The sequence below is a fragment of the Moschus berezovskii genome, chromosome 4, assembly GCF_049115385.1.
Source record: "Moschus berezovskii isolate FMDL1 chromosome 4, NW_MosBer_1.0, whole genome shotgun sequence".
Taxonomy (NCBI): Eukaryota; Metazoa; Chordata; class Mammalia; order Artiodactyla; family Moschidae; genus Moschus; species Moschus berezovskii.
Window position 1 is genome coordinate 41,266,395 of NC_142463.1, and position 141,375 is coordinate 41,407,769.

At 41.5% G+C, this 141,375-nt stretch overlaps 1 protein-coding gene, 1 non-coding gene and 2 pseudogenes across 4 annotated transcripts; 1 reads left to right on the forward strand and 3 right to left on the reverse strand.

Annotated features, from left to right (window-relative positions):
• Positions 1 to 15,232: 15,232 nt before the first annotated feature.
• On the forward strand, positions 15,233 to 108,644 carry AK4 (adenylate kinase 4). Of its 3 annotated transcripts, none has more exons than XM_055402147.2 (6): positions 15,233 to 15,293; positions 15,810 to 16,081; positions 75,506 to 75,625; positions 97,787 to 97,959; positions 101,028 to 101,146; positions 102,439 to 108,644. In XM_055402147.2, the coding sequence occupies exons 2-6, from the start codon at positions 15,937 to 15,939 to the stop codon at positions 102,551 to 102,553; spliced, it is 672 nt and encodes a 223-aa protein (XP_055258122.1). In that variant the 5' UTR covers positions 15,233 to 15,293; positions 15,810 to 15,936; the 3' UTR covers positions 102,554 to 108,644. The 3 variants fall into 3 exon arrangements, with proteins under 3 accessions (XP_055258122.1, XP_088691484.1, XP_055258123.1); XM_055402148.2 differs by lacking the exon at positions 15,233 to 15,293 and adding an exon at positions 15,464 to 15,608; XM_088835358.1 differs by lacking the exon at positions 75,506 to 75,625.
• On the reverse strand, positions 22,243 to 30,567 carry LOC129540765 (large ribosomal subunit protein uL30-like; annotated as a pseudogene).
• On the reverse strand, positions 31,300 to 31,372 carry TRNAE-UUC (transfer RNA glutamic acid (anticodon UUC)). Its single transcript has one exon. It is a non-coding gene; the product is annotated as a tRNA-Glu (tRNA).
• Positions 34,132 to 34,755, reverse strand: LOC129540763 (large ribosomal subunit protein eL19 pseudogene; annotated as a pseudogene).
• Positions 108,645 to 141,375: the final 32,731 nt, after the last annotated feature.

Here is a 141,375-nt window from a genome sequence, read left to right on the forward strand (position 1 = left end):
AGCCTAGTTAATGAAGCAGAAGTAGATGTTTTTCTGGAATTCTCTTGCTTTTTCAATGATCCAATGGATGTTGGCAATTTGATCTCTAGTTCCTCTGCCTTTTCTAAATTCAGCTAGAACATCTGGAAATTCATGGTTCACATACTGTTGAAGCCTAGGTTGGAGAATTTTGAGCATTACTTTGCTAGCATGTGAGATGAGTGCAATTGTGCGGTAGTTTGAACATTCTTTGACATTGCCTTTCTTTGGGATTGGAATGAAAACTGACATTTTCCAGCCCTGTAACCATTGCTGAGTTTTCCAAATTTGCTGACATATCGAGTGCAGCCCTTTCATAGCATCTTTTAGGATTTGAAATAGTTCCGCTGGAATTTCATCACTTCCACTAGCTTTGTTCGTAGTGATGCTTCCTAAGGCCCACTTGACATTGTACTCCAGGATGTCTTGCTCTAGGTGAGTGATCACATCATTGTGGTTATCTGGGTCATGAAGATCTTTTTTGTATAGTTCTTCTGTGTTATAGTTCTTCTATTCTTGATATCTCTTCTTAATCTCTTTTACTTTTGTTAGGTCCATACAATTTCTGTCTTTAATTGTGCTCATCTTTGCATGAAAAGTTCCCTTGGTAGCTCTAATTTTCTTGAAGAGAAAATAAAGGAATCAAGGTTAGACAGATTGTAAACTGTGGATCTTGGTGTCTAGTTAAGGTCCCTTTGATACTGGACCTCTTTCTTTCCAATTTTTTGTGTTGGCTTTGTTTTATTTTGTTGTTGTTGCTCTTATATGTCTGGCTTCTTCATTAGTGGTACATTGTATTAAAGGTAGCGACCATATTCAACTCTGTAGCCCCATCACCTAGCCTAGAAGATGGAATAAAGTAGGAACTCAGTTATGTTTGTTGAATGAATAAAGTGAATCGTGGCTTATTTATACATATCTATGGTGAGGAAGAAATGAAAAGGATGTTTTCTGGATCCAACTGGAGAAAAACCTTGAGTATAACCTAAGATATGGTCCATATTAAGACAAGGCATTTTTAGGATTCTGCCATTCAAAACACCCCTGAGATTTTTTTTGAGGAGAGGTCACACCCCATGACATGGAGAACCTCTTCAACCAGAGATGGAACCTGCCCCCCTGCAGTGGAAGCAAGGAGTCTTAACCATTAAACCACTGGGAAAGTCCTGCCCTGAGATTGTTGCCTCTACCACCAATTCACCTTGGACTCTATTTTGGCTAGTATTTTAAGATATCTTCCTTAGTGAATTTTCCTTCATCTAAGAATTTAACTCATAAATCTTTCTTTCTTTTAAAAGTTTCCTGGCAGAGGTATTTAAACCATTTCTGAATCTGAATTCCTTGTATCTGATAAACTATAATCAGTGAAAAGGGGACTCTTTTGACCATCATTATATTGAGTGACTGGCATGCAGTTGGCACTCAATGAATGCTTGTTACATGAATGAATGAGGCAGAATTAGAAAGTGGAAATCATCTTGTTTCCAGTAATCATCCATGAACAATTGAAAAAAATAAATCTTCAAGGTTTTATGTAAATACTGGGTTTGTGAAAAAAGCAAATTCAGTTTTAGATAATATGAAATTTTAGCAAAATGAATCATAATTCTTCAACTATGATGTGAAAATGGTAACTTCTAAAATTTTTCTATGACTAAAATTGATATTGATTATGAGTCTGTCAGGATGCTTTAACTGCGGACAATAGAAAATATAACTCGAGTTGACCTAAACAATATAGAATTTATTGGCTAATGTAAGAGGACATCCAAAAGTAGGGAAGAATTTAGGGTTGCTCTAGAGGCTAAATTATATCATCAAGGACCAAGTTCTTTCCATCCTTCTGCTCTGCCATTCATGCTGTTGGCTTCAAACTAATGTTGGTCCATCACATGACTGTAGGGTGGCTCTCAACAATAGTTGGGTTACAAAGAAATCTTGTTTTGAAGAAAGATAGACTGGCTCCCATTGCTGACTCTGAACCAGAAACTTCCATAAAACACTCACTCATGGTTGCTCAGAATCAGCTGCTTATTATTTATTTCTTTATTTGTCCATACCGGGTCTTAGCTGTGGCATGTGGGATCTTTGGTTCTCACGTGGACTCCCTAGTTGTGGCAAAGAAGCTCCAGAAGTGCCTGGGCTCAGTAGTTCCAGTGTGAAGGCTTAGTTTCTCCCTGGCATGTGGGATCTTAGTTACCCAACCAGGGACAAAACCTGCGTCCACTGCATTGCAAGGCAGATTCTTAACCACTGGACCACCAGGGAAGTCCCTATTCTTGAATAAATTAATGGTGGGGGCAATTGAAATGTCCTTGTACCAATCAGGTATGTCACTTGAGTCAGGGTCAGTTTCCCTAGCTTCACTGCTAGTCGTCAATTAGAGAGGGCATAGCTAAGACGGAGTCAAACATAATGTCCAACCACAAAACATGTCACTATGTTTTGCCTTCATTTTTTTTGGAGAGTGGGATTTGGAAGTGCCATGACTTTGGAAGCATCCTGGTCTGGTTGTCACCCCTCCACACCAGCATTCACTGAGACACCGTTGTTTACATCTGGTTTTCAATCACAGCTGACCTGCCCATTCTCTCTTCCTCTTGCACGACCCTCTTATGAGTAAATGGAACTACTTTGCTGAGGCATATTGGGAACTGTGTGAAGCCTTAATATTTTCTGGTCTGTCTGTCTAGTCAGGGATTTCAAACTCAGTGCCTTTAGGGGAAAGTCCATATAGTAGACCAAATATAAGCTCATAGAGAATGAGGACTGGAGAACCCAGAAAGGGCATGCTCCACTCAAAGTCATTCATAATCAAATTGTTTAAAAATCTCGTCATTGGGACTTCCTTGGTGGTCCAGTGGCTGAATCCAAGCTTCCAATGCAGGGGGCCTGGGTCCCATCCCTGATCAGGAACTAGATCCGACATACTGCAACTAAAGATCCCGGGTATGCCACAATTAAGACCCAGAGCTCCCAAATAGCTCAGGGCTGGGGCACTGGGATGACCCAGAGGGATGGGATGCAGAGGGAGGTGGGAGGGGGCGTTCAGGATGGGGAACACATGTACACCCGTGGCTGATTCAAGTCAATGTATGGCAAAACCACTGCAATACTGTAAAGTAATTAGCCTCCAATTAAAATGAATAAATTTATAAAATAAAATAAATAATAAAATACAAACCCGGCACTAACCAAACAGAACATGCCTGTGGACCAGAGTCATTCTGTGATGCACTTCACTGTGAAGTTTTTGTCACTTCTCTAGGTCCTACCTGGGGCTTCTCAGGTAGCTCAGTTGCAAAGAATCTTCCTGTAAATTCAGGACATGCAGTTTCGATCCCTGGGTCGGGAAGAGCCCCTGGAGGAGGAAATGGCAACCCTCTCCAGTATCCTTGCCTGGAGAATCCCATGGACAGAGGAGCCTGGCAGGCTACAGTCCATGGGGTCACAAAGGGTTGGACACAACTGAGCGACTGAGCATGCATGCATGAACGCAGGTCCTACTTGGGGAAGAGGCGACGCACTTCCCTGCATTTGGATCTTCCCCATCTCTCTTTTTTCTTACATCCTCCCTGCTGGGCTCAGTCCTGGGAAGTAAATAGATAGGCAGTTTCCCTTCTTTCCAGGAAATCATTTTCACTTAAATTCTCCTCTGACTCTCATCTTCCTAACCCAGGGGATTTTTCCTAGTTTAGACTATAGAATATAGTAGAAAGCTTTCAACCGTTTGCAGACTCCCAAATCAACTGCATTTTTTTCCACTTCTTCTGAGATCTCTGCTCCAAATTCAAACCAAGAAAAGACTTGATTTCTCTCTTTCTGCTACATCACCTTTCTTTCTTTTTTGTCTTAAATTTTATTCATTTTTGGCTGCACTGGGTCTTCATCGCTGTGCGCAGGCTTTCTCTAGTTGTGGTGGGCAGGGGCTACTCTCTTGTTGCAGTGTTCGGGCTTCTCATTGCAGTGGCTTCTCTTGTTGCAGAGCACAGGCTCTAGGGCGGGCTGGCTCAGTAGCTGTGAAGCACAGGCTCCAGAGCGTAGTAGTTGTGGCGCACAGGCATAATTGCCCCGCTGCTTGTGGGATCTTCCCATACCGGAGATCGAACCCATGACCCCTGCATTGGCAGGTGGATTCTTAACCATTGGGCAACCATGGAAATCCTGCATTACCTTTCTTAAGGTGATGGGCATAACATTCCTCAGCTGTTGCATGAAGAAGGAAAGGGATTATGGTAAAATGTTATCCTGCTATGGAAGAAATACACTGTACAGAACAAGAGAGTGTCCTCAGAGTACATGCAGAATGTCTTATATGTTGCTGTGTATCTCACTTTAGAATATATCCATCCACAGAAGATGCCAGGGGTACAGGGATTCTGAATCACATTATGTAAGTATAATCAATAACACTTTCTATACAGCATTCAGCATCCAAGGTTGAGGATGTAGCAGTTAAGATAGATTAGCTTGTGTGTGTACGTGTGTGCTCATTCTGGTAGCTTTTCTTATTGCAGAGCTTCGGCTCTAGGTCACGTGGTTTTCGATAGTTGTGGCTCCTGGGCTTAGTTGCTTCCAGGCATACGGAATCTCCCTGGACCAAGGATCTAATCCATGTCCCCTGCATTGGCAGGGGGATTCTTTTTTTTTTTTTTAATTGAAGGATAATTGCTTTACCGAATTTCGTTGTTTTCTGTCAAACCTCAACATGAGTTAACCATAGGTATACATATATCCCCTCCCTTTTGAACCTCCCTCCCATCTGGCAGGAGGATTCTTAACCACAGAAACACCAGAGAAGTCCTATTTTTAGTTTTTAATGGTTTAAGTCCATACTGTTTTCCGTAGTTACTGTACCAATTTACATTTCACCAACAGTGTAGGAGGGTTTCCTTTTCTCCACACCTTTTCCAGTTTTTATTATTTGTACTTTTTGATGATAGCCACTCTGAACATTGTGAGGTAATAGCTGATTGTAGCTTTGATTTGCATTTCTCTAACGTGCTGTGATTCATGGGGTCGCAAAGAGTCGGACACGACTGAGCGACTGAACTGAACTGAACTGAACAATTAGCGATGCTGAGCATCTTTACATGGATCTGTTGGCTATTTGTATGTCTTCTTTGGAGAAAGGTCTATTTGTCTGCTGATTTTTTTTTATTGGGATGCTTGTTTTTTAATATTGAGTTATATGAGCTATTTGTATATTTTGGAGATTAGTCCCTTGTCAGTAGCATCATTTGCAACTATTTTCTCCCAGTCTGTAGGTAAGACACCCCTTTTAAATTATACCCTTTTCCTACCCTTTTGGTTTGTCTCTCAGTTGTGTCCATATTGACCTGTCAAATAGATGGGGGCCCATGACCCTGGTTGGAGATCTGGAAGCCAAGTTTGGGACTGGTGTGGTGAAGGGGCTGTGGTGGTGGTGGTGGTGGTGGAGGGCAGCTGGAACTTGATTCCCAAGCTGGTAGGCAGGCCTGTGGTCATGAGATGGAGAGCAAAGTGGAAATGCCACCTGCGAGCCAGACCCACAGTGAGTCAAGCTCCCGGCAAAGGGTTCTGGCAACAAGATGTGAGACACAGCAGTGATCTGGCAACAGGTTGGCAGTGGGAGGCTGACAGGCAGGTTCAGGAGGGAAGATGTAAGTTAAAAACTGTGGCAATTCCTGAGACAGAGGGCCTAGTGGGAACAACCTTTCATAGGACACTGTTGATCTCACCTGGCTGTTGAGGGAGTGAAGTCATGTTGAACATAAGTGACTTTCTCCTTGCTGTTAGCATCTCTCTACTCTAGCATCCAGAGAAGCAAGCTGGTGAAGATTCACTCAAGTACTAGGGAGACTGGCTAGGGCATAGTGGTTGTATGCTTTGACCCATGCTACCTGGGTTCAAGTCCTGGCTCTGGCTCAATGACACTGGGGGATAAACTACCTAACCTCTCAGTGTATCAGTTTCTTCATCTATAAAATAAAAAGATAACACTATTACTCCAGACGTCTTTGAATCCTCATAGCACAGTGATTAAAGAACACTGGTTCTAGAGTCAGGATGCTTGATTTATGTCCTTAAATCTTCTACTTTTGTCTGTAGGATGTCAGGCAACTTGCCAGATGTCTTGCTTCAGGTTTAAGATCTATAAAGTAGATACAAAATAATAGACTACCTATGGCATAGGGCTGTGGCAAGAATTAATATTGTATATAACATAATAATATATTAACAATTTTATATATATTATATATATAATATATAGATAAGATTGAAGGCAAAAGGAGAAGGGGGAGGCGGAGGATGAAGTGGTTAAATAGCATCACTGACTCAATGGACATGAATTTGAGCAAACTCTGGGAGATACTGGAGGACAGAGGAAACTGGCATGCTGCAGTCCATGAGGTCTCAAAGAGTTGGACTTGACTTAGTGACTGAACAACAACAACATATATTTATATACACACACATGAAGAGAGAGAGAGAAAAACTGTGGTACATAGCAAATACTCAATAAATGTTTATTATAGTCTATGCTTGGCAATGGCACCCCACTCCAGTGTTGTTGCCTGGAGAATCCCAGGGACGGGGGAGCCTGGTGGGCTGCCATCTATGGGGTCGCACAGAGTCGGACACGACTGAAGCGACTTAGCAGCAGCAGCGTAGTCTATACTGCCCATATAAGAAGACCAAACTTAGAAGGCTCCCACAAGCAGGATCCCCTTTACCTATCCAGCCTTGATGAGTAAGACTTGGGCAGAATAAATTCAGTGTTCAATTCCAGTCCCTTCATCCAGCTGGAGCAGGAAAAATGTTGTATTCCCCCCTGGTAGTTAACTCTGCGCAGAGAAAAGACAGGGTCAAAGGAATCTGGGGTATAGAAACTTGCCTACTCAGAGACAACTCAGAGACAGAGTTCTGCTTTTCACTGTGGTTGGAAAGGTGGTGTGAAGAGTGGGAATGACAGAGTTTCGTCCATCTCCACTACCAGATGTGCACATCAGAACAAAGTTCTGATCACGACATCATCATTACATCATTATATTTGGAGGGTAGAGCTTAACAGATTGTTCCTTTGCTTTTCAGCATTTCACAGTGAAAAGACCAAAGGTGGGAGTTCAACACCTTCATCTCCGGAGGAAGCACCTCTATCACCGACTCTCACCCCAGGATCAATCTGTTTGGTGTTGGTGGAGAACGATGGCTTATACCAGGTAAATATGAAGAATGTTGATTTATTTCCTTCCAGTTATTGTTTTAAATTAGTTAACTTGGGTGTACCGGCTTTTCTCTAGTTGTGGCGAGCAGGGGCTACTCTTCATTGTGGAGCTCGGGCTTCTCATTGTGGTGGCTTCTCTTTAACCTCTGAGCCACCAGGGAAGCCCTGCGGTGGCTTCTCTTGTTGCAGCTCCCAGGCTCAGATGTTGTGGCACACAGGCTTAGTTGCTCTGAGGCATGTGGGATTATCCCAGGCCAGTTTGGGAACACTTTTTTTTTTTTTTTTTTGACCTGAGATCAACCTTGTAAAACAGATAATGCTGCCTCTTTTCAATAACTGTTAAGATGTTATAGTTTAATAACCATGTGAACTAGTAAAATTTGGAAATGACTCGCTTGTAACAATGTGCTGCTGTTACACATAATGCCATGTTCAGTTCAGTTCAGTCGCTCAGTCGTGTCCAACTCTCCGTGACCCCATGAATCACAGCACGCCAGGCCTCCCTGTCCATCACCAACTCCCGGAGTACACTCAAACTCATGTCCACTGAGTCGGTGATGCCATCCAGCCATCTCATTCTCCGTCGTCCCCTTCTCCTCCCGCCCCCAACCTTTCCCAGCATCAGAGTCTTTTCCAGTGAGTCAACTCGTCGCATGAGGTGGCCAAAGTATTGGAGTTTCAGCTTTAGCATCAGTCCCTCCAATGAACATCCAGGATTGATCTCCTTTAGAATGGACTGGTTGGATCTCCTTGCAGCCCAAGGGACTCTCAAGAGTCTTCTCCAATACCACAGTTCAAAAGCATCGATTCTTCGGCGATCAGCTTTCTTCACAGTCCACCTCTCACATCCATACATGACCACAGGAAAAACCATTGCCTTGACTAGACGGACCTTGGTTGGCAAAGTAATGTCTCTGCTTTTTAATATACTATCAAGGTTGTTCATAACTTTCCTTCCAAGGAGCAAGCGTCTTTTAATTTCATGGCTGCAATCAGCATCTGCAGTGATTTTGGAGCCCAAAAAAATAAAGTCTGACACTGTTTCCACTGTTTTTCCATCTATTTAGTCCTCCCTATTTATTCTTCTCTTAATACAACCTTTTGGTGTCCTAAGTTTTTCATGAGTGCCGGCAGGGAGAAAGGAGCCGGGCAATCTGGGGCTAATATCTTGTTCCTTCTTCCATTATTTTACAACTTTCTTTTCTGAAACTTGCTGTATCCAAGTCACTAGCATTCCTCCTTTCTGTCCCTCTGGACTTTACCCACTCTGCATTCAGCCACGAGTCAGTCATTTGATAATATTTGCCCTCCAAGTCTGGACTCTATACCTAACTGTGTGGGAGCCCTGACATAAAAGATGAAGTCACTATGTAAACAGATATACTGGGGGACCTAGAGAAAGAGAATTTCTCTTGACATAAGAGAAGCTATTTTGGCCTGAGCCGTTTTTTGATCTAAGCCTAGACACAAAGCTCATCCCTGAACAAGTCGTGGTAAAATTGATAATCTTAAGGAGACAAAGGAATGCAGGAACAGAGAAAAAGCAGTCAAACAATAGTGTAGGGATAAAGTAGAATCCTAGTTCCTCCTTAAGGGCTATACATAATAATGTCTGGGTTCTGGAGGAACTAAGGCCCCCCCCAGCCAGGTTGAGGACAGACCCTCTGGACTTCAATCAACTAAGACTTGAACTCCGCGGACCTTTGCCCATTTTTCCTCTACTCAAGCCTCTTTTTGAATATGCATGTAGCCTTAGCTTAAAACTTCTCCATTTTGTTGAGTGGAGAGACACTCCTTTGGGGAAGATCCCTAGAGTTCTCCTTACTTGCTGTAAGCTATTAATTCTTCTTTTTCCTGATCTTTGACTTGGTTATATCTATTGATTTGATACCCACCATGAGGCAAACTCAGTTTTCATATCACAACTATGTTCAAGGAGCCTACAACCTTCATCAAATACAACAGAAGGAAGCCTGAATGATGATAGAAAGACAGTGAAGGAGAGTAATAGTGTGAAGAACGGAGGGTGGGGTGGAGACATAGGGGTTAACATTTGAAATGGGATTGGCATCATATCTGTGAACTATGGTTGAGGTCACATCATTAAAAAAAATCCTGGTGAGTTATGCTAAATTACATTTCAAGGGTACACTTTGAGGAATGTGAAAGCATTCCTGATGAAGCTAGAGATAATTGGATATGGAGCTGGAGCTGATTCTAGGTGGTACGTGGACCTGGCTTTGGATAATAATAAACTAACGGTTAAGAAAGTGTTCCCTTTCTAATTCTATTTTGAGCTGTATGTTTGTAGACAAACACTCTCATTTAGATGCTCCATGTCTTTTTATCTTTTGGCTAACACTTGGTAAACAACATCTTTTTTTTCTTTAAACAAAGATTTTTTTTTTTTTTTTTAAATAGAGATTAAGCTCAGAAACTCAACAAGTAGATTTGAGGAATTTGGTAACTTACTTTTATTTTTCTTACATTTATTTTAGTGTATCCTTTGTATTTATGGTTAGTGAGTTATATATAGTTTCTTTTTCAAATAAATTATTTAAACAAATTGAGTGGATATAAAGAAACATGATAAGCAGATTAGAACCAAGATATTAGAAGATTATGGCAAAATTGTGAAAGTAGTGTGGAAATGACTGAAGTTTAGTAAATAAGAGCACTATGTCTGGAATGAGAAAATCTGGGTTTGGACCCCACCATGTCACCAGCTAGTACTGTGATCTTGGGCAGTTCACCTCACCTCTCAGAACCTTGTTTTCTCATTTGTGAAATAGGAATGAGAATCTCTGCTCAATCTTTGCAAGCTTGTGAGAATCTGATGAAGGAAGTGTAAAGTATGAACAAACATAGTCTTTATATTATGGAAAGTTGCAGAGAGGTCACACAGCTTGATGGTGAGTGTGTTAGGATTGGGAGGGGGTGAGATTTGCCAACTTTTACAGATTACTTACTATGGGCAAAGGGCTATCTATCTACATCATTTATTTTTTTTTTTGGCTGCACCATGTGGCATCCAGGATCCTCCCCCACAAGGGATGGAACTTGTGCCTCCTGCAGTGGAAGCATGGAGTTTTAACCACTGGACCACCAGGGAAGTCCAGTGCTGTATATTTTTGAAAGTAGAAAAATGAATTCAATTTGGCTTCAGCCCTCAGAGTTTACAGTTTGTCTGCAGACTGACACATAGATGTGAATTATTTTGTAGACTGTCATACATATTACAAATGGACTTAAAACCCTAGGCAAAGGAAACAGAAGAAGCTAATTACATGAGTATTTGTGCTAAGAACAGCTACCATCATGGAATATCTTGCAAGGGCCAGGAAGCCTGCTAGGTACTTTGTCATCAGTTCAGTTCAGTTGCTCAGTTGTGTCCAACTGTTTGTGACCCTATGAACTGCTGCACGCCAGTCTTCCCTGGCCATCACCAAGTCCCAGAGCTTGCTCAAACTCATATATATAGAGTTGGTGATGCCATCCAACCATCTCATCCTCTGTTGTCCTCTTCTCCTGTATTCAATCTTTCCCAGCATCAGGATATTTTCCAATGCTGCTGCTGCTGCTAAATCGCTTCCTTCGTGTCTGACTCTGTGTGACCCCAGAGACGGCAGCCCACCAGGCTCCCCTGTCCCTGGGATTCTCCAGGCAAGAACACTGGATTGGGTTGCCATTTCCTTCTCCAATGCATAAAAGTGAAAAGTGAAAGTGAAGTCACTCAGTCGTGTCCAATTCTTAGCGACCCCTTGGACTGCAGCCTACCAGGCTCCTCCGTCCATGGGATTTTCCAGGCAAGAATACTGTAGTGGGATGCCATTGCCTTCTCCAATTTTCCAATGAGTCAGTTCTTTTCATCAGGTGGCCAACATATTGTAGCTTCAGCTTCAGCATTAGTCCTTCCAATGAATATTCAGACTGATTTCCTTTAGGATTGACTGGTTTGATCTCTTTGCTGTCCAAGGTGTGATCTCCAGCACCACAGTTCAAAAGCATCAGTTCTTTGGCGCTCAGCTTTCTTTATGGTCCAACTCTCACATCCATACATGACTATGGGAAAAACCATAGCTTTGACTAGACAGACCTTGCTGTCTAGTCTCTGTTGGTCATAGCTTTTCTTCCAAGGAGCAAGTGTCTTTTAATTTCATGGGTGCAGTCATCATCTGCAGTGATTTTGGAGTCCAAGAAATAAAATCTGTCACTGTTTCCATTGTTTCCCCATCTGTTTGCCATGAAGTGATGGGACTGGGTGCCATGATCTTCATTCTTTGAATGTTGAATTTTAAGTCAGCTTTTATACTAGCTCATAATCTGGGAACTGAGATCAGAGAGGCTATACAATTCTTCCATGGTTAATCATGATGATGTTCATGAATAAATACTTATTATACACCCAGTCCTGTGCTAAATTCTCACATACATTATCTCATTTAAGCCTTATCATTGCCTATGAGATAAGTACTATTTCCCTTTTACAGATAAGCAAACTAAGGCTCACAGACATCAAGAACTTGAAGAGTTGGTGAATGGTGCTGCTGCAATTGAATCCTAGGGTATTTGACTCCCAAGCCCATTTCTTCCAGTTCTACTGCTTTCAATCAGCAGCTGAGTTGTGGGACCCTGAGGACGGCTGTGTATACATGAAAGGTCCATTAGGGCTCTTGTGAAATGTTAGGTTCTAATCTCAGCCAGGCTTCTCTTAAGTTTACCTATGTCACAACTCCTTTTTTGTTTGATAATATAAGTTCCTAAACTCTTAAAACATCAAGCCCTAGGAACATGTGGGTGGCTAACAGAGTTGCCTGACACCATAAGGTGATGTTGGTGAAGACATTTCAAAACTAGGCAAAAGAACTGGGTGAGATGGCAAGGTAAGCTATCTACATCTAGTTTGTGGGGGCTAGGAGCTGTCTTGGAGAAGGAAGCTGTATTGGAGAAGGAAATGGCAACCCACTCCAGTGTTTTTGCCTGGAGAATCCCAGGGACGGGGGAGCCTGGTGGGCTGCCGTCTATGGGGTCACACAGAGTCGGACATGACTGAAGTGACTTAGCAGTAGCAGCAGGAGCTGTCTTTCCTGTGGCAACTTATAGAATCAATTCTTGGAAAATACAAAGGGACCTCTGGCTCCAGCTAAATCCAATCTCATTTTAGAAAGAGGTTAAGGGCCAAAGATCCCACAGCAGATGGAGGAATCCAGACCATGTGTGTCTGAATACTGATTTCCCAAGAGCAGTGGTTTTCAAAGTGAGCTCTCGAGATAGGCAGCCCCAGCTCTGCTTGGGAACTTGTTAGAAATGTCCACCTCATACCCACAGAATCAGAGACTTTGTGGGTAGGGATCAGCAGTCGGTTTTGACAAGCCTTCCACCGTCATTCTGATGCATGCTCTGGTTGGAGAAGAACTGCAGAGTGTCTGCTATATATTATAGGCCACAAGGCAGGAAGAAGAGGGGAGATTTGTCATCCCCTCCAAAGCCCCAGAGGCTCTTTCCCCTCTTTGCTTCCAGGAGAAGGGCTAAAAGGGCTCTGTATAACAACTCTCTGAGGTCCACAGAGCACTGAGATAGTTTTTCATTTTTAATTTATTTTTGGCGGCACTGGGTCTCCATTGCCTTGCTGGGGCTTTCTTTAGTTGTGGGGAGCAGGAGTTAGTTGCAGTGCTGGGTTCAGTAGTTGTGGTACATGGGCTTAGTTTCTCCAGGGCACGTGGCATCTTCCCCCATCCGGGATCGAACCTGTGACTCCCTGCATTAGGCGGATTCTTAAACACTGGACCACCAGGGAAATTACTGAGATGGTTTTGACAGCAGAAGGGAACTTTGGAACAAATACTGGTCTGGGGTTGGCGGCGGGGGGTTGGCAGCCTGGGGGGTGCTCCTGGGTAGCGAGAGACTAGGCTTTGTCTGGCTTTCAGTGTGTAGAGAAGGACTGGGACCTGGGATCCCACGCCAGTCTCTCTCACCCCCTCCCCAGCCCCCCAACACAGACAGAACAGCCAGGAAGTTAGAGAAGGCTCTTCTCCATACTGTCCCTCGGGAACCGGTGAGCCACGTGTGGGGGTGCTCAGAATCCTGCAGGGGACTTCCGCAATGGCAAGAGACAGAAGGCCATGCGGAAGTCCCCTGCAGGATTCTGAGCACCCCCACACGACCTGCCTCTTGAGAAACCTGTATGCAGGTCAGGAAGCAACAGTTAGAACCGGTCATGGAACAACAGACTGGTTCCAAATAGGAAAAGGAGTGCGTCAAGGTTGTATATTGTCACCTTGCTTATTTAACTTATATGCAGAGTACATCATGAGGAACGCTGGGCTGGAAGAAGCACAAGCTGGAATCAAGTTTGCTGGGAGAAATATCAATAACCTCAGATATGCAGATGACACCACCCTTATGGCAGAAAGTGAAGAGGAACTCAAAAGCCTCTTGATGAAAGTGAAAGAGGAGAGTGAAAAGGTTGGCTTGAAGCTCAACATTCAGAAAACAAAGATCATGGCATCTGGTCCCATCACTTCATGGGAAATAGATGGAAAAACAGTGGAAACAGTGTCAGACTTTGTTTTTTTGGGCTCCAAAATCACTGCAGATGCTGATTGCAGCCATGAAATTAAAAGACGCTTGCTCCTTGGAAGGAAAGTTATGACCAACCTTGATAGTATATTAAAAAGCAGAGACATTACTTTGCCGACCAAGGTCCGTCTGGTCAAGGCAATGGTTTTTCCCGTGGTCATGTATGGATGTGAGAGTTGGACTGTGAAGAAAGCTGATCGCCGAAGAATCGATGCTTTTGAACTGTGGTGTTGGAGAAGACTCTTGAGAGTCCCTTATACTGCAAGGAGATCCAACCAGTCCATTCTAAAGGAGATCAATCCTGGATGTTCATTGGAGGGACTGATGCTAAAGCTGAAACTCCAATACTTTGGCCACCTCATGAGACGAGTTGACTCACTGGAAAAGACTCTGATGCTGGGAAAGGTTGGGGGCGGGAGGAGAAGGGGACGACGGAGAATGAGATGGCTGGATGGCATCACCGACTCTGTGGACATGAGTTTGAGTGTACTCCGGGAGTTGGTGATGGACAGGGAGGCCTGGCGTGCTGTGATTCATGGGGTCGCGGAGAGTCGGACACGACTGAGCGACTGAACTGAACTGAACTGAACTGGCAGCTGTATCACATATGGACGGCCGGAAGCTGGAGACTTGTGGGCAGGCGGTTATCACACTAAGTCCGAGTGGGATATGAAGGCTGTGTGGGGGGCGGGAACAGATTTAAAGAGAATATGGATTGGGATATTGGGATGCGAGAAGAGAGCATCCATTGGGACTGAGTTGTTAATTTAGTGCCAACGTCCTGGCTTCTTAAGTTCTGGAACCAGTCTATGAGATCCTGAGCGCAGGATCATGCCTAACTCCTCCCCCCTCCCCCCGCCCTTTTCCTTCTAACTCAAGAAGCCTGCGCTTTGGAGTCGTGCAAATGAGAGTTCAAAAGTCCCGCTGAAATTTAACTTCCACAGGGTAGGAGTCCATCTCTGGTTTGCAGCTATACGCTGAGGGACTAAGAGTGTCAGGCACATAGTAGGCGCTCAGTAAACCTTTGTTGAATGAATGACTCCATGAATGAAGGGCCGTACTCCAAGCCTTTTTCCTCCGTTGGGCATGCTCTACCTGCAACGGTTGCTGCTTCAAGGAAATCGCCTAGCTCCGAAACTGACGCACAGTAGGCACTCAACAAGTTGTATTTTTCCTTCCTTTCCACAGGAGACCGGCTCCCTAACCTACCGCAAACGAGGGGTTTCTGGCGCGTGCGTCTTCTCCACGTTCCTCCTGCCCCGCGGGGTCTCGGGGAGCAAGATCGCGGAGGAGACGGTGGGAGCGGAGCGGCAGGGCTGGGGCGGGGTGGGCAGCACAGGCGGGCGGCTAGCGCGGAGCCGGTCTCCCGGCTTACGTAAGGCGCGAGCCCCGCGCGGCCGGCCGGGGCTCCGAGTGGGGGCGGGCGGAGGCGGCGCCGCCCAGCGGGATCCGGGCTAGAAGCCTAGCAGAGGGCCGCGTCCCGGCCAAGGTGTGTGTTTATTTGACTTCTCGGGGTTGAGAGGTGGACTCTGGCTCCTCACGGCGAGGAGAACATCCCTCAGACCTCTGCGGAGGCGGCCGATGTGACAGCCGCCGGGGAGCGGTGGAGGCGCGGACCAAACGCTGCCCACGTGCGGGGACCCGGGTTGGGGCTCAGCCCCCAGGCCGCCGCGGCGTGGGGCTACCGGAGGCGCGCCTGGAGTCACCGCCTGTTCGGCTGCCTCACTTGGTGGAGATTAGCGTGGGGATGCCCGACCCCTTCCTCGGACTGGGCGTGGGGCGCGAGATCTAGGAAAGGATCGAGGTGGGCCTGGCCGGGCTGACCCCTCTCCGAGCTCCCGAGGGCTACCCCCGCCAGGGGCGGGCGCTCGGGAGTTCTCCGGGATCGCAGAGTGGGGGCGTTGAGGGCGGGGAGGTGTAGCGTGGCGCTTACTCCGCCCTCCAGCCGCCCAGGCGCGGGGCGGAGAGGAGGGGTTGTCTCAGAAAGTCTCTCTTTCCCTGGCAGGGGCGGCGGCGAATCCCCGCGCGAGCCCAGGGTGTCAGAGGCAAGGGCAGAAGAAACAAAGTTCCCGGGGCTTCTCCGAGGCCGCTGTCCCGGTTGTCAGTTCGGCCTCCCCCTCGTCGCCGAGGCAATGGCTTCCAAACTCCTGCGTGCGGTCATCCTTGGGCCGCCGGGCTCGGGCAAGGGCACCGTGTGCCAGCGGATAGCCCAGAACTTTGGCCTTCAGCATCTCTCCAGCGGCCACTTCTTGCGGGAGAACATCAAGGCCAACACGGGTGAGAGGGAGCGGGGGCGAGTGAGCGGACGCAGGATCGGGTGAGGCTGGGAGGCGAAGGGCCAGCCGGGGGCTGAGTCTCCTCGGTCCCCGGGCGCCCTTCCCCCGCCCGCGTGTGGTAGCGCAGGCTCCTACGTGCCGGGGCGCATGCAGCTGGTGGCCCGCGGCCGTGCGGCTTAACCGCGCCCGGGAGGAGGCCGAGGCTGGCTGGGCGGAGGGTGGAAGGGGCGCGAGCCCCTCTGCCACCCCCACCACGGGCTGCGCTTGCCTTGGCGAAAAGCGGGTCACCAACCAGCAGATCGTGGCAGCTGAAAACCCCGAGCTTCCCTCTCGCCCGGCTTCCTTAAGGCCAAGCCATCCCACCGCTTGGCCGTCTCCCACCCAGGTCACCGCGTCCCTGGTGACCCGTAGCATCCCCTCCTCTCGCCGGAGCCCCCCGGGCCGAGCGCCGCCCACCTGTGGGAGTCGGGCCCCGCCGCGCGCTGGGGAACCTGTGGCGCCGCGGGGCTCGCAGCCGCGCGCCGCTCCAGCCCCTCCACGCCTCCCCGGGCCTCTGGACAGAGCCCTGGGTGGCTCTGAAAGGCCTGTCTGTTCCCTGCCGCCTTCTAAGGTAAACTCTCCCCACTAAGTCCCCCTCCTCCTCAAGCCGGGGCCTGACCATTAGGAGACAAGGAGACTCGATCTGACAAATTACAGTTTGAATCCAGCCTCCCTGGAAATGGCTTCTTGAGAATGCCTTCCTTGGCTTGCGTGGTGAATTTGGGGCTACAGGTCGCCTGCTCTCCTTAGCCTGTCAGTGCGGGCCCTTCCCTCTCCTCCCACCCCGCGTTCACACGAGTTCATAATGAATTGGCGTTAAAAGGCGAGAGGGAGGTAGGTGTGCTGCTGCTGCGAGGTAGTTGCCCCTTCTGGGATGCAGATGCTCACGATTAGCAACTCATTTATGAAAACTTGTTATTGCAAACGGGGTGCTTCACTCTGTCTTCTGTTCTCATCTGGTCCTAGGTGGTTATAGCCTATTACGGGATCTTCATTACAGAAGCACAGATTAGTTTGACAGAGGTGGGTGGATGACGGTGCTTGGAAAACAGAAAGCTTGAAAGCGGCGGGGAATTAAGAAGTATCTCAAAGGCGGAGTTTTACTCCTTATTTCTTAAAGCAGGTTTTAAGAGCAAACTTTTATTTTGATTTTCAATAATCCTGTTCCCCACCCTTCAACATTCAGAAGGCTGCATCCTGTATACCTGATTGCACCTGGAATTTTCTCTTGCAGGTATTGTTACCACAACTGGGTCTATTTTAATTTTAAAAACACATTCAAATGCATTTTACTCCTTCCCTGTTTGGAATGCAGTTTGGGTCGGGGGAGAACTGTGAGAGGGTAGGCTGGCTCAAGGTGGCCAGGTGGGTTTTGCGGTCAGGTGGGGCTTCTCAGTGAGTGTAATGAGGTGAGGAATCTGCTGGGTGGAATTGAGCCCATTTTTTTTTGCCTTCTCTGTACCTGACTCAGTAACTTGCCTCCTTCTGGCATGAAGGCTTTGCACTATCCATCCTGGGACTGGATTAGTGGCTCTTTCCTTTTAAAAAAGATGATTTACTTATTTATTTTTTTGGCTGTGCTGGGTCTTCCTTGCTGCTTGGGCTTTTCTCTAGTTGCAGAGAGTGGGGGCTACTCTCTAGTTGTGGCATTCAGGCCTCTCATCCAGGTGGCTTCTCAAGTTGCAGAGCACTGGCTCTAGCGCACCCGGGCTTCAGGTAGTTGCCAGTCCCTGGCTCTAGAACACTGGCTCAATAGTTGTGGTATATGGGTTTAGTTGCTCCTTGCCTTTTAGAATTCTCCCAGATCAGGGATTGAACCCACGTCTCCTGCACTGGCAGGAGAATCACCTATCACTGAGCCACCAGGGAAGCCCACTCTGCTTTTTTGAAGAGAATGTGATGGGAAGTCGCTTGTTTCTGCACTTTTTAAGGGGGTTTGAAAACTTTTCCACTTGCTGTTTTCCCTTATTTTGTTCATTTTAACTTTCCTTTGTCCAGAATTTTAGTCTCCGTTCTCTTTCAAGTGCCTTCATTTCCTTGCCAGTGTTTCTCCCTGGAGTAAAAAGTGACTCAATGTTTAAATTATCTTTTTCTGTTGGGAATCGAGTAGTTTATCCATGAATCAATTAAAAAAACTTAGGAGTGGACTTCCCTGGTGGTCCAATGGTTAAGACTCCATGCCGCCAGTGTAGGGGATGCAAGTTCGATCCCTGTTCAGGGAACTAGGAGCCACGTGCTGTGGGGCCAAAAAACCCAAAAAACAAAAGCACTATCAGGGAAAGAAGAGGACAAATAAGGGACAATACTTGTTTTGAAAGTAGCCTGTTTCTAGTGGACTTGGAGGGTGTTCTTGGGTTATTTTTCTCAGAACGTATAAGAGTCTTAACAGGCTCGTTGCCTGGTAAATAAGAAAACATTCCACAGCATTTATTTTTCTGTTACTTTCTGTTTGCTTTTCACTAATTTCCTGGCAGAGAAGCACAATGACCGCTCTGTAGGTACCCCTTTATAGTTGAAGGTTTGAAGGAGGTTTGAAGCGCAGCAAAATCCCAGGCAGTAAAACTTGGTAGGAATTTGAATTGGAAAGTAGCTCTGGCCATCTGCTGCAGCCTGCAGGATTGGGGCCTACTCCTGTCCACATGGTTTTCCTGCAGTTACTGCCTGATGAAAAGCTGCTCTTCCAGGAAAGGACGGGCTACTTGTTGCATTTGGGCAATTTTCCCTCACCTGCCCTGGCAAAATTCATCTCTTTCCTCTGCACATAGCTTGTGAATTCTATTGCTGCTGTCACATACACTTCTGATGCAGTGCAGCAAATGTATTCTGATTTATCCAGTAGATACTGAATAACTGCTATATGTCAGTGTTCTAGGTGCTGGGGGCTATAGCAGTATTTTTTCTACCTTCACCATATTCCAGTTGCCACTGAGACTTACAGGATGGATCTGACAAATTGCCTAATGAATAAAAGGAGTTCAACAAGTGTGATGAAGCAGGGTCATAAATTCTATCTACATCTTTCCCAGAAGAGTCAGACAGCCTTTAGCGATTAAGTCCATTACGCTTAATTAGCTCTGATTTGTGATAAAACTTTGTGTTTACTATGGATCTCAGATGAGCCTTGTGATGTCTGTAACCGGTTGGCTCTGCCTGCTCTGCCTGAAGCTCTGCAGGCTGAGACTTATCAAATGCCTTATTTGAAGAAGACCCACCCCCAAATTTTTGGCTTACTTTTTTTTTTTTTTTTTTTAAGCACACTGAATGAGTAAATGGATGGGAGGAAGCTGGGACACTGTGATAAAAAATATTAGCTTTTGTGTGTGTGTTTGCATACATATGCATGAGTGTGTGTGTGTGTGCGCGTGCGCACACACAGCTGGCACTCAATAGAGAGTTCTATTAAAACTGGGGACTTTCCTGGTAGTCCAGTGGATAATGTTAATGCAAGTTCACGTGCCGGATTGTGCAGTGAGGCCAAATTTGAAACGTCAGAGTTTGGAGCGAAGAAAGATTTATTGCATGTCCATGCTAGGAGGTGGCTTATGCCCTGAAAATCCTGGGGCTTCCTAAACGGTTTTTGCAAAGCATTTTTTAAGGGCAGGTGAGTGTCTCAGGGTACAGGATCAGCTAGTGCACAATTCTCTGATTGGCTGATATTGAGTCAGCAGAGTGGTGTCACAGGGGTTAACCTTATTTGTCCTTAGGCTCCAGGAGGCCTGGGGCTATGTGCTCATGGTCACCAAGTAGTTCTTCGGTTTGGTGGAGGGGGGTTTCACATCTGCAAAGCAACTCAGGAAATTTGCATCAAATACTATTATCTATGTACTTCAGAGAGGAGCTAAAGCAGAGGATATAGGTGGTTCAACTGTGGTTAAACTGTGATCCCATTACAGAGGGCCTGGGTTTGATCATTGATCAGGGAATTAGAGCATGAATGTGTGTTAGTAACTCAGTTGTGTCCAACTCTTTGTGACCTCATGGGCTATAGCCCACCAGGCTCTCTGTCCATGGAATTCTCTAGGCAAAAATACTGAAGAGGATTGCCATTCTCTTCTTCAGGGCATCTTCCCGACCCAGGATTGAACCCATGTCTCCCACATTGTGGGCAGATTCTTTATGGTGTGAGCCACAGGAGTCCGAATGCTGAAACTAAAAAAATAAAAAATCCCACATGCCTCAACTAAAAAGCCTCAATGAAGACCTGGCACAGCCAAATAAGTAAAGAATATAAATACCAAAAACCACTATCCCCAAACCTTGGGACTTCTCTGGCAGCTCAGTGGTTGAAACTCCATGCTCCCACTTCCACTGCAGGGAGTGCAAGTTCAATCCCTGGTCGGAAATGAAAATCCCTCATGCTGCATGGTTCGGCCAAAACAAACACCCCCCCCCCGCCATTTATATTTAGTGGTACCTTCATTTGTTGAGTGATCAGTGACTGAAACCTCCCTCTGAAAGATGTGAGAATCCTGTTTTAAGGTTTGTACTAGGTCTACTATCTCAAGTGTAGGGAAATTGGAAAGTTTCCATTTGGAAGCATCCTGGACTTGAGAGAAAAGATGTTCAAGAACAAACCTGTTTCTGCTCTTAATTAATATTAACTGCAGCTCTTGCTGAGGTTTGCAGATGGGATTGGCATTTCAAATTAGTCTATGGGCTGAGCCTCTCCTGAAAAGATGATCTAGTTCAGAAGGTTCAGGTTTTTTTTTTTTTTAAATACTCATTTAAGTATAAATGTGTGTCTTTTCTTATGTAAGAATGAAAACATCTGACAATTGGAGAAGTTGTATTAAAGAGACTAATGTTCACCAGTGTATTTAGAACAACATTAAATATTAATAGTTCAGGTTTTTGGAGTCTTGGCTTAGTCTGCTATTTCTAGAGTATGGTATATTTCATATTTTTTCCCTTGTTTGGTAACTCAAGATGTAGCCTAGGTCACGGACCTGACAAGTTTGGAGGCATCTCTCCTGTCTGCAAGTCCACTTGTACATCCCCCTGTTTTTTCTCGGTTCTTTGAGGGTTTTCATGCATACTTCGAGAGAACTGTTTGACTTGAATAAAGTCCCGTGACATTAAGAATGACTTTGACACGTGCGTAGCTGAATCTGAGCTGCTTTTCAGTGTGGTCATTTTTTAATGGAAATCCACTTAAAAAAATTATTTATTTAACTGTGCCAGGTCTTATTTGTAGCACGCAGGATCTTCAGTCTTCACTGTGGCGTGCAGGGTCTAGTCTCCTGACCAGGGATTGAATCTGGTCACCCTGCATTGGGAGCATGGAGCGTTAGCCATTGGACCACCAGGGAATTCCTGGTCATTTTTTAAAAGTAGCTTTTTCTGACCAAAATCATGCCTTGTAGAAAATTTGAAAAATGCAAAGCAATTTAAGAAACTGAAAAGGCAAGTGAAGATTACCCACTATTCCACACTGACACTAGGAAATTCTAACAAGTTATTTTTTTCCTATATATTTGCCCCGCTGTCCCCAACAAACTAACTTGGCATCCCACTTGGATATTGTGAGCATTTTCCTGTGTTCTTACCACTTCTTCAAAACCATTTAAAGTTTCTATATTATAGTCCATTCAGCAGATAAAAGTGAAAGTTTTAGTCCCTCAATCATGTCTGACTCTTTGTGACCCTGTGTACTGTAGCCCACCAGGCTCCTCTGTCCATGGGATTCTCCAGGGAAGATTGCTGGAGTGGGTTGCCATTCCTTTCTCCAGGTGATCTTCCCAAGCCAGGATTCAAATCTGCATCTCCTGCATTGGCAGGGGGACTATACTATTGCACCACCCTGGTGCTGCTTTATTCATGTAATTTTTTGCTTACTAAATATTTTATTTAATATAGACATAGATACATGTATTTTTGTGTATATTTTTATTTTTCAACACCGCCCCCCACCCCTGCCTCGTTTGCACTGCTCAACTTGCAGGATCTTACTTAGTTACTTAGCTAGGGATTGAATCTGGGCTGTCAACAATGAAAGTGTGAAGTGCGAACCACTGGACTGCCAGGGAATTCCCTATACTTGTGTATTTAAACACTTTTTTTTTCTTTTCAGCTTGAAAGCAGTCTCTATTAAGTGAACAGATTACAAAAATAATGGTAGATACCTTAATTCATCCTTCTAATAAGCCTATTGATCTGATCTTCCTTGTTGCCAGCATCTCCACCTTCTACAAAATGGGTGGTCCTTTTCTTCATTTCACCTCGTGGAAAAGACAATTTGAAGGGCCATAGGAAGTTTTTTGCTTCTTTGAAACATTTTCCAGCAGTATAGATCTTATGAATCAGTTTCTGCATGTAGATGATGCCATATTTGCCAAGAGATTGAGCATTACGATATCTGTCAGGGCAATTCTCTTCTTGTTGATTTTGCCATAACCATTCTTATAGATCAGTTCATTTGTTGACTTCAGGTTCGGGTAACGCTTCATGCAATGTACGGTTCCACAATTCTCAGCATGTTAGTTGAAGCCTTGCTGAGCTTTACAAAGGTGCCTTGGAAGATCTGATGGAGATGAAGAAGCTGCAACACCTTTTGAACCTTTGGGCTCACACTGTTGATACCTCTGATCCTGATGACAAATGCCAATTTGGGTTCCATGGCACAGAGAAGTTGCCAGCTTTTCTTGCCATCCTAGCTATTCAAATTTCAGTTCTGTACATCTTGCCTGTATTCCTTGTGATACTGCTTAGCTTTTTCATAGATTAACTAACTTCCTCCTTACCTTTTAAAGCATCTTTTGGGCAAAGTTCTTTCTCAGGCATTTTATCTTAAGCTCTGCAAAATTCTTTTGCTTTTTCTTAAGGATTTCTGGCAGAGCAGGAACCTTCTTTTTCTTCTTTTCTGCACCCTCCGTGGTTCCATCCAGGAAAGAGGCCTTTCACTGATTTTCTGATTGCAGAAATAGTTTATGTTAAGTTACCAAAGGTTTAGAAATGCAAGAAAGATGAGGAAGTAAAAAATTTGTATTTTCACTAACACTAACTAGGAGGAAATAATAACTCTTAATACTTCTTGTGTGCAGAATATCTTCCTGACAGTTTTTCAAGAATATATTATGTGTTACTGTTTTGAAAATTGCTTGTTTTATTTCACAATGTATAATTTAATATTTTACAGTGTCATTACAGTCTGTTCTTCAATGTGAGTTTAATGCTTTGTACTATTTCAATATAATTTTTATTACACTCTTGATTTTTTGAAAAAGGTGATACATGTAGAGGGCTTCCTAGGTGGTGCAGTGGTAAAGAATCTGTTACCAATACACGAGACGCAAGAGACTTGGGTTCGACCCCTGGGTTGGGAAGATCTCCTGAAGTGGGAAATGGCAACCCATTCCAGTACTCTTGCCTGGAAAATCCCTTGGGCAGAGGAGCCTGGAGGGCTTCAGTCCATGAGTTGCAAAGAGGTGGACATGACTGACTGAGCACACATATAATACATGCAGGTGGTAAAATTTTCAAACACACTAGGAATGGTGTGGAAAATCTCTCCCATCCCTGACCTCTGGTTCTCCAGTTACTTTCCACAGGGATACCTACGTTTTACTTTTCTTGGATGTTCGTCCTAAAAATATGTGTATACATATATCATATATGTATGTATAGTGGTACCTCTTTAAAAAATGCACATTTATATCTATACTTTGTTTTGCCCTTCTTTCTTTCTTTTTAAAATATTTATTTATTTGGATGTGCCATGTCACCTGGGCTTCCGTGGTAGCTCAGTGGGTAAAGAATCCTCCTGCAGTGCAGGAGACCCGGATTTGATCGCTGGGTTGGGAAGATCCCCTGGAGGAGGGCATGGCAATCCACTCCAGTATTCTTGCCTGGAGAATCCCATGGACAGAGGAGCCTGGCGGGCTGCAGTGCATGAGGTTGAAAAGAGACAAGACTCAGTGACTAATACACACAGCACATGTCTTTGTTATGGCACACAAGATCTTTACTTGCAGCATGGGAACTCTTAGTTGTGACAGGTGGGATCTAGTTCCCTCACCAGGGATAGAACCCAGGCCCCCTGCATTAGGAGCACAGGTACGACCACTAGAGAAGTCCCTGTCCTTTTTTTAAAAACTTAGCATTATAGCTTGGACATTGGTTTCTACTAGTGTTTATCAACCTACCATATTCTTTAAAAAAATTGGCTGCATACTCTTATCATGCAACTATACCATTGTTTCTTTAACTGACCCATCCTCAACTGTTTGGGTCTCAGGACCTTTTAGTACATTTAAAAAACATTCTGTGGGAGTGGACTCTGTGGGAGAGGGCAAGGGTGGGATGATTTGGGAGAATGGCATTGAAACATGTATATTATCATATGTGAAATGAATCGCCAGTCCAGGTTCGATGCGTGATACAGGATGCTCTGGTCTGGTGCACTGGGATGACCCAGAGGGATGATATGGGGAGGGAGGTGGGAGGGGGGTCCAAGATGGGGAACACATGTACACCTGGGGTGGATTCATGTCAATGTATGGCAAAACCAATACAATATTGTAAAGTAATTAGCCTCCAATTAAAATTAAAAAAAAACACAAAAACATTGAGAACCCCAAAGAGTCTTTGTTTATGCAGGTTATATCTATAGTTATTAACTGTACTAGAAATCAAAACTAAGAAAATTAAAAAATATTTATTAATTCGTTAAAAGTAAGAGTAACTGGGCTTCTCTGGTCTCAGATGGTAAAGAATTTGCCTGCAATGCAGGAGACCTGGGTTTAATCCCTGGGTTGGGAAGATCTCCTGGAGAAAGAAATGGCAACCCACTACAGTATTCTTGCCTGGAGAATCCCTTGGACAGAGGAGCCTGGTGGGCTACAGTCCATGGGTTCTTGAAGAGTCAGACACGATTGAGTGACTAACACACACGAGTAATAAATCCATGTTAACCTATTTCAATTAAAAAAGAACTGTTTTCTAGAACAAACTCCAAAGAAGAGTAGCATATTTGCAAATCTCTTTAATGTTTGGTTTAATAGAAGAAAGCTAGATTCTCACATCTGGTTTCTTAGTCAGTTTGCTGTGTTGTCAGGTGAAAGTTTTGGAAGAGAATATGGCTTTATGCAAATATGTGGTTAGAGAAAGCGGGGATTCACAGACACTGGGAAAGGTCTCATGGACCCTCAGGGACCCTTGGACCACACTTTGAGAATGGTGATTTAACCAGTTGCCTGTGGATTATTTGCAGTCTTTCAGTATACAAAAATACGCTTTGCTGACTGTCCTTGATTATATCTTTCAACAAACGCTTGAGTGCCAGGCAGTATTGGCTTATGGGATACAAAGAGGTGAGTCAAGGTCTGTTCCCTGAAGGAGCTGTAAATTTATTGGGAGAGGCAGTGAGGCAAACAAGTATACTGTCGATGAAAGGCTGCAAGGTGTGCATTGGTAGGTCCTGGGCACATAGGGAAGAGGCAGTCTACCCAGCACTTAGGAGGAAATAGGGTTAAGGAAGAGGCTTCCTAGGTGGCACTAGTGGTAAAGAACCCACCCGCCTGTCAATGCAGGAGACATAAGAGACTCGCGTTTAGTCGTAAGAGCTTTATGGTATCTGGTCTTATATTTAATTCTTTAATCTATTTTGAGTTTATTTTTGTGTATGGTGTTAAAGTGGAGAAGGAAATGTCAACCCAATCCCGCACTCCTGCCTGGAAAATCACATGGATGGAGGAGCCTGGTGGGCAACACCCCATGGGGTCGCAAAGAGTCAGACCCAACTGAGCGACTAACACACACACATATGGTGTTAAAGGGGGCTTCCTTGGTAGCTCAGATGGTAAAGAATCTGCCTGCCATGCTGAAGACCTTGGTTCAATCCCTGGGTCAGGAAGATCCTCTGGAGGAAGAAATGGCAACCCACTCCACTGTTCTTGCCTGGAAAATTCCATGGACAGAGGAGCCTGGCAAGCTACAGTCCATGGGATTGCACAGAGTCAGACATGACTGAATCAACTTAGCCAGCTTTCATGGAGTTAAGGAAAGCTTTTCAGAGGATATTTCTGAGCTGAATTTTGACAAGTCAGCTCAACTAAGAGGTGAGGAGAGGTGGATGTTTACATGGCATACCTAGAATTCCTCCTCTAGGGCTTATTTGAGGTCCACAGGATCATTGTTTTTGTGACTTGATCACACCTTGTATATTATCATTTTAGACCTCATTCACCTTGTAAATATTGTTGCTCAGCTGCTAAGTTATGTCCAACTCTTTGTGACCCCATGGACTGCAGCACACCAGGCTTCCTTGTCCTTCACTATCTCCTGCAGGTGCTCAAATTCATGTTCATTGAGTTGGTGATGCTATCTAACCATCTCATCCTCTGCTGCCCCCTTCTCCTTTGGCTTTCAATCTTTCCCAGCTCAGGGTCTTTTCCAGCAAGTCTACTCTTTGCATCAGGTGGTCAAAGTATTGAATCTTCAGCATCAGTTCTTTCAATGAATATTCAGGATTGAGTTCCTGTAGAATTAACTGGTTTGATCTCCTTGCAGTCCAAGGGACTTTCAAGAGTCTTCTCCAACACCACAATTTGAAAGCACCAATTCTTCAGTGCTCAGCCTTCTTTATGGTCGAACTTTCACATCTGTTCATGACTACTGGAAAAACCATAGCTTTGACTATACGGACCTTTGTAGGCAAAGTGATATCTCTGCTTTTTAATACACTTAAGTTTGTCCTAGCTTTCCTTTCAAGGAGCAAACATCTTTTCATTTCAAGGCTGCAGTCACTGTTCACAGTGATTTTGGAGCCCAAGAAAAGAAAATCTGTCATTTCTTCCACTTTTTCCACTTCTATTTGCCATGAAGTGATGGGACTAGATGCCATGATCTTCGTTTTTTGAATGTTGAGTTTCAAGCCAGCTTTTTCAATCTCTTGTTTTACCCTTTTTATTATGCATATTGTCATTCTATTATACATATTCTTTTAATTATACATATTATCAAAGGAAAGCGTTATTATTCTTCATATCACCTTTTCCAGTTTCCATTACTGTGCTTACCTTTAAGATCCATACTCATATGGTACCAGGAAACGTTTAATCTTCTGTTTCTAACTTCCTGGAACTCAATTCCTGGGTCAGTGATGGCAACTGATCTTGAAACTAGAGTAAATTGGCTCTAGACGATTAGCTATAAATACAATCATTATGAAGGACATGAAGAATTGCATATTTAACAATCTACCAAGTAAATTGTTAAATCGTTTTATATTATGCTAGTCTTCTCTTTAGCACTGTGTGTGGTCCATGTTGTGAGAAGACTTAAGACTTGGAAATTTTTTTTTTTTAAGTTTTAGACAGTATGCTTTCACAGTGAATCAGATACATCAACTGTGTATTGTCTTTTTAGTGAACTAGATATATGTACAAATATATATATTTTAAATATATTTTAAATCAGGTAATAGAGGCTTTAGATTACTCTGCCTTTTCCCCTCCATCACCTGATGTTTGGTTCTGATTGGCCTTTAAGACATAGTACAAAAGGTCTCATTTGTAGAGCTTCATGCAGCCCCAATTAGATGGCTGATGTTATATTTTAACAGCCTCACTTCCAAGTTCCAAGGGTTCTTGTACTGGTTAAATGACAGGTCTGGCAGCAAGCATCTCTTCCTTGGCCAGAGAGACTGATAGTGTTGAAATAATGCAAAGTCACTCCTGCTCATCAAATTCCCAAGAAGCTAGAAATCAACTGTTTTCTATTCTAAAGCATTTTTTAATGGACCAGCAACCTGTGACCCTGGCACTTTGTAATTCTTGTACTTGATCATTGTAACTGACGTTTGCAGTGTGTCAAGCATGCACTAGGCTAGCCAATGTAGGCACATTCTCTGTGCTACGCGCTTACTTGCTCAGTCATGTTTGACTCTTTGCGACCCCATGGACTGTAGCCCGCCATGCTCCTCCATCCATGGGATTCTCCAGGCAAGAATGCTGGAGTGGGTTGCCCTGCCCTCCTCCAGTGGATCTTCCCAACCCAGGGATCAAACCCAGGTCCTGTATTACAGGCAGATTCTTTACTGTCTGAGCCACCAGGGAAGCCCATGCACGTTGTCTAGTCCACACACAAATCTGGAGCAGTTGTAAGTAATATCTCATTTTATAAATAAAGAAATGGCATCAGATAGGTTGAGCTACTTGCCTTACATCAGACAGTCAAATAGAGAAGCTAGCATTCAAACTTAAGACTGCATGGCTGGGATTTAAACTTCCCACTGCGTCCTGCTGCCTTGCAGCTGCTCCAGTAGCTAGTGAATATCTACTTTATGTCTTAGAAATGTCACATTGGGAAGGAGTGGCAGGGAATCTGCAGCTTAGCTCTCCACAAGTCCACTGAGATTGAGCAGACCCTTTAATGGTGAGCTGGAGATACGTGGTTTCTTGTTGTTACCACTCTGTCCCTAAAACATTAAAAAAAATTCTAAAATAGGAAACACCGACTTCCTCTTTTCTCCCATAAAAATGGGCCAAAAGAGGTCTAAAATAGAAACCATATGTATTTGTGAGTAGGCAGAAATTGTTTCTCATCATAATGGTAAGACTTCTGGAATAATACCTGTACTTTTTAACTTATTAGTCACTTAACAAATGTTTCTGTGCCTGCATTAGGTAGGGGGAGATATGCACAAGTGTCCTTGAGGCATTTATGGTTGAGGATTCAAGTTCGAGGTTCCATGTTACATTCTCATGAGTCATGGTGGGCTGTATGTGTATGTCGGTGAAGTGTTGAGGTCATGAACATCACTGAGGGAGGGTGTTATTCTGATGTAACTTTCTCCCTTTCTCCCATAATGCCTTTTACACTTCAGTTAATCTCTCATAGTCTGTTTGCAGTCCCATCATTTCTATTAAGCTTTTCCACAGCTGTTGTAACTATATGTCATTTTCTAATCTGTAATTTCTCCCATACCCATCTGTACCTCTAACACGGCATTCTTTTATCACCTCCCTGTAAGATGATCCATTTCATAACTTAAGTTACAGTGTTTCACCATCTGAAGAGTAAATTCATTTAGTTTAGCTCAAGAGAAGTTTAGAAATCCTACTAGGGCAGGAGGGAAAACAACTGAGATAACTTTGTACACCTTATTCGTTATATAAGTACTATGAAGAAAATATGATAGTGTAGTGTGACAGAGTGACTGGGAAGACGACTTCAGAATGTAAAGTTGGAGGAGGCCTGTCTGAACAGATAATGTATAAACTGAGCTCTGAACATGAGTGTGGCAGCCAGGTGTGTGAAGACTTGGGCAGAGGGATGAACATGTGACAAGATTGTAATGTAGGAGTGAGCTTTCCATTAGTGGAGAGGAGACAGGTGTCTCTGGAGCATCATGAGTGCAGAGGAGATGGCAGAAGTGGCTGGAACGGTGTAGGGTGGCCAGAAATTAGGACTTCATTATAACTGGATGCAAGGCAGTGGAGGTGTTTTTTTTTTTTTTTTATTACTAGCTTTACTGAGATATAGCTTTCATATAATAAAGTTTATCCTTTCAGAGTGCACAAGTCAGTGCTTTTTTTTTTATAGAGTTGTGCAACCATCATGCGTGTGTGCTTAGTCGTGTCTGACTCTTTGTGACCCCATAGACTGTAGCCTGCCAGGATCCTCTGTCCATGGGATTATCCAGACAAGAATACTGGAGTGGGTTGCCGTTTTCCCCTCCAGGGGATCTTTCCGACAGAGAGGTCAAACCCAGTGTCTTGCATCTGCCTGCTTTGGCAGGTGGATTCTATACCACTGAACCACCTGGGAGGCCCTGTGCAACCACTATATAATTACAGAACATTTTCATTACTCCAGAAAGAAACCCTGGACCTATTAGCAGTCATCCCCCATTCCCCTCCCTCTAGCTCCTAGTAATCACTAACCTACTTTTTGTTTATATGAGTTTGCCTTTTTTGATCTTTCAGATAAGTTGACTCATATAATACATAATTTTCTTTTGCAGCTGACTTCCTTAACTTTGCATATTTTTGAAATTCCACTATGTGGTAATATGTGTCAGTACTTCATTCCTTCTTATTGCCTAATAATACTCTATTAGATAACTATCCCACACTTTATTCTTTCATCCTTTGATGGACACTTGGGTCATTTCCTGCTGTGAACATCAGTATACACATTTTTGTGTGGACATGTTTTCATCTCCCTTGGGTGTATACCTAGAAGTGGAATTGCTAAGTCATGTGGTAACACTGTGTTTAACATTTAGAGGAACTGCCAAACTATTTTCTAAAGCAGCTTCATCCTCTACACATTCCTATCACCAATGAATAAGTTTTCCAATGTCTTCGTTTCCTTGTCAAGTTTTGTTATAGTCTTTTTCTTTTAGCCTCCCCAGTGGGTGTGAAGTGGTATCTCATTCTGGTTTTGAATTACATTTCCCTAAGGACTAATGATGTTGAACATTTTTCTCCGTGTCCTTTTGACCATTTGTATGTTTTCTTTGGAGAGAAATGTCTATTTAATTTGCCTGTTTTTTTTTTTTTTTTAAACTTTTAACAATATATAAAAGACTGTGCTGTTTATTTTTTATTTTTTTTAAATAAAAAAAAAATTCATTACAGCAAGGTTGGTTAGACACATGATGGATGCAGCTTTAATCCTGCCATATATTATTACAGTTAAAATGTAAATGATGAAAAATATTTTGTGCTTATCAGCATTTATGTGGAAATGTGTTTTACAGTGATATATGGTGTTATATTTCTATTATTGTGATGAAAAAGAAAACAATACAAAAAGACGAAGTGTTTATTAAAACATGAAAAAAGAAAAAGAAATAAATGGTTTTGCAGCACTGAAGAGATTATAGAAAGTAAATAAGCTAGATCAGACCTGTTTTATGTAGTAATTTTATAGTTTATTTTAATTATTTCAGTTGTAAAATATTGTTATACTGTTAATTAGTTCTGATTGTTCATATTAAACTATTGTAATGCAAATAAATAAATAAGGGAAAAAAACAAAACAAACAAACAAAAAATAATAATTTGCCTGTTTTTAAGATTAGCTCATTTGTCCTTTATTGTTGAATTCTTTATATATTTTGGATATATGTCCCTTATTAGATATATGATTTGCATATATTGTCTTCCATTTTGTGAATTGTCTTTTTGTTTGTTTATATTTTTTTGACCATGTTGCACTGCTTGTAGACTTTAGTTCCTCAACCAGGGATTGAACCTGGGCCCTTGGCAGTGAAAGTGCCAAGTTCTAACCACTGGACCACTAGGGAATTCCCTGTGAATTGTCTTTTTACTTTCTTAATGGTGTCCATGGAAAGTTTTTAGTTTTGATGAAGTCCAATTTATCTGTTTCTTTTTTCTTCTTTGGCTGTTTGTGTTTTTAGTGATGTGGCTAAGACACCATCACCTAATCTAAGGTGAAGTCATTGTTTTTAAATATGAAATTGACAGTTTGATTCACATTTTTAATAGGTAATTCAGGCTGTTTGTAAACTGGATTGGATGGTTCTAGAGTGAAACTTCCAAGGTCAGTTAAGAGGTTGTTATAGTATCCACAGACAAATGGTTAGACAGTTATGACCAACCTTGATAGTATATTAAAAAGCAGAGACATTACTTTGCCAACAAAGGTCCGTCTAGTCAAGGCTATGGTTTTTCCCGTGGTCATGTATGGATGTGAGAGTTGGACTGTGAAGAAAGCTGATCGCTGAAGAATTGATGCTTTTGAACTGTGGTGCTGGAGAAGACTCTTGAGAGTCCCTTGGACTGAAAGGAGATCAGTCCTGGGTGTTCATTGGAGGGACTGATGCTAAAGCTGAAACTGCAATACTTTGGCCACCTCATGCGACGAGTTGACTCACTGGAAAAGACTCTGATGCTGGGAAAGGTTGGGGGCGGGAGGAGAAGGGGACGACGGAGAATGAGATGGCTGGATGGCATCACACGACTCTGTGGACATGAGTTTGAGTGAATTCCAGGAGTTGGTGATGGACAGGGAGGCCTGGCGTGCTGTGATTCATGGGGTCGCGGAGAGTCGGACACGACTGAGCGACTGAACTGAACTGAACTGAAGCACTTGTTAAATCAAGATATTCTAGTGGCATCTTGTTATTAGGAATTAAAAAATGTCTCCACCTTTAAGAAATTCACAAGGTAAAACATGCTGCTGCTGCTGCTGCTGCTGCTAAGTCACTTCAGTCATGTCCGACTTTGTGCGACCCCACAGACGGCAGCCCACCAGGCTCCCCTGTCCCTGGGATTCTCCAGGCAAGAACATAGAGCCAATTAATTGTTTTATCAGGGAGATTATACTGAATACTATAAAAAGGCATGAAAATTTTGTTACAAGAACAGTGGAGGGAGTTCATTTTTGTATCACCAATATCTAACACGGGTGGTGTGTAATAGTTGTTTGTTATACTTTGGGATGACAGAGTAATTGAAAGCTATGGGAGAGATGGCATTAGAGCTGGGCCTATACATATGGGTTAGGTACTGACAGGTGGAAAAATGGGAGCAGGATGTTTTATTTCTTTTAACTTTTTAGTTTTTTGGTCACACCATGCAGCATGTGGGATCTTAGTTCCCTGATGGGGAATTGAACCCATTTCCCCTCCATTGGAAATGCAGAGTCTTAACCAATAGATCTCCAGGGAAGTCCTGAGAAGGGTATTTTTGAAGGATCATGTCTGGGAGTAGGTGATTAAAATTAAGGGTATTTTGATTAAAACCTAGAGTTAGGGATTATAGGCAATAGGCTGGAAGTGTTCATGGCGGGCGGGGGAGGGGCTGTCTGTGTAATCCCAGATGGAGTTTGTAAATAGGAAAACTATGGAGAGTGCCTTACTCAAATTCCTTTAGTGGTGTGACTGTTACTGGTGGAAAGGAAGTGGAGCACAGGTAGGGTAGTGTCACGATGGTTTAGATCATAGTGGGAAGTTTAGAAGTAGTTTAGAAGTAGTGGGAAGTGTTTGGGAGAAGTTGAAATGATGACATCAGATGTGACTGTATGGGAATGGCGGGCAAGGATAGATCCAACTGCAGCCCTTTGAAGTGTGAAACTTCAGCAATTGTCAGGGAAAGTGGTCCCATTTAACAGAGGGGTGCAGTCCATACCTGTGGGAAGTTCCAGTTGACAAGAACCCTTGTGGGTTTGGCGTAGCAGGTGGCTGGCATTGAAGCTGGCCCCATGGCATAGTGGAAATACTGTTGAGCTTTGGAGTCACGCATACCTCGGGCTCAACGTCTTATTGACTTTGTAAATTTGGGGGAAGTTAATGAACTTGATTTCCTCCTTTGTAAGAATCCCTATTTCACAGGGCTTTGGGGAGGGTCAGAGGAGGTCATTTATGTCAAATACCTGGCAAGTAAGAGGATTCTCTGGTTTGTTCTCCTCCTCTCTGGAGTTACAGATTTTCATTTCATTTAAAATCTTCCTCAGTGAATGTGGTGCTTTGAATGGAATCAGTGACATAATCTAGTGGTGTTCAGGGGATGTGTTTGGGTGTGTGAGTGTTCACCACTCAACCATTCTGCAGAAGTTATAAGCATTTGCTCATTGTTTTAATTGTGTTGCCCTATTTTCCTTTGAATTTGTCTTATTTCCGCTTTTTAAAAAAATTTATTTGGCTGAGTTGGGTCTTTGTTGTGGTACTCAGGAGCTTTTTGTTGTGGTGTCTAATTGTGTGACAGGGGCTCCCGAGCTCTTGGACCAAAGTAGTTACGGCCTGCGGGCTTAGTTGCTCTGAGATGTGCTGAATCTGGACCAGGGATCAAACCCACATCCCTTGCATTGCAAGGGCAGATTCTTAACCACTGGACCATCAGGGAAACCCCTTGTTTCCACTTTTATCCAAACGTGTGTGCCTCTTTTGGAAGGCAGGGAAAATTGCGTTTTAAAAATTGTGTCATCATTAAAAGGACAGTTTTCTTTCTTTTTTTTTTTTTAAGGCAGAATAAGGTTTGTTTTTATTGAATGTGATTTATGCAACTGCTGAGGCTACTATGTACAGAGAAGAGGGGGAGAACTTTATTTCTTGGTCGCTTCCTCCTTGGACAGAATTTTGATGATTTCCTCCTTCTTGGCCTGAAGCTGCTCTTCACGGGTGGTTGAGGGCTTCCTTGGTCTTAGACCTGCAGGCCTTAGCCTGGTCCACCAGAAGCTTCTTTCGAGCCTTGTCTGCCTTCAGCTTGTGGATATATTCCATGATATATATATATATTCCATGGATATATATCCAGCTTGTGGGTATAATCCACTTGTTTTTGAACACGTTACCCTTCACCTTCAGGTACAGGCTGTGATACACGTGGTGGTCAGTCTTCCTGGATTCATGGTATCTTCCAAGCAGCCAGTGCAGTTCTCTTCCTCTGCTTTCAGGTTACCTTTTCGAGCATTCGAGCATTGGCAGTACCCTTTCACTTATCTATGCCCATATGCCTGCCCTTCCAGTGAGCCAAGGTGTTTTTCCACCATTGAGTCCAAGAATTCATAGGCCTCCAGGTGATCAGCCCATCTTTGATTGGCTTCCGGATCTGCTGACGGGAATTGGCCTTGGCGATTTCATTAGTCTCCTTGGGGTCCAATCAGAACATTTTGCCACAGCAGGGGGACCCTGGAGGTAAGCCTCTTCTGAAGCCTGAGCGTACTCATGGCTGTGGCCACAGGAGTAAAAGGAAAAGGACAGTTTTCTTAACTTTACCTCTTTATTTGATAGGTTAGGTTTTCTCAAGGTCTTTTAATAAACAGAGTAGCTGAGATAACTGAAATTCAACTTTTGCTTTGCTTGGTTTTCCTAAATTTTAACACAGCTGCTTCTGTATTTTTCTTCTGCATGACCCCTGTAGATCTTGGTAAAAATAGCCAATGTAGTTTGTAGGAGAGCTATAAAATATTGATTGCATGTATGAGTAGTTTCCCAGTTTTTTTAAATGGTAACTATAAATACCATCTCAGGACATAATTTAGTTTTTGAAAGAGGGAGATTGACTTTCAACTTGCATTACTTCATTGGCTTAGCTTAAAAAAAAAAAAAATCAAGAATGCAGCTTGGAATAAGATGAAAGTGCAAAACCTTTTCATTGAACTCAGTTTTGTTTCAGTTTTCTAGGGTTCTTATGAGCTAAACACTATGCATAACAATGACTGTGTTAAGTTTAATTATTTGTTCCACTTCTTAACATCTTAGAATTGGAAGGGATTTTAAGTCCTTCTGTCCAAGTGGCCATTCTGTGTCAGATCCCTTCTACAGCAGCTGACAGCCAACTTGCCTCCTCTGGAGGCAGGCTCTTTCATTGCTGGACAGGTCTAATTGTTGGAAGATTTTTTTTCCCCTTCATAGTGAGATGAAAGCCAACTCCTTGAAACTGTCATCCATAAACTGTCATCCACTTATCCAACTTCAGTCTTTTGTTGTCACATAAATTAAATCCACTAGCTCTTCAGATAATTGAAAATAGTTGCTAGGCACCACTTCTCTGACTTAAGTTGTTTTTTTTTCCCCCAAAGAAAAATAGCCCTTGTTCCCCCAGCCATTCTTCCCATGATATCATTTCTAGGTTCTTTTGCAGCCTGATTTCACTATGGCCTTTTTAATCTGCAGTGGTCATCCCTCCTGACAGCTAGCTAAATGTGGCAGGATCATTGCAGCTAAGTTACCGGAAAGCTGGGTTCACCTCTTGGTGGATGTTGAGCCAATAGACACAATCAAGCCAAAGTACAGGAGAATGAAGGACTTATTACTTGCAGCAAGTGCTTTGTAATCTTTCTCAAAGCAGCATACCCAAACAGCAAATTCAGGGAAGTTTAAGCTAAGGCTACATGCATATTCATGAAGGGGCTTGAGCCAGGAGAGTTCAGCCTAGAATTGGGGCAAAGGTCAACAATCTAGGTCTTGGTTGATTGAAGTCTGGAGGGCAGCATCCTTATCTTGTCTTCCATCTGGGTTGGGGTCTTAGTTCCTACAGAATCAAAGATATATTATTATGTGTATCCTTTGCGGAGTAACTGGGACTCTTACTTTATCACTGAACTGTTGTTTGACTGCCTTTTCTCTATTCCAGCGTTCCTTTGTTCCCTTAAGACCATTATTATTGAGACCTGTTCAAGGGCAAGCATCCTAATCAGGGTTAGATCACAAAATGTCTTGGGCCAAAATGAGTTCTCTCATGTCAAGAAAGCCATTCCTGGTTCTCTTTCTCCAGAGAAAGAGATAAAGGCTTCAGCTTTTATCTGCTTACAGTTATAGTGGATTTACTTCTATATTCTACTTCCTAAATGAATACATTATTTGGAAGTATTTCTGAACATTGTCCTGCAATGCAGTGTAGCTCATGTAGCCTCATAAAACAGATTAGTGCGAAGACCTAAGTTCAGACACCAGCTACTCCAGACTATTCACCTCTGTAGTGCTGTCCTTGAGTGAGTGTTCAGAGATCTTGTTTTCTTGGTTCCCTCTGAGAATTAGGGACAAATTAGAAAGATTCCAGGAGAAATTCCAGATGGAATTAATCAGCCTAAATATTGCCGGACACAGATCAGCAATGAACAACTCATGACCGAATTTACCCAGATTGTCATTAATTATAGCTTATTTGGATTGTTTCCCACATATTATTTTATGAAACCCAGGATTGTAGTGACTTAGGTTACCAAAGGAGAGATGCTGCTAAGTCATGTCGGTCATGTCCGACTCTGTGCAACCTCATGGATGGCAGCCCACCAGGCTCCCGTCCCTGGGATTCTCCAGGCAAGAATACTGGAGTGGGTTGCCATTTCCTTCTCCAATGCATGAGAATGAAAAGTGAAAGTGAAGTTGCTCAGTCGTGTCCGACTCTTTGAGACCCCTTGGACTGCAGCCTACCAGGCTCCTCCGTCCATGGGATTTTCCAGGCAGGAGTACTGGAGTGGGTTGCCATTGATGAGACCAAATCAATGGAAAGATCTGAGCTTGGAGCAAAGTTTTATTGAAGGGTCAAGCAAGGAGACCAGTGGCTTGTGCTCAAAACCCTGTGAACTCCCTGATGGCTTTTGAGGAAGAGTTTCTATAGACAAAATTTGGGGTGAGGGCTACAGGATGTGTGACTTTTCTTCTGATTTATTGGTGGTGAGGTAACAGAGTGGTGCTCCAAAATTACCACCCCACACCTGGGTCGAGCCTTAGTTCCTGCAGAAAAAACTCAAACATACTCTTATGTATTCCCTTGAGGAGGAACTAGGATGCTGCTTTAATCACTGTACTGTAGTTTCTTGTTTGTTCCTCCTTTGTTTTTGCATCCCTTATTTCCCTGATTGGTAGCTGTTTGAATTTGCTCTTTAGATCTCTGGGAAGGTTTAGGAAGGAGGCTGAAGCCTTTATCCTTTAAAGAAGAAATGGAGGTGATATCACTGGGCTTCCCTTGTAGCTCAGCTGGTAAAGAATCTGCCTGCAATGCAGGAGACCTGGGTTCGATCCCTGGGCTGGTAAGATCCCCTGGAAAAGGGAAAGGCTTCCCACTCCAGTATTCTGGCCTGGAGAATTCCATGGACTGTATAGTTCATGCGGTCAGAAAGAGTTGGATATGACTCAGCGACTTTCACTTTTCACTTTCACTGGTGGTTTAGTGGCTAAGACTCTGAGCTCCCAATGCAGGGTGCCCAGGTTTGATCCCTGGTCAGGGAACTAGATCCCACATCCTGCAACTAAAGATATCACAGGATGTAATGAAGATCAAAGATCCTGTGTGCTGCACCTAACCAAATAAATAAATAAATAAAAGAAATAGGGGACCCAGAAAGACTTTGTGTCCAGCGGGGCCCCACAGGATCCTGATCAGTTTCACCCATGCCAGATACTTTAGTGATGCAAAGCTCTGAGAGTTGCCTTTAATAAGAGTTTGTGCTATGACCCACATAGCTGGGTTTGGAGTCTGACTTGGCCACCCTAGCTGTAGGAATTTCGGCAAAGCATCAATGGCTAACCTTTTTGTGTTTATTCATTTATAAATGAGAGAGTCATGATAGAGCTGCCTCATCAAGTTTCCTTGTGTGAAATAAGTTAATATGTTTTGGCAGGGCTGAGGCTAGGTTTAAAAGAGCAAGCAAGGCACCCTCCTTAAGTAAAAAATTTAAAGGGCTGCCAAAAAAAATCAGTCATCAAGATAAATAGTTTAATGGAGTAAAATAAGCCAAATGTCAACATTTTAAAAATTAAAGATTTATTTTTATTTATTAATGGCTGGTGCTGGGTTTTCGTTGCTGCATGTGGGCTTTCTTTGGTTGCAGTGAGCAGGGGGCTACTCTCCAGTTGTGGTGCTCAGGCTTCTCGTTGCAGTGGCTTCTCTTGTTGTGGAGCGTGGGCTCAAGGGCTCATGGGCTCAGTAGTTGTGGCTCCCACGCTCTGGAGCACAGGCTCAATAGTGTGTTGCATGGGCCCCGTTGCTCCTTGTCATGTGGGATCCTCCTGGATCAGGGATTGAACCTGTGACCTCTGTACTGGCAGGCAAAAGTGCAAAAATACCAACATTTTAAATAGAGACCAAATCTGAAAGGACGGAGATTGGGGTGAAGTGAGTGACAGTGAGTTGTACAAGTGCAGGATTGGATCCTGTCTTTATTTAAAAATTTCATAATTTTTCATCATGGATTTTTTTGCCTTGAGAAATGAAATATTTCCTGCTGTATCAGTAAACAAAGGATGTCACAGTCATCAGCAATTGCAGACACCATGGATGGTGAGCTGGTGAGCCCTGGGGAACTCAGGAAGAAAAGAATACCTGCCATCTATCAGCCATCAGACTGTAGCCGCTCCCTATGTTGAGTCCTGAAGAAACTCAGGATGTGATGACACAGGATACAGGCCCCAGATAGGTTCCTTCATGTCAAAGGAATGATTTCAGTGAGCCAGGACTTTTGTATTTTTCTATACATAGAAGAGTGCAAAGTTCCTTAACTTGGGATATCTGGTTTTGTTTAATCAATAATAATCATTTGATGTTCAAACCGCCCTTTGTTGTCAAACTCTACCTGGCTCCTCCCCTTACCTCCTTAGTGGTTCTCCAGGGTTACTTGAGATGCTGTCTCCTAGGCTTGAAATGCTAAAAATTCTCTTAACTTTTAAGTTGTGAATATCTTTTAAATCCATAGCCTTAATTTTGATATTTTAAAACATTGGATAATATTTTAAAATATTATTTATCTTGGTTACTAGAGCTTGTTTTCTTTTATATCCTCTCCAGTTTTTGGCCCAAAGTGAGTGCCTCACTAATCTCACCCCGGTTGCAGACAGATGTGTTTTGTGTTGTTTGTAGTTTTCATGGGAATGTTAGTCTTGTGGAGGAAATGCATCCTAAAAGCCTCATGTAAGGATTTCTTTCCCCAGCATAGATGTTTCTGTTAGGTTATCTCAGAGTGCCGTATCTCATCAAGGTCAGACTTAGGTTTTGAAATGTCGTGTTTCAAATACTGTTAAAGTTCAAAGCCAGAGAATTAAAAATGCATGTACTGAGCTTATGTCTAGAGGAATCTAGCCAAACCAAATAGCACTGCAACATTGCTTCTTGATGGTGGGTATTGTGAAAGATGGACACAGATGGTGGCTGAGCCAGAGCTGGAACTACTGTTAGTTGGCGAGATATTCTAAGTGACAGAAGCCAGACCCCACTGGGGATTAGGAAGTGGTGTTTCTAGAAGTTAAATTATGATCATAGAATCTTTCTTTAATTCTGGTTCTTCTCCAGTTTGCCTTTAGTTATACAGACCTGATTATAAGCATGTCTTGGAAATCTTTTTCATAGTTAGTGACCAGTGAAAGGCAAAAAAACACAAAAAGCAAAAGCCACAGAGTCCGATGTTTTAACGCTTTCTTCTTGAAAGTCCAGGTGTCACACAGGCAAGGGAAATTGTTAGGACACTACTCTCTCTCCCTCTTTCCTTCATTCCTTTCGTCTACAGATTCATCCAGTGTTGCTTTCTGGACAAAGTAAGAGACATAGTCCTTCTTAAAAGGTGGTCCAGTGGTTAAGAATCTGCCTGCCTATGTAGGGGACATGGGTTTGATCCCTGGTCTGGGGAGATTCCACATGCCTCGACTACTGTGCCCGAGTGCCCTTGAACCCATGCTCTGCAACAAGAGAAGCCAATGAAGTGAGAAGCTCGAGTAGAAGTGCCACCTGCTGCAACCAGAGAAAGCCTGTGCACAGCAATGAAGACCTCGTGTACCTCCCCCTCAAAAAAAATCACAGAAACTGGAGGTTGTTGATGTTTTGCATAAAATATGTAAAGCTAAATAAACTAGTAATCACCATAGCAGTTGTCATTGGCTTTCATTAGGTTTAAATTTACCTGCAGGTTTCATCATTTTGTTTTTAGATTCCAAAGAGGTGGAATCCAATTGTTTACTTGTAGTAGAATGAATTAAAAACATAACTTCATTTTGTTGACTGCTGCCAGACAATGCTGCCTTGCCATGGCAAGGTGGATTTACTGCATGAATTTGATCATTTATAGAGACTCCAGGTGTTTTTTGACTTAGTGTTAAAAAGAGAAAAAAGGAATGGGAAATTCTTGTCTTGAGTGTATGTCACCTTCTTTGTACCAGTTTTTAGAGAACAGCTGTAGCAGCTGCTAAACTATTCATGTCTGCATTGTTTTCCTTTTTTCATTTGGCAGGTGGAAAAAGTGTGAAAGTTTAAAATTGAGTGTAAAACTGTGTATCTGGTGGAGCATTCAGATTTCATGTATATGCATATCTAGCAGAAAAAGATGTAGAGACTTGAGTGCAGAATAAGTGTCGAGGTTGAAATCACTAGTATACTAGTGGCATTTTGATTTATAAGAGGGACATCCTCAGATATCCAGGAACTCTTCTTGAAATAGATGCAACTCTGGGAATAATTATCTTAGCCTGAAAGCCATCCCTTGGTTTAATGGGCAAAGTTTAATGTTTCCTGCTGGGTAATTTATCAGCTCGTCTTCAAATTAGTTAGCGAGGTAAGACTTCTAGAGTCAAAGGATGAACTCCAATGCTTTCTTCTGTTTACTTCTGCTTCTGGGCAAGTTCAGACTGAGTACTAAACAGATTTGCAAACCACAAATCCTGGTCGTTAACATTGAGTCATTGTGATGGGTGACCTGGGAGTGACTGTTCTCAGGAATAGACACGCTGTCACAGTCAGGGTGATGGGTGACCCTGGGGAACAGTCTGTGGCACTTGACCAGCATTATCTGTTGAATTTGGAAGACTCAGGTTCCCATCCTGTGTCCTTGATAGCTCAGTTGGTGAAGAATCCACCTGGAATGCAGGAGACCCTGGTTTGATCCCTGGGTTGGGAAGATCCGCTCGAGAAGGGAAAGGCTACCCACTCCAGTATTCTGGCCTAGAGAATTCCATGGGCTGTATAGTTCATGGCGTCGCAAAGAGTCAGACACAACTGAGCGACTTTCACTTTTAGATTCCCATCACCTGCTCAGTGTGTACACAGCACTTCACTCCACCATCTACAGTTCTGACCATTCTCTAATCGCTCTTTTTTTAAGATTAAACTTAGTTTTTTTGAAAAAAATATTTATCTGGCTGCAGCAAGTTTTAGTTGCAGCAGGGATCTTCTGTCTTCTTCGTAGCATGCAGGATCTTTAGTGGCAGCATGTGAACCCTTAGTTGGAGCTTACAAGATCTAGTTCCCTGACAAGGGATTGAACCCCGGCCCCCTGAATTGGTAGCATGACGTCTCAGCCACTGGACTGCCAGGGAAGTCCCGATATTTCATTCTTTTTAATGGTTTAGTAATATTCTCTCTGTGTGTGTGTGTGTGTGTGTGTCTGTGTGTGTGTGTGTGTCTCACATTTTCTTTATCCATTCATCTCCGTTAGACGTTTAGGTTGTTTCCACGTCTTGGCTATTGAACTGTAGTGAACATTATTGTTGTTGTCTAGTTGCTGAGTCATCCACTTTTTATGCAACCCCATGGACTGTAGCCTGACAGCTTTCTCTGTCCATGGCATTTTTCAGGCAAGAATACTGGGAGTGGGTTGCTATTTCCTTCTCCAGGGAACCTTCTCAACCCAGGGATCAAACCTGTGTATCTTGTGTCTCTTGCATTGGCAGGCAGATTCTTTACCACCAAGCCAACTGGGAAGTCCCACAGTGTACGCAAGGCTACATAAATCTTTTCAAGTTGGTGTTTTCATTTTCTTTGGATAAATACCTTGAGTGGAATTGCTGGATCATATGGTAATTCTTTTTTTTTTTTAATTTTATTTATTTATTTATGGCTGCACTGAATCTTCATTGCTGAGCACTGGCTTTCTCTAGTTGGGAAAGTGGGGACTACTCTGTAGTTGCAGTATGTGGGCTTCTCCTTGTGTTGGCTTCTCTTGTTGTGGAACATGGAATTAGCTGCTCTGTGGCATGTAGAATCTTCCCAGACCAGGTTTCGAACCTGTGTTCCCTGCATTAGCAGATGGATTCTCTACCACTGGACCGCCCAGGGAAGTCCCAGGTGATTCTATTTTTGATTTTTTGCAGAACCTCTGTACTGTTTTTTATATGGTTGCCCTCTAGTATTATTATTATTGTTGTCCTTGCTGGTGTTAAAGGATGATGGCATGTCGGCCTTCTCAGTGGACCATATACCCCACTGGGAGCCCTAGAGGAAAAGAGTGGTACCATTAGCTGTTTCCCTCCTTTTCTTTGCCTTTGTTTGCAGGACTGTCTGCTACCAGCCCTGGGAGGCTGGTGAACGTGCACATCTTTAGTGTTCTTGGAATAGTTCTCCATCAGAGTATTGCCAGAAAGCTATAGCAAAGGGAGGGAGACAAGGGAGAGAGAGAGGACCCTTCCCCCCACCCCCACCGTGGGCAGCAGTAGCAATCCATCCTGTTTGAGCAGATGGCTCTGGAGGAAACAGCAGCTTCCCTTGTGCAGATCTACAGCCAAGATCCTGCACAGAGAGGCAGCTGACAAGGTGCCTGGCACAGCCAAATCCATATCCAGGCCTTCTGCAATGGGAAGGAATTCCTTTTATCTTGCTTTAAAAGTGAAAATCCCCTCAGTCCTCTGCATGGGGCTAATAGTTGGGCTGTGGTCAGGTCACAAGGGAGGCAGAGAAAATCTAGAGAGCTTGTGAGATATAAAGTATGATCCTGCTCCTTGGGACTGGAAGTGCCTGTATCATGGATGCCAAGGCAGACTTGTGGCACTTGAGCTTGAGGAGATGGCTGAACACTCTGGGTCTAAAACTCAGCCTTGATTTTGGCAAACTTTACAGATTACTTGCCTTTTCCTATTTGTTCCCTTGCCCAGATTCTGTTGCCTTCATCCCAGTCTGCTTTTTCTCCTGCTGCTTATGTAAGGCGGCATGTGGTCCTTCACCAGATGTTCACGGTGCGTCTATAAATGCATGTGTTCCTATTCTGGGCCAAGAAAATATTCCAAAAATTTTTTGGCTTAATGAAATTTACAGTATCTTTTTCCTTTCATGATTTATTTAAAAGTCTTAAAATGAAATCACTGTGCAATTTTATTCTTTGAATCTGTATGTTGGGGGGGTCACATAATTGATCTGCTGATGGGATGAGAAAGCTTAAGGATATTCTTTGTGCTTAGACATTCGATCACCTTCTTTCTGAGTAATGCGAGCCCCTCCCCTATCCAAAGTCGTGGCTTTTGTCCATGCATATTTTTATCTTGGCTATTATAGAAAACACACCCACTGCCAACACATTTCTGGACCTAGGATACAAAATTAGACTAAGTGAATGTAAATATCCAGTCTGGCTAAAGAGGTAAAAAGCAAAGAGGCCAAACAAAGCGTTTGCCCTTATTCCTAGGCACATGGGTCAGGCCTGAGTTCTGGTCCAGACCCCACTTGTCATGTCTAGAATGGGTATAGTGGTCAACACCTTAGCGGTGCGTGAAGGCAGGGAGACTCTCCTTGGTCTCACCTGTCCTCACTTCAGAGGTAGAGTCTAGGTGGGTGAAAGGATCCTGCTGTGGTTTCAGGCATGCTAAGCAACCTGAAAGCCCAAGTCAAAAGCCAGGTATATGAATACCTATACCTGCACTCATCTCACATGCTGGCCAAATAATGCTCAAAATTCTCTAAGCCAGGCCTCAACAGTATGTGAACCCAGAACTATCAGATGTTCAAACTGGATTTAGAAAAGGCAGAGGGACCAGAGATCAAATTGACAACATCCATTGGATCATAGAAAAGCGAGAGAGTTCCAGAAAAACATCTAATTCTTCTTCATTGACTATACTGAAGCCTTTGACTGTGTGGATCGCAACAAACCAGAAAATTCTTAAAGAGATGGGAATACCAGACCACCTTACCTGTCTCCTAAGAAATCTGTATGCAGGTCAAGAAGCAATAGTTGGAACCTGACATAGAACAATGGACTGCTTCCAAATTAGGAAAGGAGTATGTAAAAGCTGTATATTGTCACCATTCTTATTTAACTTATGTGCAGAGTACATCATGTGAAATGCCGGGCTGTGTGAAGCATAAGCTGGAATCAAGATTGCTGGGAGAAATACCAGCCTCACATATGCAGATGACACCACCTTTATGGCAGAAAGTGAAGAGGAACTAAAGAGCCTCTTGATAAAAGTGAAAGAGGAGAGTGAAAAAGCTGGCTTAAAACTCAACATTCAAAAAATGAAGATCATGACATCCAGTCCTATCACTTCATGGCAAATAGATGGGGAAATAATGGAAACAGTGGCAGACTTTATTTTTGGGGGCTCCAAAATCACTGCAGATAGTGACTGCAGCCATGAAATTAAGATACTTTCTCCTTGGAAGAAAAGCTATGACCAACCTAGACAGCATATTAAAAAGCAGAGACATTACTTTGCCGACAAAGGTCCATCTAGTCAAAGTTATGGTTTTTCCAGTAGTCATGTATGGATGTGAGAGTTGGACCATAGAGAAAGAAAGCTGAGCACCGAAGAATTGATGCTTTTGAACTGTGGTGTTGGAGAAGACTCTTGAGAGTCCCTTGGGCTGCAAGGAGATCAATCCAGTCAATCCTAAAGGAAATCAACTCTTAACATTCACTGAAAGGACTGATACTGAAGCTCCAATACTTTGGCCACCTGATATGAAGAACTGACTAAGTAGAAAAGACCCTGATGCTGGGAAAGATTGAAGGCAAGAGAAGGGGACGATGGAGGATGAGATGGTTGGATGGCATCACTGACTCCATGGACATGAGTTTGAGCACGCTCCAGGAGTTGGTGATGGACAGGGAAGCCTGGCGTGCTGCAGTCCTTGGGGTCGCAAAGAATCGGACACGACTGAGCTGAACTGAGGTATAGAAAATTGAAATTCTGCCTCTGAGATTACAGAGGAAGAAGAGTTCACCTCCCTCACGCAAATGAGAAAATTTGAGGCTGCAATCAGTGAAGGACATTGGTGTGTTCAGACCATGGGCAGTGACTTGGAAGGCAAACTTAAAAGTCAAGACGCCAGATTCCCACTCTTGTGGTAATTCATTGTATCATACTGGCTCTTTGCTTCATTATGAAGCCAGTTCTGTGTTTTTAAAAGGATATTGTCCCTTGATTAAAAATATAGATATTAGTAATAAATCAACTGAATGATCTCATTTAAATGTGGAATCTAAGAAACAAACAAAACAAAAAAACCTTGAGCTCATAGGTACAGAGAACAGATTGGTGATTGCCAGAGGTGGGGTTTTAGCCTGTCATAAAGTTCAAACTAATAGTAATAAGAGCCCTTGGGAGGCACATATAGTGTGGTGGTTATAGTTAATAATATTACATATTTGAAAATTGCCAAGAGAATAGATCTCCCCCCCCCCCCAAAAGTAATTCATTTGTTTCTTAGATTTCTGTTTTATCTTCTTTTTTTTTTGGGTCATGTTTTGCAGCATGTGGAATTTTAATTACCCAACCAGGGATTGAACCTGTGCCCCCAGCATTGAGAACACCGAGTCTTAACCACTGGACCACCAGGGAGGTCCCTGGTTTTCTATTTTGAATATAGAAATATTTATGTGTGTACACACTAATGAGAATAGATCTTAAGTATTCTCTTCATAAGAAAAAAGTTTGTGACTATGTATGTTGATGGATGTTAACTGGGCTTATTGTGATGATTATTTCTCAATATATACAAATATCAAACCATTATGTTGTAGACCATAAACTAATGTTATGTGAATTAGAGCTCAATAGAAAAAAAGAAATCACACTAAAAATTCTTTCATTTTAATCTCAGAATTAGTGGAAACATTTGTACTTTATATTTGGGTTCAAATCTAAAAAGAAGAAATGATTTTTTTTGCTATTAACCTCCTTCTAACCTTGGGAATAGTGATTGATCATATAGATCACAAGTAGTTTTCAAATATTTATTCAAATAATTTTCACTACAATTTCCTTTGGTTAAAACACCAATAATAACAATGACCTCGTTTTGTGCTAAGTTGCAGCCTGCCAGGTTCCTCTGTCCATGAGATTCTTCAGGCAAGAATACTGGAGTGGGTTGCCATGCCCTCTCCAGGAGATCTTCCCAACCCAGGAATTGAACCCGTGTCTCCTGCGGCTTCCACTTTGTAGGCAGATTCTTACTGCTGAGCCACCGGGGAAGCCCCAGTAATGACCCCATAATGAGCTAAACATTTTATCCTGAGACTAAATGGCTGAGGAAAGGTTTTGAAGACAGGAGTGCTTTGTGTGAAGTTAGGAGAGATGTGGTCAGTGATTTGATCCCAGGGGAACTTAGTCTGATGATGTCCAAAGGAACAAAGAGTGGATAGCATAAAGTCTATAGTTTCAAAATTTTGCATTGTTTTAATTTAAATAGGTTATACATTTTTCTCTGGTACCATTTTTTTTTTTTTTTTGCCTTGCTATGTCGCTTGTGCGATCTTACGAGGCCTCAGCAATGAAAGTGTGGAGTCCTAACCACTGAACCACCAGGGAATTTCCTCTGTTCTTCTTTAGTCTTGGTTTACAATTCCTAATATCTTGTGATTTATCAGGAAACCATTGGGTAGACCCTAACTTGTGACACATAGACACCCAGAAGAGGAGATAGCTCAGAGAGGCAGCAGGTTTTTGACAGTTGCTGCTGCTAAGTCACTTCAGTCGTGTCCGACTCTGTGTGACCCCATAGACGGCAGCCCACCAGGCTCCCCCGTCCCTGGGATTCTCCAGGCAAGAACACTGGAGTGGGTTGCCATTTCCTTCTCCAATATGTGAAAGTGAAAAGTGAAAGTGAAGTCACTCGGTCATGTCTGACTCGTAGCGACCCCATGGACTGCAGCCTACCAGGCTTCTCCGTCCATGGGATTTTCTAGGCAAGAGTACTGGAGTGGCTTGCCATTGCCTTCTCCTTTGACAGTTGAGCCTAGTACAAACTCTGACTTGGGGTGACTTCCAAGCAAGCACCTGCATGTTAGCTTGGAAATGATAAGTTGTTTCCTTAACACTAAACTCTCCGCTTATTCTGTTAGATAATATTTTGGAGTTGCACTCTCAGAATCTTCAAGAGGTGACTCATGCACCTCTAGTGGGTGTTGGAGAATGTCAGGTGGCTTTGGGAGGGGCAGGCATCCACTTGCAGGAACAGATCCTTTCTTGTGAAGAGCTCCAGTTTGGGATCCAAAGACAACCTGTGGTGACGGTCATTCTGCACCAGCCTGAATAGACTGAAGCAATCATCTTGAGACCCATTAACAAACTACACTGTGTCCATTTATAATGGTTTGCTTGTTAATCCAGTAATTTATTTTAATTATTCAAGGCTTGCCAAAGAATTAGAAAAGATAATATTTAAAGGAAATATTTCTCTATGTAATTCTTACTGTGATTAAGAAGGTCTTTCTAAGCCTTAATTGCCTTAAAGTGTTGACTTTATCAGGACTGCTGAACGATATGATAGGTATATTGTGAGTGTAGTGATAATAAAGTTCATCTAATCTGTAGGACCTTAGCGGTGGAAGGATGGAGATTTTAAAGATAGGGTAACTCTTGATCTCAAGTAGAGTGGCTCTTGCTGTTGTTAAGTCGCTAAATTGTGTACGACTCTGCGATCCCATGGACTGTAACCTGCAAGGCTCCTCTGCCCGTAACATTTTTCCAGGTGAGAATACTGGAGTGGGTTACCATTTCCTTCTCCAAGGTATCTTCCCGACCCAAGGATTGAACCTGCATCTCCTGCATTGCCAAGCAGATTGTTTACTACTGGGCCACCTGGGAATCCCATAATGTCTGGCCTCAAGGGGATTATAATCTGGTGTGGAGGGTTTCTGAACAGCCTCCATTGAACACAATGAATGACGTGTAGGTAGATGTGCAACCACATATTGTGGTACAGGCTGTGAAACTGCATAGGGAGTGGGAGGGTACTTGGCTGAGGAGTGTTGGGGGTGGGCTTACAGTCCAGCCTGGGTTCTGTCCACCGGGCTGTGTTCCCTGGCTTACAGGAGAGAGGATTACTCCTTTAAAGGGAGTAGGAAATACATGGCTGTGAGGTGGCTGGTGCATGAAGTCCTTGAAAGGTGATTCGTCCTGGCAACATCTGTCAGCCTTTCAAAGCCCAGTTCTAGGGAGGCAAGTGTTCTGGGACCTAAGGTCAGATGGCGGTGACCACCTGTGTGTCTCAAGCACATGTCTGTCAGCACTGTCTTTCTCTCCTGTCTGGCCCTTTCCTCCCTGAGTCTGTGGACCACTCAAGGGAAGAGACCTTGAGGGAAGGATCTGTGTGGGAGGTCAGGTTTGAGGAATAGTTCCAGGTGGATCAGAAAGATTTTGATTGCCATCCTGAGGCGTTTCCACATCATCCTGTAGGCCAGGGAATGCATTCTTGGTGTTAGAGGAGAAAGCGACTTGTGTCAACTATATTTTCTTTTTCTTTTTTTTTTTGGAAAGCCTCTCAGAGTTGTATAGACATGGATCAGAGGAGAGAAGGGGCCGTGTGGAGAGTTTGGAGGTATAGGGTTGCAGGGTGCTTAAGAGGTTGGTAGGAAGCAGCTGAATAGAAATAGTTGCTGTTAGTTTTTATTTAGTTGAAGAAATGTATTTCCCACAGGGCTTACTATCACCATTAATGCATATATATGCTGCACACACACAGACACAGACACACACACGCTTCCCAGGTGCCGCTAGTGGTAAAGAACCTGCCTGCCTAATGCAGGAGACATAAGAGGCATGAGTTCGATCCCTGGGTCAGGAAGATCCCCTGGAGGAGGTCATGGCAACCAACTTCAGTACTCTTGCCTGGAGAATCCAATGGAGAGGAACTGGCGGGCTACGGTCCATAGGGTCTCAAAGAGTCAGACAAGATGGAAGTGACTTAGCATGTATGCATATATGACAGAAATGTATGTTCCTATTCCTTTTGTTAGGGATTTGCTTCACCCTTCCAGGAGAATGCACTCTAACATCCAAAGTGCCATTATTCAAGGAAATGCTCTCAAACACTGGAGAGACAGTGTAGTAAAGTGGTTAAGGAAATGGAGACTACTTGAGTTTGATTTCTGGCTCTGTTACTTATTATTAGCTGAGTTACTTTCGGAGAATTACTTACTCTTTCTGTATTTCAGTTTATTTGTTTGCAAAATGGGGAAAATACTAGCATTGACCTCACAGATATTTGTGAGGATTAAGTGGGTTCGTATGTATAAACTGCTTAGGACAACACCTGGCATATAGGAACCTATATTGTTTATCTCTGTGTCCTTGAATGAAATTTGCAAAGTGGCATCATTCCAAGTCCTTTATGCACACATATTAATCACATACAATTTTTAGCATATCCCTATGTGGTAACATTTCCATTTTATAGATGAAAAAGTGAATGTACAAACATACAAAAGTTGTAAAACCTTTAAGTGGGGTGCCAGAATGTGAACCGAGGCAGTCTAGTTTTAAAGTACATGTTCTTGACTATGACATTAGGTTCAGAATTGCCTTCATAGCTACAAATAGCAAGTGTCAGGGAGTGATTTAAAACCAATGTCTTTTTGTTGTGAAGGGAGGAAAAGCCTGGCTTTGAGCAAGGCCACTTGACAGATGGATCCTGGACATCTGAAATGAGTCATTTAAGTGCCTAATTTTCTTAAATTCGGAAGTTTCTTCCATAATTTCTGCCTCCTCAGACTTTGATATCAATTTCTTAATCAAACTTTTTTCTTTTTTAAAAAAGCTTATCTTACAATAAGTCTATCAAAGTGGTATCAAGGATAGAATAGTTCATAGAATAAAGTTTTTCTTTATCTTATTTTTTTCCAAGTAACTGCTTCAGTACCAAAATGTTCTTCCAAGTGAGTGGACAGGGGATAAAGAACTTGTTTGCAGAATCACAAAGCTATACTTCATTTTTGAATATTCCTTGTAGTGTACCCTGACCTGCCTCTTGAGAAACCTGTATGCAGGTCAGGAAGCAACAGTTAGAACTGGATATGGAACAACAGACTGGTTCCAAATAGGAAAAGGAGTACATCAAGGCTATATATTGTCACCCTGCTTGTTTAACTTTTATGCAGAGTACATCATGAGAAATGCTGGGCTGGATAAAGCACTAGCTAGAGTCAAGATTGCCGGGAGAAATATCAATAACCTCAGATAAGGAGCTGATACCACCCTTATGGCAGAAAGTGAAGAGAAACTAAAAAGCTTCTTGATGAAAGTGAAAGAGGAGAGTGAAAAAGTTGGCTTAAAGTTCAACATTCAAAAAACTAAGATCATGGTATCTGGTCCCATCACTTCATGGCAAATAGATGGGGAAACAGTGGAAACAGTGGCTGACTTTATTTTTTTGGGCTCCAAAATCACTGCGGATGGTGATTGCAGCCATGAAATTAAAAGACGCTTACTTCTTGGCAGGAAAGTTATGACCAACCTATACAGCATATTAAAACACAGAGGCATTACTTTGTCATCTAAGGTCTGTCTAGTCAAGGCAATGGTTTTTCCATTAGTCATGTATAGATGTGAGAGTTGGACTATAAAGAAAGCTGAGTGCCGAAGAATTGATGCTTTTGAACTGTGGTGTTGGAGAAGACTTTTGAAAGTCCCTTGGACTGCAAGGAGATCCAACCAGTCCATCCTAAAGGAGATCAGTCCTGGATATTCATGTTGAATATTGAAAATTGAATATTCAACTGATGTTGAAGCTGAAACTCAAATATTTTGGCCACCTGATGCAAAGAGCTGACTCATTTGAAAAGACCCTGTTGCTGGAAAAGATTGAGGGCAGGAGGGGAAGGGGACAATAGAGGATGAGATGGTTGGATGGCATCACCGACTCAATGGATGTGAGTTTGGGTAAACTCTGGCAGTTGGTGCTGGACAGGGAGGCCTGGAGTGCTGTGGTTCATGGAGTTGCAAAGAGTCAGACACGAATGAGCGACTGAACTGAACTGTAGTGTGTGTGTATGGGAGAGCAAGAGACAGAGAAAGTTGGCCTTCTCAGTAATGTCCTGAGGGATCACTGTGAAGTGATGATACTGAGAGGGGGCAATGGTTTGTCCTACTTTAGCCATCCTTAATGGAGAAGGCAGCACCCCACTCCAGTACTCTTGCCTGGAAAATCCCATGGATGGAGGGGCCTGGTAGGCTGCGGTCCTTGGGGTTGCTAAGGGTCGGACACAGCTGAGTGACTTCACTTTCACTTTTCACTTTCATGCATTGGAGAAGGAAATGGCAACCCACTCCAGTGTTCTTGCCTGGAGAATCCCAGGAACGGTGGAGCCTGGTGGGCTGCTGTCTATGGGGTCGCACAAAGTTGAACATGACTGAAGTGACTTAGCAGTAGCAAGGGGGTATCAAGCTCTTTTACAGTGATCTCTTTCACTGTTTTTTAACTTGAACGATGAAGAGAACACGGAGTTGTTTTGTGTTTCTGGTGATTTAGCCAGGCATCTTGGCAATTTGCTGCTTGGTGGATATTTGTCCAACTCTGTCTTCTGTATTCAGTTTGCCATTGCTTTATAGGCAGTCAGACAGAAAGAAGATAAACACGGTACGTATGATGTAAAGGGTAACAATTGTGTATCCACCACTCAATCGAAGGCATAAAACGTCACAAAGTACCTTGAAAGCCCCATATGTTCTTTCTCTATGACCCCAGCTGCTACCCTCCCTCTTGTAATTATCCTCTTGCTTTCCCATACACTTGTGACATAGTTGTATGGGCCCCTCAATGCATCTATGGCAAAAGTGTATGACAAAATAAGAGGATAGTTAATTACAAGATTCAGGGTCCCTCAATGGGGCTTCCCTGGTGGCTCAGGCACTAAAGAATCTGCCTGCAATGTGGGAGACTAGGGTTTGATCCCTGGGCCGGAAGATTCCTTGGAGAAGGAAATGGCAACCCAGTCCAGTATTCTTGCCTTGGAAATCTCATGGACAGAGGAGCTTGGTGGGCTACAGTCCATGGATTTGCAAATTGTCAGACACAATTTGGCGACTAACACATACACACACGTGGTTCCTTCAATAGTACTTTGAATAATACAGTGTAATTTAATCTGTTTTAGACTTTTATATAAAGGGGCAGATTTTAGGACCACAAAAAATAATTTTATCTCTTGGTTGTGCCAGTGAAATATAGGAGACTAGTCTTATAATTTGACTTTGTTTTGAAATAGGCCAAGTTGTCCACTTGATCCCTGACCAAACCATCAGTGGCCTGTAACAGCTTGTGGTCCTTGTGGCTCCTATAACAAACAATGGTCCTTTCATTGTTTCCCTGATATGTAGTGAAAAGAGCCATGCCCGGCACAGACTAGTTGCTCAGTAAAATTGCTGAATGAATGAATTGTAATAGTAAGGTCAGTGAAAGTCACTTGTTACAACTTCCATGTAGTTTGTTTTTGACATCTCTTTGCAACTGAACTGAATGTGGGAGTCCTAGCTGGGAAAGCTATATCTCAATGTACATTCATAATCTAGCATACAGATTAGTGGTTGAAGTGTTTACACGTCTGTCTGGTTCTGTCAGAAGTAGCTACACCTGCTATGAAAGGTGCAGTTAGCCCTGATCCTCTAGGGACTGAAAAGAGTTGGAGGGACCAGTTGGTCTTCAAGTGTGTATCAAACATCTGCTTTGTATCCGGTGCCGTTCATGGGGCATTAGAGACAGTGGTGTACCAGACAGACACGATCCTCTGTTGTGCGCTGGGGAGGCCTGACGTGAGAAATAAAATGCAGATGTGGTGAGTGCTGTAAGGAGGGAGGATAGGATGCCATGGGACCGTACACTGGGGGCCTAGCCTGCTTTGGAGAAAGGACCTGGGACTGGAGAGTACAGATGATGTGGGATGGCCACATGTGGGTGATCGGAGAAAATCTTCGAGGCCGCTGAGGCAGGCAGGGGCCAGATCTTGGAGGGACTTGAAAGCCACTGCAGTAGAATCCCTTTGAAGTGTTGTTGTTTTTTTTTTCCACACATTTAAAATTTTTATTCATTTGATTGCTCTGGGTCTTCACTCCTTTGGGAGGGCTTTTCTCTGCCTGCGGTGAGTGAGGGCTACTCTTGGTTGAGGTGCTCAGGCTTCTCGTTGTGTTGACTTCTCTTGTTGTGGAGCGTGAGTTCTAGGGCAAGTGGGCTCAGTAGTTGTGGCTCCTGGGCTCTAGGGCACAGGACTCGGGCTTAGCTGTCCACAGCATGTGGAATCTGCCCGGACCAGTGATGGAACCTTGTGTCCCCTGCACTGGCAGGTGGAGTCTCATCCACTCTGCCACCAGGGAAGCCCTGACATGTTTTTAACAGGGATGTGACATGCTCAGATACACAATTTGTACCACTCCGGCTGTAGGGTAGAAAACAGTGGCAAGAGATGGTGGGATGTGCGGGAGCTTAGAGTTGCTGCTGCTACTGCTAAGTCACTTCAGTCATGTACGACTCTTCGCGACCCCATGGACTGCAGCCTACCAGGCTCCTCCATCCATGGGATTTTCCAGGCAAGAGTACTGCTTAGTGTTCAGTTCAGTTCAGTAGTGTTGCTGCTGCTGCTGCTAAGTCACTTCAGTCGTGTCCGACTCTGTGTGACCCCATAGACGGAAGCCCACCAGGCTCCCCCTTCCCTGGGATTCTCTTAGGGGGAAGCTATTCAATATCACGGTAATTCAAGCCTATGCTCCAACCAGTAACGCTGAAGAAGCTGAAGTTGAACGGTTCTATGAAGACCTACAAGACCTTTTAGAACTAACACCCAAAAAAGATGTCCTTTTCATTATAGGGGACTGGAATGCAAAAGTAGGTAGTCAGGAAACACCTGGAGTAACAGGCAAATTTGGCCTTGGAGCACGGAATGAAGCAGAGCAAAGGCTAATAGAGTTTTGCCAAGAGAACGCACTGGTCATAGCAAACATCCCCTTTCAACAACACAAGAGAATACTCTACACATGGACATCACCAGATGGTCAACACCAAAATCGTATTGATTATATTCTTTGCAGCCAAAGATGGAGAAGCTCTATACAGTCAGCAAAAACAAGACCAGGAGCTGACTGTGACTCAGATCATAAACTCCTTATTGCCAAATTCAGACTTCAGTTGAAGAAAGTAGGGAAAACCACTAGACCATTCAGGTATGACCTAAATCAAATCCCTTATGATTATACAGTGGAAGTGAGAAATAGATTTAAGGGACTAGATCTGATAGACAGAGTGCCTGATGAACTATGGATGGAGGTTCGTGACATTGTACAGGAGACAGGGAGCAAGACCATCCCCAAGAAAAAGAAATGCAAAAAAGCAAAATGGCTGTCTGAGGAGGCCTTACAGATAGCTGTGAAAAGAAGAGAAGCTAAAAGCAAAGGAGAAAAGGAAAGATATACCCATCTGAATGCAGAGTTCCAAAGAACAGCAAGGAGAGATAAAAAAGCCTTCCTCAGTGATGAATGCAAAGAAATAGAGGAAAACAACAGAATGGGGAAAGACTAGCGATCTCTTCAAGAAAATTAGAGATACCAAGGGAACATTTCATGCAAAGGTGGGCTCGATAAAGGACAGAAATGGCACGGACCTAATAGAAGCAGAAGATATTAAGAAGAGGTGGCAAGAATACGCAGAAGAACTGTACAAAAAAGATCTTCACGACCCAGATGATCATGATGGTGTGATCACTCACCTAGAGCCAGACATCCTGGAATGTGAAGTCAATTGGGCCTTAGAGAGCATCACTACAAACAAAGCTAGTGGAGGTGATGGAATTCCAGTTGAGCTATTTCAAATCCTGGAAGATGATGCTGTGAAAGTGCTGCACTCAATATGCCAGCAAATTTGGAAAACTCAGCAGAGGCCACAGGACTGGAAAAGGTCAGTTTTCATTCCAATCCCAAAGAAAGGCAATGCCAAAGAATGCTCAAACTACCACACAATTGCATTCATCTCACACGCTAGCAAAGTAATGCTCAAAATTCTCCAAGCCAGGCTTCAGCAATTCGTGAACCGTGAACATTCAGATGTTCAAACTGGTTTTAGAAAAGGCAGAGGAACCAGAGATCAAATTACCAACATCTGCTGGATCATTGAAAAAGCAAGAGAGTTCCAGAAAAACATCTATTTCTGCTTTATTGACTATGCCAAAGCCTTTGACTGTGAGGATCACAATAAACTGTGAAAAATTCTTCAAGAGATGGGAATAGCAGACCATCTGACCTGTCTCTTCAGAAACCTGTATGCAGGTCAGGAAGCAACAGTTAGAACTGGACATGTAACAACAGACTGGTTCCAAATAGGAAAAGGAGTACGTCAAGGCTGTATATTGTCACCCTGCTTATTTAACTTCTATGCAGAGTACATCATGAGGAATGCTGGGCTGGAAGAAGCACAAGCTGGAATCAAGATTGCTGGGAGAAATATCAGTAACCTCAGGTATGCAGGCGACACCACCCTTATGGCAGAAAGTGAAGAGGAACTAAAAATCCTCTTGATGAAAGTGAAGGAGGAGAGTGAAAAAGTTGGCTTAAAGCTCAACGTTCAGAAAACTAAAATCATGGCATCTGGTCCTGTCACTTCATGGCAAATAGATGGGGAAACAGTGTCAGAATTTATTTTTTTGGTCTCCAAAATCACTGCAGATGCTGATTGCAGCCATGAAATTAAAAGACGCTTACTACTTGGAAGGAAAGTTTTGACCAACCTAGATAGCATATTTAAAAGCAGAGACATTACTTTACCAACCAAGGTCTGTCTAGTCAAGGCTATGGTTTTTCCAGTAGTCATGTATGGATATGAGAGTTGGACTGTGAAGAAAGCTGATTGCCGAAGAATTGATGCTTTTGAACTGTGGTGTTGGAGAAAACTCTTGAGAGTCCCTTGGACTGCAAGGAGATCCAACCAGTCCATCCTAAAGGAGATCAGTCGTGGGTGTTCATTGGAAGAACTGATGTTGAAGCTGAAACTCCAATACTTTGGCCACCTCATGCGAAGAGTTGACTCATTGAAAAAGTCCCTAATGCTGGCAAGGATTGGGGGCAGGAGGAGAAGGGGATGACAGAAGATGAGATGACTGGATGGCATCTCCGACTCAATGGACATGAGTTTGGGTAGACTCCGGCAGTTGGAGATGGACAGGGAGGCCTGGAGTGCTGCAATTCATGGGGTCGCAAAGAGTCGGACATGACTGAGCGACTGAACTGAATTGAATATTAAATCCTATCTTTTGAAGCCTAGCTGTAAAGGGGAGATAAAATCGGTTTGAGATTTGTAAACAAGGTAAGATGAGAATTTGGAATTTTATTAGTATAATTATGAGCCTTGTGTTCGAAACTTTATTTTCCAAAGTGAGATTTAAGGTTAAATGTAGCATCCTCCTTTGGTGAAACCTCACCCTTTCATCTCCACATGCTTGGAATTGCTAAGAAGCACCAAGTGCTCTGGTTATTTTTAAATGGTTCCCTTTCCCCTCACCCTGCCAGAAGCCTGAGGGGATTTTTCTCTGACACTTACTGTGGCCATTGGGTAGAGCATCTGGAGGAAAATCTCAGAATATTATGGGGCTCCCCCTTTGATTGGGTCCTCCCTGAGTTTTTGTCCACATAGGGCCTTCAGCAGCTTGTCAGCTACAGTTCACGTTTTCCTTCCTGGCACTGGCTGTGAGTTTATGTCCAGTTAAGAATTTTGCCATATTTGCTGCCCTGAATACAATGATCTATGTGAATATGGACAACTTTAATGTGAAAGAATTGAAGCCAATAAAAAATCTTCCATATCTTGGAAGCATGAATTTTGGAGAAGTGACCAATTTAATAGGTATACTAAGTTCTGTGTTATCTTAAATTTTTAAAATTTTTATTTAAAAAAATTTATATTTATATATTTAATATACATTTATTTATTTATTTTATATATTCAATATTTATATATTATCTTAAATATATAACCTAATGCATGTGTGCTTAGTCACTCAGTCATGTCCGACTTGTTGTGACCTCATGGACTGTAATCCACCAGACTCCTCTTTCCGTGGAGTTTTCCAGGCAAGAATATTGGAGTGGGTTGCTGTTTACTGCTCCAGGGATCTTCCTGACCCAGGGATCAAACCTCTGTCTCTTGCGTCTCCTGCATTGGCAGGCAGATTCTTTACCACTGAACCACCTGGGAAGTCCCATACAACTTAATAGATAACATTAAATTCTGAAAATGTATTTGTTGTCTGATTTGATCAGAAATTGAAAAAATATATTTGTCAAGGTAACCAAATTAATTTATATTTAATAGTAATTAAATGAAGTAGGTTTTTTAGCTGCATTGCCGCAAATTTTATATTTTAAAAGAGTGGAACATTGTTATAACACATTTATTGAGGATGGTGATACATGTCTGTGCACATACATGCATAATTTTATAATACATACCATTTTGTATTCTGACACTTAATCTTTCCCTTTCTGAAGACAGTTTTCCCAAATGTGGCCTTAGTCAGTGGTGTTGTTGCAGGAAAGGGGACCCCCTTCCAGGGCTCAAAACTGGGCTCTTGTCTAACACTCGGAAATGAATTGTCTGAGGAGACCCATGTGCTGACAAAGCAAGGGGTTTTATTGGGAAAGGGTGCCCGGGTGGAGAGCAGCAGGGTAAGGGAACCCAGGAGAACAGCTCTGCCGCGCGGCTTGCAGTCTCGGGTTTTATGGTGACGGGATTAGTTTCCGGGTTGTCTCCATGCAATCATCCTGACTCAGTCTTTCCTGGGGGCGCACACCTTGTTCAGCCAAGATGGACACCAGAGAGAAGGATTCCGGGAGGTGGTCAGACATGTCGAGTCTCCTTTAGATCTTTCCCGAACTTTTCTGGTTGGTGGTGGAACTAATAACTCTTCTTATTAGTTCCATGTTCCTTACAGGACCTCCTGCCGTAAAACAACTCATGCAAATAGTTACTATGGTGCCTGGCCAGGGTGGGTGGTTTTCAATCAGTGTGCTTCCCCTAACAACTCTCCCTTGAGAGACTTCATACTCAAGATACTTCTTGGGAATTGGGGCGGAAGTCTTTCTTCTGTAACTTCTTCCTGCTGTGCATGGGCGTAGGCCAGGCTAGCAGAGCAGAAGTCTCTCTCTACCTGATCTAAGTCAAGGTATTTTTTTGCCTGAAACCAGCATTCACCCTTGTAATAACAGCAGTTTAGTTTGAAACTGCTGGCTCCTCTCAGAAATGAAATAGACAGGGGCCAAACAGGAGACCTAACAGGATGGTCATCACTGGTCCCCAGAAACAGGAGACAACATTTAGGGTGAGGGCTGCAGGGTTTGTGACTTTTTTTTTTTTTCGATTGGTTGGTGGTGAGGCAACAGAGCTATGCTCCAGGAATCTTGTGTTTAGTCTGAAGTTACCATCCTCCACCTGGGTGGGGACTCCAGTTATGTAGAAGAACTCAAAGACGTTGTTATGCATATTTCTTTGAGTAGGAACCAGAACCCTGTCTGGAGGCTGTACCAACCTTTGATTGTTTCTCCTGTTTCTGTATCCCTTCCCTTCCCTGATGAGCAATTGTTTGAATCCACCCTTTGGAACTCAGGGAAGGTCAAGGAGGCGGAATGAAGCCTATATCCTACAGACAGTAAATGGAGAACACAGAACACATACTCCAGAGCCCCGCAGAGTTCTGCTCAGTTTTAATTTAGGGAACTGGGCAACTATGACTGTGATAACTTCCTGTCAAAACGGGGCATAGGACTGCCTCAGCTTGGAGAATAGACACTGAATTGGAAATATTCCTGAACTCCAAGTTCTAGATCTGAGTCTTGTATGATTAAAATCTCAATCCCTTGGTCTGCCATTTTTATGTAACAGAGCCAATTAGAAGTAGTTGGAGGAGTGATAAACTGGAATTTTAATAGACAAATCTCATTTATTTTTAGAAAATAGGCCTGAAACCCTGTCTGGACCTGGCACTTTGGGGAGACTTGTAACCAGTTGCCTAGTTTTATAAAAAGTAAGGTTGTATTTACTAGCTTCCAGCATGTTTAGCAATACAAGGTCTAGTCTGAAAGTACTCCCATAGCATCACCTAGTTATTTTCCCTGATGTCTGAACCAGCTACTCTATTTTGACTTTTAATTGTAACATTTTCCTTAATAGCCAAAGCAGATTTACCATTAATGATGTCAGTGTTTCTCTAGGTATGAGAAGATGCAAGAATTGGAACTCATGAAATATCCTCCTGAAAAGATCTAATTATCTGGAGGCCTGTTCTGCTAGTTTTCCCAGAGCACAGAGTACCTCATTCCTGATTTTCACCCTGAACTCCTTTCAGGGGAGTCTAAGGTCAGCAGTTGCAATGACCATGATTTAATCTTTGTAGACGTAGGTGGGAAGTGTCAGTTTTCGGTTGGCAGAGTCCGTTTTTGCTCATAAACATGACCATGATTTTGAGGGGGGCATTTCATGACCATTCTATCCCATGGTGCTTTCCATTCTCAGGTTTGGCAAAGTTTTGTAGACAGGCCACTCAATGTGCTGTTGCTGGACTAGGCCATAAAACAGTATCCAAAATTCTCTGGACCACCTGTCTTACTAGGCACGTGGTCCAGGAAAACATTCCCTCTTGTTGTTTCTTCCCATATCTAGAGTTACGCTGTTACCATCATCAATCTCATATGGGACTATATATTATTCTATCAGAGGCCTCAGTCACACATTTGGCAGTGTAAGAAACAGCAATTTTGTAAAACAGGTGAAATACAAGTAACATAGCCAGCAGTATTAGTAAAGTCACAAGTCTTAGGAGCTTTCATTAGATGTAGCTCAGTATATCCCAGATCATCTGACTTAGTCTACTCTGTAGAATCTTTATCTTCCAGGGAAATTATATATTGGCATTGTCTATAAGGCACATAGCCCAGTTTTCTAGTGTTACTGGAATGATTATCCTTAGTACGATTTAGTTGTTTCCAACATAGAGGAAACTTTAAACCTAAATTACCATAGCCTGGTGTTATCTATATAAATCCATCCCATAATTATGGGAGATTTTTTCCTCCTTTGCTGAAACTTTGCTTGTTGCTCTGACTGAACTTGAAGAAAGCTCAAATTTATGACCAGAGTCAAAGCAGGCATTATTAATTGGCCCGGTGAGGGAATCCCCTCTAGTAATATCACAATGACCTGAATATGACTATAATTTTTTTTTTAAGTAAATTTTCTCAGGGCCAACCAGTTAGAGCCTTGTAGTAGAGCAATTTACCAAGATAACTCAGAATTGGACACAGGTAATTGGCCACAAACCCAACAATTGGACTGATTTCTAAAACTAGCATAGGATCAGGCCTATGATAGAAAAGCATTTGATTTATATGCAAAGGTCTAAGAAGTCAAGAAAACATTATAAATGGTCATAGGAATCAGGTCCAGCATCTTGGGCAAGCTGTCTACCTCTGATGTCATTGTCTTCTCATCCTGGTGTAGTGTAGTTTCTCCTCTGTTTGAGCATCATTTTAAGGTGAGATCAGTTCAGCTGTCTTCTCTATAGACAATCCAGTGTAGGGGCCTTTGGAAGTCGGAATTAATCTAAGAGTTAATTTAGAGTTCAGTTTCATTTTGCATGAGCTAGTTAAGAGTACCTGATAAAAAAAAGTCCTTCCATCCAGGTTGGAAGATAGTCCCTTAAATTATGTCTTTTTCCAGTCCTGGTTGCAGGTCATGAGGTGGCATCTGATCTTCATCCAAAGATAGATTACTGAGATAAGCTTCAGAAACAAACTTAGGGTGTTCTTTAAGAATTCAATTAAATTTTACATTAATATCACATAACAGCAAAGAACTGTCCAAGAAATGAGTCTTAATAGATGCAGACCTCCATTAACAAACTGGGATTTAACATTTATTGAAACATCTTTTTCTCCGTAAAATTACCCTCATTTTTATAAAATATAACCAAATTAAGACTAGTTTGTTTGCAAAATAGGCCTGTTCTCACTAATATTAGTCTGATGATTTATATAACCATAATTGATCATAGACTTTTTATTTTGCTGAAACATTTATAGAGTCTCAGACTGAACTTTTAAAATAAAACAGGTCTGGGAAATTCACACCAAAGGCTTATCACAGATTTTGCCTAACAAATCTAGGTGACTTCTTCCCTTTTTAAGGTCTCCAAAATTCCTTGAGATTTTTGTACCTGTTAGTGAGTTAACCTTCCTAACTCATTTGATAAACTTACTGGAAACCTAAGAGTTTCCAATTTCTGGAGGAGTCAGATAGAAAACACAATTGTTTTGTTTATAATGTATAATTTTATCAAAGTATTATCATAGTTAGTTTGAGAGGAAGGTTTTCCCTACTCCTGGAAAACATGTAATTTTTCAGACAGAAACCATAAAAGTTATAAGCCTATTCATTGGCTCATTCAGTCCTTTGTTAACTTTTGTGAAGTCATCAGGTTTTTCATTAGAATACCAGGACATATCAGAATGTTAAGAGCTCAATATAATTTCTAGGATATCTATATTAGTAATATTTATCATACATCATAACATGAGAGAATTTAGTACTCATTTGATAATATTTTTCATGTAATTTAACCAATCAAATAAACACAGTTTAATATCTCTCATAAGTAGGAAGTCAAGAAACACCTGGAGTAACAGGCAAATGTGGCCTTGGAGCACGGAATGAAGCAGGGCAAAGGCTAATAGAGTTTTGTCAAGAGAACGCATTGGTCATAGCAAATACCCTCTTCCAACAACACAAGAGAAGACTCTACACATGGACATCACCAGATGGTCAATACCAAAATCAGATTGATTATATTCTTTGTAGCCAAAGATGGAGAAGCTCTATACAGTTAGCAAAAACAAGACCAGGAGCTGACTGTGGCTCAGATCATGAACTCCTTATTGCCAAATTCAGACTTAAATTAAAGAAAGTAGGGAAAACCACTAGACCATTCAGATATGACCTAAATCAAATCCCTTATGATTATACAGTGGAAGTGAGAAATAGATTTAAGGGACTACATCTGATAGATAGAGTGCCTGATGAACTCTGGACGGAGGTTCGTGACATTGTACAGGAGACAGGGAGCAAGACCATCCCCAAGAAAAAGAAATGCAAAAAAGCGAAATGGCTGTCTGAGGAGGCCTTACAAATAGCTGTGAAAAGAAGAGAAGTGAAAAGCAAAGGAGAAAAGGAAAGATATAAGCATCTGAATGCAGAGTTCCAAAGAATAGCAAGGAGAGATAAGAAAGCCTTCCTCAGTGATCAATGCAAAGAAATAGAGGAAAACAACAGAATAGGAAAAACAAGAGATCTCTTCAAGAAAATTAGAGATTCCAAGGGAACATTTCATGCAAAGATGGGCTCGATAAAGGACAGAAATGGTATGGACCTAACAGAAGCAGAAGATATTAAGAAGAGGTGGCAAGAATACACAGAAGAACTGTACACAAAAGATCTTCATGACCAAGATAGTCACGATAGCGTGATCACTGACCTAGAACCAGACATCTTGGAATGTGAAGTCAAGTGGGCCTTAGAAAGCATCACTACTAACAAAGCTAGTGGTGGTGATGGAATTCCAGTTGAGCTATTTCAAGTCTTGAAAGATGATGCTGTGAAGGTGCTGCACTCAATATGCCAGCGAATGTGGAAAACTCAGCAGTGGCCACAGGACTGGAAAAGGTCAGTCTTCATTCCAATCCCAAAGAAAGGCAATGCCAAAGAATGCTCAAACTACCGCACAATTGCACTCATCTCACACGCTAGTAAAGTCATGCTCAAAATTCTCCAAGCCAGGCTTCAGCAATATGTGAACCGTGAACTCCCAGATGCTCAAGCAGGTTTTAGAAAAGGCAGAGGCACCAGAGATCAAATTGCCAACATCCGCTGGATCATGGAGAAAGCAAGAGAGTTCCAGAAAAACATCTGTTTCTGCTTCATTGACTATGCCAAAACTTTGACTGTGTGGATCACAATAAACTGTGGAACATTGTGAAAGAGATGGGAATCCCAGACCACCTGACCTGCCTCTTGAGAAACCTGTATGCAGGTCAGGAAGCAACAGTCAGAACTGTACATGGAACAACAGACTGGTTCCAAATAGGAAAATGTGTACATCAAGGCTGTATATTGTCACTTTGCTTATTTAACTTCTATGCAGCAGAAGCACAAGCTGGAATCAAGATTGCCGGGAGAAATATCAATAACCTCAGATATGCAGATGACACTACTCTTATGGCAGAAAGTGAAGAGGAACTAAAAAGCCTCTTGATGAAAGTGAAAGAGGAGAGTGAAAAAGTTGGCTTGAAGCTCAACATTCAGAAAACAAAGATCATGGCATCTGGTCCCATCACTTCATGGGAAATAGATGGAAAAACAATGGAAGCAGTGTCAGACTTTATTTTTTTGGGCTCCAAAATCACTGCAGATGCTGACTGCAGCCAGGAAATTAAAAGACACTTACTCCTTGGAAGGAAAGTTATGATCAACCTTGATAGTAAATTAAAAAGCAGAGACATTACTTTGCCAACCAAGGTCTGTCTGGTCAAGGCTATGGTTTTTCCCGTAGTCATGTATGGATGTGAGAGTTGGACTGTGAAGAAAGCTGAGAGCCGAAGAATTGATGCTTTTGAACTGTGGTGCTGGAGAAGACTCTTGAGAGTCCCTTATACTGCAAGGAGATCCAACCAGTCCATTCTAAAGGAGATCAATCCTGGGTGTTCATTGGAAGGACTGATGCTAAAGCTGAAACTGCAATACTTTGGCCACCTCATGCGAAGAGTTGACTCACTGAGACGGGGACGACAGAGAATGAGATGGCTGGATGGCATCACCGACTTTGTGGGCATGAGTTTGAGTGAACTCTGGGAGTTGGTGATAGATAGGGAGGCCTGGCGTGCTGTGATTCATGGGGTCGTGGAGAGTCGGACACGACTGAGCGACTGAACTGAACTGAACTAATATCTCTCTTTGGGATGTTTCAGGGGCCCTCTGAAGCATCCCAAAGTTAGCTAGAGGTCAAAGGAACTTCAAAAGAATTCGATTTAGGAAGTTTTTTCAAAAAAATTAATTAAAAGGGTTTAGAACATTTGGTCAGATTTAGTCAGCGTTGATGGGTGTATCATTTAGCTTGTTGATATGTCACAATGGGTGTATATACCTCAAGGTCTAGTGAAAGTCAACTCTGCCATCTTGGACCTAGTTGGTTCTAACCAGTTTTCCCATGGTTGTGTCATTCCTAACAAAATCCATTTATGTGACTAATTGTATTCCAGTTTTTAAAAAATCCTGATCATGCATAACTCTTTAGTATTTTTTAATACCTTTTTTTTTTTTTTTTTTTTTTGCTGAAAGCACACTTCCTACTTTCCTTTAGCAACCAAGAACTAACTTTTATATTAGCATTTTATAGATCGGTGAGCATAAATATCAGTGATAATTTCTAAACCCCTTGCTTTCTTAAGACATTTTAGGATGGCACCAAACATTATTCATTTATAGTCCCAATCTCTTTAGTTTTTCTGTAAATGGAAATCAGTGTTTAGTAGTAAATGCTTCAAAATCTTATTTTATTTGGAAATGACCTAACTATTCAATAGACTTCCAATACTTAGTTTAGCACAACCCTTAGAAATTCAAGTTATCCCAATCTGGAGAGACTATTTTAAACAGATATTCCTAAAGCATAATTATTCTTAATAGAGCTTATCTAAAAGCGAATATCTCATTTACACTTTTTTAGAAGTTTCTTCACTCGAGATAATTTCCTTGTTGACAAACTTGTAAGAAATATGATAATATTTAACTTATATTAAACCTAGGTATAATGAAAACATTCTACATAATGTTAATTATTCTAAGACATGTCTATATTAGATAGATCAACAAACAAACATTAATATCAGGTAAATTTATTGTTTAATTTAGAATTATTTTATTTGTAAGTGCTTACCTTTCTTTAAGCCAATTAAAAAGAGCTCATTTACAAGTTAATCTCAAAAAATATTATCCAGAGACAAAGACACACTGAGACATATTTAGACAGACACAACACAAGATCTAGCTTCATTTTCTAATTTTAGTCATGAATTAGATATTACAATATAAAATTTAGTAGTTTATAAAAAACAGTTGGAATAAATAAAAATTTTAAAGTCTTTTTCCCATTTTTCCTCAATCTCAGGAGTTAATGAGATGGTCTAGATCAGTGTTCCTGAGAGCCCTGGTTCTAAGGCGCAGGGAAAGAAAATCAAGTTCTAACAAAATGATGGCAGGTCTAAACCAAATGGTGGCCAGACAAAGCAAAATGGCCATCAAAAATCATAACACAGAACAGAGAGTTAAAACACACATATAAACCTGGCAGTCCTCATCAGACACTCCCTTAAATATAAGAATACAGTCTCTCAGAAAACCTCCTATAGACACAGGACTTCAGATCCAAGTACTAACAATAAAGGAAAGTCTCTCAGGTCTTCAAAGATTTCAAAGGGAGGAAAGGAAGCCAGGTTGAAAGAAGGGGGAGGAGGGGGGCGAAAGGGGTGGCATTACAGACATCTCCTGCCACCTGCAGACACCCAGGTGTTATGGGACTTTACCCTGTGCCTCCAGAGAAGGGAGGACTGGAACTCGGCCCTATCAGAAACCAGACAGAACAGAACCAGAGTTCAAGTTCTCTGCCAAGAGGAGGTGATCAGTCTCCAATTCTCAGCTCAGGCTGAGGCCCTTCGACCAGATTCCTGTGTCCAGGACCAGGGGACTAGAAAAAAGGGGAAGGAGAGGAAAGAGAGAGGGAAGGGGAGAGAGGTCAATAAAGTCTCTTGTTCCTTACCAGTTGGGGTACTCTGGCCAGTTTTCCGTGTCAGGAGGAGACCAGGGACAACAGGGTCCCAGTTGTGGACACTGGGTCTGGTCCATTAGCAGACAAGCTGGCCCGTGAATACCCCGAGTGGTCAGGATGTCAGTTGCAGTGAAGAAGAGTCCCACCAGAGTCGCCATTTGTTGCAGGAAGGGGGACCACCCCTTCCAGGGCCCAAAACTGGGCTCTTGTCTAACACTCGGAATCGAATTGTCCAAGGAGACACATGTGCTGACAAAGCAAGAGATTTTATTGGAAAAGGGCACCTGGGTGGAGAGCAGAAGAGTAAGGGGACCCAGGAGAACAGCTCTGCCACATGGCTACAGTCTTGGTTTTATGGTGATGGGATTAGTTTCCGGGTTGTCTTTAGCCAATTTTTCTGACTCAGAGTCCTTCCTGGTGGTGCATGCCTTGTTCAATCAAGATGGATGCCACTGAGAAGGATTCTGGGGGGTCATCAGACATGTGGTGTCTCCTTTTGACCTTTCCCGAATTCTTCTGGTTGGTGGTGGCTTATTAGTTCCTTGTTCCTTACCAGGACCTCTTGCCATAAAACAACTCATGCAAATGGTTACTATGGTACCTGGCCAGGGTGGGCAGTTTCAATCAGTGTGCTTCCCTTAACAGTGTTATGGTCAATCTCATAAACACATAATTGGGTGTCTGTCTTTTTTTTTTTTTTTTTTCTTGGTTGTTGTGACACTTAAAAAATGCAAAGCTGTTGGCCTTCATTTATAAAGTTCATTTTTAAAACCTTCCTGGTGGTTTATGGTTTATTATTTTAGTGAGCATGTGTGTGCATGTGTACGCACAAAGGATGCAAAAACTGTAAGAGAGCATGTGTGTATCTACAGCTTTTCTTTGAAATACTGCTTGAGAAATTGGCTCAGGTCTATGTTTTAGCCAAACATGCTGCGTTAGCGTTTAATGATACTGCTTTCTCTTCCAAGTGAACTGACAAGGGCAAATGAAGGTCCTGGTTTCTGGAATGGGCCTGTCCTCTGACCAGTGTTTTATTTCAGATTGCTGTTGTAGGGAGGTCTTCATTCAGGTGCAAATTAGTTGTTAAGTTCGTTTTGCTCTAGCTGCTGTTGGCTTTTCCTGGTTTTTCACTGGGCCAGGGAGGGGGATTGAGAAACTCAGTGGAAGTTTGATTTTGTAACAGATTAGAGGGCATGTTGTCTGTCCTGCTCCAGAAAAGAGCCAAGGATGCCAAAAATACTTGGGAACGGATGCTGCCCTTAGAGCTTTCTCTTCATTAGTAAATTGGGTTAAGATGGTTCTGGAAGTCTTCCACAGAGTTATTTTGAACTTGTACAGTCGATGATGATGGGCCAGCTCAAGGTACTCTCTCAAGGGCCAGAATGTCATCTAATGTTGCTTCTGCAGGCCTGTCTGTGCTGGGTTATTGTCACAGCCTCCTTTGCTTTCATCACACCAACCCCATCTGAATTTTACATTGCCTTGGGCACGTGACTTGTGTCACGTGACAAAAAGCCCTGCCCTTAGTGCAATGCTCTGCTGTCACCATCCTGTAATTTTTAATTTTTGAATCAGGAGGCTCCATATTTTCATTTCGTCCTGGGCCCTTGGTAATTGCTTTTAGCTTTGAGAATGCCATTTCTGAAGCTACCTGTTTCCTTTAATCTTCAAAGCCCATGCTCCTTTTCTGGCCAGTCTAGTGCTCTCTGTCTCATGATGTGCTTATTTTCAGATGTTACTAATTGAAGTTCCTCCAGGTATGCCAAGCAGCTCCATGCCTCTGCAACATTGGCTCCTAGTATTTCCTTCTCCTCATTTTCCCTCCCCTACATGGCTCTTCTCTATTCATAGTTTGAAATGCTGAGGAAATGAGGCTGAGCTGTGAAACCCTACGTGGTCTTCTCACCTGGTTAGTACTGATCCCACTTTGTCTCACATCTCCCTTGAAAAAGTTGATACCTGGCAAGGTTGGGCTATATTTGACATTGGAGTAATGGTTCTATAATAACTGTAAGGCAGATCAGATTGCTTCTTGCCTGGGGAAAAGACTCTATAATCTTCAATGTATTCATTCATTCATGCAACAAATTTTAATGGAGTATCTATGCATGCCAGACCATATTGTAAGCACTCAGGATATGGCGGTGAGCAAAGTATTAATAGTTTTTTCCAACGAGCTAATTATATTCTAGTCTGGGGGGACAGAAAATGAATTCACCAGTCAGTTCAGTTCAGTCGCTCAGTCATGTCTGACTCTTTGCGACCCCATGAATCACAGCACGCCAGGCCTCCCTGTCCATCACCAACTCCTGGAGTTCACTCAAACTCATGTCCATCAAGTCAGTGATGCCATCCAGCCATCTCATTCTCTGTTGTCCCCTTCTCCTCCCACCCCCAATCCCGCCCAGCATCAGACTCTTTTCCAGTGAGTCAACTTGTCGCATGAGGTGGCCAAAGTATTGGAGTTTCAGCTTTAGCATCAGTCCCTCCAATGAACACCCAGGATTGATCTCCTTTAGAATGGACTGGTTGGATCTCCTTGCAGTCCAAGGGACTCTCAGGAGTCTTCTCCAGCACCACAGTTCAAAAGCATCAATTCTTTGGCGATCAGCTTTCTTCACAGTCCAACTCTCACATCCGTACATGACCACTGGAAAAACCATAGCCTTGACTAGACTGGACCTATGTTGGCAAAGTAATGTCTCTGCTTTTTAATATGCTATCTAGGTTGGTCATAACTTTCCTTCCAATGAGTAAGTGTCTTTTAATTTCATGGCTGCAATCAGCATACATCAGTATATAATATGTAAAGCCTGTAGTTTTGGAAAAGAATGCACAGTAGGATAAGAGAGTAGAGGGGGATTGGGACTTGTATGTTTGTGCTTGTGCTGTTTGGATAGGATGGGAGGCCTATCTGAGGTGATACTCAGAGACCTGAATGCTGAGAGGACTTGACCTTTTGAAATTCTGGGGGAAAGAGTCTTCTTGGCCGAGGGAAGAACAAATGCAGAGGTCCTGCAGTTGACACATGCTTGTGGTCTTCAGGAAAGTGCAAGGAGACTGTTGTGTCTGGGCTAGGATGGGTAGTGAGGAGAGAAGTGGGAGATGGGGTCAGAGAACTTGGAGACCAAGGGGAAGACTTGGCTTATACTCTCAATTTTATGGGAAGTCATCCGTTCCGTTCAGTCGCTCAGTCGTGTCTGACTCTTTGCAACACCGTGGACTGTAGCCTACCAGGCTTCTCCGTCCATGGGATTCTCCAGGCAAGAATACTGGAGTGGGTTACCATCTCCTTCTCCAGGGGATCTTCCCGACCCAGGGATCGAACCCGGGTCTCCTGCATTGGAGGCAGACGCTTTAACCTCTGAGCCACCAGGGAAGCCCATGGGAAGTCATAGGAGGGGCATAATGGGCTTTAAAGGGGTCACTCTGTATTTATGCACAGGAGTCATGTCACAGGCTGCTGAGAAGTCAAGTAAGCAAAGAATTGAGAATTGGCTGTTAAGGTAGTCTAATTATTCCTTAGATTGACTCATATGTGCAAGAACCCAAAGCACTCTTGTTTTGTAGCCAGTCAAGGACTGGTATGGGTAAAGGACTCAGTTTTATCTTAGCTGTGGGATCCTTTATCAGTTCTCTTCTCTTCACTATATAAAGATTTCTTAGGCTTTGGAGTTTGTCTCACTGCTTGCTTTCTTTTTCTCCACTTTTTGATAAGCCACGAGCTCTTGTTAACTACCAGGGCAGTCAAGGGCCTTCAGTGTGTGTTTCACAGTGGCACAGACTGTTCTGCAGGACCACAACTTGTTCTAGTTTGTTCAGCAATTAGTGTTGTGCTGCTATGTTTTGATCAGTTGTCCTGGATGTGAGAGACACGTGGAAATATAATGTTAAGATTTTTGTGTTCAACTAGGTGTAGAGAATTGGAGAAGGATATGGCAACCCACTCCAGTGTTCTTGCCTGGAGAATCCCAGGGACGGCAGACCTGGTGGGCTGCTGTCTATGGGGTCGCACAGAGTCGGACACGACTGAAGTGACTTAGCAGCAGGTGTAGAGAATGGGAGAGGAACTTCCTTGGTAGTCCAGGAACTAACTCCACACTCCCAATGCAGGGAGCCCAGGTTCGAGCCCTGGTCAGAGAACTGCTGCTGCTGCTGTCACATCAGTTGTGTCCGACTCTGTGTGACCCCATAGACGGTAGCCCACCAGGGTCCGCCGTCCCGGGGATTCTCCAGGCAAGAACACTGGAGTGGGTTGCCATTTCCTTCTCCAGTGCATGAAAGTGAAAAGTGAAAGTGAAGTTGCTCAGTCGTGTCCAACTCTTAGTGACCACATGGACTGCAGCCTACCAGGCTCCTCTGTCCATGGGAGTTTCCAGGCAAGAGTACTGGAGTGGGGTGCCATTGCCTTCTCTGGTTCAGGGAACTAGATCCCATTATTTGGCACAGCCAAATAAATAAATATTAAAAAAAAAAACCCAACAACAACAAGAGAAATCAAGAAAATCAAGACAATTGGTGGTTTAATCTTAGATGATATCTGAGGAGAGTATAGTAGTGCCCCCCTGTCTGTGGGGAATGCATTCCAGGATCCCCAGTTGATGCCTGAAACCAAAGTACTGAATGCTATATATACTATGTTTTTTCCCTATACATACATACATACACGCATACCTAGGATAAAGTAATTTTGATAAAGTAATATAATGGTAATTAATAAATTAGGCACAGTAGGAGATTAATCGAAGAAGGCAATGGCAAGCCACTCCAGTACTATTGCCTAGAAAATCCCATGGATGGAGGAGCCTGGTAGGCTGCAGTCCGTGGGGTCACTAAGGGTCGGACACGACTGAGCGACTTCACTTTCACTTTTCACTTTCACACATTGGAGAAGGAAATGGCAACCCACTCCAGTGTTCTTGCCTGGAGAATCCCAGGGATGGGGGAGTCTGGTGGGCTTCCATCTATGGAGTCACACAGAGTCGGACACCACTGAAGTGACTTAGCAGCAGCAGCAGCAGCAGGAGATTAATAGCAATAACTAATAATAAGATATCAAACCAGTAAATCCTAAAGGAAATCAGTCCTGAATATTTGTTGGAAGGACTGATGCTGAAATGGAAGCTCTAATACTTTGGCCACCTAATGGGAAGAACTGACTTGTTAGAAAAGACCCTAATGTTGGCAAAGATTGAAGGCAAGAAGAGAAGGGGATGACAATTAGATGATTGGATGGCATCACCGACTCGATGGGCGTGAGTTTGAGCAAGCTTGGGGAATTGGTGATGGACAGGGAGGCCTGGTGTGCTGCAGTCCATGGGGTTGTAAAGAGTCGGACACGACTGAGCAACTGAACTGAGTAAGATAGAACAGTTATAACAACATACTCTAGTAAAAGTTAGGTGTATGTGACCTCTCAGATTTAGTGCTTTTTTCATCTTGACTAAGCCATTATGCACTGTGTTCATTTCTTCTGAAGTTTGAGGTACAGCAGCAAAACTGGGGTGTGAATTCCCTTTTTCTTCTTTACAGCTTCAAGGATAGATTTGCTCTTACCATGTATCTTAGCAGCATCAGCATACGATATTTTTCTTTCCTCCTTAAGTTGAACTTTTACCTTTCTGCTTAAGAGAAGCACTGTTTATGGTTTCTCTTTGGCACATCTGAACGGCCAGCATCACTGTTCTTGCACTTTGGGTTATTATGTAAAATAAGGTTAGTGCACAACAGTATGTGCCAAGATAGCTACTAAGTGACTGACAGGTGGGATGCTGTAGATGAAGGGATGATCTGCATCCCAGGCAGGATGGAGCAGAATGGCAAGGCATGTCATCGTGTTGCTCAGAACGGTGTCCAATTTAAAACTTATCAGTTGCTTATTTCTGGAATTTTCCATTTAATAGTTTTCAGACCATGATTGACTTTGGATAATTGAATCCAAGGAATCTGTTGATAGGGGAGGATTCTGTTACTGATGAGGCAGGAAACATCCAAGACAAGGCTAGAGTGAAAGAATAGTGTGATTTTGGACACGATAAGTCTGAGCTGTCAGCAGAGGTACATTTTGAGCCATTTAGGAGATAATCAGAGGTCTTAGAGGTATCATTTTGGACACTGCTCTTCATTAAATTACTGAATTCAAATGTACTGCAGTACCATAACTCTTCCATCTGTAGGGACCTGAAACATGAATTAAGCCCAATCCAGTTTTCAAAGTCCCCCTATAATATCCATTCTCTGAGTCTCCATTCAAATATTTCCTCAGGCGACTTTTCCTGTCCATTTGCAATTCCCACTAGTATTAATTCTAAGCCCTGGGGGATTAAGTAAGATAATGCCTTTTCCATCCGTGCAGAATCAGGTTATGGGTCAGCTGTTATCATGTCCTTCTCTGGGTCTTCTCTTTTCCGTACAAGACAATTCCTTCCCGTTAACCGTTTCCTCATGGGATGTTTCAAACCAGCTCACATCTTGGTCTCTCGCCTTGGAAGATGTATATTTGTTGTTTGCATGTACCTTAAAGTTTGGTGGATGAGACTGAGAACAGGACTCTGGGACTGGCCTGACCATCACAGAGTAAGCTTCTTGGTTGCTCTGAGCATTCTGTCTGACAGTGATTTTTCAGATGTAAACGTGTTTCTTACAGGTATTACCCAAGAAAACTGAAAGCATTCACACAGAAACTTGTACATGAATGTATATTGCATCATTATTCAAAATAGCCCCAAAGTGAAAATAACCCCAATGCCTGATAACTGATGTATATAGAAACATGTGATATGTCCACACAATAGAATCATAATATTCATCCTTGAAAATGAAGTCCTGATATGGTACAACATGGATGAACCTTGAAAACATGCTAAGTGAAGGAACCAGACACACAAAACTACATCGTGTAGACTTCCATTTATGTGACATGTGCAGTATAGGCAAACTGTAAAGACCAGAAGTAGATTAGTAGTTGCCCATATGGAGACAGCGTCAGACTTTATTTTTTTGGGCTCCAAAATCACTGCAGATGCTGATTGCAGCCAGGAAATTAAAAGACGCTTACTCCTTGGAAGGAAAGTTATGACCAACCTAGACAGCATATTAAAAAGCAAAGACATTACTTTGCCAACAAAGGTCCATCTAGTCAAGGCTATGGTTTTTCCCGTGGTCATGTATGGATGTGAGAGTTGGACTGTGAAGAAAGCTGAGCACCGAAGAATTGATGCTTTTGAACTGTGGTGCTGGAGAAGACTCTTGAGAGTCCCTTGGACTGCAAGGAGATCCAACCAGTCCATTCTAAAGGAGATCAATCCTGGGTGTTCATTGGAAGGACTGATGCTAAAGCTGAAACTGCAATACTTTGGCCACCTCATTCGATGAGTTGACTCACTGGAAAAGACTCTGATGCTGGGAAAGGTTGGGGGCGGGAGGAGAAGGGGACGACAGAGAATGAGATGGCTGGATGGCATCACCGACTCTGTGGACATGAGTTTGAGTGAACTCCGGGAGTTGGTGATGGACAGGGAGGCCTGGCGTGCTGTGATTCATAGGGTCGCGGAGGGTCAGACACGACTGATACCTAGAGGGAGGGGGGAATGGGAGAGTGGCCGCTAGTAGGTATGGGGTTTCTTCCTGGGGTAATAGAAATGTTCTGAAACTGGGTAGTGGTGATGCTGGCACAATGTGGAGAAGGTATTAAAAGCCACTCAATTGCATACTTTAAAATGGTGAATGTTATGGTGTGTGACTTGTATCTCAATAAAGCTGTCCTAAAAAAAATACAAGTTTTACCTCCTATCTAAAGATGAGGCTCTTATGAAGAATCAATGAAATAACACAAATAAAGTGTTTAAAGCACAGCACCTGCTGGTTTGTATTCCCAGTTAAAGATTCCTATTGTTGCTCTCAAGTAAAGTCATACTGCTTAAATATTGGGAAGCTGCAACTTTCAGTCACCGCTACCTTGTAGACTATTACCTGTTAAGTAGTATGCAGTCAATAAATCCTTATTGAATGAATGTATTTTGTTCACTTTCATATTTAGCCACTCATATGTTGTTTTTCTTGCAGTGCATTTCTGAATCCATATCATTGGGCCTAACACTGGGCTCTTTGTCCAGTGGTGGTAATTGAGTGATAGGGAACTCTTCACAGCCCATGTTTCGGGGTGGAAGGTGAAGTTGGCAGTATAGATTCAGTCTGTGAAAGGAAGGTCTCTACCTTATTAAATTCAAGCAGAAGGTGGGAGCAAATGGTTTTTAACCTTTTTCCCCCCAGTAATATAATTCTGCTCTGTGTTTTTATAAGAACTTAATTGGCCTGTCAAGAATGTGTTTCTCTTGGTTCATGATCAGATTGCTAGATTGCTGAGGACTTCATCTGGATTAAAAAAAATTCAGTTTCTAGAAATTTAACAGCTGTTCTCCTGAACCCAACTGACAATTTCCATGTATAACAAATTGTTATTTTAAATTATGATAAGAGTATTTTTTTCTTTGAAAAAAAAATTGAAATTCACTTCTTTTCATGAACTTGGCATTCCACTAAAAACACTTGAGTTGCTTCTACAACTGCGTCAGCAAGGTGCCATCTGCTCAACTGAGGCTGATGAAAAGAAAGAAACCCATTGTTGTTTGTATCATCCAGCCCTTTTTCTAGAAGAGTAGTGGAAAATTTTCACTTTGGTTTCTGAGGAATGGTTGAGTCTCTCAGCTTCCTTTAGTCTTCCCTGTACCATGAATTGTGAAGTCGATCCTTTTTCCTTGTTACCGGAAACTGGTGGGAGGCTTGGGTCCAGTGTGCGGCTCACTTTTAGCAAGCAGACTGGACTTTACTCCTCTCCTGGCCTTTATTGAATGCCACTGTCCCTCTAGATTCCAGCTTTATTTCCTACTCTGGTTTTCTCTTTGCCCTAATTTATATTTCCTTTCATTTTTATTTCTGTCTGTGTATATCTTCCAGAGATGCTCTTCTAATTCTTTGGCAGACAACTGGGAGACAGTGTCACCATTATTGAAGCCAATTTTAAAAATATTACTCTTTAAAAACCTTTCCCCCCAGGACATCAGGCAGGAATGGAAGAAAAAACAAAACTGTCAGGAGAGAGTTGGTAAGCATTTTTTTCCCCCAGAAGCTTTTTTGAGAGTCTCTTTTTCCTTCTTTTTAATAGAAGTTGGTGATATGGCAAAGCAATACATAGAGAAAGGCCTTTTGGTTCCTGATCATGTGATCACACGCCTCATGCTGCTGGAGTTGGAGAACAGGCGCGGTGAGCACTGGCTACTTGATGGTGAGTTGAACCTGGGGGTCTACTGGGCTTCTGCTAGTAGTGGGTCATGGTCTCCTTGAACATTTCCATAATTTCTTGCAGATTGCAAAGTGCCTTTTTACCCCAGTCATTTCTTTAGATATATTCCAGTTTGGCAGCATAATTAAAAAAACCCATGTGGTAAAGCCTTTTAATTCCTTTGTCTGCAGACTACCATCCCTAAAGCCATCAACTTGAAGCAAACCTTAATTGAATTCCCAGTATTGTTCCACTTTTGATGGTGCTTTTTGTTTCCATGGCTAAGTCATCATAAGTATGACTCATCTTAAATCAAAGGTTCTTTCATTCAAAATAAGCCACATAAGTTAAAAGCATTTGTTATCATTTTTTACCTGTCAAATTTAAAAAAGAGAGAAAATCTGAAAATCTTTTTTTATTGAAGGTGTAAGAAATAAGTATTCTTGAGAATAAAATGGGTAACCTTTGGAGGGCAATTTAGTAGTCTTTGGAAATTCCATGCTTCATTTCTTGCCTAAAAATATATATTCAAGGATGTTTATTTTCAGCAATCTTTGCAAGACACTAGTTGTTGTTCAGTCCCTCCACTCTTTGCGACTCCTGGACTGCAGCACGCCAGGCTTCCAGGTCCTTCACCATCTCCCAGAGTTTGCTCAAACTCATGTCCATTGAGTTGGTGATGCCATCCAACCATCTCGTCCTCCGTCATCCCCTTCTCCTCCTGCCTTCAATCTTTCCCAACATCAGGGTCTTTTCTAATGAGTGAGTTCTTCAATTAGGTGGCCAAAAGTATTGGAGCTTCAGCATCAGTCCTTCCAGTGAATATAAAGGGTTGATTTCCTTTAAGATTAAGTGGTTTGATCTTGCTGTCCAAGGGACTTTCAAGAGTCTTCTCCAGCACAGCATAGTTCAAAAGCATCAATTCTACGGTGCTCAGCCTTTATTATGGTCCAACTGTCACATCCATACATGACTATTGGAAAAACACAATTGCTTTGATCTTTGTTACAAGACACTGGTAACAACCTAAGTATTTATCTTGTGCTCAGTCCATCAGTCACATCCAGCTCTGCAGCCCCATGGACTGTAGGCCACCAGGCTCCTTTGTCCATGGAATTTCTCAGGCAAGAATACTGGAGTAGGTTGCAGTTTCCTCCTCCAGGGGATCTTCCTGACCATGGGATTGAACCCGAGTCTCTTGTAGCTCCTGTATTGGCAGGCGGATTCTTTATACTAGCGCCACCTGGGAAGCCAAGTATCTTATCATAGGGTTGCTTTAAATTTTGGTATGCCTATTAACCAAATATCTATATCTATGTTTTGATATAGTGCTCTCCGATAAACTGCCAAGTGAAAAAAACTAGTTGCAATATAGTATATATCATATACTATGATCTCTGTAAAAATGCAGGGATGGTATAATATTACTGTATGTACTTATATACACATATGTAAGCTATCTTTGGAAGGATATAAAAAACTGATAACAGTGGTTGGCTCTGGATAAGGGTTAGGGTTGGGAGAGAGATTTATCTTTCATTGTATATACCCATTGCTACTGTTTGATTTTTAATACCTAAATAATACATAGGCCTATTTTTTAAAAAAACTCAGACAAATATCATATGATATCACTTATATATGGACTCTTAAAAAATGATCCAAAATCAACCTTATTTGTAAAACAGAAATAGATCCACAGATATAGAAAACAAACTTATGGTTACCAAAGGGGCTAACACTTGGGAGGAGATAAAATAGGAGTTTAGGATTAACATATACACATTATTATATATAAAGTGGGCTTCCCAGGTGGCTCAGTGGTAAAGAATCCGCCTGCCAATGCAAGAAATTCAGGAGATATGGGTTTGATCCCTGGATCAGGAAGCTCCTTTGAAGTAGGAAGGAAACGGCATCCCACTCTAATATTTTTGCCTGGATGGACAGAGGAGCTTGGTGGGCTACATACAATCCATGGGGTTGCAAAGACTTGGATGTGAATGAGCATATATATTAATATATATAAAATAGGTAAACAACATAGATGTACTGTGTAGCACTGGGAACTATATTCAATATCTTATATACCTATAATGGAAAAGTGGAGAGGGCAATGGCATCCCACTCCAGTACTCTTGCCTGGAAAATCCCATGGACGGAGGAGCCTGGTAGGCTGCAGTCCATGGGTTTGCGAAGAGTTGGATACGACTGAGTGACTTCACTTTCACTTTTCACTTGCATGCATTGGAGAAGGAAATGGCAACCCAATCCAGTGTTCTTGCCTGGAGAATCCCAGGGACAGCAGAGCCTGGTGGGCTGCCATCTATGGGGTCGCACAGAGTCGGACACAACTGAAGTGACTTAACAGCAGAGCAGCATAATGGAAAAGAATGTGAAAAATAATATATAGATATTCAATTATGTATATATATAACTGACTCACTTTACTGTATATTTGAAACAGCATTATAAATTAACTATACTTCAATTTTATAACAATGGTTTGAAAAAAAGAGCTCAGTGGTTCCTATGATATGTTACCTAGGAAAATGCATACAGATGTTCATACATGAACTACACTTTTGTACTTCAGGAAGCTGGAATTAAGAATCATCTACTTATGATTCTTTAAGCCCAGTATAAATCTTTTGTTTATTCACTGAAAAAAAAAAAAAAGGACTGTGTGGATTATTTGTCTTACTCTTAAAAAGCAAGATTCCTTGGCAGTGAAAATAGAAACTTGATGAATGTACTGCTTTCTAGGAATGAAAGGATAGTGAGATTTATATATAAGCACCTTCTTTCCACTGCAGAGAACTTTTCCTTTAGTTCACCCAGTGTACTCTTTCCTGTCTTACTTTGGAGAACCAAAGCCTCAGCACGTTGTGATCATGTGAACGTTAATGTTTGTCAGCCACAGAGAAGCCAGAGTGAATTAGCCTACATTTTAACTATCAGATTGCCTATTTCTCCTAAAGTCTGGAGCTGTGAATCTCCAAAATGACTAATATGTTATAGAGTAGTTATTCTGTGTCAGTGTTTTTCAAAGTGTGTAGTGTTGGTAATGGCTTGGTGAGAAAACAGACTAGTTCAGAAAATGTTAGTTTAAATATTAAAGATGGCTTGAATTTATTGAGTACTCACTGTGTGCCAAGTAGTGGTCTGAGCTTTAGATATTTACTGTCCAGTCCCTACAGTGACCATATGAAGGTAGAGATTGTTATTTCCATTTAATAGATGAGAAAATGGAGGCAAAGTAGGGTTCACTTACCTATTCAAAGTTAGTAAATCCAGAGTTAACCAACTTCTTAGGACTTTAATGGACCTTTAATATGATAGTGTGATTTAACTCTTCCTAGAAAGCGATATCATTAGGCATTTTCTGAATGTATTTAACCCTAGAATCTCCTACCCTATTTAGAACCTGTGTGTTTGGTTCTATGGACCATTCTTTGTGAGCTCTACTGTTCAACATCTATTCTTCAGTGTGGAGGTGTTCTGAAAAGTTGACTATAGTGTAGATCATATCTTTCTAGAATGCCTTTCATTAAAAATATTGGGAACTGTGTTCTCATGGGGCTGCTGAGAACCAACAGACTGAACTGACAACTTCTGTCAAAAGAGAGGCTATAATAGTCTGTGGAATATATATGTTTATTTATTAGTAATGAATAAAGCTCCTTCTGTGAGTCAGGAACTGTTAGGTGCTGTTGATAAAATGACAAGATACTTTCTCTATTAAGGGACTTATATCACAGTAGGGGAGTCAGGTGTGTAAAAAATTATGACAGTATAATGAAATCAGTACCCATGTGGGTAGACTGAGGACCCAAAGGAGAAGATTATCTCTTCTCATGGTAGAAAGTGGGATTGGCAACTTTATGGTAAAAGAGATGAATAGAGTGATGCCCTGCAGGTTGATGAATGGGGTTGGAAGGAGGATTTTTTCCTCAAAGGGGTAATGTTAACTGGGTAAGAGATGAATGACTTGCCTAGTGTTTTCCTGTGCCTTCAGACAGAGGCAGAGGAAATCCTGGGGTGATGGACTTTGATTCTATACAGAGATGGTGGAACTGGAAATTGTTGGTGATATGGACCACTGAAGACTTGTGCATGCATTCTCAGTCGCTTCAGTCATGTCTGACTCTTTGTGACCCTATGAACTGTAGCCCACCAGGCTCCTCTGTCCATGGGATTCTCCAGGCATGAATACCGGAGTGGGTTGCCATGCCCTCCTCCAGGGGATCTTCCCAATCCAGGCATTGAACTCACTTCTCTTGCATCTCCTGCATTGGCAGATGGGTTCTTTACCACTAGTGCTACCTGGGAAGCTCACTGGAGACTTAAGAAGTGGAATAGCATGATCAAATCTGTTGGTGTTTCAGAAAAACTATTCTGTTAGCAGCAGAGCAATTAGATGCTGGTATAGGGGAGGAGGTGGTGACCTGAAGCTGGGGAAGAGATTGTTAGTACAATTGGACCAAGAGATGTTGAAGGCCTGAATTTAAGCATCAACAGTGACATGGCCAGGAGGCACCATTCCTAAAAGATTGCCTTGATGAGGAAAAAAAAATTGACAGGAGTGTTGACTGATGTTCGGCACTATAGACCTGGGGTTCTCTATGACTGCCTTCCCAGCTTTTGGAGTTTTTGGCTATCAGTATCTTACCTATACTTCTCCAGTTATGTTAATTTCTCCAGACTCTAAATATTTAACTCACAAAAATTAACCCCCTCACTACTTCTTTCTATGTTGGTATTTTCCATGACTGATAACTTGAGCTTTGCCACCACCTAACAGTAATTTACATTTCTCTAGTTTAAATTCTTTAATTGTAAGTTTTTTCACCTTATAAAATGAACTTGTATAGGATTCATGGGGTCGTGGAGAGTTGGACACGACTGAGCAACTGAACTGAACTGAATTGTTAAAAAAGGATCATGTGTCTTAAACTCCTTTGGGACGGTGGTTAGTGTAATCACTACTAATCCCAGTAGTACCAGTGCTTTCAATCCCAGCTCTGCCATTTACTGGCAATGTCAGTGACCTTGGGCAAAGTACCTTATTAGCTCTCTGCATTTTATTCTTCATGGAAAACAGGGATTACAGAAAGGATGAAGTGAGTGAATACACGTAAAGGGCTTAGAAGAATTCTTGCCATTATAGAAAGTACTATATGAGATTTTGTGATTTGTTGTACATGAGGTGCAGGTCGGGAATTTTTTTCTTTTGGTGATTATGTGAAGCATTAAGTTCAAAAATAGTTTAAAACATCTTCAGCTACACAAAGTTAAAAAAGTCTATTTCAGTTGTGAAATGTTTTATGTGTCTTTTCACTGCTTTGCTTTTGCCATAACTTTTCCTCTCAGTGAATGAATAACTGAAATTCTTTTACATCATAGGCCTGTTTTTAGTAAAGGACGTAAGTCTCCTCACTGATTTAGTTTATATCTTTCTCCTTGAAAACCCATCTGGTCATGGTTTTGGTTGTGATTTTCCTTTAAAGCTCTGGAAGAAATCCTTTTGGCAAAGTGGGGACCGTCAGGAATGCTAAGTTCTATGTTCATCTTGAAACCCCTTATGTTCCAGGGCATGTGCTCTGCGGAGGACGTGCCGGTTGAGTGTGCTAAAGGTGATTGAATGTGGAAAGGTCAGGAGAAGAATTTTGGATGACAGATGACTCATCATCTTGGTCCATATGGCTGTGGAGAGTCATCCTGCAAATGGTAGGTGGAAAACGAGTAGTGTGGATGCATGCCAAGGAAACACCAGGGGTGGCTGTGAATGGGCTTGGTGAGTGCTCTGTGGCTTGGTCAGCCATGTAGTTGCTAAAAACAGTCCAGTATCACCTTGTCTTCACAGCGTGCTTTTTAGTTGGATAAGAAACACTCTTTTTTGTATTAATATGTGTATACAGGTGTGGCTTTCCCCCTCTTTTCTTTTTCTTTCTTTAATTTCCTTAGACATTCCATGAGTGAGAGCAGTTTTATAAAAATAATTTTCATATTTTCTAAGATATTCAGCCAGTGGAATGTCATGTATAAGTCTTCTAATTTTGCTATGAAACTTTAGTTTTGTTTTTTGTTTTTTTCTTTAAGATGTTTACTGCTTACTAGGTGATATTAAGGTGAAATAGTAACAAAGGCACAGTAACCACCTCTTACAAATAACCAGCTCAAATACAAATTCTTCATTTAAAAAGAAAAAAAGCTGGCTGTGAGATGGGGCCCGTCAGGAGGTGTGTTAGGTAATAGATTTCTTTTCCCCTTTTTCTAAACGTGGCTGCCAAAACCTGTGCATTTAACGAGTAACATGCAAGTTCTCACGCTCGGTCCTAACTTATCTCAAGTTGTAACAGGATTGTCTCCAGATGACTTCAGGTGTAGGTATCGAAATATTTTGTATTTGCTGTCAAAGTTCGGATTCGTGGAAAAAAAATCTTAAAGTTTGGAATTATAAGTGGAATATAATTTAAACTTTTTTATTGGAGATAAAGATACCTTTACAAGGAGAGTCATTGTTCAGTCATGTTCCATTTGTATATTCCATTTGATTTTGTTCTGAGCACTAACGCATGCTCTCTGTGGGTAATTCTGGGATTTTTTCTTTTAGCAGAAGTCAGAGCCACTTGAATGTGTGCAGTGTTTGTATGTGTTTGCTCTGACCTTATCCCAACTTTGTATTTTTCTTTCTGAATCAGACCTTTGTAGGGTGTGACATCCCGCTGGGCAACATATGCCTACAGAGAAAAAGCCAACAATCACATATCTTCTGAATCACATCTTTTAAGAAAATGCCAAGGGCAATTTGTTTTTCTGTTGCCCTTGGGAATGCAGGGTATGTCAAAAATAAAACATGTAGTACATTTTTTGGGAGGTCACTGAAGACATTTTCTGTGAAGAAAAAAGAATCAGGCTTTCTCCTTGTATGTGTATGAGTGCATGTATTCAAGAGGGAAACACCTATTTACCTTCAGATGTTTAGTTCTTGGGCTTCCCTGAATAGCTCACTTGGTAAAGAATCCACCTGCAATGCAGGAGACCCTGGTTCAATTCCTGGGTTGGGAAGATCCCCTGCAGAAGGGATAGGCTACCCACTCCAGTGTTCTTGGGCTTCCCTTGTGGCTCAGCTGGTAAAGAATCTCCTGCAATGTGAGAGACCTGGGTTCAATCCCTGGCTTGGGAAGATACAGTATTCTGGCCTGGAGAATTCCATGGACTGTATAGTCCATGGAGTCACAAAGAACCTCTTTGTATCTTCAATCACTATTAAGGCAGTATGTATACGCTTCTAACCTTGAACAGAAGGTGTGAAGCAATTGGAGCGACTGCTGAAGAGTGGAGAGTCTCAGACTTGAAGGAACTCTGCTGGGCACAGTGGTAGTTCTCAGGCCTGCCAAGCATGGATTGAACAGTCGTAATCTCTGGCATCTCACCAGGCTCATCCTTCTTGATATACTCATGTGTATAGGAATGAATATGAAAATGAAAAAGGTACATGTCTATGTACAGAAATCAACATAGTTGTTAGACATTAGCATTTTAATAATAAACTGCAGAGAAACCTGAAGTGTTGAGTCTTTGTGAGGGTCTTTGGTTTAATTCACAGTGTAAGAACTTGGTTTTTATTTTGTTGTTAACTTTTTATTTTATATTGGAGTATAGTTGGTTAGCAATGTTGAGTTGTATACAGCAAAGTGATTCAGTTATACACATACATGTATCTTTTTCAAATTTTCTCATTTAAGTTGTTACATAAAATACTGAGCAGAGTTCTCTATGCAGTAGGACCTTGTTGGTTATTTATTTTAAATATAGCAATGTGTATGTGTCTGTAAACTCTCTAGCTATCCCTTCCCCGTTGGTAACCATAAATTCAAAGAATTTGATTTTTATTCCATGACCCTTCCTTGTTCAGTGTCTTTGGTGTCTGCATGAGCTCGGAGTATCTGATTGAAAAAGACTGTAAAACTCTGGATCTCTTCTTCATTTCGTTGGATTCTCTCCTGAGACTCTGTCCCTGTGTCTATTTCTGGTGTGTTTCTTCTAATTGATCTGACTGTTGCCTCAGGATGAGGAACAATTTTAATATAGCAGACAATCCTGACTTTATTTATTCCATTTGTGTTTTCAGGGAATGACTAGATTTTAACATGGAAGCATTAAGGACTATATGGAAAACAAACATTTGAATACATCCTAGAAAAACTTGGTTCAGAGATCAAGAAACAAATTGAGTATGCATTATTTGTGTATCCCATCAGTCCATCTGAGGAGGGAATAGAATTACTTCCTGACCTTTAGTCCAGGAGGAGCGAATGCTACTTAAATAATCATAGCGTAGGATCTTGAGAACACCAGTGAACTGGGTAGGAGGGGAGAGCTAGTGAGGAGAAAGTGACTGGCCCTCTTGAGGCTGAGGGAGGCCTCTAGGAGGAGGGGGCACAAAATTTTGAAATTGGGAGTAAAGCACAATCCAGACAGAGAAGATCATGCACAAAAGGTATAGAGGTGTGAAACAACATGTGTGTTCTGAAAGCTACAAGTAGTTGGATAATTTGAGAGCCAAAAATTATGAGCAGATGAGGCTATAAAAGTGGGTGGGGGCAAAGGTTAAACACTTCCTGAAAGGCAAAACAAGGACTTGAAAAAGTGTTGAAGTTAATATTAAAAATGAGTTGGAAGGAAGTTAAAAGTAAAAATTTAAAACTGAGTTTGGAAAAGTGAATAATTTATTTTTAACTTTCCTTGCAACTAACATTTAAAAATTAGCTAAATTAAACAATTTTTAGAGGGAGGGTGGGGGGGAGGTTCAAAAGGGAGGTTATATATATATATATATTTACTTATATAATATATATTTATAGCTGATTCACATTGCTGTACAGCAGAAAACAACACAACAGTGTAAAGCAGTTGTTGGTTCAACTCCCATGGACCTTTGCAGGCCAGGCCTCCCTGTCCCTCACCAGCTCCCAGAGTTTGCCCAAGTTCATGTCCATTGAGTCGGTGATGCTCTCCAACCAGCTCATGCTCTGCTGCCCTCTTCTCCTTTTGTCTTCAGTCTTTCCTAGCATCTGGGTCTTTTCCAATGAGTCAGCTCTTCACATCAGGTGGCCAAAGTATTGGAGCTTCAGCTTCAGCATCAATCCTTCCAATGAATATTAAGGGTTGATTTCCTTTAGGATGGACTGATTTGATCTTCTTGCTGTCCAAGGGACTCTCAAGAGTCTTCTTCAGGACCACAATTTGAAAGCAATTATCCTTCAACTAAAAATTTTTAAAATTCAGACATACTTTAAATATTAAGACATGGTTTCTCTGTATTTGTGCTTTTCTTCTCATACACTTTCAGATGTACTTATCTCATTTGTTTATGCTACTTACTTAAAAGTCTATAAAGTAAGGCTAATTTTAGATGTTAGGGGAGCTTGCTTCACTAACTTATGAACTAGGTGTCTTGGGAATTTGGTGAACTGAGACAATTCATTGCAAAACTCCATCCAAAGCATATGAGTTATAGTTTGCTAGTTTAATTAATATTGTACACTTACTTTGAATGTGGAAGAAGCATGGACTTGAGAGTCGGGTCTGAATAAGTAGTTTGTAGTCTTCAGTATGGAGAAGGAAATGGCAACCCACTCCAGTGTTCTTGCCTGGAGAATCCCAGGGACAGGGGAGCCTGGTGGGCTGCCGTCTATGGGGTCACACAGAGTCGGACACGACTGAAGCGACTTAGCAGCAGCAGCAGCGGTCTTCAGTAAGCAAAATTACCTCTCCTGGATTCTTTTTTCTCATCTGTACAATATGTATGGCATAGGTTTGCAAGGATTGACTAACAAATGTAAAACTTGTAGTGGGATTCTGGAACATAGTAGGTGGTCAGGTGGTAGATATGTGTTCTTATTTTCAGTATCAAGATAATTTGATTTGATTATTATTAATGTAAATATACATAGGCAAACACTGATACAGATGTTAGAACTTAAATGTTGAGAAAATTAACAAAAATATTGTCATTCTATTAAGGATCAGCATATTTACCCCTCATTAAGTATACCTGGGGAAAGCCTAAGTAAATAAAATCACTCATCTTCTGTTAAACCTTATCTAGTAATCTAAAACAAAACAGTATAAAAAGCTGTTGATTTTCCTATTAGTAACAAGAAAACTCAGATTTTGGAAGGATGAACAAGTTGATTAGGGTTAAAAATAGAAGGTGGTGTTGAAAAAAGCAGACAGTTTATTTTATTATTTTTTCTCAGGGCTGTACTGTGTATCTTGCAGGATCTGAGTTCCCCAAACAGTCCCTTGGTAGTGAAAGCACCAAGTCCCAACTACCGGACCAACAGGGAATTCCCACAGATGATTTACTTTTACTTTTTCATATTGTTCTTGTAGAAATTATTCATGACCATAAAACATTCAGGCCATATGAAAAAATGCAAAGTAAAAGCAACAAATTTTTCCTGAAATCCCATTAGCCAGAAATAACAAGGGTTAGCAATTGCAGACCACATTCTAGATACCTCTCCATGTACATAATGCAGGTAAAACTCTGTAAGAATAACACCATACTTTACATACTTTTTAAAAATGGCATTTAATTTTACTCAAATTGAACTATAGCAAAAGCTAAAGTGAACCCTAAGGAATTAATACTGAATTTCAGATAAAAACATTCATCATCACAAGGGACATTAATTCCCATGGAAGCCTCTTAAGATTATGAAAAGATGAGATTGATATATGTGTTTTTTTAATCTCACATTTCAAATTTAAACAATATACTTACATTTTCTGCCATCTCTTCTCCCTTTCCTCCCAATTTTGTTAACATTTAATGTGAAAATTTATTATAAACTTCTCTAACGTCCCATTTTTCAGTCTTACAGTTAAGAAATTTTAATGAATTCTGTGCATTCATTCCCCCCCATACTGCTCCTGTTTATTTTATTTTGATTAATCTTAATCACTGAATATACTAGAAACTATTGAATTATACACTTTAAACAAGTGACTTATATATGAATAAAACTGAGCTACTTTTTAAAAATTTTTATTGGGAGTATATTCTTGATTTAAGATGTTTCTGCTATGCAGCAAGGTGAATCAGTTAGTTATACACCTACATATGTCCACTCCTTTGAAAATTCTTTTCCTACATGGGTCATTACAGAGTATTGAGTAGAGTTCCCTGTGCTATACAGTAGGTCATTATTAGTTATCCATTTTATATACAGTAGTGTGTATATGGGAGAAGGCAATGGCACCCCACTCCAGTACTCTTGCCTGGGAAATCCCAGGGACAGAGGAGCCTGGTGGGCTGCCGTCTATGGGGTCGCACAGAGTCGGACACGACTGATGCGACTTAGCAGCAGCAGCAGCAGCAGTGTGTATATGTCAATCCCAATCTCCCAGTTTATTCCTCCCCTGCTACGCTTCCCCCTGGTAACCATAAGTTTGTCCTCTACATTTGTGACTCTGTTTTTGTTTTGTAAATAAGTTTATTTGCATTATTTTTAACACAGCTTTCCCATTCATCATGTGGTTTACTGGGTTTTATTGAATGCCTCTCTTCCCTTCTCCGCTGCCCTCCTGGCAGAACAGCTCCCGAGGTGCTATATTCCGTGAATTTTTATGTTTGAACACATCTCCTTATTGTTAAATGATTCAGCTGACTGTGATATTCTGCAGTGGTCCTGTGTCCTTTGCAGTCGTGTTTCATTGTCTTCTGGCCTGGATTATCGCGTTTGACTTTTTTCCCTTTTGTGAATACGGTTTCTTTTCTTGTATAGACTTTCTGAACAATTATTTCTTCATACTTTAAGTAAATAGAACCTCTCAATATTGATTTTGTTTTTCCTTATATATATAGTGTGTCCTTTTGATCTCCAGTTCAGTTCTTTCCTTTCTGGAAAGCTCTCCTGTATTATGGGCATCCCTGGTGGCTCGGCGGTAAAGAATCTATCTACCTGCCAAATAGGAGACATGGGTTCGCTCCCTGGATCAGGAAGATCCCCTGGAGAAGGAAATGGCCACCCACTCCAGTATTCTTGCCTGAGAAACCTCATGGACAGAGGAGCCTGGTGGGTTCGCAAAGAGTTGAATACGACTTAACAACTAAACAACACAATTCCAGTATTATATCTTTGTGTTGGTCCATCTGTTCAGTTTTTCTATTATATTGGATGCTATATTCTTTGTCTTTATTGTATTTTGTTTAAATTTTTCTTGCTGCCATGTTTCCTTTTGCCTTCATTCCTGTTCAGGGCACAGGAGAACAAATCTGCTTATATTCCATAACTATCTTATAATTTCTTTACCTTTTGGTTCCATGCCTGCTATGCTCCAGGGACTTTGTATTCACTATGCCCTCTCCCAGCAATACCCTGCCCTCCACCCTCCCCATCCATGTGCATCGCTGCATTCACATCTCAGATGAATCCTTCGTGTACCATCCTGTCTATCCACGTCACTCTTCCTTCTTACCTTATAATCATGTGATGTTAGATATATCTCTGCATTTTGGTGCTTCATACTTCCTTATGCCCCCACCCCAGGTATACGGCTTAGAAAGCAGAGATTGCATTCGTGTTGTTCATGGTTGTATTGCCAGTGCTGCCCACTGTGTTTGCCCATAGAAAAGGTTAATAAGTATCTGTCTGATTATAGAACGTCTGGCCTGCAGCCTACAGCTAAGCCTGTGTAGGGGATCCTTGGGGCAAAAATGTGGGATGTGGTGAAATAATTTACAAATTCCTTTTGTTTCAACTGAGACACAATGGGACCAATTTTTCCCTAATTTGGTCTAGAGAATGAGGAAGCAGAATTCTTAAACAGAAGAGCCTTTAAGCAAAAGTTTTGCAGATGCAGCACCTTCCTCAGTGCAATATACATCTTCCCTTACTGGGAAGAGGGCTTAGTGCCTTTAGAATAACTTGTTTAAGAACAGGGATTTCAAGTTAGTCGTTGTCCCACTGATGCCAGAAGATATCCATGCCATCTGGGAATTTCCCCACGAATGCCTGCCTACTAGGAATTCTTTAATTTCAATAAACCATTTCCAAGATCCAAACTTGTGATTCAAAACCAAATTTTCTGTATCCTGCAGTAGATCACTCAGTAATGATTATAGCCTATCTAGGTTTTTAAATCATTTACTGCTAACCCATAAGTTCTTTGAGATCTGTACCCACTTCTTACAAATCTCTAAGACTCGAGGATATATAACAGGAGTCCAAGTGTCCCTGGAAGATCTTAGTGAGCAGGAAGCATGCCCTCAAGCACTCCTGGCGCAGAGGGAACTGTGAGCTCACAGAGTGATAGGAGGTAGCATAAGCCCCCTTTGCCAACATCTGGAGCACAGCTGCTTCTTAATCTTTTCACCATCTGTTAATACAAATTGGCTGAAATAGAATATGGAGGTCTCAGATATGCATGCAAATAAATATTGTGTAAACAGATAAGATACGAGAGAGAAAAGTCCATCACAAAACAGATTTGGATGGTGATTAGTTTTAGGTTAATACTAAATGGGTGGTGTGAATGCCCCACTGGTTAGGGGAAATCGTGGAAGAATAACTGACTGCTTTCAGCTTTAATCCTTCAGTGATTAATTGTAATGAACAGTTTGTGACCTGATTCTTATTTTCCCGACAACTGGGAAGAGATGGGTGGTCAGAAGCCTCCGTGTTGGCCCCAGATCTTACTGGAGGTAGGAAGGGGCCCTGAGGTTGCTTGACCTTTTTGCAAGCTGCTGACCCAGGCGGATGTTGAAAGTTACCCTTCAGAAGTGCCGTTTTATTTCCATCAAGTGGAGGGCTTTCTCTTCTGCCTGGGAATGTGGTGGTGGACTCTGGCTCTGTGCCCTTCCTCTGGAGTGAATGCAATCCAAATTAGAAAAACAGAAATGTCCTAGTTCCTCTAGCCCTCCGCTTGTTGCTGTGACCCCTCCTGCTCCAGTTGCCCTCCCCCAGGCTCTTGGCGTGGCTGAGAGGGGCTGGGGTCAAGGCCCAGTGGCCAGCACTGCTGGGGACATATTACCAGTCCAGAATTTAGTGACATCTCCCTGCACCTAGAACATCTTTTGGGGAGGTCTAAAAAACACGGTAAGCAGTGATGCAACACGACTGCTTCTGGGAGACATTTAACTGCTAACACTTCTGCTTTCAGCATGTGCGGGCTGTTTGAACAGGACAGAGCAGCTTTTCCAGGCCGGGTTTTGAGATGAGGTAATCCCGTTGGGTTTTGAGATGAGGAAATCCCATTGGGTTTCCTGGATGGTGCAGTGGTGAAGAATCCACCTGCCAATGCAGCAGACGCAAGAAATGGGGCTTCGATCTCTGGGTTGGAAAGATCTGGAGAAGGAAATGGCAATCTACTCTAGTATTCTTGCCTGGAGAATCCCATGGACAGAGGAGCCTGGTGGGCTACAGTCCATGGTCTCACAAAGAGTTGAACATGACTGAGTGACTGAGGATGCACTCACCCAGGGATCCCATGAGGTAGGTTTTTCGTTCTCCTGATCAGAAACCATACAGCAGAAAAGTCTCATGTGTAGTTAGAGGGAGGAAAGCAAGCTTTCTGTGCTTAAACATGATGCTTATTTTATTTGATCTGTTGGACTTTCTGGTTTCCTCAACAGTGGAATATATTCACTTGGAATAGCCTGATAAGGAGCTGGAATACTGCTAGTCATTTAAAAGCATGTCTTTGAGGATTACTTTTAGTAAAAAATAAAAGCATACCACAGTTGCTGTTCTTTCTAAGTGGAAAAATTATTAATGCTGCCACCTGTTGACAGAACTTGAGTGTGCATCAGTCCACTTGGTCAGGAATCCCTGCCTGCCGGGATACCATATCTACGTGGGACTGTATCCTGGGCGTTTCAGGAATAAACACAGCCCCAGCCCTCCGGGATCTTGTAATTTTAATAGGCACCATGAACCAGCATATTTAAAGAATAATGAATATCCATAGCTAGAGTGGCAAGTCCTTGGGCCTGCCTAGTCTAAATCACTTAATTATGTGTTTAAAGACTTTATGTGTGCATTGAAATACTTTCATGTTCAAAATAACTATTCCTATTTAGATTCAGCTTTTCTCTTACAGGACTTCCAATGAATCATGGTTTAACATTCTCTACATTTGTTAATTATTTGTTTCCTTTCAAATCCCAATATCTTAGCAATTCAAAATACTGAGTTGAATCTCATACGAAGAGTGGCTTTCTAGAACAGAATTTGGATGAGTGGATATCAAATGATAATAAAATGTATTCTAAAGTAAGTGCCCACATTTACCCCACCTCCCAAGTCAGCATGACCATCTCATGTTCTGATACAGGGACATCTTGCTTGACAGGTTTCAGATAGTCTTCATTCTATCCCTCTGACTTCATGTTCTTTTTGAAAAATGTGTATAGATGGATAATGATGTCCTTTTAAAAATGGCTTGAAATGTTCTGGTCACGTTGCACCTCTTCTGATATTCTCTTCTGAGAATTACAAATGAATTACTTTGAGGATTTGCTCAGCCCACCTTGGAGACACTGATGTAAATCAATTCAAGGGATTCTGGCGCTACCATGCTGTCTTTTAGAATACTATTTCCTGTTTTATGGCCTGAAGTCTTTTATCTATTTATCCAATCCATTGATTTTGCATTGGGCCTTCTAAGTTGCGGCATGTGGGATCTTATGTTGCGACGTGCAGGCTTCTCTTTAGTTGTGGCATGGGGGCTTCAGAGCGTGCCGGCTTAGTAGTTGCCCTTTGGCATGTGGGATCTAGTTCCCAGATCAGGGGTCAGACCTGCATAGCCCAGAAAAACAGGCTGAGAAGGCTCAACTTTGAAAGTGACCTAAAGGGTGATATTGGAGAGAATTGTAACCAGGCATGTTGACTGTTTTCATTGTTGCCATTGGACTAAATCTCAGGAGCTTTAATGATGGAGCCATTGTTACACAAAATGCTCAGGACCATGTAATATTAAGGCTTCATTTCAATGCTCCCAAAAGTACTAAGTGCATATATTTAAAATTTTCACTTATCACAGGGAAGTTTAAAATTGATTCATAAAAAAATCATCTTTTTCAATAGATTAAAGGATATGGAAATTTATAAAGTATAATATTTTACTTCTTAAATGCCAGTTTTGCTATTAATGAAATTTTGTGTGCTTCCTCTTGGGTTTTTTGATCAACTAATACTCAAGTCATTTTTGGGGTCTGTATATACTAGCTGCAGATTTTCTATGCAGTAAACATGGTTTATATATAAATTGTAAATTTATAAAACAACAACAACCATGCATTCACTGCATTGGGAGGCAGATCCTTAACCACTGGACCACCAGGGAAGTCGCTGTCCTGAAGCCTTAAAGTTAGGATCTGTAGATTGAAGGATATTCATATTTTAATTATCTCATAGACAGATGAACACTGTTCCCCTATTCCATGGAGCCTTTGTTCTTTTGGCTAACTAGAGTGACAGACAGGACCTGTGATCTGGGCTGTCAGCTGTGGCTGAGTTGAGCTCCCTGGTACCTGGGTGGGGACCAGAATGCGGAGTCTGTGTGCTGAGCTGTACCTATGGCAGAGTGCAAAGAGCAACCAGCGACCCCTCAAAGTGTTAGAAAATCTCAGAAGAGGAATTAAATATGGGTCTGAATGTGAGAGCCCAGTAGGTTGGCACTATCCAACATGTTTTTAAATTGTTCCTGGTGAATCCAGCTTATTTTGTACATGATTCCATTTCCCACCAGTTCCTCCAGAGGTCCTCAAAAAACTCAGAAACAGTTCTAGGGGAGCTGAGCAGACTGCCTTCTACCTTCATTAGACAAGGAAAAGTTTAACCAACAAGATGTGAGTTTTTATTTGTTGGGGGAACTGCTCTTCTTAGAGCTGCCTCTTTCCTAGGGCTTTTTTCAGTTCTACCCAAAGGAGAAAGAACAATGTTTTCTTGTCAGGGTAGTAGCTAAGTGATGCTGGAAAATGAGGCCCCAGGGACTGTGACCGAGAATTCAGGTCTTCAAGTGATCTCTAAAAGTCTGTACACACTCATCAATTAAAATGTTGCTAACATCTTCAATATACGTGTGTGTGTGTGTGTGTGTGCTCAGTTGTATCTGACTCTTTGCAACACAATGGATTAGTAGCCCGCCCAGGCTCCTCTGTCCATGGGATTTTCCAAGCAAGAATACTGGAGTGGGTTGCCATTCCTACTCCAGGGGATCTTCCCAACCCAGGGACTGAACCTGTGTCTCTTGTGTCTCCTGCATTGGCAGACAAATTCTTTACTGTCTGAGCCACCAGGGAAGTCCACACTCACATGCTGTGAAACCCCAATTCAGAAAGTCGGTTTGTTTTTGAACTTAATCAAAAGAGAATTTGCTTAATGCATTGATTTTAAAGTCATCAAGCCATTCCATAACAGAAAGAGGGCTACATATTTAGTTTACAGAGCTCAAGAGAGTCATATAATTTCGTGGAATTATTTACAAATAAGGAAGACTAATTAAAGAAGTATGTTCACTGAGTAGAAAACTAGAAGACAACTACCCAAGTATTTGCCCACTGTGTGCCAGGCAGTGCTTCCTTCCAGGGCTAAGGCCAAGGTGTCCACATTGTACTTGGTCTTAGGCAGATGTGATTTGATCTTTTACTCCCTCAAATACCAGGTAGTCATAATCTGATCTAACAGAAATTATGAGAGTCGAAAAAATCTAGTTAGCAGTTTATTTAAAGGCAACATATATTTTTTCTATTTTGAAAACACTTTATCTCAGTTCCCATTGCAGAAGCACCATGAACATACTTCCAATCATAATTTCCCAACCCGTGGGTGCCTTTATGTGAAGGGGATGCTTAGCCAGAGAGTCAATGTGGGACGATGGAGGGGATATAGCTGGGTGGCTATAAGCATAGGAGCTTAGGCTGCAAGATTAGAAGTACCTATTTCTCTGCTGAAGCCAGCCTGAATACTAGATGACAAGAGGACAGCAAATGAGGATGGGAAAGCTGTCTCTTTTGATGCTATCTCTAGTACTGGAAAGGCTGTTGTGCCTGGTGGGAGCATGTGTTTACATTGGGTTAGGCTCATGATAGCCGATGAACTAACTGAGATGTGCTCTGCAAGATAAGTCTGTCCTCACCTTTGCTTGAACTTGTGCTTTCATTGTCATAAGAATAGAGTTGAAATGTGCCCTGGGTTTGGGTCTCTCTGTTCCTGTGTCCCTTTGCAAAGAGATACCACTTAATCTCTTAAGAGATTCTGTAATAAACAACATCAAATTTAAGAAAAGAAAGTTGGGCCATTGGATAATTTCCTTTACTGGAGAAGTTAGAAAAGAAGCCCCAGGGAAAGCCTAGAATAAACTATCTGTAGTGAAACTCCAGTTTTGTTTTCCCAATCCACTGCAGAACAATTCTCTTGCCAAATACAATAGAAACAAATTACTAGAAAAATTGAAAGGAAAAAAACACCAAATTCAAGCCCAAATTTTAGATTCAACAGCCTTAAAATCACTCTGTGGAATTCCTATAAAATTCCTAAATGTTTTTTCTCATTTCTGTACGTACTGTGACCAAGGCTTACACTGGACTGCAGACCAGATGTTGAGTTTAGTAAAATGTAGGTAATGGATTATTTCTCATGGAACTTGCAAAATACTGTAAGCAAGTTCATCAGGGCATAAGCTTTGGAAATAACTCAAGGCCCTGTACTAAGTTACTCATCAGTGTTAATTTTTTAGGAGCAAAATGGTACAGAATGATCAAGACAGAAAAGTCCCATTTCTCAGAGAGTGAGTGAGAAAGGGATAGAAAATAAACATGAATTATTCATAGTGATAAGTAATAGAAAAATTGAAGAGAATAAGGTAGATAATGAGAGGGAAGTGGGACTATTTTAAATATACTAGTGTAAGAAGTCTCCCTAAGGAAGTTTTATTTATACCAATATCTCAAATGATAAACAGTCATGTTCAGAGATCTGTAGGAAGAACATTCTGGGCTGAGGACAGCCAGTGCAAAGGCCCTGAGGCAGAGGTATCTTTGACACAAAGGTAGTGAGGCTTGAGGAGAGCAATACTGAATGCAAGTTGATGTGGCCAAAGTCAACTGTAGGGAAGTGTAGATAAGGGATATGGTGTCTTGGGCAACCCAGAGGTGAAGCTGTGCAAACAGGTGAATTGGATTATAGCTGGGGAACATGCAAGCACAAGGAATCAGGAATTTCATCCATGACTTAGCTCAGACTCCTGGTAATGGAATATGCAAAAGATGATGGAAGAGTACATCATGAAGAACACTGGGTTGGAAGAAGCACAAGCTGGAATCAAGATTGCCGAGAGAAATATCAATAACCTCAGATATGCAGATGACACCACCCTTATGGCAGAAAGTGAAGAGGAACTAAAAAGCCTCTTGATGAAAGTGAAAGAGGAGAGTGAAAAAGCTGGCTTGAAGCTCAACATTCAGAAAACAAAGATCATGGCATCTGGTCCCATCACTTCATGGGAAATAAATGGGAAAACAGTGGGGAAACAGTGTCAAACTTTATTTTGGGGGGCTCCAAAATCACTGCGGATGCTGATTGCAGCCATGAAATTAAAAGACTCTTACTCATTGGAAGGAAAGTTATGACCAACCTAGATAGCATATTAAAAAGCAGAGACATTACTTTGCCAACAAAGGTCCATCTAGTCAAGGCTATGGTTTTTCCCATGGTCATGTATGGATGAGAGAGTTGGACTGTGAAGAAAGCTGATCGCCGAAGAATTGATGCTTTTGAACTGTAGTGCTGGAGAAGACTCTTGAGAGTCCCTTGGACTGCAAGGAGATCCAACCAGTCCATTCTAAAGGAGATCAATCCTGGGTGTTCATTGGAAGGACTGATGCTAAAGCTGAAACTCCAATACTTTGGCCACCTCATGTGACGAGTTGAATCACTGGAAAAGACTCTGATGCTGGGAGGGATTGGGGGCAGGAGGAGAAGGGGACGACAGAGAATGAGATGGCTGGATGGCATCAGCGACTCGATGGACATGAGTTTGAGTGAACTCCGGGAGTTGGTGATGGACAGGGAGGCCTGGCGTGCTGTGATTCATGGGGTCACAAAGAGTCGGACACGACTGAGCGACTGAACTGAACTGAAGACTTAAAGGACATTTTTTTTAAAGTGATATTGGATACAGTCAGGTTTTTAACAACAGATCACCCTGACAAACTGTTTCGAAACAAGATACTACTGTGTAGTTCTATCCCAGCTAAAATTGGAATGAAATTTAAAAGCAGGTCAATCCCTGGAGGGGGAATTGTTCAGTGGCTAAGTCATGTCCAACCCTTTGCAACCCCATGGACTGCAGCACACCAGGCTTCTCTATCCTTCACTATCTCCTGGAGTTTGCTCAAATTCGTGTCCATTAAATCAATGATGTTATCTAACCATCTCATCCTCTGCCACCCCGTTCTCCTTTTGCCTTCAGTCTGAACCAGCATTAGGCTCTTTTCCCATAAGTCAGCTCTTCATTTCAGGTGGCCACAGTGTTAGAGATTCAGCATCAGTCCTTCCAGTGAATATTTAGGGTTGATTTCCTTTAGGATTGACTGGTTTGTTCTCCTTGCAGTCCAAGGGACTCTCAAGAGTCTTCTCTAGCATCACAATTCAAGAGCATCTATTCTTTGGCACTCAGCCTTCTTTGAGAGTGGTCCAACTCTCATATCCGTACATTACTACTGGAAAAACCATAGCTTTGACTAGATAGTCTTTTGTTGGCAAAGTGATGTCTGTTTTTTAATACACTGTCTAGGTTTGTCATAGCTTTTATTCCAAGGAAAAAGTGTCTTTTAATTTCATGGGTGCACTCACCATTTGCAGTGATTTTGGAACCCAAGAAAATAAAATCTGTCATTGAGGCTGAAAGAGGAGAGTAAAAAAACTGACTTAAAACTCAACATTGAAAACACTAAGATCATGGCATCTGGTCCCATCACTTCATGACAAATAGAGGGGGAAAAGTGGATGGGGAAAATATATATATAATTTGGGGTTCAGTTCAGTCGCTCAGTCGTGTCCGACTCTTAGCGACCCCATGAACCACAGCACGCCAGGCCTCCCTGTCCATCACCAACTCCCGGAGTTCACTCAAACTCATGTCCATCGAGCTGGTGATGCCATCCAGCCATCTCATTCTCTGTCGTCCCCGTCTCCTCCTACCCGCAATCCCTCCCAGCATCAGACTCTTTTCCAGTGAGTGATTAGCTAACTGCAAAAAAGAAAGTAATACCTGTGAGTCCAAATTTCAGTTGCAGTTTATTTGCCCACATTTAGCAAAGTAGGGTGAATTTATAAGTTTTGCAGTATCCATATAGTTTCAAAAGCTTCAGTTCTTTTTGAGACTGGAATTTTGCCCATCTTACTGTTAAGGTGCAGGCTTTAGTGAAGGTCTGAATGAAGGGTTGTACTTTAATTGATTTGGATTTTAAAAATGTGTGTGTGTATTTAGTGGTAACCTAAGAATAAATATACTCATAAGCTATTACAAGGGCTTCCCAGGTGGTGCTGGTGGTAAAGGGCCTGCTAGCCAATGCAGAGGATGTAAGGGACTGGGTTCAATCCCTGGGTCGGGAAGATCCCCTGGAGGAGGGCATGGCAACCCACTCCAGTATTCTTGCCTAGAGAATCCCGTGGACAGAGGACCCTGGTGGACTACGGTCCATAGGGTTGCAAAAAGTTGGACACAACTGAAGTTAGTTAGTGCACACACACACACACGAGCTATTACAACTAAAAGGACACAAATATAAATTTGTCACTTTGGTTCTTTAACAGAACAGGAAATGGAGGTGTTACAACTTGCCCAAGGTCACACAGGTAGTTAAGAGCAGAGCTTACACCAGACCTGGGACTAGTCTAGATTTTAGTACTTTTTGCTTTTATCATGTGACTTCTTAACCTTTTATATTCCAAATGCTGAAGCTAGGTTATAAAGTAGCATATTTTCTTCTAGTATTCATTTTATTGATATAGATATAAATTCCTGATTTTTAAAGTTCCTTTCTGGGTAGTGCAGATTTGATTATTCTGTCTCTGAAAATAATTCCAACAGCTAATTAGAATTGGGAAGTGTCTTGCATTTGATATATTTTGTTTTGACATTTAGGTTTTCCTCGAACATTAGTTCAGGCTGAAGCCTTGGACAGAATATGTGACCTGGATCTAGTGATCACTTTGAACATTCCATTTGAAACGCTCAAAGATCGTCTCAGCCGACGTTGGATTCACCCTCCCAGTGGAAGGGTATATAACCTGGACTTCAACCCACCTCATGTACATGTAAGAGTATACAAAGTACTTTCACACATTGACAAGGAGGTAAAACATTTCAGTTGAAAAGTGGGGGAACAATATGAGTAGGCTCTTCCAAAAAGAGCAAGTATACGTAGCCAACAAATATTTTAAAATTATCATTCACTTGTAATGAAGGAATGTAAATTAACACCTTTATTGCTGGTTAGGATTTGGCAACACAGTACTGTTATTTGTATTAGATATATGAAATGTTAATCATCTTTTAGAGAAGCAACCTAGCAACGTACATTAAAATTTTTAAATATATGTTTCATTCAACCCACTTCTGGGAGTACAGTCTATGAAAATATAAGCATTGCATTTAGGTAAGGTAAGGTCATGTACACAGTGAGGCTTATTTTAGTGCTGTTTGTAATGGGAAAAATAAAACTTGAAAACAATACAAATGTTCATCTCTAGGGTTAGCTAAATAAATTTGGCAATAATCACATTTTGGAATATTATGTAGTCAGTAAAAATAAAATTGAATTAGTACTATATTCATTGGGAAGATTTCCCAGAGAAGGAAATGGCAACCCACTCCAGTATTCTTGCCTGGAGAATTCCATGAACAGAAGAGCCTGGTGGGCTATAGTCCGTAGTGTTGCCAAGTGTTGGACGCAACTGAGTGACTAGTGCTTTACTTACTATATTCTTTGACCTAGAGTAATACTTTCCCAAGTGTTGTTAAATGACAAATGCAAACAGCAGAATGATTCCATTTTTGTAAAACCATGACCACCCTTATTTATACATATCTGTTTACATGATTATAAGTGCTCTCTAGCTTCATAACGGAGAAGGCAATGGCAAGCCACTCCAGTACTATTGCCTAGAAAATCCCATGGATGGAGGAGCCTGGTAGGCTGCAGTCCGTGGGGTCGCTAAGGGTCGGACATGACTGAGCGACTTCACTTTCACACATTGGAGAAGGAAATGGCAACCCACTCCAGTGTTCTTGCCTGGAGAATCCCAGGGACGGGAGAGCCTGGTGGGCTTCCGTCATGGGGTCACACAGATTCGGACACGACTGAAGTGACTTAGCAGCAGCAGCTTCATAAAAGTAGGGATACAGATAAAAAGGATCTATGCTGGGCTGCCAGTGTTTGGGGTTAGGACAGAGTAAGGCACAGGGTTAGAGTGAGTGGGGTCCTGTGAGTAGTGAGCATGAGGATGTACAGGGATGAAAGAGCGCCAAAGGCATAGAAGATTGCCCTTTAAAAGACGTTCACAATATAATAACTATGTGTCTGCATAAAATTAAGTACATGTAAAGGTATATGGTTAAAGAAACTTTTGGTTAACTCGTTTAAAGAGTTACTGTTCTTCCTGGTAAAGGCATGAATTAGTTCAATCTGATCATTCTTATTTGCTAATATATAGTATTACTTGTTCCTATCTAAATGTGAAAGGTGTGACTGTTGTGTCTTACTGGTTTAATGTTTATGGACTAGGATAGACTTGAATATAGTCAATAACAACTATTGAAAACTACTTCAAGGGGTTATGTATGGATACCATCTAGTTCCTTAAGTCATCATTAGGTTCTTATAAGTCCTTTTCATTTAGGTTAAGCAGTAGTCTCCTTTTGAAGTCTTCTTTTAAATATGTACGTTATTCTGGAATTCTTTTGTAGAGCCCTTCCATCATTCCATCCCAAAAAACAAGTATGGGGGAAAAATGGATAAGGAGGAAAAGAGGGTTCTGAGTTGGCATTGGAATTTAACACAAATACATCATATTTTGGCCCACCTTAGACTTGCTGATGTAGAGATTCTTGTAGAATTTGAGTTGCTTTCCAAAGCCTGGGTACCCCTAAAAGAGCACTGCAGTTGTAATGCTATTTCCAAAGATAGCAGTGGAAGTACCAGTTTGGGCCAGGTCAGCCAGCTGCTGTGACCAAGCTCCTCTGGGAGAGATGCTGTTGTCCTAGCATCCTTCTGCTCTTTCTGGAAGCAGTGTTGTATTTCTGGGTGCTCTGAAGTCCTGGAAATGACTCCTGAGCTGTGCAGCAATAAGTAAAATAAAGGAGAGGAATGAGTGATGGATCTCCTTCTCCCACCCCGATCTCTCCTGTTCCATCAGGGTAACAGCCCTGTATTACACACATGATAATTATGTGGCTCACCAGTAAATTCTAAGTGTAAGTTATATACTTAAGGCTTTGTGCTGTTTTGGAATTTTAGTGCATTTCAAACTTGCAGCCAATTTTGGATTATCCAGTTGAATGCCTGAGCCTTCTACTCTATGCCTGAGTTCTGCTCTATTCTGCCTTTTGACAGATTGATTTCCTGTGACTATCTGCCTTGGTAGTCCAAGAGACATGGACATGGGAGGTGAAATTCTGAGGTGTCCATTTTGCTTTTTGTATGCAGATATAGCTCCTGGGGAAGTTAAAGTAAACCAAAAAATCAGATTTTCTAGCATTACAGTTTTTCAGTTGCCAGAATGTTTGTTCGTGGTTATTATGGGTATATGATTCATGCCTATTTTGTTCTAACTTTAGATGTCATTATTTGGTTTGCTAAAATAACCTGAGTAAGTTTAATCTTAGAAGAACTACGTGATAGAATTTGAAAGTAGCAAAAACAGGACTGACATACCTTCTCTTTGATTAGTATTTTTCCTAAGGAAGCCATTTGGTTCTTTGAGACATTCATTTTCCATTTTAAGAACTCAAGCTTTAGAAAAAAGCTAGTTTTAGGAATATTTAGAGGACCAGAGTGACATTTTCTAGTGGCTGTTTTGTTGTTGGGCAAAGTGGCATGCAATTTTGAACTATGAATTAAAGGTATCATTTATCAAGCAGTGAAATATGTTTGGAAATATCAGAAGTCTTAAAGATTTAATGTTTCATCTCTTATAAAAAAACGTAACATACTTACTAGTGCTATTTCTTTTTCAACCACCTTCATCATTCTTATTGTCCCCTGGGGCTAACTCATCAGGTAGTGGGAATCAAAGGTGAATGTACGGTTTTTGCCCAGGAAAGTTTTTACGTATGGAATGGCTTGAGCGTTGGCCACACTAGCTGCTTTCTCTGGTATTTGTAGGGGATTGATGACGTCACTGGTGAACCATTGGTCCAGCAGGAGGATGACAAACCTGAAGCCGTTGCTGCCAGACTAAGACAGTACAAGGATGTGGCAAAACCAGTGATCGAGTTATACAAGTGAGTGTGCTTCAGTGTTTCCATGCCACTGGGCTAACTGAAAAGGTGTGGCTCCTCATGGGAAGGACAGTGGGTTGCAGTGGGGTGGTGTTTCTTTAAGCTTGATAAACCTGAAAGGCCAAATACCTCTCAGATGAAATCAGATGAAATGCTGCTGTGTGCATGGGAAAGAATGCCTGGTATTTTTATGCTTAAACTCTTATAAGGACCACAACCTGATCATCTCTGTGTGATTATAAATTTGCATCTAGACATTTTCATTTTCTTAAGCGACTGAAATAATGGTTTACATTTTGATACTCTCACGTGTAAATATATGACTTGGATAGAAGATTCAAAAGGACATTTTGGCTTAGATATGTCTGGAGGGAGTTTAATAAAGAAAAACTAAAGCTATAAACTACAGGTTGCAAATTCAGATAACTACAGGGGCCAGGCAGGTGATGGAAATGAATATCAAACCTGGTGGGGGACATGTCAAGCTGGGCAGTTGGGTGACAGGTGAACTAGACAGCTCCTCTGTTGCTTGAGCCAGTTATCACCATGGAAGCACTCAGGCTAAGTATGGCCAGTGAGCGTGTTTTTCAAAAGAAGCAGAAGTCAGGCTTTCTTTGCAGAAGAAAAGCCCATATTTTATAATATATTGGCAAAAATATTAAAAAAAATTTCTTCTTGGCCATGTCGCACAGTTTGTGGTATCTCATTTCCCCATCCAAGGATTGAACCTGGACCCCTGGCAGTAATCGCACTGAGTTCTAACCACTGGACCACCAGGCAATTCCCTAAAAAAGTTTTAATAGCTTGGACGCCAAACAAAGCCCATGTATGGACTGCATTCAGGACAGCAGTGTACAGCCTCTGCTCTAATCATTGTCTGATCTTGTAGCCCCCAAATAATTTAGCCAGCCTTTAGATATGAAGTTCTTGACCATTTATTAGGATACATCTTGTGTTTTATGATCTATAACAAGGGTTTTAGAGTAGCAAGGTTTGTCACTGATTTGCTTTTCACTGTGTTATTGAGGCAGATTTGGGGTTGTCCCTATAACATTATCATGTTATTAAAGGGGAGAAGAAAAGGTACCATGACATCAAGCTTGTCAGAATTGCAGAGGATGGGGCTTTGTTTAGTTATACTGAACTGGGGGTGTTGATACATTGGTTTTGGGACTCAGTGATATGTGATGTAGACCAGGAGATTGTGTTTACATTATACCCAGGATCTTCATCTGCGCTGATATCATGTCAAAAGGAAACCTAAAATGCCCTGTATGTCGGACTTTGTTTTTCAGGAGCCGAGGAGTGCTCCACCAATTTTCGGGAACCGAGACTAACAAAATCTGGCCCTATGTTTACACGCTTTTCTCGAACAAGATCACACCTGTTCAGTCCAAAGAAGCCTACTGAGCCTGCGCAGTGGAAGAACCAGGAAGATATGGTCACTCATTCAATTGTTTGTGTAGTATTGGTGCCATGTCCCAGTTAGCAGCTAGCTGAGATAGCTTGCAGTGTCTTTTCTAGTTTAAATGGTGAACAGACATGAAAACTAATGAATAGAATGAGTTAATGATGAGGCTCTTCTCTGCCTTTCTAAAAGAGGAGCCACCTACACGTGTTTACGATGTCCCTGCACATATCCAAGTTCTTTATAAGAAAGGAAGCAACGCAGGCTGGATTCCAAGCAGTGTATCAGCTAAGCTCTTGCTGATTTTCTGTGGCCAGGTTGTTGCCATAATAGTTTTTTTCACACGTGACGGTGGTGCTCCCTGGTTCTCCCCAGCCCCTAAAGGCTGTTGAAACCTAGCACCAGGAGGTCTGAGAATGCCGGGGGCTATAGCTGCCTTTGTCCTTGGTTCTCTGGCATGTGCCATCCTGGTGACAGTGGGATTGAAACAGTAGCTGTCAGTGATTGCTTCTCTGGCCTGAGTGACTGTCCACAGTTCATTTTATTTTCTGTTAGGAATGATGCCTTCTCTGCGTTCGTACTCCATTGAATCTCTCTTTTTCAGACATCCTAGAATGAAAAGCCTTGGCTTCTACTACTTTTATTAGACATCTGTTTTCTCCCTCCTTAGACTATTAAGTAATATTGTTCCTGCTTTTATCCCTCTCAAACTCCTGTCTGAGAGCTGGGAGCTGGGGGACGATGTTCCGTCTCTTTATGCATCAGGAACTGAACTGTGTGGACGGTCTACTTAAACTGTTGGTCTGACTCTCATGAGTTGACACTGCTCCTTTCTTTTATTGTGGCAAAATAAAACCCTAAGAGTCTTTGCGGAACTCTCAAAAACTGGGAAATATTCACCTTCATAAATGTTAAAAGATTGTATCTTATGTATAGAAGTAAATAAGACCATATGGAATTACTGGACTGAAGGAATAGTTTAGCTTATAGTGAAGACAAAAAATATATATATTTTAAAAATGCTGCTAAATATTGATGCTGACAGTGTTTTTCTCGTGTGAGTGACCCAAGCATATTATAAATAGTTGGTAAAGGGAATGGAGCCTGTGGGGTCAAGGAAAATGTTGCACTAGCTGTGCCTAGACTCTTGATGACAGCTTTATGATTATGGGGTTTGATAAAATTGTAATTTTTTATTCTATTCCAAAGATGATTTCTATAGGATGGCCATTAAGTCTAGAAATATAGATCATACTATTTTGTCATTCATTAGAATGTAGTATCAATAAACCATTTATTAAGGATTTGCCTGGTTTCCAGACCTGGTGGCCACTAATGCTCGCTCTCCTCTGGGAAGGACAATGAAATTTATTCCTGTTGCCTTAAAAATAGATATTCCTCTTCATGCATTGTGATTGTACCAGGGAGGGTCCTTTACTATTTCCAGGAGTGACTTCTGTCTAACTCTTGATGCTGCTGAGAAAACAAAAGCCTTTCAGCATAGGTGATGTTGGAACACATTATTTATTTTCTGAAGATGTCACAGTGAATTTCCAGTCATTCACTGACCCATGGATTCTGTATGGTAGCCATGCATCTTCTCTACAAATACTGCCCCTACTCTGGCCAGTCCCTTTTGCTTTGTCCCTTCATGTGAATGTTCTTTGGCTACCTAAGTGGAAACACAGACCAGTTTCCTCCTCATCCTCTGAACCCAAGTGAAGTAAGATTATTTACTTTCTAGGTTTATGCAGTTAAAATGCCCAGTTCAGGTTTGTGAAACATCAGTGCATGATAGTGACTTTTGAGAAGAGTTGAATGCCAGTTGATGGGGATAGGGTGAAAATCAGACATGCAGATACAGCTCAGGTTTCCAGGGGAACCAGGCATAGAGAAAAACAAGTCTTATTTGAGGAAAATTGCACAATTTAGAGTAGCTTTGCCATGGAGACAATTTCCATAAAGTAGGAAAAGTAGAAAGTTAAGATTATTATAGGGATCATTCAGGAGAGGAAAGTGTGTGCTTTTTTGGAAGCAGAAATATCTTCAAAACTTTCCTCCCTTTTGTTGATGTTTAGCAGATGCTCCAATGTAATCATGGGCTTTGGAATTTTGGGTAGAGGTATGGGAAATGCCCTAGGTGATCCCTGACTCCAAACTCTGCTTCATCCTTCCCTCCCTTCTTCCTTCCAGCAAAATAGACACTTCAAGCCAGTGTCAGAGTCGCTCAATGCATCTCAATAGTTTGTGCTATTTCTGAGGTTGCCCTGCAGTAGAGGGCAGTCACCTTTGCTAGGTGAGACCATAATGAAAGCCAAACACTGTTTCCATGGGCTTTTGAAAGATGATGCTTGTTTGATGATGTTCGATAGCCTAAAAAAATGTTCTGGTTTTCTTCAACAAAGTCTAGCTTTTCCTTCAATGATTTTGCACTAAAATAAAATTTTCTTGAAAATATTTTGACCAAGATAATATTAAAGGGATCTCTTTAGTTTTCTTTCTACTGCCACACGTGAGGTTCCATCAAAGCTAGGCACAAAGAGTAGTTTGGGTGGTTTCTAAAATTCCTACATATCCCCTCCATCTCTGATTCTAGCCAGCTCCGCATTCATTTTGCTTTCTCTTATCCCCACCAGCTTCCTGCTTATTTAGAACTTGAAAACACTGCTGTGTTTCATATACTCTAACAGTAAAGCAAGCATATAATAGGTACCATTTATTGAAGGCCTGCTGAGTGTCATGTGTGTACAGTTTCAGGACATTTGCAAACATCTCATTTAATCTTGCCAGCATCCTTTGAGATAAGCACGATCCCATGTTTATAAACAAAGCAAGGGTCAGCAAAGTAAAGCATCTTGCCCTGGCTTCTGCTGCCAACGCGCAGTGTAGACAGACTTGAACGCAGGTTTCCTGGCTCTGCTCCTAGATGTTAACTACCTGCATCCTGTCCCAAGCAACGCAGGGCTCTAAGCTTGCTTGTATTCCCAAGTGTCCGCACATCCAGAATGGCAGGGTTCACTCTGGTGACATCCACCTCTGTATGAGAGTGTTCCTTTTCCTTTTTCCCTTTTGCTTAAGCAAAGGGAGCTGCTAGAGGAGAGTCTGAGCCCTTGATCATCCGTAACAGCTCACTTATAAGTAAAATGAGGGCTTCCCTGGTGAACAATCTACCTGCTTTGTGGGAGACCTGGGTTTGATCTCTGGGTTGGGAAGATCCCCTGGAGAAGGGAATGGCTACCCACTCCAGTATTCTGGCATGGAGAGTTCCATGGACTATATAGTCCATGGGGGTCACAAAGAGTGGGACATGACTGAGCGACTTTTACTTTTGTACATAAGTAAAATGAAAGGCTGTCACAGTAGGCCTGGCTTGGGTCCAGGCTACTGTGGCAGCCGCAAGCTCATGGCCCTCCCTTGTTCTCTTGGTGTCCATGGTTTTGTTTCCCTGAAGGGACCGTGATGCTTGTGCCACCCCAGCCATGGTGCTCACACACTCCCCTAGACTCCTGGGAGCCCTCCAGACACTACTCAATACTTTGTTTCCCTGACATCAGAACAAATGACTCCCTTGCCTCCACCCCCAAACAAGGTCCCCATAGTAACTGATCTTTCCTACAAGGCTAGCTGGTGAACAAATGGTGATTGAGCTCCTAATCCGGGGTCATCCTAGACTTTAATATCATCCTCCCTGTGTTGACACTGCACATTAACATGGTCCTGAATGCCAAATCCACGTCTTTGCCTGCCCTCTGATGCGGTAGCCCTGCTTATCACTCACAATTCTAGCAGAAATGGCTTCCTGTCTCACCTGCCTTCTCCAAGGTGACTCTCAATACCTTCCGATAACTCAGCTCACATGAGCTCCAGCTTCATCCAGAGTGTGTGCCTCTCTTTGGTGAAGTGAAGTGAAGTGAAGTCGCTCAGTCATGTCTGACTCTTTGCGACCCCATGGACTGTAGTCCACCAGGCTCCTCCATCCATGGGATTCTCCAGGCAAGAATATTGGAGTGGGTTGCCATTTCCTTCTCCAGGGTAGGGAAGGGGAAAAGGTAAGAATAGGCACAGGCGATGGAGAATTCTTGGGAGACAGGTGATGCTGTGACCTTTCCTGCCATTTCTAGGTTGAGTTTTTTTCTTTTCTGGCCACACCATGAAGCATGCAGAACTTACCCAACCAGGAATCGAACCTGTGCCCTCTGAAGTGGAAGTACGGAATCTTAACCGCTGGACTGCCAGGGAAGGCCTATAGGTGGTTGACAGAATAATTTTTGATAGAAAGATGCCTATGGAAACCCATAAATAGAGTTTTTATACTTTAAATCACTGGAAACTGAGTTCAATATCTGATTTTGGTTATTGGTTTAAAGAAGTTTTAACCCCTGCTTGTGGTGTGTGTGGGGAGGGCGGGGGGGAGGGAGAAGTCTTTGCTTAAATCATAAAGACAGCAAATTTCCAAGTATGTTCAGGTATCAAAGGGCTTGGTAGTCACTGTTTATTGGTGCTATGTGCACTCCATCCATTATCTAATTAAATCCTCAGCAATTAGCCTATGTAATAGTATTATCTCAATTATCTTGCCTCCTTGTGTTTTAAAACTGAGATGCTCCTGTTTACTTAACCTTTTCCAATATGTATAGGGATTAATCAGGAAATTAAAAAAGGCTTTTTTTTTGGTATGTTTCTCTAGTTTGAGCTCCCTATTCTCACGAATAGGTAAAACAATGCATTTGCTCCCACCTGGAATCTTTGCTTTTGGCTCTAGTGCGGAGACAGGAAATGGGCCTCAATGGGTCCCGGTGGAAGCCGCACACTGTGTATACAGAGGACGGTGTTTCAGCTGTCCTCTGCTGGGTCACGTAATCTCGGGAGGCATTCATATCTACCTGATGGATTTCATGTATTGCTTTTCACTTAATAGACAATATGTTTTCTTGCTGCAGTAATTTTGCCAGAAAGGCAATTTGTAAGACAGATCATGTCTATAGTATGAATTGCGTTCTATTCCCCTCCATTTTCAGCAACTTCTCGTCTGTCTGGTGTTTCAGAAGAGGAACCCAGTAACAGACACCTTTTAATGTGGGAATGTGGTCTGGTCATAAGGTCCCTTTCCTTATGTAACTGACCCAGTCTGGTTTCCAGATGCAACGTGTGCAAGACCCAGATGACGGGGGAACTGTGAAGCCGTATTTCAACTGTGAGGAAAATTTGCTTCCTGCATCTGTTGAGACATAATTACAGTTGCTGATAAATGCTATACCTTATCTTTCTTTTAACAAATTGCACAGTTCTTGCCAAAATAAATGTCATTATCTGTATGCTTCAGGAAATTCCCTAAATTGGTGTGTGTGAGTGAATGTGAGAGAGAGAAAGAGAGGTAGTGTGTGTTTTGGGAGGGGTAGTGTTGGATATATTCATTCCTTCTTTGCTGACATTTAGGCTATTCTAGAAAGCACAGTGTCATTCTTGAAATAAAAGATTTCCTGTTTGAACACATGTCAAAAGAGCATTGCACCTTGAAGATTCTCACTGGGGTTGATGTGTGTCTAATTTCATTTCATAAAACCTTTCTCTTGAGACAGAAATGTGCTAAATAAAAACAAAGTTTTGTGTTTAATTTAGAGAAGAATAAAGGGAAGGAAAATGAAAACTCAGTCTTTATGTCAGCTCCAAGGTGTCAGGGCATAGAGGGCTTTCCTAGTTTTATGAGAATTTGTACTACTGATTTTTATATATTCTTGTTTTTGAGATGAGTAGATCTCGGGAAATTGTTGCATTACAATGGCATTTCACTGTGATTCCTCTCAAGCGCAAATCAGTTCTTTAACCTAATGACAACTTGCCTCTGGTTTACTCTCCTGTGAAATGTCAGCTCCATTTTCCCAGAAGTCGTGTGTTTACAAGGAGTCAGTGCTTTTCCTCAGTGTGAAAGTTATCATCCCTTTTGATTTTGGTGTATGTGCTTAATTCAAAGTATCTAAACCTATAGTCTAATCTGTACATGCTCTGTTAACTGTGTTACTGATGATTTTATCTGGCTTGAAGATTGATTCATACTTTTTAATTTGATAGAAATAAAGTTTTTTCTGCTTGTAACTAGTGAATTCATTTAACATTTCTATATAGCCTTTTTTACTTGGCAGTACACACCTTCACAAATACTCTCATTTATGCCACTCGGCAACGTTCCCATTATCAACAGTGTTTTTTCCACTTTGAAGATGGGGAAAACCGAGAATACAGTGTTCCCTGGATAATGTGATAGTTGGTGGTAGAGCGAGACCCCAAATCCAAGATTTATGACCCCCTAGTCTCATTTTCTGCTATACTATGTTGCCTCACTTTGTTTACCTTCAAATTCCTTTATTTTCCAGCACTTTCAGTTCAATCTCAGTCGTGTCTGACTCTTTGCAACCCCATGAATCACAGCACGCCGGCCTACCTGTCCATCACCAACTCCCAGAGTTCACTCAAACTCATGTCCATCGAGTCGGTGATGCCATCCAGCCATCTCATTCTCTGTTGTCCCCTTCTCCTCCCGCCCCCAATCCCTCCCAGCATCAGAGTCTTTTCCAGTGAGTCAACTCGTCGCATGAGGTGGCCAAAGTATTAGAGTTTCAGCTTTAGCATCAGTCCTTCCAATGAACACCCAGGATTGGTCTCCTTTAGAATGGACTGTTTGGATCTCCTTGCAGTCCAAGGGACTCTCAAGAGTCTTCTCCAGCACTACAGTTTAAAAGCATCAATTCTTCGGCGATCAGCTTTCTTCACAGTCCAACTCTCACATCCATACATGACCACAGGAAAAACCACAGCCTTGACGAGACAGACCTTTGTTGGCAAAGTGATGTCTCTGCTTTTTAATATACTATCAAGGTTGGTCATAACTTTCCTTCCAAGGAGTAAGCGTCTTTTAATTTCATGACTGCAATCAGCATCTGCAGTGATTTTGGAGCCCAAAAAAATAAAGTCTGACACTGTTTCCACTGTTTCCCCATCTATTTCCCATGAATTGATGGGACCAGATGCCATGATCTTTGTTTTCTGAATGTTGAGCTTCAAGCCAACCTTTTCACTCTCCTCTTTCACTTTCATCAAGAGGCTTTTTAGTTCCTCTTCACTCTCTGCCATAAGGGTGGTGTCATCTGCATATCTGAGGTTATTGATATTTCTTCCAGCAATCTTGATTCCAGCTTGTGCTTCTTCCAGCCCAGCGTTCCACGTGATGTACTACGATATAAGTTAAATAAGCAGGGTGACAATATACAACCTTGACGTACTCCTTTTCCTATTTGGAACCAGTCTGTTGTTCCATGTCCAGTTCTGACTGTTGCTTCCTGACCTGCATACAGGTTCCTCAGGAGGCAGGTCAGGTGGTCTGGTATTCCCATCTCTTTCAGAATGTTCCATAGTTTATTGTGATCCACACAGTCAAAGGCTTTGGCATAGTCAATGAAGCAGAAATAGATGTTTTTCTGGAACTCTCTTGTTTTCTCCATGATCCAGCGGATGTTGGCAATTTGATCTCTGGTGCCTCTGCCTTTTCTAAAACCTGCTTGAACATCTGGGAGTTCACGGTTCACATATTGCTAAAGCCTGGCTTGGAGAATGTTGAGCATGACTTTACTAGCGTGTGAGATGAGTGCAATTGTGCAGTAGTTTGAGCATTCTTTGGCATTGCCTTTCTTTGGGATTGGAATGAAGACTGACCTTTTCCAGTCCTGTGGCCACTGCTGAGTTTTCCACATTTGCTGGCATATTGAGTGCAGCACTTTCACAGCATCATCTTTCAGGATTTGAAATAGCTCAACTGGAATTCCATCACCTCTACTAGCTTTGTTCGTAGTGATGCTTTCTAAGGTCCACTTGACTTCACATTCCAAGATGTCTGGCTCTAGGTCAGTGATCACGTTATCGTGACTATCTGGGTCATGAAGATCTTTTTTGTACAGTTCTTCTGTGTATAATTGCCACCTCTTCTTAATATCTTCTGCTTCTGTTAGGTCCATACCATTTCTATCCTTTATCGAGCCCATCTTTGCATGAAATGTTCCCTTGGAATCTCTAATTTTCTTGAAGAGATCTCTTGTTTTTCCTCTTCTGTTGTTTTCCTCTATTTCTTTGCATTGATCACTGAGGAAGGCTTTCTTATCTCTCCTTGCTATTCTTTGGAACTCTGCATTCAGATGCTTATATCTTTCCTTTTCTCCTTTGCTTTTCCCTTCTCTTCTTTTCACAGTTATTTGTAGCTTTTTATTTTTTATATTTATATTTTTATATTTTATATATTATATATAATTTATAAAAAATATATAAAATTATATGTAATATATAAAATATAAAAATATAAAATATATCTTTTATATTTTTATATTTATAGCTTTTAATTTTTTATATTTATATATATTTTATATTTATATATAATTTATTAAAAGATGTATAAAAATATATATCATTATATAATATATAATTATAATATATAAAATATATTAAAATATAAAAGATATATTTTATATTTTTTATATTTATATTTATCCAGCACTTTATTCTTTACCTATTTCCATGGACATTCTTTATTTTTGAAGCAACTGGATGATGTAAGTAAATCCCGTCCTACAGGTAAGGAAACTGGATCAGAGTGCCTGACTCTAAGGTCATCCCGTCCAGGCTTACTCAACAGAAGCAGTAGCTCCAGCAGACCTCTCTGGTGGGAGCTTGAAGTGTAGAGGAAACAGCCTTTGAAGGAGCATCTTCCTGTGACTTGGACAGGGGCACATGCCCTGGCTTCTCCCAACCTTGCCCTCTCCTATCTCCTGCAGGGACTTTCCGTTAGCTGAAGTCAGACGCCAGCTGACACAGCAACTTGTTCTCCAGGCTTCCATGTCCCTGAAATGTGAACTGGACCTAATGGCAATGTGTGGCATTGTTTTAAAGTTCAAACCATTCACTTTTTAAGAGGATTTTATATCTTGGCCCCATTGGCTTAACGCTTGGGTACATAACGTGCTTTAACCAGTGGAGGTGAGCAGAAATAAAGGTGTTGCTTCTGAGTAGAAGCCTTAGGACCAGAGAATGGGTACCTATCTCTCCATCTGCATTGAACCTTGGCAGCTTTATGGGGCTTTTCTTTTACCTGAATCCTAAAGTGAAGAAGCAGAGACATTACTTTGCCAACAAAGGTCCATCTAGTCAAGGCTGTGGTTTTTCCAGTAGTATGTTTGGATGTGAGAATTGGACTATAAGGAAAGCTGAGCACCAAAGAATTGATGCTTTTGAACTGTGGTGTTGGAGAAGACTCTTGAGAGTCCCTTGGACTGCAAGGAGATCCAACCAATCCATCCTAAAGGAGACCAGTCCTGAGTATTCATTGGAAGGACTGATGTTGAAGCTGAAAACTCCAGTACTTTGGCCACTTGATGCGAAGAGCTGACTCATTTGAAAAGACCCTGATGCTGGGAAAGATTGAAGGTGGGAGGAGAAGGGGCTGACAGAGGATGAGATGGTTGGATGGTATCATGACTCAATGGACATGAGTTTGGGTAAACTCCAGGAGTTGGCGATGGACATGGAGGCCTGGGGTGCTGCCGTCCACGAGGTTGCAAAGAGTCAGACATGACTGAGCAACTGAACTGAAAGTGAAGATGTGGAGCAGGGGTGTGCCAGTCCATGATGGACGAGTAGTGTGCATGAAAAACAAATCTTTGGTTTTATAAGCCACTAAGATTTGGGTGGAGCCGGTATCACAGCATGATTTAGCCCAAGCTGACTGATAGAGATGGGTCTAAGATGAGTATGTCATTCAGTTGCAACTTTCACTTATCAAGCACTATGAGGCTCTGGGGCTGCAAAGATGAGTAAGACCCAGATTTTGTCCTTGACATCCTTACAATCTCCTGGAGGGGATGGACATATGATTAAATAACTTTATGTAACTGTTGGAGTTAAATCACTGGATTATACTTGAAAGAACACAGAGGGAGTGACGCTTGGCTAGCCAAGCAGAGAAGAAGGGAGAGCTAATATTTGAGTTGAGTGACACAGGAAAAGAGGGAACCCAGGCCAAGGGAATGGGATGTATATAGAAATACAAGCACATATGCCAGACGGATGTCAGAACTGTGTGGGGCAGGACTGGGGAGGTAAAGATAAAACCAACTTGAATTGGGAAGTTGTATTGACCTGGTCTCAAAATTCACAGCAAACTTTACACTGAGAAGAGACTCATCCGATTTGCATGATGTAATTGTACTACAGGTCTGAACTAAGCTGTGATAGCAGAGTTCAACAAAAAGGGGTGGTTGTATTATATTTTTCTGAAAGGGGAGCCACTGTGTGAAATCTTATTTTTAAATATTGGCAATTTAAACTTTTTAAAAGCACTGCATAGGCCAAAGAGCATATCTGTTTAAGCTGATGTGGGACTTCTGTATGAGAAGAATACAGGAGGTAGAAGAGAGGGTCTTAGTGGCTGGATGTCCATGAAGTGAGGGGGTAGTGTATACAAGAGCAAAGGGGTTTGAAGGAGAGGATTTCTAATTTTGATGACCAAATAAAAGCTTATTTATATAGAATTCTGATTTACCAGAGAGCACTACCTGTTTAAATAACTTGAGGTTTTTTCCCCAGAGTTCAATTTGGTTTAACTTTCCCCATATTCATTTCAGTCAGTGAATATGTAAGCAACTAGTAATTAAATGAAAACCATGCCCATGCTGGGAGGGACTGGGGCAGGAGGAGACGGGGACGACAGAGAATGAGATGGCTGGATGGCATCACCAGCTCGATGGACATGAGTTTGAGTGAACTCCGGGAGTTGGTGATGGACAGGGAGGCCTGGCGTGCTGTGATTCATGGGGTCGCAAAGAGTCGGACACGACTGAGCGACTGAACTGAACTGAACTGATGCCCATACTTGAGGGAACCTACCTAAACTAGATATGTTGTGTATGTATTTTATATATGTGCATATAAATATATGTATTATGTAGTCATTCAGTTGTGTCCAACTCATTTGTGACCCCATGGACTGTAGCCTGCCAGTCCCTCTGTCCATGGGATTTTCCAGGCAAGAATACTGGAGTGGGTTGCCATTCCTACTCCAGGGGATCTTCCCAACCCAGGGATTGAATCCCTGACCCCTGCATTGACAGGTGGATTCTTTACTATTGAGTCACCAGGGAAGCACACACACACACACACACACACACATGTACATGTATATGTAAATATTATGTGTATACATATATGCACGTATAACAGAAGATTACAGTTATTGAAGATATACTCTGGTGTCACACAATGGGCCAAGCATTGTACACCAGTTATAGATGATGAACCTCAGAACTAGAGAAAGGAAGACTTTAGCTCCAGTGCTCACATGTGATTATTCAGCTCTTCTTCCTCATTCTGACTCTCGCTAGCCAAAGATCCAGAGGGACCTAAAAATTTATACATGTTGGCATTTATCAATTGAAGTTAGATGGTGAGGACTCTGAAGTTGACAGTTGCCTAAGTCTTACCCTTTCTCTATATCTTCCCCAAACTATACAGGTCAAGGCAAGCAAATCGAATCATAATTAACTCACTACATAACACAATTATATCTACCACATAGCCAGTTAAGGGCCCTGCAGTCAAGGCTCCTTTGGCCTTGGGCAGACCTTGCAAGAGTCAGGGTGGAGAGCCTTGCCAACTGGGGGTGACTAGGACCTGAGCAGTGTTGATTCTTCCCTGTGGCCAGCTTCTCTGGCCACTGATCCTAGCATCAGTCCCTTTACAAGGCAGAAAGAGCTCCCACGGAGGGATTAAATCTTCTATCCCTTCAGGAGTTGCCATCTTGCACCCCCCATTCTAAGTCTATGCACCCTGAGAAAGTGATTTCCCGTCAAGGAAGAAGCAAGGATACAAAAAGGAATGGTCTGTGTTCAGATTGGTCAAGACGGATCAGTCACTGTCTTCACAATAATGGCCCCAATACCCTGACCACCCTAGACCCACTGACTGTGTTATTGCATCAACCACCCTGGGTCCGTCCAGCAATAGAGGAGAAGGGGATGCAGGCTAGCATTCCTTAAAGACCTGAATGAGTCATCTGTATTTTATCTGTATTAAACTGTTACGTTTCCCCTGTATTAAGCCAGTGTACTGTGCTTACTTGCTCAGTTGTGTCCGACTCTGTGACCCCATGGACTGTATGTAGCCTGCCAGGTACCTCTGTAAACCGGGATTCTCCAGGCAAGAATACTGGAGTGGGTTGCCATGCCCTCCTCCAGGGGATCGTCCAAACCCAGAGATTGAACCTATGTGTCTTGCATTGCAGGTGGATTCTTTACCATCTGAGTCACCAGAGAAGCCCATATTAAGCCAATAAAACAACTCAATTTAGTGCTCATGAAAACCCTGGGCTTCCCAGGTGGCACCAATGGTAAAGAACCTGCCTGTCAATGCAGGAGACATAAGAAACGCAGGTTTGATCTTTGGTTTGGGAAGATCCCCTGGTGGAAGCATGGCAATCCTCCAGTATTCTTCCCTGGAGAATCCCATGGACAGAGGAGCCTGGCAGGGTATAGTCCATAGGGTTGCAGAATTGGGCATGACTGAAGTGACTTTGCATGCATGCGTGAAAACATTACCTAAAAATTTATGCATGTTGGCATTTATCAATTGAAGTTAGATGGTGAGGACTCTTTGAAGATGACAGTTCCCTAAGTTTCACCCTTTCTATATATCTTCCCCAAACTATACAGATCAAGGAGAGCAAATAAAATCACAATTAACTCACTCCATAACACAATTATATCTACCACATAACCAGAAAACAAACTCTTATTGTATTTGAGTGGAGAAATATCTCTAATTAAGAGTGCTGCCTATGGAGGCCATTTGAAAATGGAGAGTGAGGCTAGGATTATTTGGAAAAAGGAGAGTGCAGTGACATTTAGAGAGTCCCAACACTAGGTGGAAAATACTGAGAAGAGCCGTGCTGGATTAGGGCTCTCACTAATGGGGGAAGAAAGAGTCTAATAAACATGTATGTAGAAGTATGTAGAAGTGCAGCTTCTGGGAGAAAACAAGGAACTTACAAGGAGGAGACATCTCTTGGAGATATAGTAACAAGTGGGAAAAATAAAGACGTTGGTAGAAATTATGGTTTCTAGAGAAATGAGCGTTTTATTAAATCTAATGATTCTAAACTCTCCCCAATCCTCCTCCCCTATCCTCCAAAAGCCTAGTCATTAAAGAAACTGTACTTCACTGTACCAACTGAAGAGGGCACTCTTGAACTAAGAAACTAGTAAGTCACTAAAACCCTTCAACCCTATCCATGGAAACATCTGGTCCAGGAAACTCCAAATGTCTTGAAAATGAACAAGTGAAAGCAGCCAATATCCACAGAAAGTTAGTTTCAAAAGGAAATCAATTGAGAATCAAAATTCTTCAGTTGATGAAAACATTCAAGGCCCAGTCTAAAAGCAGAAGAAGCTGTAGCACAATACTCCAACCTGAATCAAATATTGTTAGACAAACCATAAAAGATATGCAAAAACATCACAAATCAGTAATCCATAAATGCAGATGAGAAGTGGGCACAAAGCGAAAAAGTGTGAAATAAGAATTGACTGAACACAGAAAAGAAAGTGAATGACCACCATCTCCAAAATTAGGACTAAATTACAAGATGCACAAGAAGGAATAGATTCATCAAAGTATACAAAGGAGATGTGGGAAAGTGAGATGAAAATTTCCATAGCAATGAAACAAAATTAGAAAAAGTAAGAAACTCAGAAAAAAACAATGGCTATAGAAGTCTGACAAAGAAGATCTAATATACCTATAACTGAATCTGTAAAGAAGAAAAAAAAATAAAGCCAACGTTTAAAGCTGTAATGCAATAAAAACTTACCAATAAATAAGCAAACCCTGAATCTATATATTGAAAGGGATACTGTGTGTTGAAAGTTACACTGTGGAATTTTGAAAATTGACTCAGAATAGTCAATGTTAAGACATATTCTTTATGTTTTTGGTTGTTCTGGGTCTTCACTGCTGCAGGGGCTTTTCAGTAGTTGCTGTGAGTTGGGCGCTACTTTCTAGTTGTGGTGCTCAGGCTTCTCACTGCAGTGGCTTCTCTCATTGCCGAGCTCGGGCTCCAGAGCACAGTGTCAATAGTTGTGGCTCATGGGTTTAATTACTCCTCGGCATGTGGGATCTTCCAGGATCAGGGATCAAACCTGTGTTTCTGGCATTAATGGGCAGATTCTTTACCACTGAGACACCAGAAAAGCCTAAGATATATTCTTATATGTCCAGAAAAACTCCTCTAAACTTTAAGTCAAAAAGACCAAGTGATTCAGTATACAAATCAAACCAACAATTGAGTAATATTTTCAAGGAAACAAAGTGTGAACCAAGGATTTTATATCTAGCCAAGCTCATTTTCAGTTATTAAGCAAATGTGGCAAAAAAGAGAAAAAGGGTATAGTTGTTGACTCTGGGTGAAAGGCATCAGGAGTAGTATTCTTTTAGCTTTTATATAGTTGGGAAATATTTTAATTACTAAGTTGCTACATTAAAAAAAAAGTTTTAAGATGTATTTACTGTTTTGAGTATTTATTGATTTCTTAATTTCTTCCTCTCCCCAGCCCCTGGTAACCACTCATCTACTTTCTGTCTATGAATTTGACTATTCTGGGCATTCATTGTAAATGGAACCATGTAAGAGGCCTTTTATGCCTGACTTTTTCATTTAGCTTTGGTTTTTTAAGGTTCATCCATGTTGTAGCATGAATCAGTGCTTAATTCTTTTATTTTGGGGGAAAATATTCTATTAATATAGGATGTACCACATTTTGTTCATTCATCACATGGGTAGTTTCCATCTTTTGGTTATAAAGAATAATGCTGCAATGAACACTTGTGTATAAGTTTTTGTGTAGATGGATGTTTTCAATTCACTTGGTTATATATTAATCCTTAAGAATTAAGTTCTTGGAGCATATGGTAACCCTATGTTTAACTTTTTAAGGAATGGGCAAACTGTTTTCGAAGGTGAGAATTTTATATTCTCAGCAGCAGTGCGTTCCAGTGGATTCCAATTTCTTCATGCTCTTGCCAACGTTTGCTATTGTGTCTTTTTTTAAAATTTTTATTGAAGGATAATTGCTTTACAGTATTGTGTTGTTTTCTGTCAAACCTAAACATGAATCAGCCATAGGTATACGAACCTCCCTCCCATCTCCCTCCCCATCCCACCCCTCTAGGTTGATACAGAGCCCCTGTTTGTTTCCTGTGCCATACAGCAAATTCCCGTTGGCTATCTATTTCACATATGGTAATGTAGTTTCCATGTTACTCTCTCCAGACATCTCACCCTCTCCTCCCCTCTCCCCACGTTCACAAGTCTATTCTCTATGTCTGTTTCTCCACTGCTGCCCTGTAAATACCGATTTTCTAGATTCTGTATATGTGCATTAGAATACTATATTTCTCTTTCTCTTCCTGATTCACTTCACTCTGTATAAGTTCTAGGTTCATCCACCTCATCAGAACTGACTCAAATGCATTCCTTTTTATGGCTGAGTAATATTCCATTGTGTATATGTAGCACAACTTCTTTATCCATTCATCTGCCGAGGGATATCTTGGTGGCTTCCATGTTCTAGCTATTGTAAATAGTGCTGCAATGAACAATGGGATACACGTGTCTTTTTCAATTTGTTTTCCTCAGGGTATATGTCTAGGAATGGGATTGCTGGGTCATATGGTACTTTTATTCCTAGTTTTTAAAGGAATCTCCATACCATCTTCCATAGTGACTGTATCAATTTACATTCCCACTAACAGTGCAAGAATGTTCATTTCTCCACACCATCTCCAGCACTTATTTTTTGTAGACTTTTTGATACTGGCCATTCTGACTGGTATGAGGTGATATCTCATTGTGGTTTTGATTTTCATTTCTCTAATATTGATGTTGAGCATCTTTTCATGGGTTTGTTAGCTATCTGTATCTTTTCTTTGGAGAAATGTCTGTTTAGATCTTTTTCCCACTTTTTGATTGGGTTGTTTATTTTTCTGGCATTGAGTTGTATAAGCTGCTTGTATATTTTGGAAATTAATCCTTTGTCAGTTGTTTCATTTATTTATTTTTTCCCATTCTGAGGGTTGTCTTTTCACCTTGCTTGTAGTTTTCTTTGCTGTGCAGAAACTTATAAGTTTAATCAGGTCCCATTTGTTTACTTTAGTTTTTATTTCCATTACTCTAGGAGGTGGGTCATAGAGGATCTTGCTTTGATTTATGTCATTCTGTGTTCTGCCTATGTTTTCCTCCTATGAGTTTTATAGTTTCTGGTCTTACATTTAGGTCTTTGATCCAGTTTGAGTTTATCTTTGTATATGGTGTTAGGAAGTATTCTTGTCCAGTTTTCCCAGCAGCATTTATTGAAGAGACAGTCTTTGCCCCATTGTATATTCCTGCCTCCTTTGTCAAAAATAAGGTATCCATAGGTGCATGGATTTATTTCTGGGCTTTCTATCTTATTCCATTGGTCTATATTTCTGTTTTTGCGCCAGTACCATACTATCTTGATGCCTGTAACTTTGTAGTATAATCTGAAGTCAAGAAGGCTGATTCCTCTGGCTCCATTCTTCTTTCTCAAGACTGCTTTGGCTATTTGGGGTCTTTTGTGTTTCCATATGAATTGTGAAGTTTTTTGTTCCAGTTCTGTGAAAAATACCATTGGTAATTTGATAGGGATCATATTGAATCTGTGGATTGCTTTTGGTAGCATAGTCATTTTCACAATATTGATTTCTCCTACCCAGGAACATGGAATATCTCTCCATCTGTTTATGTCATCTTTGGTTTCTTTCATTTAGTTCAGTTCAGTTCAGTCGCTCAGTCGTGTCCGACTCTTTGTGACCCCATGAATCACAGCAAGCCATGCCTCCCTGTCCATCACCAACTCCCGGAGTTCACTCAAACTCATGTCCATCGAGCTGGTGATGCCACCCAGCCATCTCATTCTCTGTCGTCCCCGTCTCCTCCCACCCCCAATCCCTCCCAGCATCAGAGTCTTTTCCAGTGAGTCAACTCGTCGCATGAGGTGGCCAAAGTATTGGAGTTTCAGCTTTAGCATCAGTCCTTCCAATGAACACCCAGGATTGATCTCCTTTAGAATGGACTGGTTGGATCTCCTTGCAGTCCAAGGGACTCTCAAGAGTCTTCTCCAGCACCACAGTTCAAAAGCATCAATTCTTCGGTGATCAGCTTTCTTCACAGTCCAACTCTCACATCCATACATGACCACTGGAAAAACCATAGCCTTGACTAGACGGACCTTTGTTGGCAAAGTAATGTCTCTGCTTTTTAATATGCTATCTAGGTTGGTCATAACTTTCCTTCCAATGAATAAGAGTCTTTTAATTTCATGGCTGCAATCAGTTTCTGCAGTGATTTTGGAGCCCAAAAAAATAAAGTCTGACACTGTTTCGACTGTTTCCCCATCTGTTTCCCATAAAGTGATGGGACCAGATGCCATGATCTTTGTTTTCTGAATGTTGAGCTTCAAGCCAACCTTTTCACTCTCCTCTTTCACTTTCATCAAGAGGCCTTTGAGTTCCTCTTCACTTTCTGCCATAAGGGTGGTGGTTTCTTTCAGTAGTGTCTTATAATTTTTCTGTGTTTAGTTCTTTTGTCTCTTTAGGTAAGTTTAGTCCTAGATATTTAATTCTTTTTGTTTGCAATGGTAAATGGGATTAATTCCTTAATTTCTCTTTCTGATTTTTCATTGTTAGTATACAGAAATGCAAGTGATTTCTGTGTATTGATTTTGTATACTGAAACTTTGCTAAATTCACTGATTAGCTCTAGGAATTTTCTGATGCTATCTTTAGGGTTTTCTATGTACAATATCATGGCATCTGCAAACAGTGAGAGCTTTACTTCTTCTTTTCTGATCTGTATTCATTTTATTTCTTCTCTGATTGTGGTAGCTAGGACTTCCAAAACTATGTTGAATAGTAGTGGTGAAAGTGGACACCCTTGTCTTGTTTCTGATCTTAGGGGGAATGCTTTCAGTTTTTCACCATTGAGAATAATGTTTGCCATAGGCTTATCATATATGGCCTTTACTATGTTGAGGTAGGTTCCTTCTATGCCCATTTTTTTAAGGGTTTTAATCATAAACGGGTGCTGAATTTTATCAAAGGCTTTTTCTGTATCTATTGAGATTATCATATGACTTTTATCTTTCAATTTGTTAATATGGTGTATTACATTGATTGATTTGCATTTATTGGAGAATCCTTGCATTCCTGGAATAACCCAACTTGATCATGGTGTGTGAGCTTTTTGATGTGTTGCTGAATTCTGTTTGCTAAAATTTTGTTGAGAATTTTTGCATCTATGTTCTTCAGTGATATTGGCCTGTAGTTTTCATTTTTTGTGTTGTCTTTGTCTTGTTTTGGAATCAGGGTGGTGGTGGCATCATAGAATGAGTTTGGAAGTGCTCCTTCCTCTGCAATTTTTTGAAAGAATTTTAGAAGGATAGGCATTAGGTCTTCTCTAAATGCTTGATAGAATTCTCCTCTGAAGCCATCTGGTCCTGGGCTTTTGTTTCTTGGGAGATTTTTGATCACAGCTTCAATTTCAGTGCTTGTAATCGGGTTGTTATAATTTCTATTTCTTCCTGGTTCAGTCTTGGAAGTTTGAACTTTTCTAAGAACCTGTCCATTTCTTCCAGGTTATCCATTTTATTGTCATATAGCTGTTCATAATAGTCTCTTCTAATCCTTTGTATTTCTGCATTGTCTGTTGTAACCTCTCCTTTTTCATTTCTAATTTTGTTGAAATGATTCTTCTCTTTTTTTCTTGATGAGTCTGGCTAAAGGTTTGTCAATTTTGTTTATCTTCTTAAAGAACCAGCTTTTAGTTTTATTAATCTTTACTATTGTTTCTTTCATTTCTTTTTCATTTATTTCTGCTCAGATCTTTATAATTTCTTTCCTTCTATTAATTTTGTTTTGTTTTTCTTCTTTTTCCAGTTGTTTTAGGTGTAAAGTTAGGTTGTCTATTCGATGTTTTCTTGTTTCTTGAGGTAGGATTGTATTGCTATAAACTTCCCTCTTAGAACTGCTTTTGCTGCATCTTATAGGTTTTGAGTTGTTGTGTTTTCATTGTCATTTGTTTCTAGAAATTTTTTTATTTCCCTTTTGATTTCTTTAGTAACCAGTTGGTTATTTAGAAACATGCTGTTTAATCTTCATGTGTTTCTTACAGTTATTTTTTTCCTGTAATTGATATCTAGTCTCATAACATTGTGGTCAGACAAGATGCTTGATATGATTTCAATTTTCTTAAATTTATTGAGGTTTGATTTGGGACCCAAGATGTGGTCTATCCTGGAGAGTGTTCCATGTGCACTTGAGAAGAAGTTCAGTTTAGTTCAGTTCAGTCACTCAGTCGTGTCCGACTCTTTGTGACCCCATGAATCACAGCACTCCAGGCCTCCCTGTCCATCACCAATTCCCGGAGTTCACGCAAACTCATGTCCATTGAGTCGGTGATGCCATCCAGCCATCTCATTCTCTGTCGTCCCCTTCTCCTCCCACCCCCAATCCTTCCCAACATCAGAGTCTTTTCCAGTGAGTCAACTCTTCACATGAGGTGGCCAAAGTATTGGAGTTTCAGCTTTAGCATCAGTCCTTCCAATGAACACCCAGGATTGATCTCCTTTAGAATGGACTGGTTGGATCTCCTTGCAGTCCAAGGGACTTCTTCTGCATTTGGGTGGAAATGTCCTGAAGCTATCAGTGAGATCCATCTCATCTAATGTGTCATTTAAGACATGTGTTTCCTTATTAATTTTCTGTTTTGATGATCTGTCCATTTGTGTGAGTGGGGTATTAAAGTCTCCTACTCTTATTGTATTACTGTCAATCTCTCCTTTTATGTCTGTCTTATGTATTGAGGTGCTCCTATGTTGGGTGCATAGATATTTACAATTGTTGTCTTCCACTTGGATTGATCCCTTGATCATTATGTAGTGTCCTTCCTTGTCTCTTGTAATATTCTTTATTTTAAGGTCTATTTTGTGTGATAGGATTGCTACTCCAGCTTTCTTTTGCTTCCCATTTGCATGGAATGTATTTTTCCATCCTCTCATTTTCAGTCTATGTGTGTCTTTGTCTGAACTGGGTTTCTTGTAGACAGCGTATATATGGGTCTTGTTTTTGTCTCCACTCAGCCAGTCTGTGTCTTTTGGTTGGAGGATTTAATCCATTTACGTTGAAAGTAATTGTTGATACATGTGTTCCTATTGCCATTTTCTTAACTGTTTGGGGTTGAATTTTGTAGATCTTTTTTCTTCTCCTGTATTTCTTGACTCAATGTATGGCAAAACCAATACAATATTGTAAAGTAATTAGCCTCCAATTAAAATTAAAATAAATAAATAATTAATTAAAAAAAAGAAAACTAGAAAAAAAAAGATTTGTTGTAAAGCTGATTTGCGGGTACAGTAATCTTGGTTGTAGATTTTTCCCTTTCAGTATTTTAAATATATCCTGTCATTCCCTTCTGGCCTGCAGAGTTTCTGCTAGAAGCTCAGCTGTTAAGCATAGGGGGTTTCCCTTGTATGTTACTTGTTGCTTCTCCCTTGTTGCTTTTAATATTCTTTCTTTCTGTTTAGTCTTTGTTAGTTTGATTAGTATGTGTCTTTGGTGTGTTTCTCCTTGGATTTATCTTGTATGGGACTCTGTGCCTCTTGGACTTGATTGACTATTTCCTTTTCCATGTTGGGGAAATTTTCAACTATAATCTCTTCAAAATTTTTCTCATACTCTTTCTTTTTCTCTTCTTCTTCTGGGACCCCTATAATTCAAATGTTGGTATGTTTGATATTGTCCCAGAGGTCTCTGAGACTCTCCTCAGTTCTTTTCATTGTTTTTGCTTTATTCTGCTCTTCAGAAGTTATTTCCACTTTTTTGTCTTTCAACTCACTGATTTGTTCAGCTTCAGATATTCTGCTGTTGATTCCTTCTCAGTTCAGTTCAGTCGCTCAGTCATGTCCGACTCTTCGCGACCCCATGAATCACAGCACGCCAGGCCTCCCTGTCCATCACCAACTCCCAGAGTACACTCAAACTCATGTCCACAGAGTCGGTGATGCCATCCAGCCATCTCATTCTCCGTCGTCCCCTTCTCCTCCTGCCCCCAACCTTTCCCAGCATCAGAGTCTTTTCCAGTGAGTCAACTCGTCGCATGAGGTGGCCAAAGTACTGCAGTTTCAGCTTCAGCATCAGTCCTTCCAATGAACATCCAGGATTGATCTTTAGAATGGACTGGTTGGATCTCCTTGCAGTATAAGGGACTCTCAAGAGTCTTCTCCAACACCACAGTTCAAAAGCATCAATTCTTCGGCGATCAGCTTTCTTCACAGTCCAACTCTCACATCCATACATGACCAAGGGAAAAACCATTGCCTTGACTAGACGGACCTTGGTTGGCAAAGTAATGTCTCTGCTTTTTAATATACTATCAAGGTTGATCATAACTTTCCTTCCAAGGAGTAAGCGTCTTTTAATTTCATGGCTGCAATCAGCATCTGCAGTGATTTTGGAGCCCCCAAAAAAAAAGTCTGACACTGTTTCCACTGTTTTTCCATCTATTTCCCATGAAGTAATGGGACCAGATGCCAGAGTATTTTTAATTCCAGTAGTTGTGTTGTTTGTTTCTGTATGTTTATTCTTTAATTCTTCTAGGTCTTTGTTAATAGATTCTTGCATTTTTTTCCATTTTATTTTCAAGGTTTTTGGTCATCTTTACCATCATCATTCTGAATTCTATTTCAGGTAGTTTGCCTATATCCTCTTCATTCATTTGGACTTTTGTGTTTATAGTTTGTTCCTTCGTTTGTGTAGTATTTCTCTGTCTTTTAATTATTTTTGTTAACTTATTGCAGTTGAGGTCTCCTTTTCCCAGGCTTCAAGGAAAGTTCAATTCTTTCCTTGAATAAGGTTGAATTCTTTCTTCCTTTTGGTTTCTGCCCTCCTAAGGTTGGTCCAGTGGTTTGTGTAAGCTTGGTATAGGGTAAGATTTGTGCTAAGTGTTTGTTTGTTTTTCCCCTGATGGGCAAGAGTGGGTGAGGTGGTAATAGTGTCTGCTGATGATTGGGTTTGTATTTTTGTTTTGTTTGTTGTTTAGTAGCACCACAGGTTGTTACCAGTGGTTGAGTGGTGCTGGGTTTTGTATTCAACTGGATTGCTTTGTGTGAGTTCTCACTATTTGATAACCCCTAGCGTTAGTTCCGGAGAAGGCAATGGCAAGCCACTCCAGTACTATTGCCTAGAAAATCCCATGGATGGAGGAGCCTGGTAGGCTGCAGTCCGTGGGGTCGCTAAGGGTCGGACACGACTGAGCGACTTCACTTTCACTTTTCACTTTCACACATTGGAGAAGGAAATGGCAACCCACTCCAGTGTTCTTGCCTGGAGAATCCCAGGGACGGGGGAGCCTGGTGGGCTTCCGTCTATGGGGTCACACAGAGTCGGACATGACTGAAGTGATTTAGCAGCAGCAGCAGCAGCAGCGTTAGTTCTCTGGTAGTTTAGGGTCTTGGAACTCCCAGTCCAAAGGCTTGGGGCTTGATCTCTGGTCAGGAATGAAGATACCACAAGTGGTTTGTTATGGCATTAAGTGAGATTAAAACAAATATCCAAAGATGAGAAACCAAAGATGAACCCCAGATAAATGTCAGTTACAAAATCAGGCAAATAATAATTAAAATAATGTAATATACACATATACATATATACCCATGAGCAAGGTCAAAACAGTCCAGCAAAAATACAGTAGATTGACCCAGTGAACAAAGGAAATAAAAAATTATGTTTACCAGTTAAGAGCAAACTAACTAAAGCACAAACTGGAAAACAAAACTAAAGCAAGGTGGGGAACAAAGCCATGAAAATAAAACTAACAAATATGTTAAGAGGAAAGGAAAGAAAGAATAGTAGATCAGTTTAGTTCAGTTTAGTCGCTCAGGCAGTTGTGTCCAGCTCTTTGCAACCCCATTGACTGCAGCATGCCAGGCTTCCCTGCTTTCACCAACTCTCAGAGCTTGCTCAAACTCATGTCCGTTGAGTTGATGATGATATCCAACCATCTCATCCTCTGTCATCCCCTTCTCCTTCCACCTTCAGTCTTTCCCAGCACCAGGGTCTTTTCCAATGAGTCAGTTCTTCGCATCAGGTAGTCAAAGTATTGGAGTTTCAGGACTGATTTCCTTTAAGATTGACTGGTTGGATCTCCTTGAAGTCCAAGAGACTCTCAAGAGTCTTCTCCAACACCACAGTTCAAAAACAGCAATTCTTCACCATTCAACTTTCTTTATAGTCCAACTCTCACATCCATACATGACTACTGGAAAAACCATAGTGTTGACTAGATGGACCTTTGTTGGCAAAGCAATGGCTCTGCTATTTAACATGCTATCTAGGTTGGTCATAGCTTTTCTTCCAAGTAGCAAGTATGTTTTAATTTCATGGCTGCAGTCACCATCTGCAGTGATTTTGCAACCCAAGAAAATAAAGTTTCTCACTGTTTCCATTATTTCCCCAACTATTTGCCATGAGGTGATGGGACTGGGTGCCATGGTCTTCATTTTTTGAATGTTGAGTTTTAAGCCAACTTTTTCACTCTCCTCTTTCGTTTTCATCAAGAGACTTTTAGTTCTTCTTCATTTTCTGCCATAAGAGTGGTATCATCTGCATATCTGAGGTTATTGATATTTCTCCCAGAAATCTTGATTCCAGCTTGTGCTTCATCCAGCCCAGCATTTTGCATGATGTACTCTGATATAAGTTAAGTAAACAGGGTGACAATATACAGCCTTGACATACTCCTTTCCCAATTTGGAACCAGTCGTTGTTCCATATCCAGTTCTAACTGTTGCTTCTTGACCTGCATACAGATTTCTCAGGAGGCAGGTAAGGTGCTCTGGTATTCCCATCTCTTGAAAAATTTTCCAATTTATTGTGATCCACACAGTCAAAGGCTTTGGCATAGTCAGTAAAGCAGAAGTAAATGTTTTTCTGGAACTCTCTTGCTTTTTCGATGATCCAATGGATGTTGGCAATTCAATCTCTGGTTCCTCTGCTTTTTCTAAATGCAGTTTGATCTGCCTTTTCTAAATGCAGCTTGAACATCTGGAAGTTCAAAGTTCACATACTGTTGAAGCCTGGCATGGAAAATTTTGAGCATTACTTTGATAGCATGTGAGATTATTGCAATTGTGTGGTAGTTTGAATATTCGTTGACATTGCCTTTCTTTGGGTTTGGAGTGAAAACTATCCTTTTCCAGTCCTGTCGCCACTGCTGAGTTTTCCACATTAGCTGGCATATTGAGTGCAGCACTTTCACAGCATCATCTTTCAGGATTTGAAATAGTTCAACTGGAATTCCATCACCTCCACTAGCTTTATTCATAGTGATGCTTCCTAAGTTCCACTTGACTTCACATTCCAGGATGACTGGCTCTTGGTGAGTGATCATACCATCGTGGTAATTCAGTTCATGAAGATCTTTTTTGTATTGTTCTGTGTATTCTTGCCACCTCTTCTTAATATCTTCTGTTTCTGTTAGGTCCATACAATTTCTGTCCTTTATTGTGCCCATCTTTGCATGAAATGTTCCCTTGGTATCTCTAATTTTCTTGAAGAGATCTTTAATCTTTCCCATTCTATTATTTTATTCTATTTATTTACATTTATTACTGAGGAAGGCTTTCTTATCTCTCCTTGCTATTCTTTGAACTCTGCATTCAAACGGGTATATCTTTCCTTTTCTCCTTTGCCTTTAACTTCTCTTTCTCTCACAACTATTTGTAAGGTCTCCTCAGACAACCATGTTGCCTTTTTGCATTTTTCTTGGGGATGTTCTTGATCACTGCCTCTTGTACAGTGTCACAAACCTCTATCCATAGTTCTTCAGGCACTCTGTCTATCAGATCTAATCCCTTGAATCTATTTATCATGTCCACTGTATAATCATAAGGGTTGATTTAGGTCATACCTGAATGGTCTAGTGGTTTTCCCTGCTTTCTTCAATTGAAGTCTGAATTTAGTAATATGAAGTTCATGATCTGAGCTACAGTCAGCTCCTGGCCTTGTTTTTGCTGACTGTATACAGCTTTTCCTTCTTTGGCTGCAAAGAATATAATTAGTATGATTTTTGTATTGAACATCTGGTGACATCCATGTGTAGAGTCTTCTCTTGTGTTGTTGGAAGGCGGTGTTTGCTATTACCAGTGCATTCTTTTGGCAAAACTCTGTTAGGCTTTGCCCTGCTTCAGCCAAATTTGCCTGTTACTCCAGGTATCTCTTGACTTCCTACTTTTTCATTCCAGTCCCCTATAATGAAAAGGACATCACTTTTGTGTGTGAGTTCTAGACGGTCTTGTAGGTCTTCATAGAACCATTCAACTTCAGCTTCTTCAGCATTTGGAGCATAGATTTAGATTACTGAGATATTGAATGGTTTGCCTTGGAAACAAACAGATCATTCTGCCGTTTTTGAGATTGCATCCAGGTACTGCATTTCGGACTCTTCTGTTTATTGTGATGGCTACTCCATTTCTTCTAAGGGATCCTTGCCCACAGTAGTAGATATAATGGTCATCTGAGTTAAATTCACCCATTCCAGTCCATTTTATTTCACTGATTCCTAAAATGTCGATGTTCACTCTTGCCATCTCCTGTTTGACTACTTCCAATTTGCCTTCATTAATGGACCTAAGATTCTAGGTTCCTATGCAGTATTGCTCTCACAGTATCAGACTTTACTTCCATCACCAGTCACATCCACAACTGGGTGTTGTTTGGCTCCATCTCTTCATTCTTTCTGGAGTTAGTTCTCCACTGATCTCCATTAGCATACTGGGCACCTACCGACCTGCGAAGTTCATCTTTCAGTGTCTTATCTTTTTGTCTTTTCATGCTGTTCATGGGGTTCTCAAGGGAAGAATGCTGAAATGGTTTGCCATTCCCTTCTCCAGTAGACCAGGTTTTGTCAGAACTCTCTACCATGACCCGTCTGTCTTGGGTGGCCCTCCATGGCATGGCTCATAGTTTCATTGAGTTAAACAAGGCTGTGGTCCATGTGGTCAGTTTGGTTAGTTTTCTGTGATTGTGGTTTTCATTCTGTCTGCCCTTTGATGGATAAGGATAAGAGGCTTGTGGAAACTTCTTGTTGGGAGAGACTGACTGAGGGGGATACTGGGTGTTGTTCTGATGGACAATGCTCAGTAAATCTTTAATCCAACTTTCTGTTGATGGCTGGGGCTGTGTTCCTAGCCTGTTGTTTGACCTGAAGCCGGACTATGGTGGAGATAATGAAGATAATGACAACCTCCTTCAAAAAGTCCCATGCAGACACTGCCACACCCAGAGCCTCTCCCCCTGCATCAGGTCACTGCTGGATGCATAGTTAAATAGAGGTAGAAAAAGAAGATTCATATACATTAAAGATTAACTGCAAGGGGAAAAGAACAGTATGAAAAGCGAACAAAGGAATAAATGTAGGAAAAATAACAATAGGTTTTAAAAATTAAAGTTAAGAAAAGAGAAAAGAAAAAAAGGAAAACTCCACAGAATTGGAGTAGGCAGCTAGGACAGCAGGAAATAGGCCCAACGTAGAGGCAGAGGTTTATAAGACAATAAAAATGTGACTGAGGAAAAATAAAGCTCAAAAGCTTAATTAGATTTCATAGTGCCAATCGAGAACTACAACAGAGGGAGAAAAAAAGGGAAAAAAAATCCAAAAGAATGTACAGAACAAGTCAAAACATAAGAATAATAAATGTTTTTCTTGAGTCACTGCTGTCAGAGTCCCTCCCCTCACTGGGAGTCACAGTCCACTTCACCTCCCTAGGATGCCCTCCAATACTGAGGTGACCTCTGAACCTGCTGTGAGGGCAGCTCGATTCTATTCTGGTCCTACTCCTCTGTGTTCTTGCCTCCAATGTCCAACAGCTATCAGAACTAGTGTGTTTTCTTTTATGGGAGCTCTCAATTACCATTTATATATTTCATAGACACAGAGTCTGGCTAGTTGATCGTGTGGATTATTCTGCAGCTTGTACAGCTGGTGTGAAGGTTTTGAGTCTTCTGCCTTACCCACACTGCCCCTGGGTTTCAATTGTGGTTTTATTTCCACCTGTGCATGTGGGTCATCCCCTGGGGTTTGCTCCTGAGGCCACCCTGGAGGACTTGGGTTTACCCCTGTGTTTGCCAGTGTTGGAGGTGGTGCAACTGCTTGGATTGCAGGGGTTCTGGCAGCACCAGGTACTGAGGAGAGTAGGCAGCTAGGACAGCAGGAAATATAGTACTCTAGAAGTTATGGCAACCAGTATTGGCCAATATGCTCCAGTATTCTTGCCTGGAAAACCCCCCTCTCTGACAGAGAAGCCTGGCAGGCCAGTCAACAAGGTTGCAAAGAGTCAGACACTACTGAAGTGACCCTGCATGTATAGAAGCAAGATTTTTTGCCTGTGGCAGCTCTGCCCCGGTGAGAGTTGAGCGTGAAGGTGATGCCGCTGCTTGGCTTGCAGGGACCTTGGTGGCACCAAGTGTTCAGGGACAGGGACTGTCTCCGCCACAGGAGTTATGGCTCTTATCAGAGTCTTTTTTGAACCTCTGGTAGCTGGCTATCAGAGGGCCTCTTTGGCCAGTCTTTCTCTGTAGCTCCGCCCATTCAGGCACTTAGAGGGTTTCCTTGCCTGAGGTCCTTCTCTGTTCAATGCAACGGGCACAGAGAGGGGTCCCCCTGACTAGGGTCCTACTCTGTAGATCAGTGTGACAGACACTTAAAGGAGTACCCTGGGTGGGGTCCTACTCTGTAGTTCGGTGTGTCAGGCGTTTGATGGGCCAGCCTCTCTACTGTTCAGCTGCTGATGCTGGTGTGTGGGGAGAGAGTCTGTGGTGATGGCTCCACCCCCTACAGGTGACTCAGCAGTATCACCTTGCTTCCATGGCTGCCCAGCTTTCCTCCACAGACATTTCCCACCACAGTCTGCTCCCTCACATTCCCTTGATCCGTCTCTCCTCAGTCAACAGCAGCCCTAACTCTGGGATTGCTCCACAGTCCCTAAACTCCAGCTCCCAGCTGCTTTGCCTTCCTGGGGATCTGTCTGGGGTATGTATGGCTGCAGCAAGGACTGTCAGATTCTCATTCCATTTAGGCTGCCACAGATCAGCTGTTTCACTCTCAGCCTTAAATGTTTCTCCTCTGACTCAGACAATTGACCTGATGTGGGGATTGGACCCCTGCTTCAGTTCCCCCACCAGTAAGGGCAGGTCCAGTTCTACTAACACTCCTGCTTTTTCCCCTAGTTCCTTCATCGTACCGAGTTTTGTGTGGTTCTATACATTCTTTTCCACTGGTCAGGTACTCCTGTCTGCTCTCAGCTGGTGTTCTGCATGCACTTCTGTGTCTGAAGGTGTATTCCTGATATATCTGTGGAGAGAGTTGTACTCCACATCCACCTACTCCTCCACCATCTTGTTCTTCAATGTCCTATTGTGTCTTTTTGATTATAGCTATTCTTACAGATGTGAAGTGGAATGTTATTGTGATTTTGATTTACATCTCCCTTCAGATGCTGATTGTAGCCATGAAATTAAAAGACGCTTACTCCTTGGAAGGAAAGTTATGACCAACCTAGATAGTATATTAAAAAGCAGAGACATTACTTTGCCAACAAAGGTCCATCTAGTCAAGGCTATGGTTTTTCCAGTAGTCATGTATGGATGTGAGAGTTGGACTGTGAAGAAAGCTGAGTGCTGAAGAATTGATGCTTTTGAACTGTGGTGTTGGAGAAGACTATTGAGAGTCCCTTGGACTGCAAGGAGATCCAACCAGTCCATTCTAAAGGAGATCAGTCCTGGGTGTTCATTGGAAGGACTTATGCTAAAGCTGAAACTCCAATACTTTGGCCACCTCATGCGAAGAGTGGACTCACTGGAAAAGACTCTGATGCTGGCAGGGATTGGGGGCAGGAGGAGAAGGGGACGACCGAGAATGAGATGGCTTGATGGCATCACCGACTTGATGGACATGAGTTTGGGTGAACTTCGGGAGTTGGTGATGGACAGGGAGGCCTGGTGTGCTGTGATTTATGGGATCGCAAAGAGTCAGACATGATTGAGCGACTGAACTGACTGAACTGAATAAAGTCAAGCATCTTTCATATTTCATTTTTGGCCATTTGTACATCTTTTTTGAAAAAATGTCTATTTATTCTATGTATACCATTTGCCCACTTAAAAACTGGGTTATTTGTCTTATTGTTGAGTTGTAAGAGTTCTTTATATATTGCATACTAGACTTTAATAAGATATAAGATTTGTAAAATTTTCTCCCATTATGTGGGTTGGTTTCTCCACTTCCTTTGAAGCACAACAGTTTTTTTTTTTTTTTTTTTTTTTATTTACTTATTTGGCTGTGCTGGGTCTTAGCTGTGGCACACAGGATCTTTTAGTTGCAACACAGATCTTTTAGTTTCCTGATCAGGAATTGAACCCCAGGACCCCTGCATTGAGAGTGAGAAGTTTTAGCTACTGGACCACCAAGAATGTTCCAACAGTTTTTAATTTTGATGAAGTACAACCCTGAATATTTATTTGATGAACTGATGCTGAAGCTCCAATACTTTGGCCACCAGATGCGAAGAGCCAACTCATTGGAAAAGACCCAGATGCTGGGAAAGATTGAAAGCAAAAGGAGAAGAGGACAGCAGAAGATGAGATGGTTAGATAGCATCACCAACTCAATGGATATGAATCTGAGCAAACTCCGGGAGATAGTGAAGGACAGGGAAGCCTGGAGTGCTGCAGCCCATGGGGTCACAAAGAGTGGTACACGACTCAACGACTGAACAGCAGTAACACTGAAGTGCAATTTACTATTTTTTTTCTTGTGTTGATTGTGTTTTGGTGTCATATCTAAGAAACAGTTACCTAATCCACAGTCACAAAGATTTACCCCTATGCTTTTTTCTAATAATTTTGTAATCCTTTTTAGGTCTTTGGTCTATTTTGAGTTAATTTTTCTGTATGGTATAAGGTGGGGCTCCAACAATTCTTTTGCATGTGGACATGCAGTTGTGCAGCAACTTTTGTTAGAGTGGCTATTCTTTCCTAATTGAATTGTCTTGGTACTTTTGTTAAAATCAACTATAAATAAATAAATGGTTTTATTCCTGGACTCTCAGTTCTCACCTGTTGATCTATATATCTCTCCTTATGCCATCACTACAATCTTAATTACACTGTCTTGTAGTACATTTTGAAATAGGAAACACAAGTCTCCAACTTTGATCTTCTCTTTCAAGAAGGGACCTTTCCTGGGTGCCTTTAATTTCAATATGAATTTTAGGATCAACTAGTCAATTTTTGCAAAAAATGACAGCTGGGATATTTTGCTACAGATTACATTTAGTCTGTAGGTCAATTTTGGGTATATTGCCGTTTTAACAATATTAAGTTTTCCCACCTATGATCATGTGATGCCTTTCTATATATTTAATTCTTCTCCAATTTCTCTCAATCAAATTTTGTAGTTTTTGGTGTACATATCTTTTGCTATGGTTTTTAGAAAATATTGTTGCTAAGTATTATGTTCTTTTGATGTTATTGTAAATGGAATTTTTCCCTTAATTTTATTTTCATATTGTTTATTGCTAGTACAGACATGCAATTGATTTTTGTGTACTGATCTTGTAACCTCATGTCTTGCTAACCACCTTTTTAGATCTAACAATTATTTTCTCATGTTCAAATTGCCCCAAATTTGGCAAGTAGGATCCTCTTCAAGTTGTTTTTGTTTCTTTTTAATGTGGCTCCATCAGTGTTTGGATACTTACTTGATTGTTGGCATAAGATTTCACAGTGTCATCTCAACTTTCCCTTCCAAGACTTGAAATTAGTCAATTCTCCACAGAGTTCTGGTCTCTTTTAGTGGGATAATGGAGTAGTTAGAAAGGGCAGAGGCACCAGAGATTAAATTGCCAACATCCGCTGGATCACGGAGAAAGCGAGAGAGTTCCAGAAAAACATCTATTTCTGCTTCATTGACTATGCCAAAGCCTTTGACTGTGTGGATCACAATAAACTGTGGAACATTCTGAAAGAGATGGGAATACCAGACTACCTGACCTGCCTCTTGAGAAACCTGTATGCAGGTCAGGAAGCAACAGTCAGAACTGCACATAGAACAACAGACTGGTTCCAAATAGGAAAAGGAGTACGTCAAGGCTGTATATTGTCACCTTGCTTATTTAACTTCTATGCAGAGTACATCATGAGGAACGCGGGGCTGGAAGAAGCACAAGCTGGAATCAAGATTGCTGGGAGAAATATCAATAACCTCAGATGTGCAGATGACACTACCCTTATGGCAGAAAGTGAAGAGGAACTACAAAGCCTCTTGATGAAAGTGAAAGAGGAGAGTGAAAAGGTTGACTTGAAGCTCAACATTCAGAAAACAAAGATCATGGCATCTGGTCCCAACACTTCACGGGAAATGGAAAAACAGTGGAAACAGTGTCACACTTTATTTTTTGGGGCTCCAAAATCACTGCAGATGCTGATTGCAGCCATGAAATTAAAAGACGCTTACTCCTTGGAAGGAAAGTTATGACCAACCTTGATAGTATATTAAAAAGTAGAGACATTACTTTGCCAACAAAGGTCTGTCTAGTCAAGGCTATGGTTTTTCCAGTGGTCCTGTATGGATGTGAGAGTGGGACTGTGAAGAAAGCTGAGAGCCGAAGAATTGATGCTTTTGAACTGTGGTGTTGGAGAAGACTCTTGAGAGTCCCTTGGACTGCAAGGAGATCCAACCAGTCCATTCTAAGGGAGATTGATCCTGGGTGTTCATTGGAGGGACTGAAACTGCAATACTTTGGCCACCTCATGCGACAAGTTGACTCACTGGAAAAGACTCTGATGCTGGGAAAGGTTGGGGGCGGGAGGAGAAGGGGATGACCGAGAATGAGATGGCTGGATGGCATCACCGACTCTGTGGACATGAGTTTGAGTGAACTCCGGGAGTTGGTGATGGACAGGGAGGCCTGGCGTGCTGTGATTCATGGGGTCGCGGAGAGTTGGATACGACCGAGCGACTGAACTGAACTGAACTGGAGTATTTAGAAACCACCAGGATCCTGGCACCAAGTATTTTCATTGTCATTGTGGTGACATTAGATAGAATTAAGAAATGTATATATTTTAAGTTATAAGTTCATACTGATGTTTCTAATCCAAATTTAAATACTGCAGGATTATTCCATACCCTCTTTTATTTTATATTTTCTTCTCAAACTGAAAATCTTATTTCCTATTCACATTGATGTATTTACCTGCTTTGTCCCAGTGCTACTGTCCAGTATTATGTAAATCAACTCATTGTGTTCTTCAGGTACTAGGAAGTTTTTCTATTTAAAAAATTGCCAGTCTAGTTCAGTAGTGTATTTAGTGGCCTCGCTGATTTACATTCTGGTACTAGCTCCGTATTTTCTTGAAGACCGGTAGCAGTTGACTGTTAATTTTCGTATGTCAGTTTTATATTCTGATATATTAGGGAATTCTTTTTATTATTTCTATGTTATAGTACTGGTTCTGTTGGGTCTTCCATGTTTAATATCTGTACATAGGAATAATTTGACCTGTTTTCCACTTTTTTAGTTCTAATTGTTTTCTCTTTTGTTTCTGTTTCTTTTTCTGCACTGGTTAATGTTTCCAACAGTGTCAAGTAGTAGTGGAGACAACAGCATACTTTATCTTGTTTCTGACCTTAGAAGGAATCTATCTCATGTTTCTCCATAAATAAGACTTCTTAAATTTCCTTCATTTCAAAAGGTAGCTATGTTCCTTTCGTTGATTCTTTCCTAAGACATTTTAATTATGTGTCTATATCATATTCCATTGATTTGTTTTTTTCTCCTTATTATCTCCTTCCTTGGAATTCTTGATTCAGTTTGTTGATTTTTTCCTTAGCTGTTTAAGTTGAAAATTTAATTCATTTGTGTTCATTTTATCATGTTTATACATGTTTAAGACTGTGAGTTTTCCTTTGATTATTTTCATAGCAGCATCTCACAAATTCTGAGATGCAATGCTTTTATTAAAATACTTTTAGAAAATTTTCAATTTTGCTTGTATATTCTCTTTACACAAAGGCTGTTTAATAGTTTTTCTTTAAAATTCTATGCAGAAGGGTTTTTGATTTTTCAAACTTGCTATTAATTTATAGTATTATTGCATTGTAGTCAAAATTTTTTTAGTATGGGACTTCCCCGTTGGTCCAGTGGTTAAGATTCTGTGGTCCCAGTGCAGAAGGCATGGGTCCCATCCCTGGTTGGGAAACTAATCTTACATGCTGCATGATGGGGCCTAAAGTTAAGAAAAAACATTTTGGGGGGTATGATTTTTACCTTACTGTACTTTTGAATATTCTTTTGTCAAGTTTTGTGACTCCCCATGAATGCTTGAAAAGAAGCTAAATTCTCTATTATTCTATATCTGCATTATTTATTAATAAGTTATGGACAACCATAAAAGAGTTTCATCATAAAATTTACTAAGTGTTGTATCTGAGAAAAATGAGATTGTTAATCAGGATTACATTGCGATATATTTAAGTAAGATTCTACTAGAAATCAGGTTTGGTTAATCACTTGTTTCTTTTAGAAGTCTGTATTTTTTTTGGACACATAGTGTGGCATGTGGGATTTTAGTACCCCAACTGGAACCTGCACCTCCCGCATTGGAAGCATGGCGTCTTAACCATTGGGCCACTGGGGAAATTCAAGAAATCCCTGCTTCTTAATCTCCTGAAATGGGATATGCCAGTTGGCCAAAGCTGGAAAGGGAAGGAAAATTTCTTACTTTTCAATTACTCTGAAGTGAACAATGAAAAATACTTTTAACTATCAAACTCTCAAAAATTTAAAATACTAATAATATTCAGGATTGTGAGGTTATAATGTGAAGGGAAATTTATATACTGTCACAGGAGATAGAAATCGATAGAGTCACTGTGGAAGGCAGATTGCTAGTATATATCTTACCAATATTAAAAATTTCACATGTCTCTTGATCCTATATTTATTTCAAGGACTCCTTTCTACAGAAATACATATGTGCACAAAGGTATGTAGAATATATGTTGAAGTCTTGTTTGAAACAGCAAACACATGAAACATCCTGAAATCTTACAGTAAGGGTATGGTTAAGTAATAAATAATAAATCGTAGTATATCCATATATGGACCATTAGGCACTGGATAATTTTCCAGATATATTGTTTGCTTGTTTATTTTTGGCTGCACTGAGTCTTTGTTGTTGCATGCGGGCTTTCTCTAGTTTCAGTGAGCAGGGGCTACTCTCTAGTTGCGATGAGTGGGCTTCTCATTGCGGTGCTTCTCTTGTTGCAGAGCACAGGCTCTAGGGTGCGTGGGCTTCAGTGCTTGTGGCATGTGGGCTCAGTTGCCCTGTGGCGTGTGGGCTCAGTTGCCCTGTGGCATGTGGAATCTTCCCATACCAAGGATCAAACTTGTGTCCCCTGCATTGGCAGGGAGATTCTTAACCACTAGACCCCTAGGGAAGTCCATTAATAAAAAATATAAACAACGTGTAGATTATGATACCATTTATATAAAAACTAGTATGTGTGTGTTTGTGTGTGTGATGGATAGTAAGTCCATTACTCAGGTATACAAGAAAAAGCACTTCTTTCATTTTTATAATTTTCTTTTATAATTTGGTCTAATTTCTGTTTTGAATCCTCACCATATTAACTCTGTAGATATACTCTCAATGAATTTGAAGTTTATCATTCCTTTTCTCCAGGGGTGCATCTGCGTTTCAAGGAACTGGGAGGTAAGGGTGGCGATTGGTCCCTCTGATGCTCAAGGTCCTCTGTCAACACAGGCACCTGCCAAGATATCCATCCTCTTGATTTGCGGTCATCAGTCCCTTAAGTGTTTCCATCCTGTCAGCCCAAGAGTTTCTCCCTGCTGCTTTTCCTTCTTGGTGCTGGGCACAGAAGTCATTTGTCAGGCCCAGGACTTGTTTTGCTGTTTCTATTCCCTGCGAGGGTACTGGACTGTCTATGAGCAACATCTCAGAATGCTGCCTCAGAGGCAACCTACCAAGACTCTCACCCCAGAACATTCTGAAATCTATATCCTCACTACTCTCTTTCAGACTCTTTGCTCCCCTCCTCCCAGGGAAATATCCAAGGGAGAAGAAATGATGAGTGAGCAATACCTCTGTCCTCAAATCCTTAATTTTCTTACTTAGCACTATAGAGACTAAGACCTCATTCCAAGGGTTTTAGACTTTGGAAAACCAAAGCCGAGGAAAGACCCTCACAACCCCCGTACTTGTCTTTTATCATCCTTCCCTCAATGAGCACAAAAAGGCCAAGCTGTTTAACTGGAGAGTTACAGCAAGAAAGAAAGAAGTAAATCAGAAAGAGAAAAATAAATATTGTATACTAATGCATAGATGTGGAATAAAAAAAATTGGTATGACAATCTTATTTACAAAGCAGATATAGAGACAGATGTAGAGAACAAACATGGATTCCAAAGGGGAAGGGAGGTGACAGGATGAATTGGGAGATTGGGATTGACATATATACACTATCGATACTATGTGTAAAATAGATAACTAATGAGAACCTATTGCAAAGCACAGGGAACTCTACTTGATGCTCTGTGGTGACCTAAAGGGGAAGGAAATCCAAAAAAGAGGGGATATATGTATACATTTAGCTGATTCACTTTAATGTACAGTAGAAACTAACACAACATTGTAAAGCAACTATACTCCAATAAAAAAATTTTTAAAACCTTATCAACTTTGAAAATAAAAAGAAAGGAATTTGGTTGATATTTCTAAATATCTTGTAGTGATATTTTTAATATATATTCATATGTGGAAATGTAGAAGAAATATCTTGAAAGGTGTATGTCAAACTGTTAAGAGTGACTGCCTCTGGGGAAGGTTGTCAAAAGTGGGGAGTTGCAACCCTGCTGTGTGCCTGGAAGGTGACAGAGAATGACATGTGTGAACCCACTAATGACTCCACGCACTCCAAACTAGAGGTTCAGAAAAAGTGATGTGTACGAGATACTCCTTTTAATCCCTCCTTGTTGGCTGACTTTTTATAAGCAGATCGGATGTCACCTCTCATTTATCCCCTCCTAATGGATACGATTCATAAATAAGGATCCATCAAATGAGTTTCTGATCTATATGTAATTTCCAATTGGAATCTTCGATGAATCCTGAAACTCTATTTTATCTCTGCTGTTTCAAATTCTTGTGTTGAATTTTGTTTTTGTCACCAAATCTGTTAAATGAATCACTCGCGGATTTATCATGCTTGATAGTCTTTTGGTTCAAATATAAAGAGGAAAACCTAGGGGACTTTTCTTGGTGGTCCAGTGTGTAAGAATCTCCTTTCCAATGCAGGATAGTGGGTTCGATCTCTGGTTAGGGAACTAAGATCCCACATGCCATGGGGCAGCTAAGCCAGTGTGCCACAACTACTAAGAGAAGTCCACACACAGTGAAAGATCCTGCATGCCACAGCTAAGACCTGATGCAGCCAAATAAATGAACATTTAAAAAGAATAAGAAGAAGACCTAAAATGGAGGAAGGGTGAAAGCAGCAGGTTAAACACACAGTCCCAGGACAAGTCACCTGCAAAGATCAGTGGAAGCAGATCCGTGTATTTGAAGCAAGGTCACATCTGTTTTATAGGCCTCTGCTTTTGGCCTTAGACGCTGCAGTGATTTAGTGGAAGTAAAATTATATTTATTAGATTTATAGCTGGGAGGGATTGCCTTTTGGATAAAGCACTCAAGATTTTGAAAGACCTTGAAGTTAGGTCAAAACAGCAAAATGCAGTTTAATGGAAATGAATGCCAAGTCCTACATTTAGGCTTAAAATATTCAGCAGTTGCAGAAGTATAGAATGGGAGGGACTTGGCTTAATAATTTTATGAAAAATATTCTGAGATTTTAGATAACTCTACACTAGCCTAATCTAATGTTAAAAAATCCTCCACCCTCTAAAAAGACAACTAACAGGATCTTCACTCATAATAGAAATATAGTTTTGTGTTCAGATTAACGGAGGCATCATATTGTACTCAGCATTGCAGATATTTCCAGATTTATTGTTAATGAAAAATATGAACAAAATATAGACTATGATACCACTTATGTACAAAAATGTGTGTGTGCATGTGTGTTGTGGATATGAACTAAGTCTTGTATTTAACTTGCAAAATTCAGTTATAGGAGTAAACCTTCATGAATGATTTTTTAATGAATTTTTTAAATGTTAAAAAATTACTAAATGAATTCCTCCTCATGGCACATATTTTGGTAGTCACTGAATATATAGTATGTGGGCAATACCTGAAGTACCTAGAGAGGCTCTGAGTTCTACTTTATAGAAAAGTATTGTGAAAGAAGAAAATGTTCAGAAATAAATGAAAAGGAGGAGTTGCAGAAGTAGGGTAGGTAGGTGAAGGACCCAGGGCTGAGGGTGGGGAGGTGATAAGCAGGCACAGTCTTCAGATATCTAATGAACAGTCCACGGCAGAGCTAAGTGTCAGAAAGAGGGTAATCTGTGATCAATACAAAGAAGGCCTATAACATTTATTACTATCCCAAAATGAATAAGGCTGAGTTCCCTTCCCACTGTGTTGCCTGTCAACTGGGAAGATGATGATGATGTGAACAGTAACAGTTATTATTTATTGAATGTTTACTAAGTGTTTTTCATATATTTAATACCTTCATTTAATCCCCACAACAGTGCTATGAGGCTCAGAGAGCTTAAGTACCTTTCCCAAGGTTGATTGTCTACCTACAAACCCCCCAAAACTGGGATAGTCCAGTGCATCCATATTTCAAACACTTTTTGCTCTAGTCATCTAAGACTTTTTAACAACAACGTGATAGTTCAGCTTTTTTCAGTATACAGTATCGAATCTGACAGCAGTAGATGTTCAGTGTACATTAGTGCATTAGTTGAATGAGGATGAATAATCTATGAATATGAGTGAGGTATCATGTATTATGAATGGATTCCGGAATAAAATGCACTCTGATATGGTTACAGATCTTAAGATGAACCCCAGAAGCATAAAGCATGTTTCTGTATCGTCTAATAGAACTTTCTGCGACAATAGAAACTTTAACTATGTTCTTTAACTATGCTGTCAATATAGTAGCCACAAGACACTTGTGAAGATTGAATACTTTTAATGTAAGTTTGGACTTCCCTGGTGATCCAGTGGTTAAAACTCCATGCTTCCAATGCAGGGGGCATGGGTTCTATCCCTGGTCTGGGAACTAAGATCCCATATGCTGCATGGTGCAGCCAAAAATAAATGTGGCTAGTTCAACTGAGGAATTTTTAAATTATCCAATAAAATGTTATTAATTAAGTATAAAGTCAAATAGCTACATGTGTCTAGTGGATGCGGTAATGAACAACATAACTCTAGAAGCTTTTTTTTTTTTTTTTTGCACTTCCTGTACTTGACTGCAAGCCGGGTGAATTGTGTGAGGAGGGTATACAAGGATAATGACTGTACTGAGTTAGATGAAATCAGCTTGTCCTGGGCTCACCTGGGAGGTGTATCAGGCTGGCTGAGAAGTCACAGGCATCTTGAGCAAAACACTAATTAAAGAAGCAGGTACACTGAACCCATGGGTAGGATGTCCAGGAGGCCCCTGGGC

What these genes read in the sequence shown, in the direction of transcription:
- AK4 (XM_055402147.2), top strand. Translation starts at nt 15,937, where the DNA reads ATGGCTTCCAAACTCCTGCGTGCGGTCATCCTTGGGCCGCCGGGCTCG. An exon ending in TGAGCACTGGCTACTTGATG is followed by an intron (nt 75,626 to 97,786) that starts GTGAGTTGAACC and finishes TTTGACATTTAG; the next exon opens with GTTTTCCTCGAACATTAGTT. An exon ending in TCAACCCACCTCATGTACAT is followed by an intron (nt 97,960 to 101,027) that starts GTAAGAGTATAC and finishes TGGTATTTGTAG; the next exon opens with GGGATTGATGACGTCACTGG.